We start from the raw sequence: 110451 nt of genomic DNA on the forward strand, positions 1-110451 counted from the left end.
TTTATTCTGCAGATATATTAAAGCTGCTCCTTCTGTTTCTTTTTAGCATTACCCTAAATAGCTATATCCCTCCTTGTTCCTAAAATCTACAGATAAAAGCTGTGCCTTCATCAAAAGTAAGCTGACTAGCTCCATTTCAATCACTGAGCAGTTCATTAAAAGTCCTCCTTCACGTAGATACACAGGGAATTCCTCTCCTCTGAGTTCTGTTGTGACCTAAATAGAAGACCACACCTACAAAAATGGAAACACGAGCTTTTCAGGGAGCATGTAGGAAAGAATATTCCTCAAAGTGAAACCATATGACTCAATCCCTCGCTAAGTTTTCAGTTGCAACATCCCCAGTCTGGGGGAAAAGGTGTCGGGGAACACAGAACTATTACTAGCCCGCAGTTGACTGCAAGTTTATTATGGTGTTCCCTTTAAGGCAAGCTGAACAGGGTCCTCGGCTTCATTGCCGTTATTAATGCAGTTTTCCCAGATCCCTGTGTGAGGAGAGATTGGATTTGAAATACATTATGCCCATTCACAGGCACAGGTCTCTGTGTTTACATAGTTTACATCGACGTTGAAAGATTCTGTCAAACGCTACAGAGGGGAAAATCTTCCATATAAGTTCAGTTATTGCATGACCAGGGCAAGTCTGCACTACACGGTGCTGTGAAAATAAAAATATATACCTGCCCATAGTCTGAAAGCATGTGAGTATCCCGTTGTTTGGGAAGGGGCAACGCTGGTAGTAGTGGGAAGTGAAACCATTGGGAAAAAGCTAGCCTGGCTTTGTTTACTTATAATGGAAAGTTGCGGTCATGTCCTGGACTTTTTCTTGGCTGAGCATAATAAGAATAGTGTATTTCATCAAATGTCACTCTGCCATACACCTGTAATATCTGCTTGTTAAGCTTCTAAGAGGCAATAGAAGCAAGTTGTGAACATATAATCAGCCAATTCTTAACTTTTTATGTGGCAAACACTTGTTTATTTCGGACTGTTACCTATAGAAACAATTATATATTAAGAGTTTTTGTTCACCTGCGACATAAAGGACAAAAAAAACCTTGAAGTGACTAAACTGCCTAACATTTCTTATGACACCTCTCGTTTGTCGCAATGAATTTGTCAATGCTTGCTAATAGTTTGCGCTGTTTCACCCTTGTTATTTAACCTCTCTGTTCAGGGAAGATTTCTGCCCTTTGCACTTTTTATAACACATGCTGCCCTTTCTTGGATAAAATTTTTGTAAGGCTGCAGCACCAAAAGACCCGCCCTCTCTTTTCCACATTGGTGCAAAGTAGAATACATTTTGCATTCAGTCTTTATGTTACATCCCTTCCCCATTATTGTGCTCATGCACCACTGCATTTGGGAACAATTGAGTCCGTAGTTTTTTTTGTGACAATCTTTCTTTCATAAGTCTCTCGCCATTACTCATCGGTGGCATTCAATTTGTCAGCGTAGTTCTTGTAGTCATCTATTAATGTCTGCCTGCAGATGCTGCACAGCCCCCCCCGAGCAGGGATTGCTTGTTTTCCCTGCTCAAAGCAGACATGGTCCCTTATCACAGCTCGCTGAGCTCACATCTATTAAGATACACCATCTGCAACATCTCTCTTATTTCAGATACGGTTTTATTACAGTCTCTCCCCTGGCTCTCTCTGAGGGAGGATCTGTGGCACGTGGAAGCAAAAACTTTGAAATGTCGATTGCCCGCCGTAAATGATTTTTTTTATTACTTATTATTATTTCCTCAACATGCAATGCTTAAATAACTCCACAAAGTGAATAAAAGAGTCTCATGAGTTTACTTCACTGTAAAAATTGTCTCTGTTTCTGTTAGTTTGAATTACTTTTTTCTTGCAAAAATTCTGTAGTGAAGTATTTTTTACATAATAATAACTCTAGTGCCAACTGTGATGCTATTTCCTGGCATAAGTGTGACTATACCATACCCAAGCAATTATTTTCTTTATTCACTCCAAACAAACCCTATTTCATCCAAATCAGCATATACACAAATGCTTTATCAGCTATGGGTAAAGGAAACACAAAAGAATCACAGTGTTGTATACATTTAAAAAAGACAATGCAGACATTTATAAATGACAAACGCAGCAAGTTCACACACCAAAGCCCACCATCACTGTCTGAGAGAGCAGCTGAGCTGTCAGAGGGAGGATGGATGGTCCCAGGGTCTCCACATGTCAGAAGCAGAAGTCACTGTAGCATGGAGAGGGAAAGCTTCAGCTGACCCACACACTCACCCCCATCCCAACACCACCATCATCACCACCACCACCACCACCAGCATCAGCTCTGGTCGAAGCCTCCAGACACAGGCTGAGGGTGTGGATTGTATGGACACAGCTGGTGGACAGGCACTGGGCTCTGACATAGACCAACATGAAACAAGTATCAGCCACTGTTTCCCTTCATCCAACTAAAAAAGAACATACAACCTATTTTTGTTATGTCTCTAATGTGGAAAAAAAGTGTTACTTGATTATTATGACATCGTGCTAATCGACGCATCTTAAGTCCTCCTATCTTCTTCAAAGAGCATGTCATTCATTCTACCTTCTTGCACTACTTGAAATGCTACTGACTGCTTGAGGGTTTTGACCATTTTGGGGTTATTTCAGCTGTGGTTTGTGCTCAGGAAAAAGGGTGTAAATCCTCAGAGCATGACCCTGACATAAATCTGTACAGACTGTCAGACCTTCTTATGTTTCCAATTTGGCTTTATGACATATTACTCTTGATTTGTGTTCTGTATTTCATTATGGGCAACCACAGATATCTTGGGAGGATTGGTGCAGCTGGGGGGGGGGGGGGGGGGGGAGTTATAGATAAGTTATATTGTAATAAAATGCGTTTCCACTGTGTTGGTGATTTGAGTGTTCATTTGGACCAAGTGTTTCATTCGCTTCACAATATGGTGGTGGTAGAGCTGTTTGCAGCCTTTAATTGATCAGTCTAGTCATGAGGAAGATTCAACAAATAACAATGACAATATTCACTTCATACACAATCACCTTGTTTCTCCTTTGTCTTTTGTTTTCGATCTCAGATTCACACACATGCACACGCACTCCTCTGCCCTCGGGTCAATAACAATGTTGCTGACATCACCTGTTTGGCCAAAGGAGCCAGTCAGATGGTAATAGCAAGGAAACAGTCTGAGAGTGAGTCATGTCTCCTAAACAATGCCACTCATGACACTGCTGCAGTCCACTCATCATAGCCTGTCTCACTCACAGTGACATCTGTCTGGCATTGTACTGCGGTATTACCATAATAACAGACTGGAACATTTTCTCATTTTCTTCTGGTGCTGTAGTGTAATGCCCGAAGGGTAGTCATAGAGATGTATATGTTAGCTCTAACTAAAGAATCAACTCTCTTGTAGCCTGCAGTTTAGCACGCGACTAAACTGCATCACTGTAAGGAGTTTGTGTCAGAAGAATCTGGGATTGTCAAAGTCTTGATAATTAGCCAAAATACTAGAGCAGTATGAATGTTTAGGTCTTTTGCGGTCTGCTTGGAGCCAGGATTACAAAATAAGCTAAGTTCATTCCAATTCATCGAACAATTGGAGCAAAATCAGGTTCATTTTGAGTACTCTTTTTGGTCACCTGACATTTTTAAGTCAAAGGTTTTTCTTTTTCTTTATACAGTTACAGCTAACAACCTCTCAGGAAAAAAAGTATATCTGTCTCTTTGGCTATTTTATGCCATCTTAGCTAGCCATTAACCTTGTTTTGTTTTATGCTGCAGGGCAGAACCCATTGACTGTTGTCTAACTTTGATATATGCCTCTGGGAGTGCCAGTCAACTTTCAGGGCTTCTGATGTAGCCAGAGGCAAGCAATAAAGGTCTTCCTGCCAAGACTTTCTTTTCCCTACATTGCCTTTGTTTACAGTTCAACAAGCAACTTAAATGGAGATGGTGTAAAGTACCAACAATGGGGTGTCAGCTACACTTGCAAACAGATATCTGTTTAAAGATAATCATCACAGTTAATGGGTTGTCAGACTGCTGTTGATGGGTTTTGGGATTGCATTACAGTGAATTGCAGTGAACTACTCGCCAAACCTTTTTTTTTTGCATGTAGCTTATAACGTCTGAAATGCTTGTGGATGATACTACTCGGACTACAAAAGCAAACCAGAACATGTCCAATTCCAAAGAGTTGTGTGTTTACAACCTCTGCAATAAAATACATAATCTGTAAATAGAGATTACTGTGCATGCAATGTCCCTAGTAGGCCTACAGCTTTTTGATTTAATACAGCTACCCGTTTGCATCAAGTAAAAAGTCAAATATGGGCAGTAAGAGTGAACCAAAAGAAAAGTTGTGGCCAATAAAATGCTCCATGAACCTAAACTGCCAGCTTGTGTAATACTTCTACAATCTTTCCATTTGGCAATATAAGTAAATAATGTCACATTACAAGCCATGATACCCATTTCTATTCTAACATGATTTATTAGTGCAGCTTTGAAGCTTTCGGCAACACAGAAAACAGTTTATACATTTTGCTTTGCTTCACTTCATAATCCTTCAAAAAGAGCTACATAACAACGTTGTGAAGGACTGAGTCTAAAAATAGGGCTACCTTCGACGCAAAACATAAAGTAGGTGATTATTTTTTGATGCATTTTTGAAGGCTGTTATTTTTTTGCAGCATGATCCTCTCTTGGCTTGCGCTCACTCTCTGGAATAAACCGTTGCCTAATATAACCCAGAACAATATGCTGGCCCTGACAATGAATTATGCTCCCAGTTTACCCTGTATTTATATCTTCATACTGGACTGATCAGCCCCATTGTCAACCTCAATTGCTGTTTCAGTGCTGGCAAAAAGAGGATAATTTGTCTTCATCAAAAAAGTGCCTGCAGAAAATGTGAACACTTAAACGAGGCCACTCCATCTGAGTTGTTGTTCACGCTTGCAGGAATAGTTTTAAATCCCATCCCATTATGATGGTGACAGAGTATATCCCCAGTGATGGACACAGCTCTGATACTCTAACCATCACCTCACTGACCTGAGGGTGTGTAGGTGTTGTTTTGTGTGTTGCTGTCATTTGTGTGTGTGCGCACGGAGTGTCCTAAATGCCAGTTGATCCCAACTCTGTGCTCGGATCACTCCACACCGAGTTGATTATGTAGGAGACAGTGAAGGAGGATTGGGTTAAAATGATGGATAAGCACTTGGACAAGAGAAAGAGAGCAGTTGACAGAAGGTGTATGCACAGATGTTATGCTACACAACCTGAGTGGCAACACCTTTTGTTCCTCTGACAGCTCCTCAGACTTTGCTACAACTGATCTCCAAGTGGCTGCTGCTTATTTTGTATAGGGAGCTTTAAAACACTCAAGTGCAGATATTTGTGTTGGTTTAATCTACAACACTGCAGTTTTGGAAAACAAATGTACATTACAGCTCATGTATGATTTGTGTTACCTGTTGGATAACACATTCTAAAAACACTTTTGCTGTAGTGTATAGGAGATGATAGTAACATTGTAGCCTTTTTTTAAAGGAATAAATATCGAAGACTAAATTTAGGGTGTTTTTCACATTCATAACAGCATTTTATGAAAACTACAGTAGGAATGACCTCTGTGTGCCATGCTATGCATATCAGGCCCAGTGTTGTGTAATCTGCATAAAATGAGTTTCTTAAACAGGCTGAAATATGCACACTTAATAAGCCAAAGTGCTGCTTTGTGCTGAGGATTTTGGAAAGCCTGTCCTACGTTCTTCTCTTCACTAGTGTCCATACGGTTAAAAAAAATCAACTAAGCACTATAGAAACTAATTCAAAGAATGCAATGAATACATTCAAAATCTGGTCTGATTTTTATCTCATATTAAGAAATATCTTAAGAAAACCAGTGAGATTTCATTCTGATTTGAGTATCTGTTTTAAATACGATTGAGACTCTTCTTCTGTGCATACTAAACGCTTTTCCATTTTTCTTGGCTCATTACATGAATCTTTTGGGGTCAGAATTAGGATGAGCATTTGTTAGAGAGGGTGAATCTGTTGTGCTGTTTTGCAAAACTTGGAGTGTTTTCTTCTTTTTGATATGAAGACCTTTTTGATTTTTATTGACATTAGGTTTGCAAATCTAATCTTATGGGGTTGCATGAAGAAATGAGCACACAAACAGCATCCCATTATGCTAATTTGTATATTGAATTGGCTACTGTCAATTTTTGATGAATACAAAAAAAAAGGCTGAAGAAATTAGTCATTATCAGTGTTAAAAAAACACACACAAAGTAGGTCTAATCAAAGGCAATCACAAACCATTTCTGAATTAAACTGGTTTAGAATGAAAGAATATGATTATGAATTTAATATTATTTAGGGAATCAGCACTCTAACCTTTAAGGCATAGTCTCCAATTTGTTAGAGGCTTCAGTTTATAAGTGAGATTTAGTGAGGAAATCCAAAACCAGCCTTTGAGTGATGCATTTCATCAGACACATACAATCCATCACTGTTTCCTCTGTCACAATCATCCATGAGTCGTTTCCCCTGAAAAACATTTATCTAATTTTTCCTCACATGGCAGCTTCCAAAAATGAGTCATGAATATTATAATAGTGTTTGTCTCTGAACGTCACAGAAGACTGGCTGTTAATGGGCCAGCATGACCCCTGACTCAGTGTGTGTGTGTGTGTGTGCTGCAAGTATGCTTTCTTGTTTGAAGGTGTAAATTGAAGGTCTTGTTTTGCGCACGCACACCACACACACACACACACACAGACACACACACGCACGCACGCACGCACGCACGCACGCACGCACGCACGCACGCACGCACGCACGCACACACACACACACACAGACAAACACACACAGATGTAGGATCAAAGGTAATGATTGTTTTCTTGGATATCAGATTAAACTAATCTCCTGCCTGGCACAGGTGTAGGATTGTTTCCCAAATTTTAAAAGGTCAAGTGTGTGTTTTTAGAAGTCAACCCCAGGGGAAAGTCCTCCTTTTGACTAATTAGACAGATCCGTCCCTCAAAGGCCCACGTTGGGCTTATTTCAGACTTAAGAAGGGAAATCTCTCCTGTGACACTTTTAATGAGCACCGTGTACAATAGAAATCACAGAGTGGAAATGGTAATGATGTGCTGTGACAATAGTAATGGCTAGATCATTAGGAGTAGCACAGAGGCCATGCACATGGTCCAGCTTTCTTTCATTGTCCACACTTCATTAAATTCAAAGTAAGAGAAGGATGCCGACCGCTCTGTGAAGCAACAACGCCCAAACAAAACCAGACCGACATTCACAGAGACGCTGTGTCTAATTAGGAAAGTGATGATTGACAGGCAAACTGTCTATCTGAGGAGATATGCAGGCAGTCAGGCAGTTGATGCCACCTTGAGTGTGAATGCATTAGAAGCAGAAAGAAGCTAAAGAGAGGCAGGAAGCTGATGCCACTGGATGTGTCACTCGCCTCTTTTCTGGGCAGCTGCCTTCAAATCACGCATCTGGTCGTCAGTTTTTTCGTTGGCAAAAGCTCCTAAAGGACACCATGTTCGCACCGTCAAATATGAGAAATGCACTGGAGCATTATGTAAAGCGCAGACGGATTAGAAGTAAATTTGTTTTTGTATTTTATGCTTCTGATATAAAATGAAGCAGAAGATACTGTTCTTAAAGCAAAAACCCCAATGTGTTTTGGTTCAAAATGCCTAAAAGGCCCAATGCTTTTTCCTGACTACGGATCTCTAGAAGTCAAGAAAAGAAATTAAATAAAATTAAACACCCACAGTAAGAATCACAAGGAATCATAGTCCAAAAATGTGATTATTGATGCCTTAAAAATGTAACTTTTGGGTGTGCTCACTTTTGGTTTCACCTACGAGTATGTACATTGTTAAAGCTTCTATTAAACCAATTTTTATACATCTATCTATCTATCTGAATAAACCTATTTGATGTTCAGTCTGAGCAGTTACTTTGGTAAGTACAGTGTAGTTGTAGGCTAAAACCCTCCTTTAAACCCTGTCCTTTAATTGGCTTATAAGGGTCTATTTGGTGTCATATTAGTTATTATTTCCCAGAGGGAAACCCATGTTAAAATGAGTAAAGGGATATAAACGGACATGATGGTGGAAACTGAAGGCAGTTGGCTTCACATATGGCGTGCTGTAGTTGCCAATGAAGAGGGCTGAGTTGGATTATCACGTTGTGTTCTCAACATCCTTTCCAACTTTAATAAGTCTGGATGCTTTGTGGTAAATGTAGTTAAGTTTAGTGGGCCTGTATAGAGACTCATCCAGCCTGTTTGTCCCCAGCCCCGGGGGAGGAAAGGTGACACCTCTTAGCTGCTGTTTTATATACTGCTCAACATACTTTCCATTCATCATCAGCACATAATCACACCATGAAGGACGAGCAGGCTGTTTGACATGTCTTAAATGTTGTCTATATTTAGCTGACTCTTCTTCTTTGTTTTCCATCTGTTACTCTTGCTCATTGGGAACATTATCTACCATCCTCTTGTCTCACTTTCTCAGTGTTTCGCTCCCTCCGCCTTTACGTGTCCAAGGGTTGTTTTGACATTTCCGCTGTTTATATCCTCCACAGGCACAACCATCTGTGGCCGACCCTGACCACACTGTGTTGTCCCCCAGGCACAGACCCATGTTATTACCATCCAGAGCAACATTCGTAGAGAGGAAAAGGATTGTCACAACCACAAATACACCAGTTTCACATTATGGGGACTGCGGCGCAACAGAGGGAAGCACACACAAATCCCTCATCCTGGCTCAGCGCTTGTTCGGTGAAATAAAACAAAAGGCAAACAGCGAGCCCAAGCAGGGATGGGGCTGCTGATAAAGATCTGTCAATAGTGCATTTCCACGGGACAGAGGGTTGCAAGGAGGGAGGGAGGGAGGGAGGGAGAAGTGAGTTTATGCTATTGTAGAAACGGCTGCAGAGCAGAGGCCCAAAGTTTTCCAGAGTTGCAGTAAATCTCTGGCTGGACAAACAAGCATCTGCGATTGACACATGTTTCTCTGAAGCAGGTTGCAAAGGAATTCAGGGAATGGGGCTGATTCCTCTGTGCGGCTGCTACCTACAAACTACCTTTCCAAGACCACCCCCCCACCCCCCTAGAAACATTCTTCCATCAGCCCGAGAGTCTTGAGGTGTAGACAGAATTGTATTGGTGAAGCCTCCTGTTGATGACCCTCTGGATACAGAAGTACACAAAAAAAGCCTTGCATTGAAAGACACCTTTCATCAGAGCAGATTCTGAAATCCCAGTGCCACAAGTTGAAGTTAAATGCAATGAACCTTTGCTTGCTAGTCCTGGTACTAGAACCAGGGCTGTAAATCTGGTTATCTGGCCTTTTTCAGCCCCTAAGAAGTCTGTAAAAAAGTAATGTGTTGTACCTAAAGTGTCGCTCAGAAGGGCGGCTGACCTCATTTCGTTAATGTATTTTTTTCTGGCGGAACAAAGCTGTTGATGGTATTTTACTGAAGCAATATGACCCGGCACTGAATTCCACAGGCACACATTAAATTACAGCCTAGTGCTGCTGAAAGCACACATGATTGCAGCTGAAGATGTACAGCCCCTGTTATGAGGGAAACAGATACTATCCATTGGGTCGGCCCTTTTGCAAATGGTTCCCATTGCCAAGTAAAGAGAGGATAATGCTGGAAAGGGATTACATACAGCAGGCTAAGAATTTGTACAAATAGCTTCCAGGCGACCGAAGCAATTCTCAAGCTTGTGTTGAGTGTTTAAAGGTGAGAATTTCTTCATCAGTCTCTGCCCTGGAGTTGCAATAGTGCAACTGTGACTATATTCATACATGAAACATTGCCTGGAGTATAAAGTGAGTTCCCAAGTGCTTTTAACAAGAGTATAACTGGTGAAGGAGTGATCCCTCAGGAGGTGTATATTGCAGTATGAGGTGCCAAAAAAGCTGAGTGTTAAAGAGCCACCAACTGTGATACAGAAACCAAACACCAGAGCCTGTGTGCTTGTTCTGATTGGACAAGGTCTGAAAACTCAGACATGGAGAGAGATGAACTAAAGCAGGGGTGTACGGACTACTTAGAGGAGACACAGGGGAAGAGGAAGGAAGAAGGACATTATAGAGAGAAAAAGGAGGCAGAGAGAAAGCAGAGATCCTCATATGTCCCTTATCTGGGTAACATAAGGAATCTTAATAGTAGCTCAGGTCGTGTGCTCTGCGCTATCTCACAGGCGGCAGAGGACCGGAATGCAGCATGCCTAATGGAGCTTCAGTCCAGCTCTGGGGAATTAACAGCAGAAGCACTGCAATGTCTTGGATGAGAATTAAGGCAGAGGGAGGATACAGCGATGGAAAAAAAAGAAGAGGAAACAAGCTAACATAATGGTCTTATCCTTTTGGCAATTCCTCTTTGAGTCGTAACTTTTCGAGGCGAGTGAAAAATTCAGCAGGGAAACTTTGTCTGCACGAACAAACATGCTGACTGACTATTGGAGCAGGGAAGATAAGGTGCTTGAATATGATGTGTTTGTTGGCACAGCTTGGTTGAAGCCTCTCAGTATTTGACTTACCCTAAGCTCACTGGTTGTCCTGCCAAGAGGCCTACAAACCTCCCTCAGTCCGTGCACCTGAGACTGGGAGAGCATTGTGTACATCAACTGGTGCAATCCCTCAGCCTTTCCAGCTACACATGCACATTCCTGGCTGAAATTACCCAACTTAAAGGTCCACAAATTGGCCAAAGATCAAAGTTATGTTATTCAGATGCAGATGTACCTCAACTGCCAAGTCTTTGACTGGAGTTTGGATGGGTAAATGAAAGGCAGAGGTACCCAGTTTTTTGTAACTAGTCCTATAGAACTCTTCCTTTGCTGCACTCAATTCATACTATTTCAACATTATTTGGTCATATCAAGTTATATTTTCATCTGAAAATATTGCTCCTCTGTAAGTATGCTACATGGTGAAAGATCATTGCAAATGTATGGAAACAGGGGAGTTGAATCTGTAGGCCTATTTGAATCTTTTTCATGGATAATGCTCTATCATAAATGACTGTTGGGAAGAAGCGTATAAGTATGATCGCAGATGGTAGATACAATAGCAGGAAAATACATTAATTTTGAATAACTGCTGAAGGGAGCCTCTCCAGTGTGAGCCAAAATGAGTTTATGTGTGGAGAGAATAACTGAAAGAAAAATTCCCTCAATTTGGGGTGATACACCTAATCATTTCATATTTCAAGAGATAGATGTGGGGATTTAATCCACTCCCAGGTCTGTAAGGTTAAAGTGAAGCTGGAGCCATGTGGTGGCTAGCTTAGCTTAGCATAAAGAGTGGAGGCAATTGGAAACAAACCTTTCCCAGTCATATAAAACTGGTGTGTAGAAATGGCCGTTTTCAGGTTTCTGGGGGATTTTGAGGCAAGCTTTTTCTTGGCAGGGCCTTAAAGGATTTCTACCCAAAGGGATTCAATTTCCATCCGAGGAGAGGGCAGAGAGAGCATGTTACCTTTCCACACAAATGTGCTGACGAAGAAAGCATCTACCAAATGGTTAAAGCATCCCCTTGATTTCCCTTCTGCTTTGTCTGTAGACCGTTGACTAATCAATTATAATACTATCAAACCCCAGTACAGGGATGGGACCAGAAGATGTCATGACACTATATTTTCTACTTCTGCCCTGTAACAATTCCATAATTAGCATGCTGTGAGCAAACAAGCCTTCTCTTGTTTCAGTGCCTGTTGTGTAGTTATTTTGGGAAAGCTTGAGCAAAAGGCTTACAAAGGCTTAAGTGTAGGATATCAAATATAATGGTCTGGTATTCAGAGAGTGCTTGATCACCAAGTCAAACAAAATGCCAGTATAGACTATTGTTACTGAAGCAGATCGTGGAGACCCTGGTGTCTGTGTCAGCTTTCTTTTGTTGCATTCTACTGACTTGCTGTATCTCCAGCTTCTGCATTAGCTTGTTTGTGTTAGTAATGAGAGCCCATTTGTCAATCTGTGGCAAGCTGTCCAACAACAAATCGAGTCAACAAACTGAGTAAAGTTGGTCCTTTTGGGGCTTGGGGCTGACCAGTGGTCCCTAATTGGTTGCCAATGTTTGAGTATGGCCAGCAGCCAGGTGACTGGTCAAGAGGTCCAGCTGCTCTGTTGACTGGTCCCGCCTTTGCCTTCAGCCGTCAGCCTCAGGCTCGATCACTTGTTTGTTTGTTTTCCTGCCTTTGTTTGGACTGGAGATTTCCTGTGTAAACTCAAAGAAACAAGATCCCTTTACAAAAATAATCCCCTCCCCCTTTGTTTCAATACACCTCAATGTGAGCCGATTTTCTCTTTTTGGGGGAGTAATGTACCGGCACAAGCAATTAGCACGTTTCTCAGGGACAATTGTATATGGGATATGTTCCTGGGGCAGACATCCTCTCCACTTGTATCTCTTTATCGCTCATATATTCCAAAATGCAAATACCCCAGTAGGTTAAAGGAAATCATAACTTCCACAGTAACAAATAAAATTAACCATCTCAGCAAAATTAGTGAACACACACACACTGCAGCTTAATTTCCCCCCCATGCTGGGCCAAAGTAACCAAGCAGTGCACATAAAAAGTAGAGCAAACATGAAAGACTGGGCTACCACTTGATTAAGACCACACTAGCAAATATCCTTACCCAACATTGCAACCCAGGATGAAACTAGATCACTGTTTTGAGGTTTGAAGCGATAAATACAGACTCGTATCTCTGAGACTAATTGCTGTAACTTTAAGCCAAACATCAAACACTCCTAGCAGTACCACTTTTGTTCCTGAATGTATGCCACTATTTACCACTCAACCGGATGCATTTGCACTTTTCTGAGCATAAAATATAGATGCAAATGGGATTCACTAAAGCTGAATGTAGAATTCCCACAAGCTTGTAAAACTGATTCTTCAAGTCAGTGGCCTGACTTTGAAAAATGCTCCATTTCTGTTTCTGCCAAGCTTCAAACACGTAGGTTCAGGAAAGGAAGTGTCTTTTAATAATTAATAGAAGGGAGCTTCAATTGAAGGTCAGATGCTCTGCAGACAGAGACTACTGATGGAGTGCAAAAAGAGTAAATTCAGTGTACCTTCACACAGTGCTACATAAAACACTGTAAGCCTTTTAAATAAGAAAATGTCATATGTGGTCATTTGAGCTGATTTCTTGTTATGCCTTGAAAACACATATGAAGTGTCACATGTCACATTGAAGAGAAGTGCTGGAAAACATGCAAAGCATCTTTATGGTCCAGAGTCATGTAAGAGATGCGGCTTGGAGTTTTTTCCGACAACACCATAAATCTCATTAGATAAGCTGGAGATAAGCTCTGAAAAAGACAAGATAAGTGATCGAGAGCGGTTTTAACATTCAGGTCTAGCCAGTCAAACATTTTTGGACCAAGGCAAAAGAGCTTCTCAGAATAATCTGTGTCTAAAATGCTATCTACCTGCTGGATTATTTGTTCTAGAGTCATATACTCAATTCATTTTGTTTTATCTGTCATCCTTTTAGATAGTAAATGTAACTTGTGCTTCCCATCTCCAAGGAGGGTTGCATTTTTGGCCTGTAGTATTGAAATATCAAGCAGGAAAACACAGTGCAGAATTCACAAGCAAAGACCATATAATTTGGTTAATCTAACTCATTTAACTTAGTCCTTTGTGACTGATTACCTGTCCGATATGAAGGTGAAATGATGACTTTGGCACTCATCTGACACCCCATTTAGTTTGGCTTGAATTCTGTGATATCTCTTCATATCTGCAGCTCGAATAGAGAAGATGCACAGCGAGTGGTTGCAGTAAAGTGTGATACCAAAACGAAGCTATTATCCATCTGGTCCACATAAGATCTGGCACTGCAATGTGTTCCATAGCTTCCTGCCAAATGTGTGCAGAGAATGATTGACAGGTTTGAGCTGACTAAATGTGTTCTTGCTTAAGATGAATTCACACAGTCGGCTCTATGTGACGGTCACCGGGTCGTAACCCAGGTCAGCAAAAGATGTAGCGTCTGCTCAAGGAAGAGAGAGCCATAAAGGTCAAAGTGCACGCAATCAAATGAACGCATTTGTCACATTTATGTTTCATGTGCCAGTTGTTGTGATTTGATGGCAGCAGAATTCCAGATCCCGACTTAGATTACGTCAAATGATCCTGATTTGGTTGAGTTGTTTAAGGACACGGTGTCACTCTTGATGCAATAGAAAGGCCTTAACTGGGTCACAGTAGGTCAGGGAGCTCTTTAAAGGTTCACCATTGAAAAATCTTATCTTAGTTGTATTTTGGCTGTCAGCACATGAGGCCATGTGTGTGACTGATGCAGGACCCACAGGCATTGTGTAAAGCATTTAGGACTACAATGATGCCATAAATTAACAGCGTGGGTTGATTCTGCAAGCAAAATGAAATCTACAGAAAACAAGCTGTGACATGTTTTGAACACAGCACGAACCTGAATCTTTACCATTGTATTATGCTCCTCTTGATTTATGGGTTGTGGCCACCTTTTAAAATCTTTGATGCTACTAGAACACACTGACTCAATAGACAGCTTGGCAATGGCCTCTTTCAGCCTCTGCATATAGACTTTCATGGCCACTGTAAATAGAGGTAATGTTACACAGTCTTTGTGGGAGAACATAAAACACATTGTGATATTTTTTAAAAGATTGTAAGAGGGACAAATAGGTTTGCAAAAAAGATCTTATTACCACATAAGTGACAAATTGCATGTGGAGATGGAGGGGGAAAGACACATATCTTTGCATGTCATCTCTTATTTAAAGAGGAACTTTTAATTTGTGGTGATTTTGACGACCCCAGAGGACAAAGTGTTACCTCTTATCTCTGTGCTGATTGTGTCCTGTATGTGTAATTCATGTTTTTGACAAAAAAAAAATCTCATCCTGGGTTGCTGTTTAAGTTCAGGCGCACTGTGAATGGAGGCTGCTCTCATCACGCTGGTCATAGGTTTAACTCAAGATCCTGTCCCTAGTGTCATCCCCCACTCTCTCTCTCTCTCTCTCCCCACACATCCTATCTATCTACATCTGTCCGTGTCCAAATAAAGGCAGAAGCCCAAAAAAAATGATCTATAAAAAAAACCCTCTCTTTTAACAGCCAAACATATCACTCACTGTGAATCTTTGCCAGGGAAAATGTAAATAAAGCCTGTTCAGGTTTTAACTTGCTTCTTCTGACAGCTACCATCCTGCCACCGTTTCAGGCATTAGAAATCATTATAAAGAAATAATCAATAATCAGTCAGTTGTGGTCTTGATCGTTTTTGATGGTCACATAGAGGCATCCATATAAATTTCAGTCTGTTTCATAACCATTTCAAACTCATCACAGGCGCTTTAATGGACGGACATGAGATATAGAATAATTAATATTTCATGTAGAAATGAAAAATTAAACTTATTGGTTCATGTGTAGCCCAGACAAAGGTAAAAGTTCATATAAAGGTAAGGGCAGCCTATAGGTAAAGCCAACAGATGGAGATTAGGTCACTTAGTAGTTTCCAAGCACTTAAACTACACAAACATTTCTTCTTAAAACTCCAGCTGCAGCACGAGTTAAACCCACAGGAGCATTTGTCCAACGTGCTCCACACTGCTCCGTCTCTCCAGGATAGGTGGGGGCTGCTTGTTTAAGCCAATAGGCAGGGAGCAGCGCTAATGTCATCTCACTGTGACCGCCGAGAGGGGCACCACAGCGCACCGTGCGCCGCCGCTGAGCTGAGATGTGGTGACAGTGTGTGAAGTCAGAGCAGTGCTCTTCTCCAATGCAGCAAAGGTCTGGAGTTTAAAGCTTATCGCTTTGCAGCAGCTCTGGGTTCAGCTTTGAGGCACAGTGTGGTTCTCTCTTTGGACTTTTTTCATCTTGTGCCAATGAGAAGCAGCGTGAATCGCTTCTCTCACTTCAGGAATATTGGATCTGGATATTCAGTTTACTGCGACTAAACGCTGTGTGGGTGAGTGGACGCATTATTTGTTCGTTAAACTTTAAAACATACTGTATATTTTTATGGCCACTTCTCCAGTCTTTTTGTCGACTTTTTTTTTTGTGGTGACTAATTGTGCAAGTTTTACGCAGCTTTACCCATAAGAATTCTAGAAAGGTTGCAGTGTTTATAAAAAAAAGCAAACACTTCTTCCTCACTGTTTGTGTTTTCATATGCGAAACAAACATCTAATCTCACTATACAACACAGCTTCAATTAGTTAAACCCTATTGAGGTCATTGGCTCCTTCTGTCAGATGAGAAAGTCATAAAACTAGCAATAATTCCTTCCTCCGGTCTTGCTGCTTTGCGCTTTTACGCAGCAACGTCTCCAAAGATTTCACTTTTCCCTGCGCGTGCAGCCACACTAACCTCGTTTCTCTCTGACGCTTGAAAAAACTTGGCTCGAGACGTGGGGTGGGTGGAGGTGTGGAGTCCCCGGGGCCTCCAGATGTATGAACTCAGCTGTCGCCTGTCACTTTGGTGACAACTGGTCTACTGCTCCATGGCCGCTGCCTGTCCGCTTCTGCAGGGCTCTATAGCTGTCAGGAGGGCTGTTGAGTGAGGCGGAAAGTGGTCACACACCCAGGCCACGTACATTATGAAAAGTCACACTCGCTTTCTGCAATTCTCTTCACGATGGATGAGGTGACTCAAGAAAATCTTACCAGCTGCAGGATATACGCTTTGAAGTGTTTTAATGTACACGACAGCCCTGAAATCTTTCCTTAAAGTTAATTAATGAATACATCTGGCAACATGTTTATATTAGAAATCAATGTGTTTTCAGAGGAGTTTTATTGTTATTTCATCTTCCAGATGGTGTGTTGCTCTATTCTGCCTTAAATGTAGTTTAAAATAATCTAAAACTAAAAGAAAAGTGATGTTTCCTCACATAGTGGATGGTTTTGATACTGAGAATGAGCTCCAAAGACTTCATAGGGTGGAGATTGTTGCAGCTTTTTAAACAAAAAGTACCCTGCAGGCTGCCTAACTGACCTCATCACTCCTTGTTAACAGAAATAAACATGCCATAAAGTGTTTTCTTTCTAGAACAATGACACACCCTCGACTTTTAAACATTTCCATCCTCGGCTGTGTTATAAACACTTCTAAACCTACAAAGCACAGCATAGCTGTAGTTGTTCAATCTCATCAAGGCTGTCTGAGATAATATTTTGTTCCTGTTGGAGCTCAGTAAGCATCCAAGTATGCCGGTAAGTCCCATGCATGCTCTCTTGTGGGGCTGACAGATTCACAGACCCTCTGAGCTCAGGCTGACTGACCTGAAATCTGTCATTCTGGACACAACTGACAAAGAGAGAGCTCTCTGCTGGTCCCAGGACAGTTCTGCTTAAAATCCTGACAGCTAGGTGAGAGGACAGACCACGGTGGTGGTGTGTACTTTATTGGAACAAATATCGTTAGAGTTATTTGTGGGATAGGAGAACAAAACAAGTCAAATGTATTTGAATGAATGGAGTTATTCTTGGAGCAGAACAAAGGAGGAGGACTAACTGCAGGTTCTGCAAAATGTCAGTGATGCCGCTTCAGAGTTTCCATCTTTGGCTCAAAATCAGAAAACCAGAAAGTATTTTTAAACACTTCCATGATACACTTTGAACAGCCAACATTTTTATTTCTCCTTGAGACACTTAAGGTCGAGTGCAGAAGTATAAGTACTTGAGTGTGAGCGTTGTGGGCAGAGATACAAGGACTAGCACAGAACAATGTGGGGGTGACACCTAGTGGCTGGAAATGAAGTTGATGTCTCCACTGTCCAGCAGTGCCACAGCAGTGTCAAAAAATCACTGAAGGCATTGTCGTCTGAAACCAATTCATTACTTTTTGTTTGTGTTTTTTTTTGCCAAAAACAGCTCCTTTAATATCGCCCTTTTATATCTGTCATTGTAGGTACTGACAATACAAAATTAGGTCATCAAAGACTCAGCATCTAATAAAAAACAACGTTCTGTGTTGGCTTCCGAGTTGTAATCAATCATATCAATGTGATCAAGTGTACATGTTATCCAAAGGGTCAATATATCTACTGGAATCTTTGTCTGATACCCGACAGCTGCAGTTATTTAATGTCTCGGTGATCTAGCAGGTAAGGCATGCATGAGTGGATGAGTGGCTCACTGATCTGCTGCAGGTGAGAGCTCTCTGTACATTTTAAGCTGTTTTTTTTTAGAGCTAAATGATTTACAAGTGGTGTTTGTGGAGCAGCTCCACGTGTCACATGGTGCTTGTTTCACGTCTCATTTCCAAAAACTTTCATTTGAATTCATTTAAAGTGAAGTTAATAGAATCAAATGGCTTCAAAAATGTTTGTTCTTAATTTGTGTTTGGAGGCATGCGAAGGACATAGAAAAAACAGCCTTATCGCACATTTTCTTGGACAAAGTAATGGAAAAAGTTGGGATCAGAGGGGCTTATCTGATGTTTACAAGTTCTTAATAAAAGTCAAATATGTTGGTGGTTTGATGAGGATTAGGGCTGGGCAACAAAAAGGCCTTTTTATGGTATGAGCCCATTATAATGCAGCTTGAACTAGAGAAGCTAGCTATCATTAGCACCCTTGTGTGCCATTGCATCAGTGCACAGCAGGAGTGCTGGAGGAGGTGGAGACAAATCGCAGACATGAAGCCAGTCTCAGACATAAACAGTTGGGTACATGTGTGTGTGTGTTTGTCAAAGAGAAGCGAGACAAAGTGGTCACCTTTGGGTGTGTGTGACTGTCTTTAGGTGTCAAGAAGTCTATGCATGCGTGGCAGACACCCAGCTGTGCGTCAGTGAGCAGAATGTAGGTCCCAGTGCCCATGTGTATACGTTCCCCTTTGTTGATTTAAAGGCCCGCTACCAGTGAAATGTACACAGAGGCCTGTTTGTGCAGAGCTTGAATGAATCACCCTCACGTCCGTGTAAATCGCCTGCAAGCCAAACACTCTGGCAGCCTTTTATCCCCAGACGTGGTCCGGCTCACCGCAGCACGGCTAAAAGCGGAGCAGGACAGGCCCCGTGTGTTGTGAGGAGCTGTCAGAGGAGGCCAGTCTTTGACGGGGAAGGGGGGGGGGGGGAGATGTGGCGTGGAGTTGGGTTGCCGTGGACAAACTGCAGAGAGCTGAGCACGGTGACTGTAAACTGTTTGTGGTGGGTTGGCAGGAGGCTGCATGAAGTATGACTTGTTTGAACGCCGGTGGTCCCTAAATCTGCGGTCACTAGGTTTTGACTGAATGGACGGTGGCCTGGATGGTCAAATTCAGGGCACTGTTACAGTGTGGCTGTGTAGATTAGTATAACCACTGTGGTTGATGCTGTCTGTGGGGAAGATTATTAACATTGTACTTGCCGTGCGATTCACATATATGAGAGTCTGGGGCATCCGCCTGCAGCAGTGGCACACATTGGATCCACGTGCTAAGCATTATTCTAAAGTGATTAAAGGTAGCTGGTGATTTAGCGCTTCCGGGCACAACTCTTGTTTATTAGGAGCTGGGGGATGATGTTAAGAGGGAAACGGGTTTGGCTCTCACACTGGAGTTTAATGCCCCTGCAGATCTCTGGTAACCACACGGCGTAATTGTGGGGGTAACCATCAGACCACCATGCTGATGAAAGTCGTTCTCAACACACATGTTTCATTATCACCACCATGTATAGGCACGATGCAAAATAACCACGCTGCAGCGCTACAAAAGTGGTAATTATCGACATGTCTGCCTTTGATAAAGGGGAATAACAGATGTGTAGGGATGCCAAATGTCAGAAATCCTGGTGATGAAGTTTTTGGAAAAGTTTATCTGACCCGAGCCTGACAAACACATGGCTGCCTGCAGGAGGGTCATGTTTTCTCCTCTGTCCTCCACGAATACAGGGACCCATCCAAGCCATCACAGGCATCAAGGGCCAGGAGCAAAAGAAAACATATTATCCTGAGATAGTCATTAAAAAGCCCAGCTCATTTCCCCGGCACACAACAGGGGATTCAGTTAAAGCTTTCCGGACCCATGGCTGGAAATAGGCAAAACACACACACACACACACACACACACACACACACACACACACACACACACACACACACACACACACACACACACACACACACACACACACACACACACACACACACACACACACACACACATCTCTCCCCTTCCTGGGGCTCGAGTCCCTCCTGCTCTGTTGGCATTGTCACAAGGGTGGAGTCAGCAAGCGTGGATGATATGGAAAAAGGTCAGCAGGGCTTAAAAATGGACTCTGCAGGGCAAAGGATTTTTGGACAAACAACAAAGGAATTTCCTGAAGTTTTTCTGAGAGGTTGCGGTTATAGACAGTGGGGACAGGTTCTGCTGCTCTCTGACTCACTGAAACTTTGATCTCCTCATATCTGACATTGATCAGTGTTAGAAAACAAATGTATGCATACATGTGTTTGGTCATATTCACAAATCATACAGATCTAAATAGATAGAAATAACTAATTTGAAATAACAATGAAAATATATATCGGTAAAAAAAAAAAATAAAGAAAATAACCTGGAACACAATGAAATACAATTCAGCACTTTATCCCCACTTTGCTCTCTTGAGAACAGATTTAAACTGCTGTTTCCTCTGGAGGAGATTTTCATGCGTCTTATATTGAAGGTAATTTCATGCAGGATCTTCCATCCAAGACTGGCAAATGAAAAGCACACCAACAGATATCTAATAAAGCACTTGACCCCCTTGCCAATTCATCTGAAGCAATGGAATAGTTTCACTTGAGAAGTGTTGAAGATTGACATTATAATCATGAGATCACTGTTGTTATAAACATGATACTCTCTAACATGGTTAGGCTTGGATATTAAGATTAGGTTCTGAAGCAAAGTCGTTTTGAAATGTATACCTAGGCAATCGCCTAAAGCTCTAATGTTAATCAATCTACATTTTGGATACTTGAATGCTCCTTCTCTAAGTTTTAATAGCTATTTAAAATTTTCTATAATCAATTCTCATTTCTAATCCTTTCCTATCAGGAATATGCTTGCAGCATTACTCATTTGTCCATAATAAGTATCAACCATTGCATTTATAATCTATTTGTATCTATTTGATGCTAAAATTCATATTGAAATCAAGAGACTGCAGTCTGTATTCTCCCATCTCCAATCTTGATCTACTCGTAAATACTGAAAGATTTGAAGGCTATTTTTGACATTGCTATCTCTGGAGTTCAGTTTAGAGGGAATGTTTTATCATCAGTTGGAAACAGATCACAGTAAAGGTTTATGTTGTAGGCTAACGTACAGGTGGGTCAATATTGACAAAGGCTAATTGAGGACATGTCTTGCAGAGCAGCAGTCTGAGGCCCGCTGAGCTGACACAGAAACAGTTCGTTTGGCCACAACAACCTGACGGCAGCTCCCGGTGAGAGGCCAGTTCAAAGAGCCCAGCTTTTGTTTGCTATGCTCGCACTGTCTTCCTGTTAGGGGCTGGGCTGCTAAAGAAAACAAGAGCAGTGGCTCACCAGATGTGTACATCTGCGTGTCCTGTCCGCAGGCAAACACACACATCATAACCAGTCAGGGAGAGTTTTATGATGTTGAAATGGAATAAAAGTTCACAAAAAGTCTTCTTGGATTTCTATGAGTAAGGTTTATTTCTCTGTCTTGTGTTCCTTTCCGCTGCTCCATGATTCTGACTTAAAATACTTGGGTGTCATTAGTCACCTCAGTATTAACAGCTCCAAAAAAGAACACACTGATGCTGACAGAAACAGACGTATTACACAGGCGGGAGGTTTCTAAGAATGAGCTCCCCTCCTGGAGGATTGATATCCTTCATTTAGGGGTGGGGGGGTGGGGGGTGATAAGGCAGCCAGTTGTGTCCTTTTTTCCATTGCACACGCATTCTCGCTCTCAAATCCCAGGCACAAATGACACAATGTCTGGCCTCTATATATCTGTTAAACTGAGTGAAGGCTGCAGATTGGATCGGACTAGTCCTCAACACATCTCGTTCAACATCCCATCACAGTTAAGGGGAAAAAAGAACAGTTGAAGGACCTCACATATTTATCTTCATGCTGTATTTGTTGAAAAGAAACAAAATGATCCGGTACATCTGGATCTTAATGTGACTGATTTGAATGAAACTTTATTATTTTTCATTAATATCATTTTACAATTCTCTGTTTTTGCCTGCAGTTACATTCATTCACTCGCAAAGGGCCATCAACTCAAGTTTTCTTTCTCAAGATCCAGAAAAAAAAAAGTCCAATAGGGGAATTTACAATACGGCTGTTGGCTGTTTACCATGAGTCGGGTTTTGCCTAAGATTTCTGCGCCTTAAAAGGACGATTTTTTGTGCCACTGTAACTTTGCTAAATGTTGCTAAGTGCTCATGATGGATTAACGTTGGGTCTTTGTAACATATAAATGAGTATGATCTTTTTACCTGCTCTATTGTAATATTAAATAACGAAGAGTAAGCTCTTTTATCTGCTTTTTGTAAAGTGTCCCGAGATAACCTTTGTTATGAATTTGGGCTATACAAATAAAGATTGATTGATTGATAGCGATGTCTAACTAGACATAGTTTTAAAAGATAACCTTAGAAAATTCAATAAATGCAAAAAGTCGACCAGAAAAGTGCTTCAATCATCAGACCAATATCAGTCTAACATCAATCTGAGCCAACAGGAAACCTTTACAGTGGAAGACCTCACATTGTATCAGGTATTACAATTCTGCCATACCACCTTATCACATGAAGATCATTTTTCTATAGAAAATTATATATTATCAGGCGACCAGATATAAGATATAAGACCCCGACATTATGATATCTCTGTCATCTTCAGTAATGTGAATACATTAGAAAAACAGATTGACAATTAGTAAATGTAAATTCTCAAAGATAAACAGGACGAAATCTACAGTGGGACATCTCATAATGAAGACAGATTATTTTTTCTGTACATTACAGTGTGAATCACATGAGGAGGTGAAAGGGTCAACGGCATTAGAGCTACAGGGAGCCTTATGTGGGAGATCATCGGGCCTCTCTGCTGCTCTTTCTGCTGTTTTTACTACCATCTTAATGACTTAAATTGTGTCCAATTAAGCAGAGCTGGAAAGATGCATCCCCACTCACAGTCATGGAGGTTCCCTCTGTGCTGTGGCACTGAAGCATGTGTTCAATTAAAACGCTTTAAAAAGACTGTAACAGCGTGTTTCTCCAGGAATGTTAATCATTAGTGGGATCCTGACTGAGCAGCTCTTAACTGTTTCAGAGTATTGTTGGATTCCATGGTTTGCCTTTTGAAGCTGTGCGGCTCAGGAAAAACGCTTCCACGTGTGGGAATTGCCAACTTTCTCTTTCCTTTTTTTCTTTCTTTAAATAAACGGCATCCTCTCTTTCTACAGCGACTTGCTCACAGGACTTGGTGGATTATTGCCTGTTTTGTTACGGCGGTCTTATTCATGTGTCCGTTTGAGCCCGGGGCTGGAAACACACAGGAAATCGTTTTCTCGCCATAAGAAGGATATACAGTTGAACTTTGTGGAAAGTTGAGAAGGAAAATCCAGATGTGTGAGGTGTGAGGTTTAAGTGGTGTGTGTGAGTAAGGCTTTCTGGAAGTGTGAGGTCATCAGCTAAAAATTTAATGAAGTCTTAAAGCTTCAAAGTGTCGAGCATGGACAATGACAGGGTAGTGTTTGAACAGGAGTGATCAAACTTTTTTACGCAACTTGAAAAGTCAGACAGTTTCAATTTTTTGAAAAAAATTGTGGAAGCTCTTTTGAAGAAATTAAAAATGGACGTGAAAACAGAGACCATTTGCTTTAACTCACCAGTTAAAGTGGCTGTTTTGTAATATTACGTCTGTATTGTCCACAGTTTGTCCACGGAGACCACACATGACAGGCTTTGCCCTTTGCTGATCCAGTGCTTTTGTCAATGGAAGTGAGGAGTGTAAGAGCAGCCCATTCATCCTCAGCCCGCTCTGTGTGCAGACAGCCACAGGCTTTTGTTGAGTTATAGTGTCCTCAAATAAAGGGGCTTCCTCCCTTTAACAGCCCCAGGAGCTCTGTCGCTCCACTTCCCATTGTTCCCCAATGAGGTCCGGCTTTTACAACTAGGTGAGAGGGTGTCAAATTGAGGGTGAAATATGAGCCGTCCCAATCGTACATCTCTGTGATGTTTGGCGGTTACACAGCGATGTACATTTGATAAGGTGAAGAAGCAACATGTGCGCTGACGCCAGGTTTTGTACAGCAGGGGGGTTTTGTGTTATGCATTACAGGTAACTCAATGGAAAACTGGATAATCAGGAATTACATCATAGGTGACCGAGCAGGGTTGCTACAAATTGAATAAAGCAGAAGTAAATGGGTTGAAAGGCAATAAGTTCATGGATTGTTTCCCATAAATCAAGGCTGTTCAAAGTGACATCATCCACTTAATAAGTTTATCATGTTGGTTTTATGCAATTGCATTACACACTCTAATCTAATAATTAAACACAGAGGATGATTATGGACTTGGATTTGAGAATTCTGACCTTTTTGTTGCTGTTTGGTAAGTCAGTAAATTAGATTTTTTTAGTCAGAGTTGGAAAGTTCAGAGGTAACCATATCTCATTATTAGTTTAGTCCAATACATCTTGAATCCCTTCCTTTTGTTCGTTGAGTTTTTTAATTTTCAGTGCTCTTGAGAAACCCATCATCTTTAGTGGGTTCAGGTGTCACGCGAGTAGATATTTCGCTTTAATTTCTAAAAAATGTCAGAAATTAAGCTCAGATCTAAGCCTTGCCCTCAGCTGCCTTCAATGTGTCAGAGTGAAACAGTAAAAAGGGGTTATGTGAGGGTTATAGGGCTAACAAGCCCAGAGTCTGACCTGAGTTTGTCAGCGCCAATCTAGCTAAGTCAATATCAATGTGCTGACTGCTCCACCAGTTGACCTTTTCCTCCCTCTTTTGAGGCGTAAAAAGGATTGTTATTACAGTAGAGTGATAGGCTTTTATTGGCCTTTATAACTGAGGCTTTTGTTGGGCCTGTGTCCTGCTAATACCCGTTGGCAAGTCATTTAAACCCTAAGATGGCCTACTCTTTATAAGGTAGCTCACACACTAGTGAGAGGTGCTCTAAACAATGGTCATCAATGACGGTAAGTTAGAGACTGACCTTCCCTCTGCCCCCTTTGGTGCCTTGTTTTATGGCACTTCTTGGGACTCAAATTTGTCCCTTTAAACCCGACATTTAAACTTTGGCTTTTTTTCAGATTGCGACTCCACAACAGTGCTTTAACAAAAAATCTGCTGTTATGACGTCTTTGAATTTCAACTTGGATTCAGCAAAGGCGTCATCTTGGTGTGCCAGTCTATGATTTCACATTGCCTCACAGCGTTACAGGAGTAGGACTTATCTGTAAAGTATCTGATGGCTCCCACACTCCCACACACTGCGCTGTTCTCCCACCACTGGCTCCGCTGTCTTATAGTGACCGTGTCCTGCCCCTTTAACACCTATGCACCTATGTGATTGCTGAACAGAGGTGGGACAATTAGGTCCTCACTTTAAGGCTCCTTGACTTTAATACTAAAAGCAAGACATCGCATGGGAGTAAACATTTCACCATATTCAGGCCATCTGAATAGGGCTTTTGATTTAGGCTGGGGTCCAGAGGTATTTAAGTTGGGATAACTGTAAGATGCAGTACTCAGCCCTTGCCTAGATTCTTTGTTTTATGGGTCCCCTTCTTTCAGAGCGTGTTTGGACCAGGGAAGAATGCAGCTTTATCGTGGGGCGTTGGTTTTGATGATGATCATCCCTATCCTGTTATTGTCAGGGCATGCTGGTCACAGACTGCCTCGCCGCTAGCATAGGGTGTGTTTTTTTTTTTTTACAGCGGCGAGAAGGTGCAGACCAGGTGTGAGGTGCTGTTCAGGTCGTTGTGGCTATGACAGGGGAACAGGCCATAAAGCCCTGGGGTCACAGATTTATGGGTCATCTGGTGCTCTTCAGGGTCAGAGGTCAGGGATGCATGACTTCAAATTAATATTATTCAACTATCGGGCGGGGGGGGGGGGGCCTTGAACTGTGCAGCAAGTTACTTCTAACTATAGATTTCAGAATGAGACTCGGGATGTTGTTGAAGACTCAAGATAATCAACCGGTGCCGTAAGTTCATTGTCAAAGCCCACTGATTCCCCTTTACAATTTTAGTGAAACATTTTGTGCAATTGAACTGCAAAGGTTTCTTCCAATCCTGCCTTGATTTTTATTTTTAACGTAACTCAACTTTAAAACAAGTATTTTGCAGATGATCAAATATATGTTGCATTGCAAAATACTTCTTAAACAAAGTGGCTTGCTTATGGCCGGAGATGTGTCAAAAAAACAACAACCTATAGTTTATCCCGACATTGGTTTTTAGGTCGTGTTTAGCTCAAATATGTGATAAAATCGTCCCGTCATGTGCAATGTATAGCCTAGCATTCCTGCCGGTACACAGACCAGTTTCTCAATAAAGGGGCTCTGCTGACCGGTATCCCCTGTGGCAAATATATTAACTAATTCAAGTACATCATTCAACCACACTTAAAAAAAACAACCATTCCTTTAAATGCAGTTGTTTCCCTTGGGATTCAAATATGGCAACAACAATCTCACACTGAGTTAGCATGCAAATCATTATCTACACTCTACAATTAGGTACAAATATGTGTCCTCCTCAAGCTAGACTTGCTGAAATTGGCTTTCTATCTTCTGTAAGGATTTGTTAACCATCTTAGCTTTACAACTCATGAATCCCCCACCCTACAAGGCAGGATGCTGAGTTGACCCTCCCCTCTAAGAATTGCTAATGGAGCAGGGTGCAGAGTCTTTTGGACAGGACAAAGGCTTGAGATTTGCAAATGGGTGTCTCTCCCGGGTGGACTTGGCTGCTACAATGGCTTTGTCCACAGACCAACACACATCCAGGTATATGCAACATGCAGGCGTCTGTAAGCGCCTGAATACCAATAATGTAGTTAGCTATATCATAAATACGTGTTTAAAGTACTTTCTTTTCCTACTTACAGGAAGATCGGGCAGTCTAAACTACATTATATTTATTCAAATGTCAGTAAAAAGACAGTCACCAATCAACCCCCACGCAGTGATATTTCAACACGTATTGGTGTGAATGTGAGGATGACAGAGTGACATCCAGTCTCAGACTGTCAATCATCATCTTTAAGGTTTTATACATGATGTTATGCAGAAGTTCAACATATATGAGCCAAACTAGCATTAAATATGCTGTGGCTTTGTGTGATGTCATTAAATAATTGGCAGAATTGTGCATGAATGTAAATCAGTAATGACCTTTGTGAACCCTGTTATATAAGCCCAAACTTTAAAAACCCTGCAGTGTTAAAGCTTCACACATGTGTTCTCATTTACAGAGTTATACCCTGATGTCATCTCCACAAAATTAAACAGCTGCTTAAACGTGAATGTTAATGAAGAAAGCAACTCTAGCTGTGTTAATAGATTCCTGGCCTTCTAGTAAAATGTAAAACTGCTTTGGTTACAGTTTTAAAAGTATGTTAACCCTCTACAGTCAAGCGATTGTGTTAAAATTATGACCTTTTCATCCCCTTAAACACAATTATGTCCACTATAAAACATGTCCTTTGGGGAGAAAGTAACACTTTGCAACCAAACAACAATAAAAGCATGCAAAAGGTGCAACTGTCCAGAGTTTGACCCGAACTGACTACTTTTGTTTTCTGAGGCAACAGGAAGAGAATCATGTTCTAACATTCCTGCAGAGGTGAAGGAGAGGCAGAGGTCAACTTCATCCTCCCCCTTTTTGCAGTAAATGTAGTTTCAGAAGGCTCAGTTTGGGACATGAAAATAAAATCTGTTCATTTAGGCAACACAAATATTGTTCCACAAAAGTTTCCAAAGCTCGGTGTATTTTAAGTGGGTCTGTTATTTGTAATGTACCATACTGTATGTAGCCATTCTGTTTGTGAGCTTAATGTGTAGACTGTCCTTAAAAAAAAACATGTTTTTTAAGGTCTTGTTTTAGGACTACGGATGAAATTTAGCTATTCGGCAAATCCAAGCTTAATTACATTGTTGCTGATATGTTGATTAATGGGCACTGTCCTAATTCAATACATTTAATAAATAAATAAAGAATATCTTAATTTGACTAAATGAAATAGCTTTTTCTATCTCTACAATCCAAACAGAAAGATACTCAAAGAGAAGCAGCAGCTCATCCAACTTTTGAAATTAAACCAGTCAAATATTGTTTTAAAATGACTTTTAGATTGTCCAAACAGTCAGCGGCTGTTCACTGTATAATTACTTATAGAATGCCAACACATAATCCCATAGCATAGTGACATTATGCATTAAGCATGACTTAACAAAGTTGAGCTCAACAGTGATGGACATTTTCAACCCACTCTCATGCTATGTTAAGCTGATAATAACAGCTTTGTGGTTTAAGTAGTTCTTTTCAAGAGGCTGCCTGTGATTCATATGTAATAGGACTTGCTGACATCATGTTCAGTCATAGAATAGGGTTATGTGAGGCTGAGATAGGATGGTGTCAATGGTGGGAAGTGTTTTTTTTTTCTAAGCAGATACATAGAGCATCTTTTGTTCTCTTTATCCAGCAATCAGTGTATAATCACAGAGCTGAATATAGTGAACAATGCTCTGTAACTGTGGCAATTTAGCATGCGGTAGAAAAGACTAAAACCATCAGATAGACAAAAGCCTGACTGTAACTGTTCATCACCTTCCCCACATCTTTGAGAAGGTGATAGTGTAGGAGGACGAAGAATGTCATGTGAAAGCTGTTGAGGAGAATGGGACGGCCAGTTTGGTAAAATGAGCTCTGCCATCACTGATGTGCTACTTTAAAGTGCAGTTCCTTTGAGCTGGAGCTTTACCGATAGTTATCATATGTTCAAAGTGACTAGGGGAGGGTCAGCAGAGGAGAGACGCCTGGTTCTCCCATACCCTGCTGTAACTGGCTGCTCTGAGGTTTGGGGGGGGGGCGGGCTGAGGTTGAGAGGGCTTGGTTGTAGGGAAGGAGCAGAAAGAGGAGGAGTGGTTTGGTGAGGGTGGGATGACCATCTGGTTGAGCTCTTCCATGTACACACACACGCACACACCCCTCTCAAACACTCTCTCCCACGCACTCAGACAGACATCTCCCGGTCTGTTTTACAGTCTTGGCTTTGATATGGGCTGTTACTGTGCTGACAGATCTGCTCGAGAAGGCTGACAGCTTCTGTGCTGGAATTAGAGCGCTGAGGGATCTTTGCGTAGATATGAAGGCCAGAGGCCGGAGAAGAATCTAGGACTGTTGGATATAGTTGTGTTAAGATCCTCTTTCTGCTCGCCTCAGGAGACTTGGCCTACGCTAAGGTAAGATTGGAACAGCATTCACTGAAGATGTAATCTGTTTTACTTTCCAAGGGAATTTGCCTTTTTTGCTGTGAGACTTAAAGAAAAAGTACAGATTTTGAACTATTGCTTTATTACTAAAAAACTACATGAAACAAGTCCCATAAACTCTGATTCAGATTTTTAAAGACATGTACATGAAATCTTGTGGATTATTTAGTTTAATGGGAAGATTACTGAACTTGCAATTACTGTTGTATGGCATACAAGACATACAACTCAACGTGCTCTGTGAAATACATATGTGATGCAAAATCTGCTTCCAGACGGAGCTTTTGAAACATACCAAATGTTACAAGGTGCCCTACATTTTGAACCAAAATTCCTTGGATATTTATGCGTTTGATGTTTTCTATGTGAGAGCAGCGCACGTGCTGAGTCATAGTTCAGTCTGGCCAACATACAGGAGGTCTCCAGAGCGTAGATCTTTGTGGGGATGAGTCTCCCATCCATTTGGTCTTGGAAAAACACTTCTCTGGAGGAGGCCTCAATGAGTTGACCAAACTCCAGCCATGTAACACCTCAACACTGCATAACCCGAGCTCCTCTCCGGGTTCTCTTGTCAGACACACTCAGACTTTTCCGCAGCATGCTTCTCAAGCCACTTCAAGGTGACACATTTCAAGCCTTCAAATGGACAGATTTGACATGTATTAATCCTAAGGGTAGTTTTTCAGTTATTTAAAAGATTATTAAATTACAAGTTTATTCATAGATGCTGTTTTACTAAGGCATACATGAGAAGCTTCTGGTTTAAAAGTCAACTGATGTGATCTGGCTTCCAGTTTGACACTTTTCTTTCAGTTTACTTTCAGTTTCTTGGACTTTTCCTTGTTTTACATTAAGTTTCCATAGTTGACAGGCTGTCATTTGCACACGTTTGTGTAAAGCAGGGAGGGGGGCAAAGCCGTATATTTTTCTTAAGACATACAGTATCTTGTCTGAAATAAAAACAGATTTGGCTCAGCATGAACTCAGAGGCACCATGAACAGAAAATCTTGTTTTTCTCTACAAGTAGAGCCTATCCTGCATTTCTGAGCTCTCGTGAGCCAAGTCAAACACGTTGGCCTGGTCCAAACTGACAGAGAGCACTGTGTTGAGTTGTTTGCATGTCCATCATCCACTTCCTAAAGGGAATAGTCAGTAATTCAGACCAGAAGCTTTATATTTTCCTCTGCACTCTCTTAAGAGTTTTTCATCCAATGCCCCAGTGTCTGGCTTTTGGGGACTCTTGCTTAAGTGTTGTTGGATAGTCGTTAAAAATGTCACTGGTGCCTTTATTTATTGGTCTCTTACAGTATGAGATCCTATGAGAGGTTATATTCCACAGAGAGATACATAACTTTACAAGCTAGTTAACACATGATGCAGAGTCTGGGCCAATGCAAACCTGCGTCTACTGTGCTCTTTGATGGATCAAGATTGCAACAACGTGTCCATTTTTGCTCCTGTTAGGAGTAAAGCCTTTCTGTAACCATACTTTAAGAGTCATTGTGCACTCCTTTCTTGAGCACAGTGCTCTTCTTTCATTCTAGCTAGCTTGTGGGATGTTTGTAAATCTTCAATCACTAAAAAACCATTCATAGCCGTCATGTGTTCCAGCTTCCCTCTTCCACCTACCTTGACTTGAATTTCCTCTCTTTTGTGGAATGAGGCACATTAACATTCTCTTACATGTCAGTCACCCCATTTTAGCCTCAGTTTGATAGCACCCCCAACACCCTCTGGCCCTCTGTGGGCAGATCAGTCAGATATGCAGGCCCGCAGCTCCCAAAGCCATGTTAACAAGCACCTTTACAAAAGAGTGCGGGGCTGTTAAACATTCGAGACCACAGGGGTCTGGCTAGTGTGGGAGGAGGGAAGGGCAGAGGGAGCGGAACAGTGAGAATGGGAGTTAAAACTAATCTCATAAACCATAGGCTCCTTGTTGGGTGAAAAACTTTTAAAGCCAGAACAAGTGATGAGTCAGTGACTTGGCAAGTCAGTAAAAGCATGAATGTGTAAGTTGGCTCAGTGCTTCTGTCATTCAAAATATTAAGGAAGTGTGGTCGGCAAAATCAAAGGAAATGAACTACAGCCCTTTTTAAAAAAAGAATTAGCATGCAAGCAGATGCAGCTCTGTGAGAAACAGTCTTTGCTAAGCAATGAGCATTATAAATCCTTTATTCCTCTTCCCCAGCTGGCTTAAGTTCAAGCCTGACATTCCTGTGAGTCAGGTTTTGCTTTGTGGTACATCATAACCAAGGCTTGGCCAACATGTGAAAGCAAACATCTTTCTAACAAATGTTATGCATGAGTGAGTGTTTCTGATAAAAAATGAAGCTGTGAAAGTCAGAGTCTCTGCACTCTTGACTCAACCTGTCTATAGTTAGCCATCTTCTCGAATGAAACCCAAGCTGCACTCAAACAAGGCCACATTTTTGTAGGTTATTTTAGTCTCATTTGCAAGTCAATAGATGTGAATAGAACAAGACAGTGTCTTATTTCTCACCACTCTTTTTTCTGAAGACAGGTTATCGGCGTTTGAGGGCTTGAACTGTCATGTATGAGGAGATAACGCACCACATCTTCAGGAGACAAAAAGACTAAAAGGGAGATATCTATTCTCTTGATGGAACAAGCCTTCAGTGGATTGCTTTACAAAGGCACCATTGTTCAGGATATCAGTGGCATTGTAATGGGATGTGTCAGAAAGCAAATCTGCCTGACTTGACACTTTGAAACCAATGATGCTACTATCCATCATGCTGAGCTGGGCAGGCTAGAAGTGGGTATGCCTTTTGGCATCGGCAAGGCAACAGGGACTGACATGTCCTTGAAGAAGATAAGTATTATGAATGGTCAGTAGCTGACAGGCCCGGTATGCTGTTCAAGCTACACTAAATCATCTGTAGAAGGGGTTTATTGTGCCACTTTTTAAGAAAGAGCTGACACATGAGCATATAGTTGAGTGACGGTTTAAGTTGTTGCGTGGACCAGCTTAGCCTTTAGAAGCATGTGTCAGTGTTGGCCGGACATAAATATATGCATTCCCTCCTCATGTATGCATTGGTGCTGCACACTCCCACCCAGCCAGGCATATGTATCATTCCAGGAGAGAGCTCAGATTTTAAGACGGCTCTACTGTCACGCCCGTGTTCAAAGGCTGCACTCGATTGTGTCTGGTTTTCTCAGCTGTCTCTCTGCTGCCCTTAGTGCCCTCTCTGGCCATAGGGGGTTGAGGTTTGGGGGAGGTGGTGTAAGGGCCAGGCTGCTGGACGCTTGCTGGGCTCCCATTTGATCTCAGCTAGAGCCCTTGGCCTGTGAGAAATGGCCACAACTGGACATACATTCATTATCTCTGTGTCTATTTGGTCCATTGAGAGCTTACAGCAGCTCAGGATATTAAAGCGGGTTCATAGAAGTGATTCAGAAGAACGAAAAAATATTTATTATTCGCCGAAAAAAGTACACTTTCATTGATTTTCTTTTCCAAGTAGAACGCTGACACTTCCTTTAAGAAGAAATCACTGACTCACTGGTTTGTCAAATTGTCAAATGTCACAAATTACCATCTACAGTGAGACTAAGCAATTGGTGAAAGGGCAAACTACTCTCAAAAATGGTGTCTCATTTATAATAACAGCATTCAACCTTGCTTGAGTAAATAAGATTTGTGGTTTTGCTGCTCAAGCATTACTTAGTGGGGCATGACTAGTAGAATTGTGGCGATTTTAGGAAAGAACCATACCACCATCACTCATTGTCTCCCAATGATGAATAATTTGTCTGACCTGTCAACTCAATGGTTCTTTTGCTTATATTGGGCTTCTTTTGAGAATTTACAAATTAAGGTTCACACTAAGTATGTGTTAATTTGTTTGATATCTATCTTTGTTAGGTAGAAACAAAACAATACGCATAACCATTATGTCTGCTAAAGTCTGTATGTGTAGGCCAGCACTGTGCTGGTCTTTTGTTTCTTTCTCTTTATTATTACATCGGTTCAATTGTCAGTATTCAACTGAGTATCAATTCAGTCCAACCCATCCATTCAAGCCCCCCCCCCCCTCTATCCATCTTACCCTGTCCAACAACTTCACCTGTCTTGTTGTTCTGTCCATCTCAAAGATGAAAGGATGATCAGACACTCATGTAGCAGGTTGGAAAACAAACGGTCCAAAGAAAAAAGGGAGATGAAGGGAAAGACCAGGCTTGTGGACATTCCCCAGATGGTGGCTGTGCCTTAAGGCCAGGTCTGTGTTTATACAGACCTCAGGCTCAACTGATCAAGCCAGCATTAGATCTCCTGAGGTGGCCCCTTTCTGGACATTGGATGACGTAGCACCTCCACCTCGGCATGCGAAATGATGACTCATGCAAACCTTAGCTCGAGAGTGGGTGTACATACAAGCGACTCTGAATTGGCTTTGCATTTAAGAATAGCTAAATGGTTGTTATTGCCATTTTGACCCCGCATCATGTCACAAAGCTTTGGGAATTTCCAAATGGTCTCCATATATCCGAAAGCCACATGAGGATGTCACATTTTACCACAACAGCAGTGAAAGGGTAAAGTTCTCTTTATGAGTGTCTTTATCACATGCTCTCATCACCAGAAGTGCACCAAGAACAGCTTATTCAGATACCATAATTGGCTTTTGAGGCGGCTATGGGTCTCATGAAAGAGTGATGATGTGATTCAGCTGGTGGTTACGCTCTGTAAAATTGCACTGACATGAGGGAACTAAATTAGACGGAGTGTGGATAGTATTATGTGGGGTTTTGCTGATGTAATGGCTTGTTAAGTAACTTTTTTATTTTCTCGTCTTCCTCCATCTTCCCTCATCTTCTAACTCCCCTCCCCCCTCCAAATCCATTCTACTTTTTATCTGTTTAGTAAAAAGAGAGTCTGATGAGCCTGGCTAGTGCAGCAGTGTCGGCGGCTGGCTTCCAGGGCGGGGCACGCCAACGGGACTTGATGATGGAGCAGAAAGTCAGTAAGCTGACCTCTGGCTTTCAACGCAGCTCCACCTCTGATGATGACTCAGGGTGTGCGCTGGAGGAGTACGCCTGGGTACCACCTGGCTTAAGGCCTGAACAGGTGAGCAAAATATCAAAACAAACTATTCTTTTGAAGGTTAAGGAAGGTGTTTTAAGCTGAGCTTTAATACGCCTGTGTGGGCGGATTCAGCTCTCATGTACTACAAAGAAACCTTGAAGCATGAATTGTGCTCTTTATTTGTGGGACCTATTTTATTGGTTCAGCAATCCTTGTTTCCCAAATTACCACAGTGAATAATATTGTATCCTCCTGACAAGGAATTAAAAACAGCTCTGACCTGATTTTATGTCCCTTGTAGCCCATATTCCTGGCCCAGATAAGTGCTATTCAGCACATTAGTGAATACAAAATACCAACTAAAGTCTCCTCATGATGGCTCTTAAGGGTCAACCTATTTCTTAAAACTTTTGCTTGTTTGCGTTGTTTAAGGCAGCCTTGTCAGGCTTTACCATGCAGCCACTTACAGGCAGAATGTGTTTACTTTTATTTAGAAACTGTGGTATGGCAAAGTCTGCTTGTCATCATCAGGGATCTGTTAAGAAGAGGACTTGGTGGGTTGAGCCCACTGCTGGTGGCAGAATCAGTAATCAAGCGGCCATCTTTTAACAAGCCTTCTCTCTCTCACAAACACAGGCAGGGCTGTTAGTTGTGTCCGCAGGGCAGCCAGTTTGATGTGGCACTTTTCCCAATTTGCTGTATTTTTTCTTCCCCTCATTTTTTTCTTCCTTTTCTTGCTGTGATTCTCTCTTCATCTCCATGTCTCTTCATCCTGCTCCCCTTGTTAAACTACACACATGGAAGCAATGAGGGGGAGATGGGTTCACAGCAACAGAGAACCTTAAATCCCAAACATGCAGGGCCTTTTGTTTTGGAAATGCATGGGTCAACTGTAATGTCTTTACTGCAGCCATTGCCTTGAATGAGCCAAGTATTATGGGTCATCATTACAGTGAGGACACACATAGGGCTTGGGTGATAGCCGACTGTTACCCAGCCCCTTGGGAGGTGGATTAGGGGTAATAGTAGCATCAAAATGTGCATAATTTACGGTGGGGGGCAAACGCTGGGTTTGATTGTCAGGTTAAATTGCTGTAACCCCCCCCCAGACGACTGAAGCTGCAGGAAGCCAATGGAACACACAAAAAGAGAACATCCCACCTTTTTATCTGGCTGGCTGTAATAGCCCCTCCCTCGTAAAGTTTAGTTTTCAGTGGTCAGCCCCAAGGGTCAAAGTGCCATGCAACAAGCTGCTTTGTCCTATCCCTATAGAGACAAGCATATGACTGGGAAAATACAACCTTTAAACTGATTTGACCTGTTGACCTGTTCTGACTTTTTAAGAGCTGATTTATGAAGACTATAACTCCCCCCGTGCCATCATCAAAACATTAATGCTATGTAATGTCATTTACAAAAAGCTGAATTGGGGGTTTAGGAAACACCTAAAAACTTACATAATAAAAAGTTGGTCTTCCATATAATTTACACAGAGCCGTCCCAGAATGTGTCATAAATCATAAATAAATGTGTTAGTCTTTGGTTCCTCGGAAAAATAAAATGTGTTTGTAAAAAATGGGCTGCTCATCCAAGACCATAACAATGATCTATGACAAAAAATGTGATGGATGAAAGTTTTTGTTTAAACAGCTCTACTTCTTGTAAAGCCAGTAACAGATATATGTACATAATTGATACACCACAATCATGGAAATGTATAACTTGGAATGGGTTTCAGTTGTATTTAATGGTTATTCATTGAACCTTTCAGTTCAGCCAACGACGTGTTTGAAGCCTACTAAGTTATATTCCTAGATTTTTTTTTTATCAGGGTCACAGAAACCTTGTACATATTATTAAGGCTTTTTAACCCGTCTTTACGCCGGACACGATGTTCCTATACTGAGACTTTTTTGATCTATGATTTCTCCAGGTACAGTTATATTTCTCCTGTTTGCCAGAGGATAAGATCCCCTATGTGAACAGTCCAGGAGAGAAGTTGAGAATCAAGCAGCTCCTCTACCAACTACCACCACATGATAATGAGGTGAGAATATTTTATATGTACTGTATGTTTACATGAAAGTATCATAAAACTCATCCCAGCAGGTCCTTTCATTTCCAGCCACTTCCAACTTTGTTTGAATAATGTGTCTGCTGTTGCCAGCTTAACCCACCGCATTAATAACTACAGCATCTCCATGCCACCTCACTTCTGGGAATCCTTGGCAGTCACGCTGACAGCACACTGGGGGATTTTTGTTCCACAATCGTGTCGACATGTAGAGTGGGCACAATGTGACTTTTGACTTGATGATTTTATGATGTTTGCAAGGAGCCCCCACCAGCAGGATTCTTTTCATAGCGGTGGTTTTTACGAGGACTGCTCAGCGGGAGAGAGGGACTCTGGTTGAAAGAGGCTTTATATGATGCCATCACCGCAGTGGCACCACAGTTCGACTTGGCTGTCTCTCTTCCTTTGTTGCCCGTCCTCTTGATTTCACTCTAAACACAGACCTTGTTTGTGTAAACGTCTGCTCTGCCTCTTGTTGGAGCTTAAGGAAACATCAAAAACGCCTGTTGTGAAAATTATGTTCTCAATCAGGGACTGTATGTGGAGTTATTCAGGGGGTGTAGGAAGGGGATGCTGGAGTCAAGACTTACCTTTGTTCAGCATGCTCTGGTATGCACTCTGTCCTCTATCATACCTACCTAAGTTTATAACCATTTGATAGCAAACTGTCTTGCAGCTGAAGAGGTATAAAATTAAAAGGTCCCTTTAACCGCTTCAACAAAATTATAATCCCAGCAGATTTTCTCAATTAGGCCTTTAAGAGAAGGAATCTCACTTCTTAATGTAGAAATGTGATTGTGAAGTTGTCCTTAACCATAAATTGTCGTTGTCCTAACTTGTCCTTAACCATATTTTTTTTTCCCAGGTGCGTTACTGCCAGTCCCTCAGTGAGGAGGAGAAGAAGGAACTACTTATGTTCAGTGTCCAGAGGAAGAAGGAAGCTCTAGGAAGGGGCACAGTAAAACTGCTGCCTCGCAATCTTCTGAACAGCATTTGTGAGCATGTACGTAACCTGTCTTGCATGTACCAGGGCATAATTTATTATTAATTATTTATGTAATCATATGGAGAGGAGAGGGGCTCTGAGTGAATTTGTTTTCAAGTGTAGGAACTGGACAATATTATTTTTAATCTGTCTTTTTCAACTACTGTGTTGAAAAGGGGTTGGCTGCCTGTCTTCTGTACATTTCCTCTATGGGTTCTTGGTTTATTTGGATCCAGTTTGAGCTAAAACACAGACAGAATGCAGTCATAAAGATCCTACAGTGTCTGCCATGCTACTTAACAGATCCTTAAACTCAAGCTGCATTTTTTCCTTGTTGAGTATTTTGGAGTGGTTCATTGCAGTGTTCTCCTGAGTATTTTCAATGATGAGTGTGCCAATACATACTATAAAATCATAGTTAATTATGTCCATTCCAAAGTATATATAGCTTATTAAAAAGGCATGTCCCCAAACAATGGACTGAAATATAGGTTTGGTTAAACATTAGTCATGCCCTATGGGACTACAGGTAAGACAACATGATTGGAAGGCACACAAAGATGAGCCACATCTTGACCCCCTAAACAAACAATAGAGCAATTGAACCAGTATTTATGTTAAATGAGGAGCAACTACAGCCGTGGCCTAAGCTGTCGATGCAGTTTTATAGGAGATGCAACAACCGCACAATTATAGCTAAAGGGCTTCTTAAGAGGCACAACAGGATGTTTTGATCATCATTTCAATCATGTCTGTTTATTGCAGTGTGGTGAAACCATCAACGGTGGAGAAATGGCCGTGTTTGCCTCGAGGGCAAACCCTGGGCTGTGCTGGCATCCAGCATGCTTTGCCTGCTCAATGTGCAGCGAACTGCTGGTGGATTTGATCTACTTCTACCATGATGGAAAGATCCACTGTGGAAGGCATCATGCTGAGCTACTTAAACCACGCTGCTCAGCCTGTGATGAGGTAAGACCACAAGACTAAAATACTGAAAGAAACAAAAGCAGCAGTGACGGAAAAAGTTTAACTTTGATGGCCTTTTAAAATTCCAAAAGGATACCAATAACATTTAATTTAGAGCCTCACTGTCACAAATTAATCCTACACAAACAAATAGAATTGCAGAACTGACAGGTTGTGTAATCTAGTAATCTGTTTCTCGACAGATTATCTTTGCTGATGAGTGCACAGAGGCAGAGGGGCGCCACTGGCACATGAAGCACTTCGCCTGCTTTGAATGCGAGACAATTCTTGGGGGCCAGCGCTATATCATGAAGGATGGCAGACCATATTGTTGTGGCTGCTTCGAGTCTCTCTATGCCGAGTACTGTGAGGCCTGTGGAGAACATATTGGTAAGATATGTATTTTCTGGAGATAAAATTAAAAAAAAAAACTATCATGATTGTTTAGCTTTAAGTGTGGTAGAGCTAACCATCAAGATATTTCCCTTTTCCCAGGAGTTGATCACGCTCAGATGACCTATGATGGGCTCCACTGGCACGCAACTGAGAGCTGCTTTAGTTGTGTCCAATGTAAGAGCTCCCTACTGGGCTGCCCCTTCCTGCCACACCAGGGCCGCATTTATTGCTCCAAGGCCTGCAGCATTGGGGAAGATGTGCATGCCTCAGACTCCTCCGACTCTGCCTTCCAGTCAGCACGATCCCGTGAATCTCGCCGCAGTGTACGCATGGGTAAAAGCAGCCGTTCAGCCGACCAATGCAGACAGTCACTCCTGTTCTCTCCTTCAGTCAATTACAAGTTCCCTGGCTTTAGTGGAAACGCTGACGATACCCTGACCAACAAGCTTGACCACTTGAACTTATCTGACGAACATCTCTGGAGGGGACGTACTGAAGAGAATGAGGCACCTGAGGATCAGGGGGAGGAGTGGGCTGAGCACGAAGACTACATGACTCAACTGCTTTTAAAATTTGGGGAACATGGGGTCTTCCAGCAAGGTAATGAATCCAGACCCACCGATTTCTGGATCGCTGAAAAGGATGCCAAGCTAAAGCAGGAGTCTTCAAAACCTGGTATTGGTGGTGGAGGAGGAGGACGGGGGAGCCTGGCAAGTAAGAAGTACCAGTCTGAGATGTACTGGGCCCAGTCACAGGATGGGCTTGGGGACTCAGCCTACGGTAGTCATCCAGGCCCAGCAAGCAGCAGAAAGATCCAGGAGTTGGAGCTGGATCATGGGGCTGGAGGAGGCTTTCAGGGAGAGGATCAACAATGGTATAATGACTCTTTGGAGTGTATCACAGATGAGTTCAAGAAAACAGAACAGAGTGTCAGAGACTCTATGGACTCACTGGCACTCTCAAATATTACTGGTGAGTTGACATGACATGATGCATCAGAATTTATATATTATTATATTTTATGGCAGTGGCTGCTCTTGAATCCATGTGAACAATGTATCTGATTTTTCTCTTTTCTCTCCAGGGGCTTCTGTAGATGGTGATAGTAAAGATAGACAATTGGTATTTTCCCTGCAAGGATTCCATGAACTGGAGACAGAAGACTGTGAGAAAACCAGCAATATGGGGACCCTCAACTCCTCGATGTTACACAGAAGTGCCAATTCCCTGAAGAGCCTTGTGTCGGAGCAAGAGGAAGAGTTTGAGGAAAATGTCCCGGAAGAAGAGGCAGCTCCTCTGCCAGTGGACAGACCCAAACCTCATGTACCTGCTATTAGGAGGACACGTTCACAATCTAGGCCCCAGCAGGTCAAATTCTCTGATGATGTGGTAGACAATGGGCATTATTGTGATCTCCCAGTGCGCCAGCCTCCTATGAGTGAAAGAACACGTCGACGCGTTTATCACTTTGAGGAACAGGGCCAGGAACTTCAGTCTGGTCGCCACCATCACCACCACAGGAGGCATCGCAGTCGCAAGTCTCGCTCTGACAATGCTCTTAACCTACTTCCCAAGGAGAGGGCGAAAATGAGCTACAAAGTTGACCATAGAGGGAACGCCCATGGGCCCAAGGGGCTCCAAGCAATTCATGGCCACCCAAATCCAGCTGCCATGTCAGACTACGGACTACAGGGCCCAGCCATGGGGAGGCTATTGGGGCTGTACGGGGAGGATGACGATTGGTGTTCTACCTGCTCTTCTTCCTCTTCTGATTCTGAGGAAGAAGGCTTTTTCCTGGGTCAGCCCATCCCTCAGCCAAGACCCCATAGACACTACTATGCGGATGATTTGCCCAGCCCGGTGGCAGGCATGTCCTCACCTCCCTATGGTCTACGGACTAAGACCAAAAAGAAAAAAGGACACAAGGGGAAAAACTGCATAATTTCATAAAGTTCCTCCCTTCTTTATCTCCAGTTTTGTATTGCTCTACTCCACTTTTGCTTCTCATGTCTGCTTTTAAAACACAGTAACAGTTTGCTTTCTATTGAATACTTCACAGCACTCAACTTACCAAATGTTCAATCTCTTTAGGTTTACTTCTAGCATTACTACTTGCCAGTAAGGTGACAATATATTTTAGAGTAACACATATTTAAAAACAGCTGTCTATACTGTGTTTATTTAACAGTGAATATATTAATGTATATATTGTAGAATTAAAAAAACTAAATGGTTATTTTTATACCCCTGAGTTCACGGTATGCTTTGTGCAACAATGGTATGAACATTTAACTTTTGGCAGTTGGTACAGAGCCATATTTCCAAGACAGTGTCAGAAATGAATTGACAGTCCAACCCTGGCCCAATTTTTTCAAATGTGTTGCCTTCCAGGCTTGTGCAGCATGAACATGAACATGAGAGAAACACTGTGTGTATTAAAATGCCTGGTTGAGTGGTGTATTTATGGGTCACTGTATTGTTAGCATCATTGTAATTTGTATAAATGTACAAACTGGAATATAAGGCTAAAACAGATGATAATTGTAATAAAAAAATCTATATATCATGCTTTTGTTGTTTATTGTGTTTAATGGATTTAAAAAAAAAGGAGAAACCACTTAACTTTGAAGGTTTGACATTTTATTTATAAAACTTTAATGAAAAATCTACAATATAGTCACACGCTGATTACAACTCAAAGGTAAGCAAAATAATGAGCAATAATATTTAATAAATGGTCAGAATTTTCTAAAAGCAATAGTACTTAATGGAAAATACCTTATAGACGTGGAGCCTTCGATACTGGTTTAAATACTTATGTCAGAGAAGGTGTTACTTCCACTTATAGCTGCAACAAATACATATTCTAAAAGTAAAAAAGACCACACAGCACTATCGACTTAGGGAAAGGGGATACGATAAAAGTGTATTTATTTTATTTGTAATATTTTGCTAGTGATCTTATCAGTAGGCCATACCATTAAGATAAAGTCTCTCAAGTAACTAATTTCAGTTAAAGAATCTCATAATAAGAATTGACAGTTTTCAACATGCTTCACGGTAAGAAACAAAATACCTAAATGTGCATATGTTCAGTTTTCAAAGAAACCTGTAATTGGCATTCCTCAATCACAACACTTTAAGTAGTTTACCATAACAATATCCATTCCATTCCTACTCCTGTACATGTTTGTGATGTATTATATATTATTAAAGCTCCTGATTCTTACCGTATATTGTAATACTCCTTGAGAAACTTAGCAAAGGAAAATGAAACCCAATGCTCTTTTCATATACATGCTTTAAATTCTTCATTGAAATCCAACTTATTGATAGCACTGACAGGCATGACAAGTCACAAAGATGAATTGGTGTTAACTTCAGGAACCTTCCTTACAGGTTAAAAGCATCTCATGTCTCAGCAAATGGCAAAGTGCCAACACTTGATTACCTGTTCTTCTTATTATCATTTAAACATATTACTGATACCATAATTTTATTAAACAATATAATTCACATGACAAACGTTTAAATGCCTCAACCCTTTAGAAGATAAAGATAAGGAACAAGAAAGATTTTAGGACTCCATATTGTTATTTCAGTGTTTTGTGACCTGTGGCTTCTGATGATGGTTGCTCTAATACCTCGTCAAGCTCCTTCACAAATTGTTTAAGGGAGTCCAGGCAGCGCTGTTTGATCTCCAACAGGTTCTTATCCAGTGGAGCCTGCAGCATATTATCCAAACTGGGCTCCTTGTCCACCAACATCTTCACCACTGTGCGGAATGTCTCACAGTCCTGCCTGTAATGCTGAACATAAAACAATCACATCAGGAATGTCAATATTCAGAATGGGACTGTGGAGTAAATATAAAGTAGAGATACAGAGCAGGACACTTTATATGGAGGCTCTTTCTTCTGATACATTCAACTGAATTTGTTGCAAACACTGGACATAACATTGTATTCTGAATAAACTGTTGATTTTTCTTTTAGATTAATATGCAAAATACTGACCTAACCTCAAAGATAAGTGAGCACCTTTTTCTGACAGTTCTGACACCCAACCGTGAACTTAACGGCCCAAGTTCTGCACGTGACCCTATTCAAGTGCATGTCTCCCTGTAACAAAGGGGACATGAGGTGTCAAGAGTATGTTACTTGTGCTATAGCATTCTTTCACACCCCTCTTGGATTTTTACTGCTGACCCAAAACGGCTGTTAAGTTCTTTATTATAGTCCCAGGTGCAAGCCCACAACATCTTCATCACCTGGGGGGGAGGGGGGGGGGGGGGGGGCTAAGAAGTGAGGCAGTGTAACAGCCTGTCGAGGAGAAGTCTGGGACATTAGAATCCGCCAAGGTTGAGTATAGAGCCCAGATCAAGACTACACCCTTATTAAAAGTCACTGGGGTGGACTAAATACTTTTCTATTAGTCCTTAATAACTATCAAATCTAGTACCGTGATAGGACTCTAGGATACCTCTCTCCTTACAAAAACATAACTTCAACACACAGTATATTTAAATAAATTGATTATTTCTGGATTTGAGGATAATATAACAAGAGTGAGGTCTTTTACCTGCTCTTTTGTAAAGTGTCTGGAGATAATATTTTGTTATTAGATTGATTGATATACTTCATCTTATTTTTTTTAAAAAAATCACTCTGCATACATTTTCCTCAAGTCTCAGGAGACATGGATGCTTCTTAGCTATGAGCTTTTTGATTGTTGGATAAAATTAATTGCAACTATCAGTCTGTAAAATGAAATACAACACAGACGGTCTGCTTTGGTGACTTTGAAGGAAAATACCGCCTGTCAACTTAGATCAGCGACCAGTCTTGAGGAGAATGTGAGGTTAACCGGTTAAACGGCTTTATTCCAGGCTTCTGTCAGTTAAGGGGATATTTAAAACCACAACTGCTGTGTCTTTGCCTAGATACATATTACATAATATGTATTTAGGCTAACTCATATTTGTGTATCCATCAATTTGAACAGTGATCACAAGAGTTTTTTTTGTAAAAAACCATTACATCCCTGTCACAAGACTGAATTGTACTTGATGAGAATTTTATAGTTTCCTGGAAGGGAAGTTTCTTCAACGTATGATTTACAGAAGTACATCACTGAGAGAATGGAAGGAAACCCGGTGTACCACTGGGATTCTACACTACATAAAAGCACAATTAAAAACTTTGCCACGGTCATTTTCAGGATGAACTTTTCTTTGAAATTCTGGGAGGAAGTTTGGCTGGGTGGTACTTTGAATACAGAAAAGGTCAAGAAATAAAAATACAACAACAAAACAGCATTGAACAATAATGATGGAAATGATTTGTCTCATGGGAAAAACTCACTAAAGGTCCAACGGACTGCTTTGGATATGCTCCTGACCTGGCTGTTCACATATGAACCTCGCAGCAGGAGACTATACCTGTCAGATGGGAGGGGGGGTGTATGGAGTCCCCTATACGACACCATAATGAGAATATTTGCCTTAATATCGATGCTACGTGTAGTTCAACAAAATCACATTATCAACAAGAGAGCAGAGAACAACACACTGACGAACAGAAAACGTGATGCAGCAGTTTAATTACGTGCACAGATATCGTACCGGGCGCGTGCATACCCTCTATGCACTGACTCCAGTCACTGGATATAAATGTAAACACCCTTTCCTATTGGCTCGAGGTGAATTCTCCGGAGAATATCCTGTGGCGTTCTCACATCAGCTCACTCGGACTTGCTGCAGAAAAAAATACTAGGGGGCAGGCAGGGGAAACTCCGGGTGAAGTCCAAGTGAAAAATGTGGCTGTTTGCATTCACACATTCAGCTCCTCCTGGAAATATCAGGAGTTTTTCAGGAGTTTTCTGCAAGTGTGAAAGCACTATAAGATAAGTAGAAGAAATTTCAGGTGCAGAATTGATTATATGAGTCAGACTTAGACCAAATAAGATTAAATGAGGTTATGTGAACTTAATACACTAAAGAGAAACTTTGTGAGGAAACATGAAAAAATGGAATACGTTAAGCTACTACATCACTTCAACTCTCCCTTTTTTTTTTTTTTTTTAACATTTAATTTAATTTCTCTCACTCTCTCCTTGGTGAAGATCTGTTCATTTTCTCCTTCCTAACCCACATTATGTGCAACAGCACATGAATTGGGAAAAATATACACTCTAGTTACAGAGAAGAATTATCAAATGATTCAGATTGGGCAGAATCCCTATTGAGAATCTTTTTTTTTTTTTTTAGTAATATTGTTGTTGTATCAAAACATTTATTTCTGCACACAAGAAAGTCAAGTCACGTCACTTACAACAGGAATATCCCAGACTGTGGGAGATGTTTGGACTCAGTTGATGATTTAATGTCTGCAGATCATGTCAAGCGAATTTGCGGCCCCACATAATGACAGCCTTCAGCCCTGACCACAAGGAAGTGAGAGACACACACACACACAACACACGTGTGGCCAGCAAAGCACAGGGCCGACTTCATTCAACACACAGGTTTGCGTCAGTCTGCATGCTTTGTGAGCTGTACATTCACAGGCAACTTTGAACCCTTTTAATATCATCATACTATACAACACGACCAAGATTTTCTGCGGACTTCCACCTGGCTATCTCTTATGTGCAGATTTCTTTCTTTGATAATGTTTTTTTTGGCGAGTGAGAATTATTCAAGAGAGGCAAAATTGCTTCCAGGTTTCAGATGTGAGAAGAAACACTGGCTAAATGAGAAACACACGCGTGTGGTGTATGTCCCACAAAGCATGTGCACCTCTAATCACTTAGGCTTGATTATGTTTGCCATCTTTTCAAACTTAACCGCCCAAAGCTGCTCCCAAGCTTCAGCCTATATTAACGGTGACTATATTTTCACTTAAGTATATTATACATAAACACTTAAAATCCTCAAAAAATGATCTTGTTATGAACTCAAATTAAAAGGTTTCCCTAAATTACACAGTGAGCAATCTGTTGGTAACATGCACATGACCACGCATACATTTGTGTGAGATGGAGAGCATCACTCCACGCTTATTACTCCACTTAATAATTGCAAAGCAAAATAAAAAAGCCTGCTACTTCTGTGAAAACTACTCCCATGTTACTCAAACAGGAAGTGTGCTTTTGACCTGAGCATGCGCTGAATGTTTTTCGAAAAGGTTACAGGGAGGTTTTTGCATTAGTTCCTGTTTTGGACTTGGCCATGAGCTGATCTTCTATTTTGATAGTAAGGGGCCACACAGGACGGGCTGGAGACCCAACAGAGACTGGGGGACAACACTCAACACTTAAAAAGGTGCGCTCCTGCCAAAATCTGATGTTTGTGGAGGTCCGTATTGTGAAGACACTGACAGGAGTGTTCACTGGGATACCAGGTGGGGGTTGGGAAAGTGTAGCATTGAGTGGGTTTATACATAAGGCACTCACATGGGCGTTTAGTGAGGCTCTGTTCAAATGAGCGCTGATGCAGGCAGGGGTCCTGCATAATAAAAGGGAAGTAGGGTAATGACTAGAGGGCTGGTACACATTAGGGGATATTAAAAGAGCCATTTTAATCACTCGAGCTGCAAAGCGGACCTCTCAATGGAGGGGCTAATGCATGAAATGGATATGTTTCATTTGTGCTGATTGAAATGATGTATGGACTTCTCTGAAAATCACTCCAAGGCACTTAGCTAAGTTTTCAATGGACATTTTCAGAGTTGTTTTTATTTCACATGCTCAGATTTGCTCTGTGATTGGCCCCAAGAATAATTAATAGCTCTATTGGTATGGTGTTAAGTATAGTGATGATAGTTTACAAAACAACTGCACGCTTGTTATCAGAGCCTTAAAATTAGATTTAACGTTGTGAAACATTGTTTGACACGCAGCGTGAAGGTTTTCAATTTCATGTTTTTACCTTGAAACACCCACAGAAAATATGCATAACAGCAAGATTTGAGTAAAAATACAGTGAGCTATGCTGGCATGACAAATCCATTTCTGACTGACCGCCCAGTCCAACACTGATATGGTTATAAAGATTTTTGCTGGGTAGAAAAATAGCCCAATTGGGAAAACCAATAAGGACGGATAGGTTTATTAGCGTGTATGCTACATGCTTGTTTTGCACTAACTGATATGGATTGGACCTGTTCCTCTACACAGGTTTATGGAGGTCTAAGATGAAGCTCTACCCATGAACTGTATCCCCAGGTTGGCAATCTACAGCAGCAATGGATTATTGTGTGTTTAACTGAGCCCGGGGCAGATGTTACAGTAAAGACAGAGATGAGGTTTCTGCCTCTCACCATGTCTGCAGGAGCAGTAGGAAACGGCAGGGTAAGCATGTGTGAGCGAATGCCAAGAGACGTACCACACTGTGGGTGGGCCGCCTGCATCCTGCAGGGCAATTCCTGCCCTGTTTTAACGGGAACAGATAAGTGGTACTGTAGTGCGGAGGGATGATGGGGAAGGAAGAAAGTGGAACTCCAAATAGCAGACCACAAGAGGCATCACAACCTCGGGTGTTAAGGACTTTTCTGCTGACTTATCCTCCTTCTCTTCATCAATAAAATGCTTCTTAAATATTAGGTGCAGCAAGCCGAGGCGCATTATACAACTTTTTACATCAACCCCTTGACTATCTGCCAAATCCTGGAGCTGGTGTAAAACCGTTGTCTTTAATGGCTGTCGCACTTTGAGATTAGGGTATACAGCCCACACATGTAATGTCAGGCTATAATACAACAAGATGAAACCATAAAGAACTGATCCCAGCTGCAGTTTACAAAACAAGATATTTATATATCTGTAAAAAGTCACATTAAAAGGACGGTTGTGGTGGGGCGCTGGTGGCGCAGTGGTTAGTGCGCGCGCCCCATGTATGGAGGCTGTCGTCTCAAGCGGGCGGCCCGGGTTCTTTCCCCACTCTCTCTCCCTGATTTCTGACTCTATCCACTGTCCTATCTATCCATTAAAGGCCCAAAAAGCCCAAAAATAAATCTTTTAAAAAAGATCCCCAGCTTCTGCAGCCACATGCCAGATGTGTCCTTGGGCAAGACACTTAAGACCAAGTTGCTCCCACTGCTTCGTCGGTGGAGTGTGAATGTGTATGAATGTGATGAATTACTTCTGATGGTCACTTTACATTGCAGCCTCTGACATCAGTGTGTGAATGGATATGAATGAGTAGGTGTGACCTGTGGTGTAAAAAGCGCTTCGAGTAGTCAGAAGGCTAGAAAAGTGATATACAAACGCTTGTCTTTTTACCATTTAAGAAAAATGAAGCCAAAAGCTTGACTAAATGTGTCTTTTGTAATACTTTAGGGCCTCTAAGACTCTTTTACATCTGTACCTACATATGTCCTGTGTAACCTTGACTTGAGATATTAAAGGTTATAAGGATCAAGTATAAGAATCAATCTTAACTCAACTTCAAGTAAGTTACAGAGACTTAACAATAACAATAAATAACAAAATAAAATAAAAACATCATTGAGGAGTTTTTTTGTCTCAGGTCTTTGGGTCTCAGGATTTTTCAAAATGTCATCAAAGTACATTACAGTACATTCAATCTAGATGGAATAAAGATGATTATGTCTATGCTGTGGATTAAATGTCTCTTTATGAAATCAACAAACAACAGGTTGTCTTGTTTTAAGTTGCAAAAGAAAATGTGTTAGAAAATTGAGATGACAGAAATCCGTTTACATGTTGCTGATTAGAAAAAAGCTTATTGCAGTATTTGGAGGAATACGAGGAATACGACCAAACGAGAAAGGTTCAGGTCTAACACAGAGAGTGAAGAAAAGTGCTTGTATAGCTTAAGCAACAAAGAGTCGAGAGCTTTCACAGAAGTAAGGTCATTCATGGAGCAAGTCTTACTACCTTCTCAATTTCCAGAGCCTTGGTCTTAATGGCCTGCATACGGCGAGCCTTGAAGTCCTCGTCTGGTGTCGGTTTTGGCTCCACGCTTGCAGCCACCACCTCCTCCTCCGTCTCCGCTGCAGATGCTGAAGGTTTTTCCTGGCAGGCCAAAGGTCAAGGGTTAGAGCTGAGGTCACCGAGTTAAGAAGCTGCTTCTGATTTCAAAGTGTTTCAAAAAAGTGAGACAACTACACTCTCTTACGGGTGTTGAGTTCTTGTTTTCGTACATGTGTCGTTGTGCATGCCGCATGTCAACAGTCAACAGGAATGTGCTGCCTAATACAGTACAGCACTCTGATTGAAGGATCCTTACAGCCAAAGTGAAGGCTTGAATCATACTTTTACACATGCAGTTAAAGCAAATGTTGACTCCTGTCTTTTCCTCATTAACTACAAATAATGTACTTTTTTTTAAATTTTTTAAAGTTGATTAGTTAGGTGCTCATAAAACAAAGTATGTGTTACTGGATTATAATCTATTTGTAGTTTTTCTCCTTGCCGTGTGTTCTCACATTGAAACTCACATTCAATTCTGCTTTCACTTTTGAAGACCCTGAGATTGGCAAAGTCTCCTCCTCAGAGCTCTTGGAAGTGCTTGTGCTGCTTGGAGCGTTTGTACTGCTTGTAGGGTGGCTGCTTGGAGGGTGGCTGCTTGGAGGGTGGCTGCTTGAAGGGTGACTGCTTGAAGGGTGACTGCTTGGAGGGTGGCTGCTTGGAGGGTGGCTGCTTGAAGGGTGACTGCTTGGAGGGTGACTGCTTGTCCCCGCACTGAGTTTGTCTATGGAGAAAGATTCATGACAGACAAATGGAAATGTTAAGAGCAGTGGACAGAAAAACACATTATCATCGTCATATGATGACTCTAAATAAAAAGTTCAGACTATGGGGAGTCAACTATAAAGAGCGCTTGATATAAAGAATAAAAAACGGGTGACGACAGCATTCTTTTATTGAATTTTGCTCTGTACTAAAAGAAACCCTGGGGGAGCACCCCAGTGGGTCAGTGGTCTGGGACGCGTGCCGAGTTCACTGCAGCATCCTTGATCGAATGTGGATAGAGATCTTTGTTGTTTTTTAGTTCCCTCTCTGTAGACATGAGCCTTGGCTCTGTCCACTGACTAATAACTGTCTTATATCTGCAAAATACCACAAATAATATATTTTTAAATACCCAGGGGAACAATAACTTTCTCCTCTTAGGGATGAAACACTCTCACTTAACATCATGTACAATTGCAAAACCTCGACATTCTGAAGCAGCAGAGAGAATAAATCAGTTTTATTTGATATTCCCTTGTTGCATCCTCCCACACAATGCTGGTGGAGAAGTTCAGCTGTGCCTTAATTGAAATATTGTTCTCGGCTGGCTCCAGTGTGTCTAGGAAAAAACAAATATGGCCAAGCTGTTTGTTTTTGCTGAAGAAGTCCTCCATAGTTATCAGAAGGAGCCAAGGTAAAGCCGCAATTTTAATCTGAGTCCCTCAGCAGGAGAATAGAGTCCCAAAGTGGACCCAAAGTGGGGTCTCCAGGACCCCACAAGGTCTGATTTAAGGTGAGGTACACAAGGAAACTCACCAAGCTGCAAGGGAGAGAGAGAAGGTCGCCTAATGTGATAAATCCATGTCTTAAAAAGAATTCCAATTGTAAGTAAGATTAAAAATGCTATCTGCATTTCTACCACAGTCTCCTTCTTAATCCTTGTAAGAAGCAATGTGGCAAACTAACATATTAAAATGTGATTTCTGTTTTTACCATTGAAATGCAACCTCCCCTCAAACAGGGACTTTTCAGCAGGTAAATAATGCCCCTATAATGTAATCTAGACCCTGTGCTGGTAACCTACTGAGGTCCTCAAAGGTTCCTCTAAAGGTTCCTGGGCAAAGTTCCAGCAGTGGAAATGTGGCAAAAAGAAAGAAAAGGTTCCAAAATGAGGCCGGGGATAGCTAAGACATCTTAAGTGTTTAGAAAAAGGTTGTCAAAATGTCCAATACATCCATACATTTAATTACAACGTGCTTTAAAACGACACAATCTCAGCTATTCTTTCAGTGTCTTCTCAACAGAATCGATAAGTACCAAAGTTTAGGAACAGAAATCACAAATAGAGTCACATTTTCAAACCAAAGCTGGATTTAGTGAAGGCTGAAGCCACACTTCATACCGATATTTCAGAGGGGATATTATAATTCTGTTCATTACTTTAATTTACCCTACTTGTAGTTCTTATCATTACTATAAACAGAATGTCAAATGTTGGAATGAGTCGATTTACATTTTTTGTACCAGCTTTGTTTGCAGGGCAGTAATAAAAATAGACAATTACTCTATTTCGGGTCACAGGAGGTCATGTTTTGTTGCTGTGGTATCAAAAGACATCTCTAGTTCAGCATGTCTAAAACATTACAGCAGAAAAGTTACCCGAGTAAAGGTGAACATGTTTTCTGATTATTCATGCTAAGTTTTCTCGAGCAGCCTGGTTACTTTAATATATTAAAGTTGTACTGTATATATATGTTATAAAGTCATATTTATATGTCAACACACTGTGTTTGCAACACCAGGAAAAGTGCCAGCTAAGAAACTTCCCATACCTTTAGTTCTAAGCCATACAGGTGGTGGGCCCAGTTGGAAGCTGCCCCCGTGCTACTCACTAATAAAAGTCATCATTGATCAAGATATGTGGAAGAGACATTGTACACAGCTTCTGTGAAAAAAAAAAAAAAAACCTCTTATACGTCCTCACTAAAACCCCTACATTCTTGTACTTAGCCTTGTTGACCTAATTAGTATACCAGATGGGTTTGGAGGTGTGCTGTACAACTGTTCTGAGATTTATTGCATCTTCAAAGGGTGGTGAAACATGGGGCTAAGCTTTTAACACATTCATTTGTTGACGCATCTTAGAAATCAAAGCACTGGAGAAAACACTGTCCTCCCTGCTTTACCTCAGACTCATAACAATGCTCATGACGGATAACTTCAAATAAAAAGTTAATTAATGCGTTTCATTGGCTCAGTTATTAAATCAGATATTAAAGCCCTAAAATGTAACAAAAGAAGGCGTGTAAAATAAAGGACCCAAAGCAAAGTGGTTTTGAAGACATCGTTAAGTGAGTGCACGACCCGCTAAAGGAAGGACTGGCTTTTGAATCCAAAGCCAAACCACCCCAATAAACCAAGGGTATCTTTTTCCCAGCCTCTAAAAGTGTGTATGATGTTAGGGTAATTAACATTTTAACGCGTTGCAGCACACCTTGACCCTTCACACTGCACACCAACTCTGAAAACAGATGCTTCACCTGGAATGGTATAAAGCCTTCAGACTTTACCATTATACATATAAAGAATCTCACTGATGTTGACCTCACACGCCCAGTTTAACAGCTAGAAGAACAAATACTGTATTAGATTGACATGGCTAACTCAGATTTTGCATTCTGACAGGAATCAAATATTCTAAGATGGTGTGTAGGTATTGAATGTCATATAGTTCACACAGGCAGCAGCACAGACTGCTAAGCCCAGAACTGATCGTTTTTCACAGCAGATTTTCAAAGTAAAAGTATACTGGATATGGGAAATAGAGACAGGTTTGACCCTTTGTCCTCCTCTTTCTTGATACAGTGTTATGAACGACGATTGATCTCCTGTTAGCTTGTTTGAAATTGAAAAAGTTAAACCATGATAGGATGGTAGAACTATCAGTGATATTTATGAGTTGTAAAAGTGTGATAACAAAAAGAGAACAAGAGGGAACAGACTCATATCTGCCATGTGACTTTTGGTGATGTTGCCTATACATGCACTGTCCACTAAATCAACTGGCACTGTTGCCTTGAAGATAGCACCAAGCAGTGTTGTTCTCCTATTAAACCACAGATTCATGACTGATATTAATGAACAGGTTTGGTTTGGGTACACATGTATCCCAGCAGCATGTTTTGTTTCTGCTTGTGTTGAATAACTAACACTAACCCTTTAATTTTTTCCCCCCGATCGTTGTGCAAGATTGTACCAGAGTCTTTTGTAAATCTGCAAACCTGATTTATTTGTGATCTATAGAGGACAAAACACATACGTCTGTGGGTGTAGCTTTTGTCTCTGTCTGGGGAGAAGCTCCTGCTGCGGCTGTTTGATCCAGAGCGGACTGGTGGCTGGGTGGCTTCCCTCCTTGAAGGAGACCGGTCCCGTTTCCCTCCTACAGGCGGAGAGTTCCTGTAGTCACCATGGTCTTCTCTATGGAAATAAATGACATGAGAAGTTTAAAAACTAAACTACAGTATATTGTAGAACTATAAAAATAACTTTAGACTCTGTGCAGCAAAATATTGTGTAGTATATTAGTGACAAAACACATAAAACCGATAAAAAAAATAATAATTATAAAAGGAGGCTGTTCTTGAAGCAAGGATTTGAAAAGTAGCCATGGGAATTTATACTTTTAAAGGAATGTCCGCTGAAATAAAGGATTAGCCTACATGAAAACTAAACTTTCCTAATGAGCAAAATGAAATCTTTAGAGTTCTGGGTAGCCTAACGGTTATGTCGCACACCTAATGTATCTATTTGCTAAAGTCCTCGTTGTTGCGGCGGTGGATTTGAATCCGACCTCAGCCCTTTGCTGCATGTCATCACCCACTCTCTCCTTCCAGCATGTCATGTCTCTCCTCAGCTGTCCTATCTAATAAAAAGGCAAAATGCCCAGAGAATAACTTAAATAAAAAACACAAGAAAATAAGACCTTTAGCTGTGTAACAAACACATAATGTCAAATATCTAATGGAGAACATGCACATTGGGCATATCTTTCTCTCAGAAATATTTAAGAGTGGAAGAAAAGTGTTGTTTAAAAAATGGTCTGAAGTTAGACCTGCAAAGAGAGATGGTGAGTGGTTAAAAGAATGCTGGTAAACCACGTGGATATACTGACCTGTGAGGAGGACCGGATCCTCGACCTTTCTTACCAAAGTAAGGTCGCGCTCTGCCATTGTTTCTGAAAAACATTTTTTTTTAAAGATACAAACTCAAAAATACAGAAAATGAATGACAAGAAACACTTTTTTTTTTCCAAACAAACGTCCTAGCAAAATGTGATCGACAAATCAAGAATATGCTATTCAAATGCGTAACTCTTGTCATCACTGCTTTGAGAAAAAAAAGTTGTGACTGAGTGACTCTTGATATATGAAGGAAGAGCATATATTGGAACTCAGAGGGACACTGTGGGACAGAAGCAATCTTTCACATTGGCACATTCAACATACTATGGCTGAAAGTTTGACAAGTGTGTGTGTGTGTGTGTGTTTGTGTAGATGGAAGACCCACGGTTAAACTTAACATGGAGCTGGAGTCACAGAGCACTGTCACTTAACCCTGTCACACTGCACTGTATTGCATGTAATGACCAATTTCCGACTTTTCATCTAACACGTGACAGGGCTGTTACAAGTACTGAAAGGTCTTTGTTTGCTGCACCTCATTTTCTAACAATTTTCCAGACCCCGAGCTTCCGTCCGAACAACAACCTTAAAGAGCCAGAGGTAAAAATTACCCAGAGGCACCTGGCTGTCACGACCTCTGGCTGAACTCAAGCCACATCTCAAACAAAGAGCAGGTCTAACAAGGCCTCAAACGTTTACGACTCATGGTCTGTTTGAAGTAGCCAAGACTCAGCCTGCCCTTAGCCAATCACTGAACGACATCCACAAAGTATAAAGATAACTTCAAAAAAGGTATGGATTAAAAAATTAAGATGCTCGCCTGAATAAGAACAAACTAAAGTTATAAATCAAGCATTTGTCAAATCGACAGTCAACCAGAAGAACACATTTGAAAGGCAACGCTTTATCACAGAGCCTGAAATAAACTGTGTGAAGCATTGTCTTGACTGACTTTCACTCTACTGAAAACAACACCAGGACACTGCCATCATTTGCTGAGTCATGTAGCCCAAAAATAGCCCAGAGTCTCAAGAGACAAAACAAACTAAGAATAACATCTATCTGTATATTTTGGACTCCATTGCTGAAAAAAAAAAAAAAAGGGCCTGGCTGACTTGTTTGTCACCCAAATCAACTTCAACTTTATTTGTCCCCGAAGGGCGATCCTTTTTGCGGCACGGCATAACAGGACAGAAAAAAGGCTAAATACATTTAAAAAGCTAACAGGGTAAAATGAAAGAGGTACTGAATGTAGCAGCCTTGGAGAAACAACAGTGATCTTTGACTGATGCTCTTTAGCAGCTTCTATTACACACAGAATATAGTGAATAAACCGACTGGCTGTGTTTTAACAGGCAGGTCATTGAAATAAGACAGAAAATAATGTAGTGTGGTAGCTGTTATCCTTTTATAGAGAGAGGCAATTAACGTGGAGCTGTACATCAGTCGGTGAGTACAGTTTATAATCCACAATCATTTTCACTTTACCTCCTTGTCAATGTGTCAATTAGAATATCTTGTTCAAGCTGAAGCTTTCCCTTATGCTGTATTTCATCTCTGGGCTGACATGAACACTTAAAATAATTGTGGGGTATTATTACGTGGATGCATTGGGAAATAATACAGCACATACGGCACATTGTGATGTACTGCAGGAAGGGCCAAAGGAGACACATCATGACATTTGTCGATCAGAATATTTGAGATGTGTGTGGGTGTTAAACTGAAGAGGGAGTGGCCCAGTAGTTTTTCCTCTCAGGTTGGGGTGCAGGGGGTGCAGGGGGGGGGGGGGGGGGGTTGGGTTGTTGGGCTGAGTGAGTAGACACTAGTGCCCTTTGTCCCCCCTCTCTACCCTGGTATGACTCCTGGTAAGGGGAGCCAGGGCCCTTAAACTGTTGGTATGTTTAAGTGGGCAGGGTGAGGAGAGCGTCTGTTCAATGGAGGATTTATAACTGCTGGATTTAGCAGCTCTAGATGAGGTTAACCACTCAAGATTAATTCAGAAGTATGTTTAATGTCAATGAAAAACTTTTCCTTGGCTTATTTTTCAAGGCTTCACTTTTTTTTTGCCATAGCAATTGAGAAAGCAAATATTTGTAATAGTAGACGTCACATTTTTACCTCTGGGAAGATTGAAGGACACATATTTTTTTTTTTTAAAGCAGTTGTTTTATAGCCGATGACCTTGAGCAACCCACACTTTCCTGAACATATAACATTTACAGAAAGCTACAACACAAAAATCATCAAATCTCTATCAAGCTCATGATGTTTAAAAATGTGAAACGCTGAACTCTGCCTCCACCTAGTGGCCATTCTTCTGCATTACACAAATAATTTGGCAAAGCAACTAACATCTTTTCCTAACTTGACGAGATTTATTTCATGAATTTAATAATAGAAGAATCATTATAAATTACCTTGAGGCTAACTGATGCCTCAGATCATCTCGGCCATAAGACTGTTGGGGGTATGGGCCTTCCTGAAATAAACAGAGACAGATACAAAAAGTGAATGGCAACTTTCCAGTAAGGAAAATGCAGTTGCCCAGTTGCCGACGTAATGTACAAATATTTGTGAACTTTAGACGGTGCTCTGTCTTTCACTGGCAGCGGCTTTTGAATAAAATATGATTGGACATCAGAAGTTTTTTTAAAGCTTCTGTACTGTTTGGTCATGCAAACAATGGATATTTTATTATTGTTTAAAAACACAAGGTATCAAAAAGTATTGAAGCATCAAAAAGTTTTAGAACATTAACAAGAATACAAACTGAACAGGTGATGCCAAGTTACGCTGCCATGCACCAGAAGAGTATAAAAGAATTCAGCTCTTTAACATCGACGTAAACAATGCAGGATGGAATAATTACTATTTAATAAATCAAATGAAAAGAGGATTCTTTTTGATCAGATAATAAGTTTTAGCATAAATAAAATAACAATACATTCTAAACTTGTCTTACATTTCGGGGTGGAGGAGACTTTCTGCGAAAATTGTCAAAGTTGCCGTCATCATCATAGTATCGACGATCGTTGGGTGGGTAACCACAATCACCCTGATATTCTCTGTCATCCTGGTAATTCCTACGACCACCATACCACTGGTCACCATCGTAGCCTCTCTCAAACTCGAACCCTGGCCGGGGCATTTGGCTCCTCTTGTCAACAATGTTGACAACTCTGTGGACTGTCACCTGAAATGAGAAGAACCCAACACTTAACCAAGTCTTCCTGCTCAAGGTTCAAGATGCTGAGTCAAACTAATGTATTATATGTCAAACATAATCCTCACTTACCTCTCTCGAATCCATTCCTGCAAATTGCTGTTCATAAGCCTCTCTAATTGAATGTCGACCATGTCTGTATGCCACTACAAAATAAACAAAGCAGTGTATTGGTTAAAGTATGAGCACACACGGCTTCTGGTTCTAAAGTCAGCAGCTGAATCAGAAAACGGAGAAGTCAAGTCAGTGTATCATTTAGAGGAAAAGTGCCTCAATTCAATTCTGTTGAATTGTGGCAAGTCACAGTTTGGAGCTCGATCGTTCAAAATGTAGATTCTAACAAGACACTGCCACACATTTTCAGGGTTCCCCTAAAATTCATACAACCATCTCAGGCCATGATGCTCTGTTGCCAGACTGGAGAGACATTCTGAAAGCACACTGATATGTGGATGAAGGGAGGTGTTATGCTGTGGTTGAGCATCTTTCTGACCACCTGTGATCTATGGTCGCATAGCCAACCCCCAAAATGAACATCAATCATGGCATTCTGAGAAAACTAAATAGATATATGCTTTAGAGTAGTGGTTCTCAACTGGTGGGTCGGGACCCAAAGGTGGGTCGCAGAGCCATTTTCAGTGGGCCGCGAAAGTGTGCCAGGAAATAAACTTGTTTAAAAAGAGCTTCACAGACTTCTTTACACCATGTTGGGTTTTTTTTTCCAGTTTCTTGCTTCTGTCACATGTTTTGTACCAACTGAGGTCCTAACTGCACAATTTGTCTGTAAATACATCTGATTGGTTGAAAAATATCATCAGGTCTCGTTTTTTCCACAGAGGAGTTGGCGGTGGGTCCTGAGGCTAGACGAGTTGACAACCACTGCTTTAGAGAACAATACGTAAACGTTGCAATGTATAACACACAGCGGCGTAAACCCACTATTCCAGCTATCAGGTAAAAGGAATCAAATACTGACAACACTGACCTCACAACATTCAGAAGTGTTCCCTTCACATTTTTTAAACAACAAAAACTGCAATAGTTCTAAAGGGTTGGGAAGTTTCTCTTTAACTTTACAATCCTTTATTTTATTTATTATTCATTCTGAGACAAATCAGGGTGCATGGCAAACAACTTATTTATATAGGGAATTATTTAAAATACATTTCGTATCTATAGTTCCTATTGATCATAGGCAGAGGTATCCTGAGATTTGGGCTAGATAGAATCTTTAATAATGAGGAAAAAGTATAACAAACGCAATATAATGGTCCACAGAGACTCAAATGGTCCACAATTGGCAATCTTAGTCACTACAATTGAGTAGGACAAAGCGCTGACTGTTTTGTGGGCTCTAAATCGTGTATTTCACTATCTGCAGTCAAAAATCTGACCGTATTGAAGGAAAGGAAACATGTAACATGATCAAGCTTTTAAAACGTGCATAAATGTTGTTGTTCCACTTACTGTTGGAAGAGTGTCTGTGGAGTACAGTGTGGTGTCCAAATGAATCCTCAGGAGAGAATAACAAACCTGTACAAGGGCAAAGATTAAAACCTTTGTAGTCCATATCAGTATTTATAAATCCCAAACCCAACACAAATATCAAAAGAAAGCCCTGTAACACACACATGAACATGTCTACTTCTTGCAAACCTACAAGTCTGCAATAACTTCATGATTTCTGACATGCCAAAATGTTGTATCAATTTCGTAATGCAAATACTAAGCTGTAAACAAATGGGAAGTTCAAATCAAGAGCAATACAGTGCGGAAGTCTGCATGAGAGAGAGCAATAAGACCTCACAGGATAATACCAAAGCAACAACTGACTGCGTTTTGCTCATGTCTCATGTTTAGATGACTGATTATCTTGTAATCTGGTCCTGGCAACGTTGTAAACAAACGTAGCGTAGCGTTTAAATTAGCATGCCAAATCAAAGTCGAAAGAAAAATCACTCACCAAATAATGACTTCAATACCTCTGGACGTTTTGCATACTTGCTTTACCGCTAAAAGGACATTTGTAGAAGCAAATGTTTAAAAAAAAAAAAAAAAAAAACCTCTAAACGTGTCACTCTCTTTACATGTGCTGGTAAAACCAAAACAATCCGCGCTAAGCTAATACACCATTTCCGTCTTCCTTTTTCTTCTTCTGCGTTGGGTTTTTAAAGGCGGTTGTTAAACGGTGTTAGGCGCATTATCGCCCCCTTGAGTTCAGATCGGAGCTGTTACTAATACTTCTGTCCAAACAATCTAGCATTGCATTTATGTATCACACATCCCCTGACCTCATCTGTTACATATCTCTCACGAGTGTTAAACATTATTGGTTGCACATTAAATCAGTTTCTCTGTTAATATTTAAAGTCTATGGTTCCTGTACAGTCCGATTACTGTCTCGTCTTCTTCGCGGTGCACAGAACTCCAGAAATATTCTACTCTTCCACCCTCTGGTGGTGCCTGATGGAAGTAAACAAAATGTTGATTTACATTTTCTTTAGTAATGGTGACAATAACTTCATGTGGAAAAACGTGAGTTAAATGTAATAAATGAGTGTGTTGAAGTATTTAAGGTAAAATAACTCAATATAAAAAGAATGGACTGTTTTATTAACTAACTTTGTTACTTTAAGGCTATTAGTTGGTCACATTAAGGCAACATTTTGTAGTGAAAACTTATTTTAACCAACCATTTAATATGCTGTTTCGATATTTAAACAATACTGTAACCTTGATTACGGCACAAAGTAGAGTTTTGGCTTATTTCTATTCCTTGAGTGAATTACCCTTATGAACTTATTTTATTAAGATGTATGTACACAATGTTGTATTTAACTTAGTTCAGCAGAAATTATTCCACTTAACTAGTTTATGTGTACAGAATTGAGTTTAGAATTAAATACGGCTATTATTTCATTTTCATTCACTGCTCTTTAAGTATTATTCATGTTTACATGTTTTGTAACATCTAATTTGCTATTTTATATCCCCTTGTTTTGTTGTGAACAATACCTAAAACCTGTAGTTCTTAATAGCTCTAACTTTTGTCGTAAAATAAAACAAGTAGAATCAAAAGTACAACATTAAACTCAGTGCAACTCTAAAAGAAACATTTGATTTCCCTATAGTAAAATTACACAAGGGGAAGCCCCAAGATTGGCAAACACGTTTTAATCATTCAAATGACAAAAGAGGACATACACACACACAAATACATTAACATGCTTGAAAGCTTCTGACACCGACATTGCTGTAAAATGCACAAATCGGCCTTCATCAGCGTTATGTCACATTTATAGCTCTGTGTTGTGATTACATTAAAGGTGATTGGGTGAGCGCGCGTCACGTGATCGTCCTTCGACAGGAGTTTCTACGACAGCTGAGTAGCCGCTAAATGCGTCTTTTCACCTGTAACACTGATCCTTCTCAACTCTTGTGAATCTAAGTTTCTTTAAATGGGAGACAAGAAGAGCCCCACAAGGTAAAACTGTCGCTAATATATCCGTAAAGAGACTTTTATTTGTGCGTTTTTGAAAACAGGATCCTCGGTCAATGGATTCAGCTGCTGAAGTGTTCATGGCGGCGGCTGGTTCAGTGTCTGTGTTAAAAAACTGGAAAACCGTTTCTCTTTAATGACTTGACTTCTGTGAGCCGTGAAGACCACAGTCCCTTGTTTTCTGTTCTGTTTATCATACATGTCACAGGGGTTCTTGTAATCGCGGCGCTGTTTGAAAGTGCTCCGCTATCACGGTGTTTTTGTTTTGTTTCCGTCTGAAGGCCGAAGCGGCAGATGAAGCCGACCTCCGACGACGGCTTCTGGGACTGTAGCGTGTGCACGTTCAGGAACAGCGCGGAGGCGTTCAAGTGCCTGATGTGTGATGTCAGAAAGGGGACGTCAACAAGGTAAGGCTTTATTGTTAAGGGTCAAAAGCACTGCATAACTACTAAAATATATAAAGTGTGTGATTTGTAAAAAAACAACAACAACAACACTATACGGTACATCACTCTATTACAACAGCACTGCAGTGTGTCATATCTTTTTCCGTTTTTTATTCAAGTCATGTTTATGGACAGTTTGGAGGCTTTTACTTTGTAAACGAGACAGCGCAGTAACTAGTCATTTAGTTGTCAACTATGATGATTCAATCTTGTGATAACTGCTGAGTCATTTATTTTTCTGGAGGGAATTTACTTTTGACTCCAGCTTCTCAGATGTGAACAACTTCTGGCTTATTCACCCCACTTATGACCATGAACTGAGAAACTTTTTATCATGGAAATAACAAGAAGTGTGATGACCTCATCTTGGGCTTCTCTGTGAAGGAATTTGTTTTCTCACCACTTTCCTTCACATTGTCTTTGTCTGTTCAAAGTTGAGTCATAGCAGAGACTTTGACTGGAACCATATTAGAGAACATCTCATCATACCACCGAAGGCATGAGAAACAACGGTCGCCATTGTAGTAAACTTATATAATTATATATATATATTATAAACTATTTCATAAAAATACCTAAAAAAAAAACCTAGGTATACCTAATAAACTCCAAACTAGGTTTTTTGTTTGGGTTTGTACATTTGCAGATCTAACTGAAAGTAACCCATTCTCTGTATTTACTGTTAGCAGATGGAAATGTGTTAGGTCTCTGGAGGCATGTTCTTGGAAGGATTCCCACACAAAAAAAGGAAAAAAATACATCTCCATGAGTATTGTAATGTCTTACACTAAAGACGTCTTAACAATTGTTTTATCCACCAGCACCAGCTTACAGTTCTGCAGCCCAACTATTCTGATACTACACCAGTTTGTACTGGGCCTTGACATGAACGTTTTTAAAGAAAACAAAATTCTGTTTACTTCATACATCTAAGATGTACTTATTTATTTCAATTTCTGGAAAAGCTTTAAATCCCCATTGTTGTCTAGTTCATGAAAAAAGAAGCAGATGGTGACAGTCTTACATGGAAAGATTACAAGTATAAGACCCTCCTTTTCAACCGCTCTAGAGCAAAATCAGCCAGACCTCATTGAGATTCACAGTTTTTCTGGCTTGTTAAAAAAAGAGTCAGACCAATCAGAATGTAGAAAAGTCCAAAACCTCAAGTTTCCTGTTTTTTTTTTTGTTTTTTGTTTTTTAAATGGAGAGCGGTTATAGCGCAGAAATGTTTCAAGACCGATTCAGAGCTTGCTAAACACTGGAGCTTCAGTGTCTGCAACATGGCGACCTGCGTGTGCATCATCTCTAGGGAAGAGGGGGCGGGGGGAGACAGCTCTCTCCAATGTTTTGAATTTTGACTGCAAATCCTGTTTTTTTTTAAAGGCTACGTGTATATTGCTCCTTTAAGTCTGACATAAAATAGCCTAATAGTGAGCTAACCATATGAAAATAGAAACAGGTTTACCTGCTCTAATCACACAATCTTGTTCTTAGTGGCCATTATGAGATCCCTTCCTTATGTGTCTCCTATTAGAACAGTGGGACAAAACCTAGTTCTGTCATATGATAAAGGAAGTAACCCATACTTCAAATATAATAGTGTCTCACCTCTTTTATTGTTTCTATCTCCTTGAGTTGCCAACGTCATCTTAAATCTTTAGTCCTCTTGGTCTCATCTCATGTTATTGGGTTCTTATGATGGTTGTGTTAAATATGTTTGTTGGTTATTTTGTTGAATGTGTTGTTTTTGCTGTTAGGTTGTTTTTTTGTTGTTCTGGTTATTTTACTGTTGTTTATGTTCTTTTGTGTTTGGGTTCTTTTCTTGCTTTTGCTGTATGTCAAAGCACTTTGTGTTTTTAAAGGTGCTATATAAATAAAGTTATTAATATTCTGATAATTATAGTTGAGCATTGTGCGAGCCACATGCTCACTTGAGTTATAGTTTCAGGGCTTTAAATGTGACCATGAGATGATTCTTTTTTTAAATTTGTCTTTTTCAGAAAACCACGTCCTGTTTCTCAGCTGGTGGCACAGCAAGTAAATCAACAGTTTGCACCTCCAACACATCCAAAAAAGGACAAGAAAGAAAAATCTGAGAAAGACAAGAGTGAAAAAGAGCCATCGCTGAAAAAGAAAAGCCATAAAAAGACGAGGTAATGACTTCATATTTTCAAAGGAACAGCTCATGATGTGCAGTGTTCTTTGATGTAGTTTCACAGCTTTCCAATTACTGAAAGATTTATTATCATGCGTGCTGTTTTCAAATGTTGTGTTTTTCTGTTTGTTTGTCTTCACCAGGCCCAGGTTAAAAAACATAGACCGGAGCAGCGCCCAGCACCTAGAGGTCACAGTTGGAGACTTGACTGTCATAATTACAGACTTTAAGGAGAAAGCCAAACCCATGCCCACTTCCGCAAGTGTTCCCTCAGCAGACCAACACAGTCAAAGTGGCTCAAGCTCTGATAACACTGAACGAGGGGTCTCCAGATGCTCTTCCCCCCACGGAGAAGGCTCATCGCCGATTAATGGAGAGACTCACTAACCTTGACACTTCCAGTCTGCACAGCCCATCATTCTTCTGCACTCTCATCCAGAGATTAAACTTCAACATGCACGTTTTTTTTTTCTTTTTTTAAATAATACTAAAAATGCCAATAAGGTAGCATTCATTTCCATTTGGGGTTGTATTTTTCAATGAAAGAATTCCAGAGTGAGGACATTAGCTGTACGCCCAGGTAAAAAAAAAAGTGTTGCAAAAAGATCTAACATGATGAAATGACAAGAGGAACTGTAGCATCAAGTCCCAGATGTCATTGAAAACTGCCTTGTGCTGTGGTGAAATGTGTTTGAACACCTCAGTGATACAGTAGCATCACACTCAGTTTAAGGTTGCTGCACAGACAAAATATGAAGGAGTCACCTCAGAATTTTAGTTTATCCTTGACTTATGTTATCATTATTTGCACTTAATGGCATCCTGTGTTCATGATAACATTCAGTGGCCTCAGACTGTTGGCAAATTGGCATTTTCCTGCTCTTATTGTATGCCATTGGGTGCCACTCGTTTTACTGTGTAACATATGAATAATTAAATGCTTCTCCTTCTCTCATTAGAGTTGAACATGGTATAATCTATAGAATGGTTTATATTGTCAAATAATGTTAAATAAAACAAGTTGTAGACACTTTGTAGATGTTTAAATTTTTGTTTATGAAAAGGAGCAGTTTGCAAGATGCATGCATGGAATTCTTACAGCTCATCTATTGGGACAAAAAAAAGTTTTCTTTGATTATTTGCTTCCTAATTTCCTTGGTTAATGATTATTTTGTTTTATGCTTGCAAATTGCAATCTTTTTTTAAACCATGACGGATATGTATCATGAAGGACAGACATAACAAATGTCACATACTTCTTTTCCTTATTAATGATTACTGCTTCTGAAATACAACTTTGGGGTAGCTCAGTAATGTTATTGATTAAACAATCCAACAGTAACATTGTAAAACTGCTTACAAATCCAGTAATAGTTTTTCTTTTCAAGCATATGTTGCTGATACTTCTTAAGTGTTCAAACACAAGAAGATGTTTGAGTGGAGGACATTTACTTTTTTTTTTTTTCAGGTCACATACTTTCACAGCTTGTTTTGTTTTTACTATAACATGAGTTGAATTTGACCCATCTCCGTTTAGTGCCAGTTTTTTTTTCCAGAATGTTTGACTGTGAAAGTCCCCTATTCTTTGTGATACATTGTTGTAGCATATCATGCTCAGAGCTGACAGTTTTTGCAAGCTATGATAGTCTGTAGGGTTAGTTTAAGACTCACAAAATGTGATTTACAGTAGCTGTCAACTACACACACAGTGTAGTGACAGATGCTTGACCATACAGAAATACACGTGCATCAGAAGAAGTGGGTGAGGCGGAAAATTGTAAACACCAACAGTGTCCTTGACTTTACCTCATGACTTCATTTAGGCTATATTTAGGCTTATTAATGATTACTGCTTCTGAAATACAACTTTGGGGTAGCTCAGTGATGTTATTAATTAAACAATCCAACAGTAACATTGTAGAACTGCTTACAAATCCAGTAATAGTTTATCTTTTGAAGCATATGTTGCTGATACTTCTTAAGTGTTCAACACAGGAAGATGTTTGAGTGGAGGTCACATACTTTCACAACTTGTTTTTTTTTTTTACTATAACATGAGTTGGATTTGGCCCATCTCCGTTTAGTGCCAGTTTTTTTTTCCCAGAATGTTTGACCCTAAGTCTGGACAGTGAAAGTCCCCTATTCTTAGTGATACATTGTTGCAGCATATCATGGTCAGATCTGACAGTTTTTGCAAGCTACAATAGTCTGTAGGGTTAGTTTAAGACTCACAAAATGTGATTTACAGTAGCTGTCAACTACACACACCGTGTAGTGACAGATGCTTGACCATACAGAAATACACGTGCATCAGAAGAAGTGGGTGGGGCGGAAAATTGTAAACACCAACAGTGTCCTTGACTTTACCTCATGACTTCATTTAGACTAAAAGATAGATAAGTGAACTGCCAGTGCGACGGGTGCTGGCAATAATAGACAAAAATGTTCAGCTAGCGCTTAAAACTTAAAACTTGAAACACAAAATGCGATGCTACCTTCAGGCATTTCTCCTGTGCCTGGTTTTCACCTTCTTTTCAATGCTGTATGTATTCAGCCAGCTAGCCGACACCTTGGAGGAGGACAGAGACAGTAGGCGCCTGAAAGAACAGGGGATACCCCAAAGGAGCGGTCATGACACCGGGCAGCTTCTCAGGAAAATGCCAGGACTGGAAGGCCTTCGCCACCGTGACGGAGAGGTCGACAGGTAGCTCAGCTTTAACTTCCTTTTCATATATGTTAGTAATTTACCTCGACTATGTAAGTTCTCGCTACATTTACAGTTTCCTTGAGCGCTTCTGTTATGATGGGCGATTTAAAATGTTTTATTTAAAACCTTAATTGCATATAGATAACCTGTGAAACCGAGCTAGCTCTTGGTAGCTAACGAGTCGAAATGTTACATGAGCCATATTTGTGGTTTCAGTTTTTGTGTTTTGCATTCATGTTTTTTTTTGTTTTTTTTGCTCAGCAGTTCTTGTCCCATCTTGTTTTAACCTGTCAGCTCACTAACCACCTGTTAGCTAATTAGACTTTACCATTAATGTTGATTCTGTTAACACTGACAGGTTCATGACAGATCACCTCCCTACAACATACAGTTCTGATATCCAAGAAATTGATTTTCAGATCCAAAAGATGATGTTTTTATTCTGTCAGGTGTATATCACAGTCAGTTTCTTACTGGAATCCATATTGGAGACTACCTGCTGATGTTTGTGGAGTGAACTGCTTTTTGGAATCACCTCTTAGGTATGAAGGATTTTGTGCATCTTCATTTAATCAATTGACTTAAACTTGAATAACTTTTCTTTCTAGCTCCAGTATTCAAAGTAAGAGCTTGGATTAATGCTGCTTCATAGGGTACCTTGTAACTTGAGCTTCACAAAAAAACAAGCAGGACTACGAGCATGCTGACAGCTCAGTTTGAATTATTATAAAAAAAAAAAAGAATTCAAAAATATTTGTATTGTACTTTGTACTTTTAAACACACATACAGACAATTCAAACAGAACAAACAACACACATTGGCCACAAATTAAATTTCTCATCTATATCTCAGACACATGGCACACCCCATACATTATAGACAAAATAGTTATGCCTGTAACCACAAAGTATGGCACGAAGAATGCATCCAAGCTTGTGCAGGAAACAGTGTATAATAACCACAGTTGACAGTGAGGCAGCACCTCTTTTTCTTTTACATTTGAAAATATGTCTTTTAAGCAAGATTAGAAAACAACGCATGAAATAAAGGGCGTCAAATAAAAAAATTAAAATACATTTTTAAAAATAAACAAATAAATAATGTTCTGCTCAGTTTGAATTTTAATCTAAAAGCTGTTTGATCCTGTGTACTTTGAGGCTTAGCTTCAATCTTAGATCTCTGTTTTACTTGTCATTGGAGTGACAATAACTTTTGCTTTATTAACATGCCTGTAATCTTAGCACAGATTTTTTTTAAATCATCTTTAATCCTTCACAGAGTGAGCAATAATGTCATGGGCAGGACAGTAGCCTACTCCTTGATACGAAGTCCAAGTATTGGCAGAAATAATTAATTTGTGCTCTTAAGGCTTTTTTTCTGTTTGTCTACTAAAGTGTTACCAATCGATCTTTATTTGAACAGCGCCAACTCATAACAAGTGTTATCTCCAGATACTTTACAAAAGAGCAGATAAAAAGACCGTACTCATTGTTATGTTGCAAAAAGCAGGTGAAAGACCACCTTACTCATTGTTATGTTATAAAAACCTAGTGTAGCAACATTTAGCAAACGTTATCTATCCTTGCATCATGGGATTCTTATTTGAGTTAAAACCTAAGGCCATAACTAAATTAATTACATTTGTTATGATAACATTACATAAAGAGTGCAATATTATGCCTTGGATACAGGAGCAAAGTGATCCTTGAAATGGGGGACCAATTACAATAAATATTTTCAAACTTTGCCAGGAGTGTGTCGAGGCATCACAACGCACAAGTTATTGACCTTGTAATGTACATCCTTTTGTTAAACCCATTGGTAGTTCCAGCCATACAGAGCTGAGGACCAGTCAACTAAGCCTGCAGATGTCTCCATTACTTTGCTCTGTTCTACACCTGGCAGTGTTTCGATGTTGTGAGTGTAAAAGCTGGTGTTGATGACTCATATTCATGTTACTTTGTCTTTGCTCTTAGGGGGAGGTCAGGCTCTGGGAGAAGTCACTTGGCTGTGGTGGCCTGTGGCCCCAGGCTCGAGGAGACTCTCACCATGTTGAAGTCCGCTGTTCTCCTCAGCAAAAAGCCTCTGCACTTTCACATCTTTGCTGAGGATGACCTGCATGATAGCTTTAGAAATGCTGTAAGTGTTTCCCCCAGCAACAGAAATCTAACATACTTGTAGTGGCCTTTTTTTTCAGTATATAATTACATCACAAAGTTATTATTTCAACCTTTGCAAAAGCAAGTTAAAGGCTCCTTTGATGAACGTTCTCCTTTGCTGCATAAATAGTTGAAGATAAAACCTTACTTTTATACCACTGTAATTACTTAAAATATTTCTAATGGTCACATTTTTTGTGTTTCTCTCTTTTCTTAAGTTGGACTCCTGGCCCACCATAGTTCAGACCAAGTTTGACTTCACAATCTACCCTATCACGTTTCCCAGTGAGAATGCAAAGGAGTGGAAGAAGCTCTTCAAACCTTGTGCCTCTCAGAGACTTTTCCTGCCAGTATGTTTCCAGTCGTACTTTGAATTTGGGGCTGGGGCTCAGTGTCATAGTCAGTCGTCGTTCAACCAGAGGGTTTTCTTTCTAGTTCCTGATGTCACATGCCAAAGTGTCTTTGGGATAAACATTGAACCCCAAATCGCTGGCACTGCTGCTGCTATGCCAGCGTGGTGTAAATTTGATGTGACTGGACTAGTACTTTTGGGCAGTTGGCAGATGTTACTATGAACAGTGCCCATCAGTATGTGAATGTGGTGTGAATGGGCGAAACTTACATGTAGTGTAAAGTGCTTTTGTCAGAAGACAAGAAAGCGCTGTGCAAGTCCAAGTCAATTTACCATTCATAACTATTATGTGTAATGATTACTTATTGATACAAAGTGTTCATTTGTTTGTTTTTCCCTTTTGCGTTCTAGCTGATCTTGACGGAGGTGGATTCTTTAATTTATGTGGACACAGATATCCTTTTCCTGCAGCCAGTAGAGGACATCTGGTCACTCCTTTCTAAGTTCAATTCGAGCCACTTAGCTGCCATGGCTCCAGAGCACGAGGAGCCTCGCATCGGCTGGTACAATCGTTTTGCCCGCCACCCTTACTATGGCAAGACAGGCATCAACTCAGGGGTCATGCTCATGAACATGACACGTCTCAGGGAGCATTTCTTTAAGGTAATGGCAGCTGAATTTGTTCTTGTATCATTATTTGCATTATTTAAGTACCTATCATTGGGGCTGCTTTGTGTAAAAAGAACATCTTGACCATTGAATAGAGTAGTGTATCATCATGAGCAAAAAGGCATTACATAATATGGATAAGACCTTGGATGAAAGTAGTACTACTCAAGCATTTGCAAAAAAAACTTGAATGTTATGAAAGTGGCTCAGTGTTGATGTTCCCATAACTACACGCCATTGGCTGTAGGCTCTGTCAGTAAAACAACTTTAGATAAGCTGTAAATAATAATCCTCATCCATGAAGTAAAATGTCATATAATCAAGTGATTTTGAGATTCCGTAATACACTGGTTAATGATTGTAACATCCAGTGGTGTTTGGAAGAAAGACGTTGGAAAAAAAAGACATACCGAGGGAAACCTCAGGAGTAGCTGTACCACCAGGGTCGACCAGCTGAGGTCACTGTTGTATTTCTTTCTAAACTGCCAAAATGAGCATATTCTTTCAAGATAGCTGTACAGTTTCATTGAGCTGATCCGAGTTAAGCAAGGATACATTTTCTTTTGGAATTGCAGGTTTTATTCATGCAAAGTGATAATGCCCTCTTTATTGCCACATTTTTCCATCTAGAATGACATGACAGCAGTTGCACTAAAGTGGGAAGAAATTCTGATGCCCCTTCTCCAGAAGTATAAACTGAATATCACCTGGGGGGACCAGGACCTGCTTAACATCATATTTAACCAAAACCCAGGTTTGTGTAACCCAATATGCAGCATTTTCTTTGGAAAAGAAAGTTATATTAGCCATAGCTAATGACGTCAACCAGCAATTGAACAATTAACATGGCTCTTTTGGCTTATCCTTATTAAACCAATCCTGTCTCTTGTGTGTTACAGAAAGCCTTTATGTGTTCCCATGCCAGTGGAACTACCGTCCAGACCACTGTATTTATGGTAGCAACTGTGAACAGGCTGAACAAGAAGGTGTCTTCATTCTCCATGGTAACAGGGGAGTTTACCATGATGATAAGCAGCCAGCTTTTCGAGCTGTCTACGAGGCCATCCATAAGGTAAAGTCAGCCTTTCCAACCAGAAGTCACAATTTCTCTGAGGCTGTATAGTTAAAAAAAAGAAAAAGAAAAAAAAAAAAAGAAGAAGCCTTTTCTCAAGGGGCCATACCTGTTACAAAGGCCCAAAGTTTCTTCATAGAGTTGAGGATATTTCTTCCAAAAGTTCCTGTTCAAGATTGTTCCAGAGACAGACTTTAGAAGTAATCTTTAATAGGCTTTGTTTTTTTTTTAGCGAGGAGCGATAACTTTTTATAGACTCTCACCACAAGCCTCTGTTTCTTTAAACACCAGTTGTGAAGGTAGACCCGAGTATTTGAAGAAACATTTGCTAGTCATTATATCATCAATAGGCACTCCAGGCCATTGCTTTTCTCTTATGGATGCTTCTATCCAGCAGAGTGTAATCAATAGCCTGTTAAACATTTCCGTCATCCTGTCTCAGCTCTCCCAAACCCGACCAGTCAGCTCCACCAGGCTTTGACCACTAAAACAACTGTTACAGATCTCGTCAGCTGGAACACTTAAATAACAAATCTGAATTCATTCTTACATTTGTGTCGTCACATTACTAACTGTGCGACACAAAACAGACCACGTCAAAAAGGTCTTGATGTCTCTGTCTCTATTGTTTGGCCAAATATTTTCAATGGATATGTGGACAAAAAAAAATTGAATCCTTCACTATCCTCCTCTTGGGTTTGTGTGTAGGTTTGATTTCACTTTGTTAGAACAGCTGGTGAGGTCTGGCTGTCGGTTTTTCTGCCTTCTGTAAAATCGAAACATTTTCAGAAAAGTGGCATTTTGATGTTTCCATGACTCCCTACAGAGCATTGACAGTGCATGCTGGCACTTCAAAATAAAAACAGAACTTGGAATAAAGCAAGTCTGACATCTGTGAATTTTACAATAGCTGCAGTTCAAGAGTTTAGAGCTCAAAAATCCCCGACACATCCAACATCAGTGAGTGAGCAAGTCAGCTGGAGAGCCCTCTCACTGCTGGATGGCTGCTCGCCTTCGATCTGCTCTTGTTGATTTCAGCACACCGGTCAACATGTAGGCAGCAATTGAGGGAGCAGGGGAAGCTTCATTAGCTCGTCTCCATCCATTACCGCCACAGGGCCCGGCCCGGCCACTATCAGTGCGGGCAATGTTCTCAGCCATTAGTTAAACGAGCAGGCTTCATTATGGGGCACTCGGCCCTCATGCCTCCATCAGTCTCTCGGACAGCAAAAATACACATGCTGCATCCAAGGCAGCACATACCAGACTGTGCTGTGGATGATCATAAGTAAGCTTGAAACGTGGTTTGTATTAAAAAGATAAATGTGAGATAAAAGTGTTTGTACTACAAATGGCTTTAAAAAAGAGCCTGGTCCAACTGAGGTGCTTTTCATCTTTTTTTTGTTGAATCTTTTATCTTTGCTTCTTGTTGCTCCAGATCCTCACGCCCCCTCCCACTTTGTTCCCACTCAGTCCTTCGAGAACAGCATCCTAAAGCCTGGAGCAGGCAATTGTGAAGGAAACTCTCATTTCCATCCCACCAAGAGCTCCTTAGTCAGCCCGGCTCCCAAGGCAGGCTCTCCCAGCCAACGGAGGAGCTTGCAATAAAGGGCACTACCATTACCCGGCCAAGCCCACAGAAGAGTTGTAAAAATTTTAGTGCTGATGTTAGTTTGAGACATCATGATGGCTGTGTGGACAACACACCAGCAGCATCCACATAAAAATCGATAGGAGGCTGTTAATGGTGCTTTATTGCCTGCTTCAGTATATGAAAGATAATAAAGAAAGTGGGCTTTGAGTAACCTCGTGCGTGGACAAACTAGAGTCAAATGAGATGCTGTGAAATAGTGATTTCTTCTTAATATGCAAGCAAATGAATGGTCCACCTCCATATAGAACAAGAGGCCTGCATCTTTATATAAATAAGCTGTGCTTTTAATGCAGGAGATTTCTCCAGTGACTAAGAACCTGTTGAGAAACTCAGTGTGTATCCACTGAAGGGGTCTAGGTTTCACTTGTCTTCCAGGGGCATCACTTTACAAAAACGTATTTCTCAAGGGGTAGTATTTTCCAAACAACACAGGAATGCTGGGGTTGGCTTCTAGAGCTTCACTTTTTAAGTAATTGCTCTGAATAATTTATTTGACCTTTTAACTAGTTTTTTTTCTTTTGTTCATTAGGGCTACGGGACATATTCAAAACATTAGTTTGTGTCATGTCTGTGTTTTTACCTTCTACCATTTGTATTTTGGTAGATAAATGGCACCAAATGTCTGCATTGTGGACGTTTTTGTAAACTCTATTTTAAACCTGTACTGTAGGTGACAACAACCTTGGCTGTGAATATTAACTGGCTGAAGTCTTCTTTGCTGTTCACTTTGCGACACAAAAAACATACCGCAATGAAGCATATCTGCTCTGCTGCAGCTGTAGCTTAAACCATTGCTGTCACGCCTCTCTGAGCCCATTCTTGTACAGTGGTGGTAATAGATATTCAGAACCCAAACACACTCTAAATTGACAGATACGAATCTAATTGTAGAATATTATTGCCTTGAACTGACAGTGACAAATGTGGCACTTCATTTGTGTGGTTTAAATGCAGCTCCTATAATCCATGAGGGCTGTCAGAGGAGGCAACAGGTGAAAAAAAAACACTCAAACTGAGATTACAGTGTGCGCAGTTGCTAGTGACTCATTACTGTGAATGTGCAAAGCTTTCTTATAACCTGATCTTTAGTCTGGAATACATTATCAGCATGTTCCTCTCTTCATCACAGTACCAGTTTGGTGAGAACATGGAGACCACCCTGCTGGAGCCACTAGAAGCATCACTGAAGAGCACAAGGAATACTTACTGTGGAAGAGCCAGTCACCTGTTTACCAAGAAGCTGAAACAGAGCATCATGTCTGTTCAGCAGGACGTCACCGAGAGATGATGATCAGGACTGCGCTCAGATAGTCCATCGCTAGTGTCTGTGGCTCTGGATGTGAAGGATTACACACATTCCTTTGGAGTTGTATGACAACCAGACTCAGATCAACACCCGACCATCTTCTGTTTACAAACTGCAAATCAAAACTGAGGAAATTGGGAGGGGGAAATATGTGGATAAAGTTATAGTTTTAATTTTTGATTGAAGCCGGTGTTGGTTAATATCTGTCCAATGAACACACACGGTCAGCTGACAAGAAGGACACCTAGGGCCTGATTCAGAAAAGGATCCTCTTGATTGGCTTTTGCACCTGCTAAATCGGTGCAAGATTCAGACCGTTTGTCTCTAGCCAGATGCAAAACAGGAACACACAACACAGAGAAGGACACCTTTATGGGTGTGTTTGTGCTTGGTTATCATCAGAGCCATGTGCTTTGTGAATTTGGTAAATAGCAGCGACATTTCATGGTGCTATCAGCTGTTGCTCCGTCCATTCTTTGTGAAACCACCCCCTTTTGTATCTTTGACAATCAAGCTTGTATGATCTTAAGAGAACCTGCAGTAACTTTGTACAATTATTTCATGTATTTGGGGAAAAGACTTATGGCAGGATACTTAAACCTGCTTTTCTTATTGATAGTATTTTATTAAGAGTTTTAATATAAGTTTACATACAGCATTTGAACTGCTGTTTTTCACTTCAGTCAGTGTATCATGTAATACAGATGTTGTTATTTTAAGGTACTTGTTAGTTAGGGATTGTCTTATGACCAGTATTTATTATTGTTGTTGGACAGGGAGCACTTTTTTGTCTACCTTAACAATGTAACATGAGGCGAAACATATTTCATATTCTCAGGTTTGGGAGTTTTCAAAGCACTGTGTACTGTACTTTGTATTACCATTTAGTCGTTACTGTAATGTAACAGATGTAACACCTTTTCTTATAACTGGAACAAGATGTAATAAGAGAGCAGTTAATTTCTAATCAAGCCAACAGATTCTGCTGAAATCTAGTTTCAGAAAGATAAATCACAAATTTGGCTCTGAAGATTGTAACAACACAAAATCATATCCATGGATAAACTGTTTCACTAAATGCCAGCATTGACTTTCAAATGTATAAAAAAATGAATGGGAAATATATATTTATTTTAAAGAATTTATAATGGGGCCTGTGATGCAGTATGTAGCTCATAATGCTTCCAAAAATGTATGACGTTGATATGGCTGAATTTAAATAATTATAGCAATTTAAATCCAACTTGGCTAGTGAGTGTTTGATTTGGAAAGTCTTGTTGCTTTTCAAGTAGATCTTCTTTGTGTTTGAGACCCGAAATATTCCACAAAAATGAAGAAAGGACTACAGAGTCTGTTTTAATGCCAAATGAATTCTAGAGTCAAAGATTATTGACTGAAGGTTTAATTTGGAATGCTTCCTTCTCAGCCTTATATCTCATTTTATATTCTCATTAAGTATTTGGCTCCAGCTATTATAACCACTTTGCATAACTGTAGTTGTTGCCCACTCACACTACACAAAGACCAAGCTCGAGCCACGTCCTAGAAGGCAGAAGCGAGCGAAGAAAGGAATATTAATGTGTGAGTGTGAAGACTTCACAGTGTGTTGTTAGATGCCCAAAAAGAAGCGGATGTGTCTGGGTCAGTTGCCTCTGGCTCTTCCTTTCACAGGCAGATTGACAGACATGTTTGGAAAAGGCAAGAGATCCACATGATGAATTTAAGATGGCCTCTTTTTTTCTAAGGAGTGGTTAATTTTCTTGCAGGAAAATACAATGTGTGGTTTGGGAGAGGGAGACATTTTCTGGGAAGGAATTAGCCCTTTTTCATGTTTTATAATGATGAGCCAGAAGATTCTAAAGGCTCTGCATGTGAGGCAATTACTGAGCTAATGCATTGAAAACCAATGAGCATTCTCAGAGTATAGGAATTTGTTGATTTCAAAAGTTAAGGTCAGATTACTCCTACTCAAACGAAGCTATAAGTTTGCTTTGGTTCATGTTTCAATAGAGACCTCTGTGATACAAAGCTTGAATTATTCCCTCACTCGTCTACAAAAAGTCTTTACGGGGTTAAGAGCGCATATTCCAGTTTGCTTCTCCTATGAAGTGATGAACATTTACAGAGAAGTGATCAGTGATTTTATTGATCACATTGAAGCATAACCCTTAGTAAGATAGTGTGCATAACTTCAATATGTAGAGCTTATTTGTTTTTTTTTAGAGAGAAAGTGGAATGATGCTGCTACTGCCTGGTTTACATCCCCCAGAGGATAATGGTGATTCAGGTCTCTTTCTGCTTCAGTCTAACAGGAACTGCCCATGGATTATTCATGTTATTGCTTGCACCACTTGGTCTCTCTTAAGCCAAAGCATAAATTAAACCAGTTGGAGGCAATTGGTCCAACAAAGAGTAAGATGGTCACAAAGTAAGGATTTTGCAAAACTAGAAAGTGCAAATTCATCAAATTCCTTGTTACTTGAGGTACAAAAAAAAATATGTGCTGAGGATCTGTTTTTTTAGAGTGCAAAGACCAAACTGTTTCCTACCCTCAAACAAAGATATAAGAAAAAGTCAACCGCGATAGTTTGTGCAGTCAATGTACATTCAGTTTACTTACGATAACTTACAATGTCTGTGCTTTTAAATTCTTTTGTTAATGTAGACAAGTACTTAAAGCTGAATCACATTTTTCTAGCCACTAGAGGGACAAAAAAGTATTGAATTGAGTTCTGGATGTTTCCAACATTGTAAACTCAACCAGCTCACAACAAGCAACACGTCTTGTTTGAAGACACTGTATTTGTGAATTTTACATCAATTTTTTAAAGCTTTTTTTTATCTACAACTCCTGATTGAGATGTCTGAATGTTACATCGCTAAAGACATAAAAGTATTTTTCTTCAAGTGTATCTGTTGGTGTTAGTTCAGCAGAGCCATATTATGCCCAAAAAATGTACAACAAGAGTTTAAATCAAAGTTAATTGATTCAAGAAATGGAAGGACCATTGTTTAGACCTGATGGAAATCTTTATCAGGAGTTAGAGAAAGACTGAGCTGATGAGTTGAGTCTTGTGAAGCATAGCGGTGCTAATTATGGTGTTTAGGAGGGTCTGGATTGTGCAAGAGTAGTTTTGAAAGACAGGATGGTAATTATATTTCAAGAATAACAATCAAGGAGTGATTGGCTCAAGCAAAGAAGCAAAATTTGTCAGATAAGTTGATGTCCGAGTTCTGAATAAAAGAAAGGATAGCAGTATGGGAAAGAGAGCAGTGTTTCCGCTACCATTATATTACATTTTCTTCTTTATTGTAGAGATAGGATAGTGGATAGAGTTGGAAATCAGGGAAAGAGAGTGGGGAATGGCGCGCAGGAAAGGAGCCACAGGTCAGATTCGAACCCAGGCCGCCCGCTTCGAGGACTACAGCCTCCATACATGAGGCGCACACACTAACCACTGCGCCCCGAGTTAATGTTATTCAATTTAATTTTCTATATAGTGACCCGGATCACAACTGAAGTCATTTAGGGATACCTTTCCGATAGAACAGGACAGCTGTCATTAAAAGTAACGCATGAACACCAAGATTCCTTCAAGTGTTTGTGTCGGTGTCCGTCTGCCCGCACCTCCCCATATCTGCAGGGATGTACACTCTGCCGTCAGATAGTTGCTTTTCTATTAGCCGTGTGATAGATCATGACACCTACTTGCTGGGCAGCAGTGAAATGAGTTTGCAACCGTCCAATAGCAACATAGCCAGCTCTACGTTGGGATTGCAGCCTACTGTTTTGCAAATGTCTCGCCAACGTGTTCAAGAAACCTACCTCAGTTAGCATAATAAATTACCTTCTTTAATGTAGCCATTTAGCAACAAACTATACATATCATGGAAACAGTTGAATACACATAATAGACATGCAAACAGTTTGTAAAAAACTGACTGAAGCAGTTGCAGTCATATTTGCGCAAAATCCGGAAGTAGCATTACTGTACCTGGTCAGTCTAAGTGTTTCTTTGGTTTCTGACAACATCTTTGCCAGCTTCTACACCCTCTATTTGTCAACAAATGCATGTTGTTTAAGAGGGGAAGGTGTAATAGTATTATGTCTTACGACAGTGTAGTTGCACTCAGAGACCTTCTGTGGGCAAATTCTTACATATTGTTGCTTTAAGGCTTGAGTAGATAAGCAATTTCTTGATACATGACGTGGAAACACAGAAGCTCGTTTTGTATGACAGCTCTTCTGAGTGAGGATGAGACTGACGTTAGTCTTGACATGAACCTGACAGTGAGCCGTTTAGCTTGTCAGTTTTATAACCAGAACAAAGTGACAATCCAGGGCAGGGATGAGAGGAAAGTGCAAGTTTATCACAGTTGAAAGGATCAGGTAGACAAATCTGTTTTCCCCTTGTGCTTCTGTGTCTCTGCTCGCTACCTTTCCTGCAGCAGAAGGATATCATTTAACAAGTGAACGTTTTGATCAATAACACGTTTGCCAGCACTGCTGAGACAGGTATAATTGTGCTGATATGTCAGGGTTTAAAACAATTAATGTAATTTACTGTTGAGCATTAGCTATGCATGGATCCCTCAGTATCACGCTGAGGATTGAATTTGCCACTCTAAGCAGAACAAGATGATTAATATGCACATGGAAATACAATGAAATCTCTAGTTCAGTGCCTGCAGTCAGAAAACATGGATAACATTTTCTCAATTTACAATAATTAGAATAAATATTCTTAATTCCTGCTAAGCTTTGTTGGAACAAGAATAAGAATGCAAACATCCTCTAATTAGCAATGAACTCAAATAAGCTCTCCGTTTTTGGTCATTAAGACAACCTTCAGAAACCTTTCATCTGATATTAATGCTCAGTGAAAAGTTAGGGACTCACCAAAGTTACATCTGTTCCTCCTGAAACGCATATTTATGCCTGTACTAAATTTCAGGGCAGTCAATCCAGTGAATGTTGAGCTATTTCAGTCAAGTACATATTGTACGCCAAATGACTGCCAGAGTGACACAGCAGACAGACTGCTAGCTCTCTATGAAAAAAAAAAAGTTATTCCAGGATCTACTTCTCTGTACCTGCAAATCAAATCCCCTTCTAACAAAATATTTGAATTTACTCCTCAAAGAACGAAAGGTGAGCTGGATTAATGATGCCTTCCCTTACAGCTACACTGTGTGGATCAATGATTCAACAGATAATCCATACGCCGTCTACCAGAGGGTGGCGGTTTCTCTCATCCTGCTCATCAGCTATAAACCACAGCTCAAAGAGCTTCCACATGACCCCAAGGGCTCTCATCTCTGCCGCCATCACATATACGATATAGCACGGCATGTTTTATAGATGCATAACATTCAAACACACCAAAATAAGGATGTTATTACTCACTTTCACTCTTGTATTGGCTTTTTATGACCCAGTTGGAGCAAATGTCATTGAGATTGAGCATTCAAAATGCACAAGTAATACCATCTGTATTACCACTCATAAAAGAGGGTATCAATCACTTCAACCGACCTTTTTCCCTTGAGTGGCTCATCAATGAGCTACATCCCGGAGCCTGAGGGGCTGAAGGACTATTGGTTGGAATCAATGCCATGCAAAGTATTGTTAGTGAACAATATGCCCTGTGATTCAATACGGCACACTTTCTTGATTGCGTTGTAGACATCAGTGACAAGCAGCATTAATGGACTGAGCATGTGATTCATGGTTACTGATTGACTGCACGCACTATTACGGGCATCCACTTTCATGCACCAGCATGACAGCCGCATCAGTGACCGTAAATTGTCTGTGGCTCGGCCTGATGCCAAGAATGTGTTTGTGTTGTATGCAAATGAATGTATGGTTATGATTGTGTACACGACTGTTGACTTATTGGGAGGCATGCCAAAGACCTTGTGCTAGCTTTATCTAACATTTTTGTTTTGTTTACTGAAGTTCTCATTGACCTTCTGCAGACTATTTGGCGTGATAACTTCAATTTTATTGTCTGTCGTTTCCAGTTTTGACAAAAGCTCGTTTAATTGCTTAATAATGGGAAAACTTTGTACTCTACTGTTGTTTTTCACATCAGTTGTCCTTTTCTTTCTCCTCTTTAGTCCCTTGAGTCCCAAACCTCATATACAGTAGGTCATTTAATTGTCTTCCACTCTCTTCCCTTCCTCACTGGCATTTCCTAATGAATCTATCGTCAGTAAGCCCACACACCAGCTGCTTCATTGACTATTGGGGCAGCTTGACCTGTGTGTGCAACCTTTAATTGTCTTTGCTAGAGTCTGACAGCCGACGACACATGATGGATTTGCCTCAACGTTTTATCTCTGACACGGAAAGAGGACGATCTCTGTGTGACCTGAAAAACATTCATGGTCAAATGAGAACTTCTGCGAGATGCTGCTAAGCCGGCGCTATCATTTTTTTTTCCCTCTGGGTGAATTTTCAAGCTTGGTTTCAGACCTGAAGAGAAGTGCCTCTCATTTGAATTTGGATATCTCCAGGGCTAAATGGGCTGTTCCCCGAACTCCACAATTTACCACAAATCTCTCTCCACCTCACAAACTGTTGCCTGTGATGGAAGTGTTAAATGAGCTGGGATTTCTGGAAAAATGTAGCTTGCCCTTCATGTGAAACCTATTATAAAAACCTAATCTCAAACTAATTTACCATTCTATTTCCTGCACTCTAAGGCATTTGCCAAACTGAAATAGATGAATCAGACAAAGTACAGCAACAATGCAATTTAAGGTTACCAAGCTGCATAATGAGCTCATGCTTTCAACTAAGGAATATAGCACAAATTGCTCCAAGAAGGCCATTTTTCAGACCTGCTGTAATTTTCAAGGGCACTTTGACCGCAAAAACATAGAGATGGTTCCTCCTCTAAGCTCCTAGAAGTCATTATCATTATTTATGCATGCTGGGAAAAATTAAGGGCCTAATATGACTGATTGTAGGGGAGTAGATTATATAAAGATATCATGGAATATTTCTAAAGACAGCCTCGTTTTCTCTGGAGCAGATGTCAATCTCTGAACTAACTGAATTGAAAGAGAATTTCTAATGTCTCCCAGTTTTTTATTTTTACAGCAGCTGCAGTTGTGTTCTGACTCCATATGGAAGTATAACATTCAAATATCTTTCCGCGATCCTGCAGAGCAGCATTCATTATGAATATTAAATCAGCCAGTGCCATGCCTCAGTGATGGAGGAAGTACTCAGAACGCTCAGCCTTGTAAATGTACCAGTAAAACATATTTAAAGTACTCCATTCCAAGTAAGTCTCAAAACAGAAAAAAGCTGCACCCTTAAGTACGGTATCTTCTGAAAAATATATTAATTTACTTGTATTTACTTGTGTAAATATTTAAATGTATAAAACTAGAATATGTTCTTACAAGTTCTATACTATCAATTAACCTGCATACATGGCATTTTACTGGTGTAGCTTGTCAAGGACGAGTTTAACTTCTTTTTATACTATTAGCTATAGCGGTAGTTTACAGCCAAAAGGCCAGGCCCCATTGAAAGAATCACAGAATAACAAACTATCAGTCTGCTGTTATTTTTCTCAGAATTTCTGAGCAGAGGTTTGGGTAACTATTTCCATTTTTTTAATGCCAAGAAGTACAGCGTTAAAGTAGTTTACTGTAGAATGAAAATACAAGAACATCAAACTTTTAAGAGTCTTTTCTACTGGAAAACAGATACAGTATGTTAGTCCTTAATCCTCTTCTAAGAAGGACATATTCTCCCGAGGCCTCTATGCACTTGCATTGTAGTGTTAAAACAGCTGAAGTTTAGGTACATTCAGTAAATTGCAATTTGTGAAATAAAACTCCCCTATGTCCATACAGAAAATCAAATAAACTGTAATATAAGGAGGAAAACATGAGAAAAAGAGCCATTACAGCACAGTCAGAGGACTTGGAGCAGACATTACTGTGTTAAGGGAATAAACAGCAAGAGCGGAGACACTACCTTTATTTAAAAACATGTCCATCACGACTAGAGAATACCAAGATTTCAATTAAAAGGGAAAATCTTTATTGTCTTGGGACCCAGAGGGAGCCACTTGTATGTGCTTTAAGGGTCTGGCTTCACTCTATTTCATTAAGTCCCTCCAGCATGCATGGATTTCCTTTTGCCTTTAGCCAGCTGCCGTTCAATTCTGTTCACTCAATACTCTACCTATAAAGGTGTTCAAGAGAAATCAATGAAAAGGCTCTGATGTGGAGTCAACTTTAAAATGTTATATTGAGCGAAGCATTTATTCGGGGTGATCTGACTTTATAAATATTGATTAATATACTGTACATTTAGAAACAAGTGTTAACTGCAATTTTCATATCAGGGAGGTGATTGTTTAACCTTAACCGAGGATATTGATGATTCATTCATTGACTCAACAATTCAGGATCAGTCATTTGTGTTTGACCACATAGAGCAGTATACAGTCAGAAACATGTTAGTTGAATGCAGGTAACATTTGACATTTCTAATTGAATTTATTTTTCAGAGGGTTTGCAACTTTATAAAACACGAGAGTGACTCCTAAATAAGGAGATTAAGTTCTAATCCTGTTTGTAGGGCACTGAGGTTTACAGTGTGACGCTGGAGGATAATCCAGCATGCTTCTCAAATGATTATCTTATCAACACACACATTTTGATATAATGATCCTTCGAACAATAATCGTGCTCAGAATATGTATTAAGATATTAAAATACCCTATTGTAAGAATGAATCATCCACAGGCTACGATTTGTTTGATTGGATGGAAAGTAGCCAGAGGACCTAAAAGCAACATTATTGACTGGGCTGGCTGTCTAAAATGTTCAAGGTTGAGAGTGTAATATGGTTATCCAACCAAGCTAGCATCCCCTTATCAAGCTCAGGTAGCAATTTAAAAAAAACCCAAAAAAAACAAAAAACAATTGTTGGGTTCATTTGAATTATTTACTCCCAATCATAAATAAAGGTTTGATCCCTTAACCGAGAGGACAGATGTTGGTTTGAACCTTCCTTTATACCAATGGTAAGGTGCTCTTGTAAACAGAGGGTGGCAAAGCTGTGGCTTTGTCTGTGGCTAAATGGCTACATTGGAAAGGGTCATTTATTATGCTAGTTGAAATAGGTTTCTGAGGTTCCAAAGTTATTAAGCTAACTCGAAGAACAAAAAGGAAAAATACACCTTTTTAATGCGAGTTGGATTTATTTATTTTTTTGTATGCAAGCCGGTATTTTGTCTTTTTATTGGAGGGATAGGACAGTGGATAGAGTCGGAAATCAGGGAGAAAGAGAGTAGGGAATGACATGCGGGAAAGGAGCCACAGGTTGGATTTGAACCTGGGCCGCCCGCTTGGAGGCCTACAGCTCTCCTGCTGTATTGTTTGAGCTGCTAAGAGACTAAACCTCTTGTATTGTTCAGCTCTTGGAAAAAAGTTTGAATATGTAGACCTCACCTCTGGAGAACCTGAGGGCATCAAATCAGAAAATCCAAACTTGCAAAACTGAAAAGCCAAAACTTTTCAGCAGTGGGTTTACAACTGTGTAGAGAATAGAAAACAATCTATTATAGATGGTTGTATCTTACTTTCTATCTTTTTTTTTTTTTTTTCACAAATCTAGCCCTGTTTTAGCAGTCTTTCCACAAAATGATTTGTACTAATGATATGCCAGCACTAACATGCCCACAAACTAGCCCCGCCCAGTTCACTCTTGTTTTGCATCTTAATATGAAGAAACCTGCTTGACAGTGCAGTTTGCATACATTCCAGACCTTTGTGCAAGCTCTGTGGATTATACGCTATCTTTTACACGGAAATGTAGCTACATGAGTGGCTGTTATTTGCATGGAGATGAAGAGTACACAGCTGATCTATCTGTCATGTCATTATTGTCTGAGAACCTGAGAAATATTTTTTTGAAGCTAAGTCAACATTCTCATTAAACAGCAGTGATGGATATCTTCATGTGTGCTGATTAAAAGTTGCTATCTTTCTGTATTTTTAATTAAAAGAGGAAACCTGCCTGAGCTTTTACAGATTAAATGCTAATTCATTGATATTTGGATTAAAGATGTAGTCACCTTCCAGGTTTCGTAAATGATTGCACTCACTCTGACTATGTACTATTATAACATACAGCAGGATTTCTGTGATGCTTCTTGCTGCTGTGCTCTCTAATGAAGAGCACGTTTGAGCTCCAGAGCAGAAAGTCATAAAAGCATCATTTGGCTTCATGGTAGCACTTCTCACAACCTTTCATGCCACTGCACTTTCCTTTAATATTATTTTTTTTGTGTAAATACAAGAAGATGGGAAATGAAGTGGTACAGCAGGACTATCTACCTAATATCTGCAGGCTTTTGATCAAATTCAAATCAGCATGTGCTCTCCTCAGACACAGATACAGATTTATAATATCACACATTTCCTCTGGGTTTGTCCATATACTCCTTATTCAATTAATATTTTTAGTAGATGCCTTTTCCTAATCAAAATGGTATGGTCTGGCAATTATATACCTTATCCCAGAAACGCAATATCTCATTTAATTTCCACTAATCTTTTTTTTTTCTTACATGTGGCTGCAATGTTACTCAACACAAGTTAAGAGCAATCATTCAGCTGATATAATCGAATTGTTCTTCCAATCAGCTCGATTAAAAGGTGTGAAATGCAGAGAACAGCTGACATGAAGCCGAGTTGGATGATAATCAACTGTGGAGGCTTTATTATTATTATGTTAAACCTGGTGTGACGTATATTTCTGTCTTTCGTTGCATTTTGATTTCTTTCTCTTGCATTATTCATGAAACCACCAGCTTGAGAACACAAGCTTTCGCAAAGAGAGAAGATATGATGATGAGCAAATTGATTTTGATATAGCTTTTCTGGTTATAATTACCTGAAAATGATTTCTTTTAGCGTAAAACAGCCCTCTCTAGACTATACACTTCCAGCTGTGCCCCTCTGTCCACTCATTCTGTGCAAATTTGTTGTGATGGAAGAGAGAATCCACAAATTGTAAAGCCTCTACTCTATCCGTGTTGCCTTCTGGGAATTCTCCAATCTTGCCAGAATGACTAAAAGCTCTAATCCCTTCTACTTAAAACACCATTGTGTTTTTTTTGTCTCTGTTGTGACAGGACTGGTTTACACAAACCACTCCTCTCAGCTCAATTCTCAGGCTGTGTCATTATTATTCAGGTGTGGGTGTCCCTGGAGAAACCCTCCCATCTGAGGCTGCATCTTCTGTTTTTGTCCCACAGTCTCCTCCATTACACAGTGAATACAGATAACAAACACAATCTCTCTCTCTCGCTTTTGTTTCTGGCCACTCGTACAGATTGTGTCAACAACATGCAAAGTTGATGAATAGATATTTTCCTCTGTTATTGCGGAATAACAGAGAATCTTTTCCAGCGCATCATTGTGGTCATTGTGCAAGAAGAAGTTACTGTAAGGGTAGGATATTTCCCAGCAGTGTGACCTCATTGGCCACATTAACACGCATGCATTTTCAAATATGAGATAATAAAGCACTTAAGGCGAGAGTACAGCAATGCCTCATTGAACAGTTCACTTTTACAGCAAACATTCAGTAGCTTTTTTTCTAACTTTTGTAAGTATGCAGGGAAAACTTTCATTGACTAACTAAATATAATGGACATGACGTAAACAATTAAGTGGAGATGTTACATATCATTATCATAAAAGACAAACCTGAACTAGCTCTCTCACTTTTTATATTGACCCAAAGTTTAAGGAGTCCGCTGGAAAGCACTTTGGACTTTCATTATATAACTAAACCAAAGTCTTATAACACACTTCCTGAAGGAAGGTTTTTTTTTTTCAGTATTCTAATCAGCACGAACAAACCAAAATCTTGAGTGAGCTATGTCCCAATACTGTCCAACTGCTCAAGTCTCTTTGTTTCCTTTGGCTCTCAGCGAGTGTTTTCCTACTGCAGACATGTTTCATTAAAACATACTTACAAAAGGCAAGAGACTTTCCTATAACAGCTGAACATATTTTTTTTTCAAACGCAAAAATTAAATAGTAGGTTTGTTTGAGGCTATTTTCATCCATTAATAAACATTGTGTGGTACCTTGGTGAGTTTTTAGAGTAGCAGGACTGTTGTTAGTATCAGAAATAGACAGAATTAAGTGCCTGTGTTTCTGGTAATGAGAAACCACAGCACCTGTTGTGCCTCACTGATGTGTTTTTTAATCGATTTTGGACAACAGAGGAGCTCTTTTGGCAGAAGGAATGAGCTGCGATGGATCAGGTATTGGTTACATGAACAATACTTGTTAAAATGATCAGTCTATATTAGTTTTGGAATTTTTATTTTATTTTAAGGCAAAAAATGTATGAATACAATATCATTAGACTTATAAGAAAGGGGCAGGTATTACATTAGAACATTTTTCATGTTGTGTATTGTGTTGGAATGAAACACTGAAATGAGAAAATAAATCAAAGAATCCCCAAATAGAGAACCTTCTTCATGTTTCTTTATCAGGGAATCTGTGAATCTGGTTTAAATGTGCTAAATCCCTCATTTCATTTACTTAACTCTACATGGCAGTACTCCCTCTACAGAACCGTCCAACTATAGAAGAATCTTTTCTCCTTTCCATACATTCAGCCCAGTTTTAATCAGCAATAATGCTGCATTGCAGCAGAAAGCAAATCCAACCATTAAACTTTTGACATTCTCTATAAAATGCCCTGTTTCTCAAGTATGCAGCAAACACGAAAATTCAAAGTAGAAATAAAAATGGTTTTCTGTACAAATGCCTCCAAGCCAGAGAACCTTTTGTACTTCAGCTGTACTCTGTGTTACTCTCTCTCAGTCATACTCCGATGGGGATAGAAGCGTGGTGAATGAATTTTAAAAAATCGCAACAGGAGACAAAACTGATATATTAAAGACTAAACCATTTGTGGAATATCTGGGGAGAATGTGCATAAAACAATGAAGCTGCGAGTAAATGGTTCTTCTGAAAAAATATATACTCCATGCAGGGTTTGAGTGAAGGTGGGACTTCTTCATGCTGCTGTCTTCTCTTTGACATTTAACTTAAAACTCTGACTTTAAAATACCCTTGGAAGTGTACTACAGCTAACTGAGCTACTGCAAGTCCTACAGAATTCATTCTAAACAGAGGACAAAGAAAACCCTGAATGAATGATGCTTTTATTGCCACTTTGTTCCAATTTAAAATTGACTTCTGAAATATTAATTTTGCCCCTCATGTGCTGGCTTAATGGTCACTCTGAACACTTACTATAGTAAAATATTTACCAGCGCATGTAAAATTTTATGAGCAAATGGCCAATTAAAAGGAAAGTATCTCATAAACTGGGTACATTTCAAAATAACATTGATTTCCCCAAGACCTCACAATAAAATAAAGGTCAGCCTCATATTGAGAATGCTCATGGTAACAACAATTTTAATTTTATAATAAATATTTTAATGATGGATGACAAATGAGTTTGAGGAAAAACATTTTACCGGGTTTTCTTGAGTACATGTGATATTTTTCAATAAGTTAGAAAAGCTTCAGAGAATGCTACATTTCCCAAAGATTTAAAAGGCTTTGTGATGCCATTTTATCTCCAGGATACACCTCCTCCCAGCTTAGTAAACATTGATAGCATTGTTGGAAAAGAAAATTGCAAGTCAATAAAACAGCACTGCTTTTAATTCTTTAAGAAGTTTGTTAATGATGCTGATTCGGAAAGGTCAGAAATTTGTAAATTCATCTTTATGTTTATTACTGAGGTCATAGTGGTGGTGTTGTATCTAAAATATTCTTATGAAAGGCATTTAAAAAAAGGTCTCTATGATTGTAGCCTACATTAAACCCCTATACTGCAATTCAGTACAAGCCCATCTTACTTACTAAGGTCTCTATGCAAAAATGTGTAATTGAAATTAAATTTCTATTAATACATGAAATTATTAAAATCAAAAGTTAAAATCACCACCAATATAAGATAAAACAGAGCATGTACATGTATCTATGTAGCCTATGTATATTGGTGGTGATTTTAAATTGTTGTATTTGCTTCTGTTTGATTCAATTTGGTCCTAAGCCAAATAACAAGCAATTATTTAACACAAACATACAGTATCTTCCCCATTTTTCATTGCGTTTCTTCCTATGTAGGTAACAGCGCCACTCTGGAAGGTAATGGGTTTTACTATATAACTATCCCGGTGGTCAAAAGCGGTACTGCACCCTAACCGAAGTCTGCAGAGTGGAATATGTAGCTGAAGTTGATATTTGATTTAAACAGCAGGAATAAAGTACATATGGTCGCTGTCATACTGAGAAGAAACTGTAAATGGGAAGTTTTCTAATAAAGAGACCTAAGAACATTTTAACTCTGGACTATCAAAAACAAAAGTAAGATAATATAATTGACAACAAACAAAAATAGAGTTAAACTGGCTGGTCTCTAAGCTGGCCTAGCAAGCAAAGACCGGTAGCCTACTAATGAAGAATTCACCGAAGAAAACAACTACAAATTCACCCAGGCAACAAGTGTAAATGGATTATCACTTACTTGGACATGGAGTTCATCGTCAACTTTTAATGAGCTTCTACATCGAATATGATGAGTCAAACATAGCCTACCACCTGTGTGTTTGTGTTTGTGTTTGTGTTTGTGTGTCTCTTAGCTTGGTCCTGTCTTGCCTGTCTTTACTAATAGTAAAAGTCTCTAGCAGTAGGCCTGTCTGTGCTGTCCTCCATGCTCCACTGTTGTTGAAGTTATTGACTTTAAGTTGCCCATTGTTACTGGTTTTCCTCTGATGTTGTCGTCGTCATGGTATATTGTCATTGCAGACACAGTTCTATGCTTACTGCATTACATAAAGTTTTAGATTTGTTACACTTTGTATTTATTGGTTGTTAATGACTGTGTGGTATTAGTTATTGAGCTTGTGAAGGCTGCTTTTGCTTGTAAGGTCTTCATTCTTGTTTTCTTTCAGTTGGCCTACTATATAGTGAGTTAAGAATAAGTGTGTAAGTCAGTATAAGTATGCACCTGTATCAGAGTGCTTTGTATTGAGCTTAAAAAATGTGAATTGCATTATAGGCCTATTTTTCTCAAAAGCCTACTGTGGACAGGTGTTGCGAACTCTGTGTGCTTAAAGGGATACTTCACCCTTTGAAACATGAATCTGTATTGACATTGGGTCATATATGTAGTATAAATGTGAAATACATTTTGAAGTTGGTGCCTTCTTGGCCGACAAAAGGCAGAAAGTGTCTTTTTAGCTAATGTGGATGAAACACCAAATCCCAGAATGCACAGCACCGCAGGTCACTCCCACTAAGGTCAGGTTTACAGACATATTTACTTTAACACATAAGGCCGTTTCCTCAACGGATTCCGAGATTTCTTCCAGAAGGAATTGGTATCTTGGAAATTCCTGGCAGAAAACAGACTCTATGTCTGTGTCCATAGACAAACAGTGAGAGCACCGACACTACCAGTCTGCCCCAGCTCGAGCCGGCCCCGGCTCCTCGTCCTCACCGCCGCTGACAGGCAGGCCTTATGCCGCGGCTGCTGAGCTGGCAGCGGCCAGCGAGGTCCAGCAATATAGCAATATAGCCGCGAGACGGTTGCTGCCGACATGCTGGTTTTGTTTCTTGGCTGCTGCGGCTAGCGGCGGTCTTGGCGTCCAGCGTCCAGCAGTGGCCCCTGCAGTCAGCAGCGGCCCCAGCGGCAAGCGCCAGCCAGCGGCCAAGACACAAGACAGGCCTGTCGGCAGCAGCCGTCTTGCCGCCATATTTATATTTTTTTTGCCATTATCAACTTTCTCCATAGAGCCTGTTAGCATAGCTTCCAAGCAATATGGCGGACGTTAAAGAGCCCATATTATGCCCTTTTTGGGGTTCGTATATTTAATCTATGTACCTACTTTTGTACGTTCACAATAGCTGAAGTTCGAAAAAAGTGTCTGTTTTCATGTACTGCTCCTCCTTGCTCCCTCTACGCTCTGAGTCCGTCAGCTACGCTCTGCTGAGCCCACACTGTTAGACCCCACGTGGGCCAAGTCTGCTCTGATTGGTCTGCCGATCCGCTCTGTCGTTATTGGTTAGTTGCTCAGCACGCTTCTCGGAAATTTCAACATGAGCTGCAGGGCTTGCCACAACGAGCCAATGGGCTTAGCTCAGTGATCTCACACTGACAATGACGCCGCACTGACAGATTTTTATCGAGGGGGGCTAGAACCGAGCATTATATGCAGCTAATGCTACAGCTAACAGGAGGACGTAGGAGAAGCCGGGTTTCCGCGGACTTTGAATTTTTGCAAATAGATGTGCCTAAACATGCACAGGACACTTGGAAAACAAACTAAAGGGCATATAAAACCAGAAAAAGCATAATATGGGACCTTTAAGTTTAGATTCTGGGAGTAAGTTCCCACCCATTGATCTGTGATAGGTCTGTAGCTTCAGTGGTCGAAAATATAAGGAGCGTTGTAGTTTCACCCCGCTAACCGCAACAGCTTCCAATGATGCAAAATTATGATTTTTGCTTCATCGGAAGCTCATTTTCATACTTAAAAATACAAAGATTTCACATCTAGGGGAAAATGAGGGCGGGATGCACGACCATTAAAAAATACTGCCAGGTTTCTAATGATACTAAGCTTAATGCAAATGGGTGAAGTATCCCTTTAATCACTTAAACAATGCATCTGGTTTCTCCAATGTAATTATGATGTCCATGTCAAATATGTTAACTACTCTACTTAAGAAACAAAGACAAACAAACAGGCACTCTGTGGCCAAGCTTTAAGATTTATTTGATTCATGAAAAAATCGGAAAGTCAATTTACCATTGACCCTTTAGTCCTAAAGATATATCTTTATATCTATAATATTGCTCATGTAAAGTTTATTAGATGCAATTATCTGTATGACATCAATGTGTGCAAGGATTTTTTTTTTTACACCAATCATTGCCTGCTTATTTTTTCACTGTTTGTGAATTCTTTGGTAACTTTCTTGCAATTTTTCCTCACAACATCTGTTGGATTTATCAGCCTGCAACATTTCTTTTTTTTAAAAACAAAAATATATTTCTTTCAATGAAAACTGAAAACCCAAATAACCAGTGTGTCAGATTAAGTGTCGTATAGCAGCGAGGCTGTAGGTTGACGCCAACTCATAAATTCTCCCAAACCCGAAGAAAGTATTACAGCAGCCGAAAGAAGAAAAGACCTGTGTTTTGTTTGTAGGTTCAGGCCCAGTGTATTCCACAAATGTGCAAAGTCATTTTAATCAGGATACTTCAAATATTTCTTATGATAACTTGACCTTGCCTCAATTGCATGACAATGCTAAAGTAGGCTAATGTATTTATGTATTATATTTTTCAGTTCCCCAAAAGGTGGTCAAAACCATTTTTTAAGAAAAAGGTTGGTATAGTTCTTCAGTAGTTTACGATATTATTAAACATTTTTTTTGCCTTTGTTAATTAGCTGAAACGTTTCAGCACTAGAGGAAATCAATTTTCTCCATTTTGAGAACAATAATCACACTCTTCCTCGGATACGTTTATATTCCCCAGAGTTGAACTTAAATTGAATCACGACAACATGGAGGTCACCAAAGGTTAAAGCCTCAGATTGATTGGAAAGGTAATTAACCTGAAAGAGCCATGCCAAGTACCTTAACCATCAAGTAGGCTACTCAGATGAGACAGGAAACTGGTTTTATAAAGCCATTTAACCAGAAAAGGAAAGGAAACTGGATAACAGATGGTCATACATTAATATCCAGAAACAAACAGCTTTTTGGCATTTCCCTCTGACAGTAAGTCCTTTGAAAAAAATGAGCATCTCAGGCTCAGAGTCCCACTCCAACCACTTCACATAGCATTTCATCTCAGCAGTAAGTCATCTGTTTCTTTTATCCAGGTGTAACGTTTATCCAATATTTTTTGTCTTCAGCAACTCCCCAAAGTTGCTTTTCAAGTCTCCTGAATGGGGACAAATTCAGACTACAGCACTTTTAGAAAGAGACCAGTCTTTCATCTCGCCAGACGGAACAATTAACTATATCAGCATGGCCAAATCCCCTCAGGACAAACGCTTTTTACTTCATTACATTTTCATTTCATCATCCACTCATCCATTTGTCCTCACAAAAAAGTGGTAGCTGATTTTGTTTATTTTCTTCTATTGTTTTTGCTATTAGATTTTTAGATTGTTAGAATTTGATGTTAGATTTCAGACAGCACAGTGTTTCCCCTACCATTATATTAGGGGGGCAGCCCGCCCCCCCCCAACGGACCCCCCGCCCCCCTTGAAGGTGAAGTTAATAAAAAAAAAAAAAAATGATGTAATTTTGGGCTTTTTGTGCCTTTATTGTACAGATGGGATAGTGGATAGAGTCGGAAATTAGGGAAAGAAGTCATTTAAGGATACCTTTCCGATAGAACAGGACAGCTGTCATTAAAAGTAACGCATGAACACCAAGATTCCTTCAAGTGTTTGTGTCGGCGTCCGTCTGCCCGCACCTCCCCACCCCCCCAAAGCTGTAAACCTAGGGGAAACACTGCAGTATCCATGAGGGCCTCAACTGACCAGTATTTGCACTAATGAATATTTCTAATCTCTGATTAGGTGTTTGGTTGTTGCCTAACCGGCCATTTCATGTCCTTAAAATGTATGTTTTTGTCTGTCATAGTCATAGAGGACCAGTCTAGACACCAAGTTATTTGTATTGCGAGAGTTTGTTTCCTGTTGAGGACACTTGTATTTCAGATATCCTAACAGAAATATGCAACATCTTCAAATATAACAATGTCCACTTAATGGCATTCTTTAACAAGGCCCTCCCTAGTGAATGCATGTCTGATGGTGAAAACAGTCTTAATACTTTCTGCCCCAAAAGAATGAAATAAAATCTAAAAGCATTTTGTCAAAACATGACACTGGCAACATGATGCAGGTATTCACATCTACCATTGGAGCCAGATGGAGAAACAACATGAGGACAAAATATTACACAAATAGTTTTTTTTTTTTTCCAGGCACTGAAATTGCACTTTGTTGCCATACTTCTCATTCACGAGTCTAACGAGTTGTTTAGCAGGCATGAATATCAGTATGTAAGCAGCTGTTTAAGTATGTTTATTGCTATTGTGGCTATTAATGTAAGTTAAAATGAGGCTTGTGCTCTGCATCCTGTTCCAACGAGAATGAGCTTTATGTAACTGAGCCATGTGTTTGTGTAGCTTTGCAAATTATAGGACCAAATATTTCTACCCGTTTTCTGTGTCTATTGACAGTAGGTGTTCTGTTAAACAGGCTAGAAAAAGAGTAGCGAGGAACATCCCTAGTGTGACCAGTTTTAGTTGCCATTAATGTATTTTAGTGCATCACACAACAGCTGTGCTTGCCTAGCATTTTTAGATCTCAGCTATGGTCAATGATATTACATTTCACTGGATTTGTGATGCCGTCCTCTGACTTGGCTGAATAATCAGAAGAACAGGTAGAACTTTAATTTCTCCTCTCTGCTATAAAACAACCTCTTACCTTTTTTAAGGACAGAGTTACAACCAAATCAGCTTTCAATTTGCATTTAGATTGTGCTTCCACCATACTAGTGTATGTGAATGAGCTTGCAGTGAAGGGAGATAATATAAGTCTCCCGCGTTTCAGCCTGACCAAGATCTCTTTGTAAGTCCATGCAAAAAGGCTTTTATGCTGGCAGACCAATCAATTGTGAACATTGAAACAAATGTACAGCCAGTCAAAGGCCTGAGTAAATTGATAGACAAAAATGTGGTATAATAGACACAAAGGTTCTATTAACCTAATGCAATGATAATTCTTAAGTTCTCCTACTGGATATAAATTAAAAAGCAATCAGAGTACTAAATGATTTGTTGTTGTCTTTTTATACTGCTGTTGAGAGATTCATTTTTGTAAGGCAGGAAACTTAAAGGTAAAAGTTTTTTCAAAGTTTATAACTCATAAGTCAATAATTCATATTGAGCTGCTGTGCTTCAGTCCTATATCATCATGCTTCACCGTATCTGAAAACAGAAGTAGACTAAAGTGCTGAAGATGAGCTAAAAACTCTTTCATTCTTTCTTTATTTCAGGCCCATTCTGTCCCACTCGAAGGTTGGACTCCTTTATTAGATGTATTGATGAAAGCAGCTCTGGCAATCAAGTCGCATGGACCTGGCCATTCATTTTCATTAACTGCTCGTTTTTCTTGAGGCTTCACGGGAATGGAGTGGAGGCTCACAGTGAAATCATCAGTGCTCCCTTTCTAAGGATTACCACTCAGTTTAAAGGCCAGCGCTCTGCTATGCTCATTTTATCTGAAGCATGGTGTCCCAATACGCACCGATATCAAAGCAGTGAAGGCTTTTGTTTTTCTACTTTCAGATTATCAAAGCCTTCTTATTAGCATATTTACTGAGACACACCTACCTGGATGTCAGATGTGACTTGGTTATTGTCTGAGCTTTATTGCACTGCCTATCTGTCCCATTACATACTGATATGGGAGTAATTTGACAGACAATACGTTCAGAAAAGATTTGCTTCTTCCAGACAATGGTACTCCTGCATATTCTACTTTACACACGTGTTCGCTGCTCTTTTTCGCCTCCTGGGTCTTCTGAATATGAAAAGACAGGTTGAATGAAATGATGATATCTGAGAAATGCGTCTGTGTCTAAGGACTGCAGCTGGCAACAAATGATAGTAGATCTTCCCCCGTCAAAAGACTTATTATTCCAGACAATTTCAGTTCATTCATTATTTGCAGTGTCTCTTCATTCCCCAGTTTATTCCTTTTGTAAAGGGTTTCTTTTGGCTGTCTCGATGTCAGTTAAAATAGTGGAAGACCTATTCATCAGGGCCTCTATATTTCTCTTTCATCAACTGTCAACAGACCCAGTTCAGAGTCTTGCTAATGAGATAATGGTGTTGTAATGGTATCATTCTCACAAGAGACACAATAAAAGATGACTATCAGACTGTTTGGGGGGCTTTCATGCCTTTTTTACAATGTCCTACAGTGGATACAGTAGGACATTTAAGAGAGAGTGGGGGACTCACCTAGAGGACTACAGCCTCCGTAAATGGAGAAGGATCATCTAGGTGCAGAAGGAAGAGCATGTAATGCCATGTATACTCATAATGGATTTTTTTTTCTCAAATATAGGAGAGTAATCAGTAATAGAGACGTAAATATAAGTTTGTCGAAACACACTTACCGGTATGTGATGCCTCCAACACAGATACTTGTGGCAATTGAGAGCATTACTGTGATGTTTATTTGTGGAAAGTTGTATTAAAACTGTTGGCATCACTTCCTGGTTTGTTAGAATACAGACTGAACTTGTAACATCTGTTTAAAGTGTATCGCATTTCTCAAGTCTGTATATCGAGAGCAGTGCTGATTATCCCGGACAACTGTTTTGTACCGACAGCAGCTCTTTACAACACAAACCTTGGCAGCTTATAATTACTTGATAACCATCCACCCTTAATTTTAATACCTGGAATAATGCTTCAATTATAAATAATCTCAACCACTTCTACCAATTATAAAGCCTGATTAAATTACATGTTTATTCACCCAACAGCAGGCTAATTATAAACAAAATGATTTTTTTTTTAATTTAATTTGTCTGCATGTGTAAATTATTTACTTCAGAAAATTAAATGTAATATACAAATTACCAGTTTTGGCTGATCCAAATTGAAACTCTGATCTGCATATTTGACTGATCCTACAATACTAACACGTGACTGTTATTTAGGAGCCCTCTTGTCAAAATTAAACCAGTCTCTCTGTATGAATGCTAATACAGTTTCATTTGCTGCATCTGGTTGAGTTCTCTGCACTGCTTCTTGTTCAATGATTCAGTGAAGACTGTTTTTGAATTCTGCAGAGATTTACTGAAGAGAAGCCGGCAGTCCGTCACACAACATTTATGATATGGAACATAAAGATGTTGGGATTAAATAGTTAATAAGACAGCAGAGCAGAGAAGACCAGGGTTTCTAAGAGAGAGAATTGAACACAGCTACAAACAGCTGTGGGGCTTGTGGTAAGAAGCATTAACAGTAACCCCAGGCTGTAGCTGTACAGACAGTAGTGACAGCAGTGTATACAATGACAATTTAATATACCCAATTAAATGCTGAGGCATCAAACATGATGATTGAACAGATCATTTGATGGTCATGTGATAAGCTGTGCTTGAACGATTTTTTTTTCATAACTGAAAGATACCAGCTTTATTTAACCTTGGTATGGTACATGAAACAGAGCTTTATTTCCAATGCAATTTTGTTAACATATAATTGTTTATTTCCATTTTTGGAAAACGTATATCTGTCATATCTGCTGCTTATATCAAAACGTTTCAGAGACACACAGCATGAGAAGAAAACGTATTTGGGCAGGAATAGTGTCATTCTTTGGACTGGGGGAGAAAAGACAGTCAGCAGTTTTTTGTTGAACATGTTTGGTACTGTAGACATAAGTAGAGTAATTTGTGCGAGATTATTTATTGTTATTGGCATACAGGGGAATAAGTATCCTCTGCACAGGTGCGAGTAAAAACAATGATCTCATGCCCACTGTGAAAACTTAATTTCCCAGCTCTAGGTGCCAATGCTGTGTGTGCAGATTGAATTTCCAAAAAAAGAGGTATTGATACACGCAGGCCACATATTCCAGCATACCCCATCTGTTGAGAGGTTGTTTGTTTAGCTGCTGAGGCTGCATGTATAATTCTGACAGGTGCCTTTTCCCATCCCACATGCAGCTGCCAATGAGCCTGACAGCAAACAAAAGAGGAGTTGGCATATAGGAAGTAACAGCTGGTGAGTGCTAATATACAGGCCCACTGAACTGCCAAGGCCTCTGTGGGACACATATGTACTCCCATAGACATGCTCAACCTCCAATTTCCACTCCTCTAGGACCTCCAGACAGCCTTACTGACTTAATCCTAAATCTGGGTTCATATCACCACCACCTGCGCTGCCATACTTTCATCCAAAGAGTGATTCAGGCGAAACATACAGCTACAGCTAACACTTAATTGAATGTTGATGGGCAGCATGAGGAAATAGTTTGTTCTGCTGCCAAATATTGACAAATGAGAAAACCAGGTGAGCATTGTAAATGAAAGCTAATGTTTCTCTTTGTTGACGGGAATTGAATAAGAATGAATCATTTTGTGTTTTGATGATGTGTGCACACACATCATCAAAACACCTGTACCTTAAACTGTTGGGAATTTGCATCTTTTGCCTTCATATGGCCTGTAGAAAAAAAAGTCAGACTTTCAATTATTATAAAGCTCTGGTCTGATTGCTGCCATCTCCTTGTTGCATATCTATCATGTGATAGCCTTTTATCACATGGAACAGCTGCTTTCCAGAGCTGTAAATAATGTTATTCAGAGTGTTGGCAGATCAAATCAGAAAAGTGTTTGGTTTTAAAAAAAAGAATGGATGACTGAAGAAGACTTAAGATGCTCAAATGCTTTGTGAGAAGCTAATTAAAAGCAGAGTCTGTAGATTTTTCGTTAAAAATCAAAGATAGTTAAATACAAAATAATTTCTGCTCAGTCATCACTTTTGGGCCTCCATACATGTGAGGTGGTGACTTTGTCTGCAGAGACCATGTCCTCTGTCTGTATTGTGTTGTTTCGGTTGACTTAGGAAGTGTCTGGGTGGAGAGCGGACGTATTTGCCCCAATGACAGTTGGCAGGTGAGTTTAGGAGTGAGTACAATTCAGCGATTGGACGTGATTCAAAAATGCAAATATGATAGACGCGGCCGTAGCAGCAAAGAAAGTATAATCATAGTGAGGGGATAATGCTCGTTCCAAAATGAGGGCGAACCTTTGGTTGTCTTTCAACTGCAGACTTAGACTTAGACTTTCTTTATTGTCATTCAAACTTGTACTTTACAGTGCAGATAAGAACGAAATTTCGTTGCATTTGGCCCGTTGTAGTGCAGGATAAAACAGCAGCATGTATTTACATATAAAAAATAAAAATAAGGTGCAGATATAAATAGATATAAAAAGAAAAACTGAGTAAAAATACTACAGATAAATATATTGCACGTTATATTGTGTTTTACAGTCCAGTGAGGTAGTCCTGTGTGGGGGTTTGAGGGGGAATGGAGGGATTATTTTTTCCTGTTCAAAAGTCTTAACTTTGCCTGCATTCTCTATTCTTTCACATTACACGTAGTAATTTGAGTCATTGTTAATATTGATAAGAGCAGCTTTAAATATGAGTGTAGTTTGACGTGAATGACACTTGAGACATTAAAGTGTTAAATACAAAATAGAATATTATAATATAATTTTTAATGGAGGCTAAGCCTCAGCTATAACCTTACTCTCAGCCATGCACAGTATTATTCCTTGTTGAGCCTTACAACTCCATCTGTATGCTTCAGATTTTCTCAGCTTCAAGCCACAGTTCCCGGAAAAATCCCACAGAACCACAGACAGCCAAGCCTCATACTGTATGTATTCACTCCAACTCAGGGGTCCCGGCCGGGTACACTACCTGTCAAACTGCAGGTGATGTCACATTAAAGCTGCTGGAGTGTGGGGGATTTGGAACCGACAGTGGGGAGGTGGAAAGTAGGACATACAACAAGAGGGTAAAACTCAGCTTAGAAAATTTCCTCAAGGGGTTCTGAAGGTATCTTCCCACAAACTATTGTCACACACAAGACCCCCCCCCCCCCCCCCTCCGCCCCACCCACACACACACCCACACACACACACACACACACACACACACACACAGATGAAAGATTCAATGGCTGTTGTGAGCCATTTGGGTAATGATAAGAGGGGCATGTGGTAGGGAGAAGACTATGGATCTCAATGCAGTTTCTGCGTCTCCTGACAGAATGAAAAGACTTTTCTTAAGAAGAAAGCATGCTGCTGTGGCAGAAACAGGCGGCTTCACTGGGGCGAAAGAGGAAAGCTGGTAAACAAGAATTAAATGATGCCGAGTGTGCGCCAAGGCTGGCGGCATGACATTTGTGCTCTGTGAGATTAATAATGAAGGAGATTACAGGCACCTCAATGGGGACACACAAATGAGACAAAACCCAGGAAGATTATTAGAAGGCTGACAGCCTACGTCAAATAACAGAGAGCTCCAGACAGTTGTTGTGAAATTAATATGTTATGGCCTTCCATCAAAGTCTGCAAGGAGCGATCCCGCTTCTCACACGTGCTTGACTTGATATCGACAAGACTGGGGACTGTGCCGGATGTCACTCTCACTATATAATGAGGGATGTTGTGTCTGTACCATGATGGGATAGAGTAGGAAATAATTCAGGTAGGCAACAAAGAGTTATAGGTTTTCTGTAAACCTTGCTTCCAAAAGGATTGTGCTCTAAATCAGATGTGACACCAGGGTTGCCAACATCGAAGGAGCCTCCATGAAAGACATGGATGAGGGCAACTGGAGGTCAGGAATCACTTTTTTTTTTGCCTATAAAGACATTTTACTTATTTAATAATAAACTCAGCTTCAATTCAGAAAATTGTTTTGAGGAAGTTGCATCCTTTCAATAAAGGACAATACATCTTTGCCATTTGCTGCCAGCCAAAGGCAGACTTGCATACCTGAACAATCTTTCATGCCTGTTTAACAGTCTTCCGATAATGTTGTGGAAAGGATCCTTGATGTAGACTGACAGGAAGACAGGATGAAACAGATGTGGATTGACAGGTGAATTTAATTTGCAAGTTTTCCCCCCTCATTAGGCTCAGAGTGTTGATTTTGATTTCTGACGGACACATCACCAAACTCCAGTACAAAGTTCACCCCCCCCCCCCCAAAAAAAAAAAAAAAGAAGGTGGCTAAGTAACTGCTCAAAGGTGTCAAAACGAGCAGGGTTAGTTTTGTTACCCTGTGTTTGACATATTGTATCCACATAACCAGCTAAGTGGGCTCACCACAGAAATATAATGGCCTCTTTTGCAGATGTGGCAATTCCCTATGACAGGGCCTGGTGAAATGTAAGCCATTATTGTTCATATAGCATCCCTGGCATTTGAGCATGAGGCAAAATGTAAATAGCAAGTGACGGGTGGTGATGCACGGTTATGTCAGGCTCTGTGAAAGTGTAGCCGAAGGTCATTCAGCTTTGCAAGAATTGTTCATCACCCGCCACATTGGCATTGTTGTAATGGGAAATAGAATTCATTGCTTTTTATTTGCTGGATGCATTTCATTTCCCACATGCTACTAACCCAGTAATGCATGTACACACAACAATGTGGGGCATGTGATATGAGTTTGAAGTATTACCCCACCGTTCAAGAAGCACCAGGGATTAACGAACAGGCTATTGTTTGACTGCTTTTCTCTGGTACATCTAAATCAAAAGAATCTCTCTGCATATGTTTATGACATGGAAAATGGAATTTGCATCAGAAGAACATCCCCAATTTGACCTTTAGTTGTGTATTCTAGTTCTGGGCCTGTAGGAGATTAATAGCCAGCATTAGAATGAAAGGAGCATAAGATGTAACAACACCCATCATTCTCTTCAAAGACACAGCAGGACAACATAATGCTTGCTAATGTAAGTCATTTTAGGCAGTGGGAGCCGATTAATGGCCAGCAACATATGCTTCAAAGGACTTATCACACCTGTTTGTCATCATATTGCTTTGATTATATCCACTCCTCCCTTGGATGGGTTCATCTCCATATTTTAAATATAAAAAAAAGAAAAAAGAAGTTCTCTTTAACTCTAAATTATTTAATTTGCTTGTGATCTAAGCACAGAAATAAAGTTGTAATTTTCACCAAACTATCAAGCTATTTTTTTTTTACGTTTATAATGGAACAAAAATATGTGCTCCCTTTTCTGACCATTATGAGCCAGCATACTGTGATTAATGAATGAAACCTTTGTTGCCCTTAGGGGAATTTGTTTTGCACGGAGAATTAAAAACTGCAATACAAACAAACATATACAGGACAGCACATAAAAACACATTAAAGCATCACATGATTAAATAAGGGATTTTGGTAGCATAATATTTGGATTAATATTTTTAAAAGTTTTTTTTTAATTTGTTCTTGATATATTCAAGTTGTCAGTGAAACATTGAAACATTGAAACATTTTGTTTATATTTAAAATTATTATTTAAATTACCAGTGGCACCAATACGTTTATCTGGCTGAATAATTCACGCTTACCTTTTTATCCCATAGTTCTTTGTGTGGTGCTTCCTTACTCTCATGAAAAACCACCAAAGAAAGGAAATTAAAAGGGATCTTCATATTTGAAGTAAATATTGAACCCTGTGGACCAGTGGTTGAGTTAATGGAATGCATTATTTCAACAATATGACCACACATGAATGGCTATCAGGTCCCTCTGTGTTTGTCATCATCAAAAGAAATGTTGGCTGAGCTATTCAGCTTCCAAAGTTGAATGGAATCTAATTTACAATATGCCTACAAGACCTTTTTATAGTAATATGAGGTGAGCTTGTGCATGTGAGAGGTGGAGGCAGATGACGATACAATAGAATAATGGAGAATATTGGAGAGGACTACCATTCACATGCACACGACAGTCCTGTGTGCTTTTTATTGTATAATAAAAGGACGTGGAACAGAGAACAAAGCCAATTTGTGCCATAAAGACTGTGAAGGTATACCCACTTGTCGTTTGTCTCAGAAGCAGTTTGTTATGCCAGTGTTGAATGGTGTCTGGTAAAAGAAATAAAACAACAGCATGATTGTATTTTGCTTAAAACAACAAAACACTCAGATCTAGTACAGTAGACTCTTGAGAGTGTGATTCATCCTTTAGAAAAAAGGCTCAAAACAAAATACATCAAAGGTCCCATATTATGCTTTTTCTGGTTTTATATGCTCTTTAGTGTGTTTTCCAAGTGTCCTGTGCATGTTTAGGCACATCTATGTGCAAAAATTCAAAGTCCGCGGCAATGAGGCTTCTCCTACCTCCTCCTGTTAGCTGTAGCATTAGCCGCATGTAACGCTCGGTTCTAGCCCCCCTCGATAAAAATGTGTCAGTCCGACGTCATTGTCAGTGTGAGATCACTGATCTAAGCCCATTGGCTCGTTGTGGCAAGCCCTGCAGCTCATGTTGAAATTTCCGAGACGGGTGCTGAGCATCTGACCAATAACGACAGAGCGGATCGGCAGACCAATCAGAGCAGACTTGGCCCACGTGGGGTCTAACAGTGTGGGCTCAACAGAGTGCAGCTGACGGACTCGAGCGTAGAGGAAGCAAGGAGGAGCAGTACATGAAAACAGACACTTTTTTCGGACTTTATCTATTGTGAACGTACAAAAGTAGTATAAATTATGTGCGGGTAAACAACCTAATTTCATTTACCGAGTGTTGCTAACGCTAACAGTGGTAGCACTGCCAGCCATCAGTGCTCCCTGAAGGTTTAAATCAAGATGCCTGTTCTAAATGGGGTTACGAATTGCTTCGGATGATGTGCCAATTTAACCTGACAAAGCCTGCATACTCTTTAGCTCAAATTTTTAAGATCAAAATACTGCGAAACCTTGTCAAAGGAGAGAGAAGAGCCAAGACCAAGGGAGGTTTGTTGAAGGAAACCTTGATGTTTCTGTCATCCTGAGACTAAAGGACCTTAAGGAGACCTTCTAAAATAGTTATACCATAATGCTGCCTGGTTCCTGATTCGATACATTTTTTCTGGCCCCATGAAAGTTCATAGTCCACTATATGTTTCAAGATGGTGTTTTCAAACAGTGGCAAGATGGGGTTAAATGGATAAGCAGCCGAGTATGATATTTCCAATGTTTTCAATAAAGATGTTCATTTAAAAAAAAAAAAAAAAAAAAAACTCTTGCAGTCGAGTGAAACAAACACTAACCTATAGAATGCATCTAACAGTTAAATGAATACAATCAAATAAGTCCTTATTCTCTTTTGACTGGAGTTTTTTTTAAATAATACATTTCAGCACGCAGTATTGGAAGACTGCCACAAACTGTACCAGTTTGTCTTTTCTTATCTCTTATTTAACTAGCAAACTGTCACAGCAATAAGAGTTACTCATCTAAATATTGTCAAATGCTAACTGTATACTAGCTTTTACAGTATCAGTGTTGACAAGAAAATGTAATTGACATTGTGAGGTCTAAATTAAATCTTTCTTGTAGATAGCGTCTAATGTCATGCAATGAGCGATTATTTTGCAGGGCTGTTCGTAAATTTGCTTCCTAATTTCGGGTGTGTATACAATAATATAAGGAAAACAAACCATTATCTGAGGCTGCATTCTTATTTGGCTGGTAAGTTGGTCTCTAACTGTGACTAATAGTCTAATTTCCTCACCAAAGATGCCTGAGCACAGCCTGATTTATCTTTTCAGATGCTCGTATGGGCAGATTTGCCCACAATATATGTTTGCTTAAAATGCTGGCGTAAACAAAATCACATGCACTTAAGATAATGAAAATGCCTACTCTGTAATAGTTGTGTACACCAATCTTCCTGAAACATGACTAATACCGGCCACCAGAAGCAATTTTAATTGATTGCACTGCTGCATACCATGATGCTCGTGAGTTTACATACTTTATGAGATGTCTTTGTTCTCTCTGTGCTCATATCCCCAGGTGCCTAAAGAGCAGAGGGCACACCTGAGGAGTCTGGAGCTCTAGAGGAGTCAGAGATATTTATTATCTAAGCAAAAGCAGAACTGCTACAGCTGCATGAACAGCCAAGATGAAAATATGTACATATTAAACAGAAAAAAAGTATTTTTTATGAAAACTTAGCACCTATGTTGAATTTTTCTCTTCAACCTTTTATCCGGAGATAATGCAAATGTATGACTTGTATCTCCTTAACCTAGTTTAACAGATAACAAGAATTATCGGCAAAGTGACATCATGCTGACCTAGCTATTGTAATTCTTGTATACTGCAGCTACCCTGTGACACTAAATCTATTCACTTGGGTAAGATTCTTTACAAACTGGGTGCCATGCAGATGGGATATTCAAAAAAAGGACGATCAGGCTGACAGTGATGAATTGCCCATTTGCCACTGGGAGCATCGGTACATTTTGTGGTGTGTATTAGTCCCAAGGAATTTATGCTGCTCCACTTTTTGAATGTCCACTATTAGTGAGACTGCAAAGGTTGATATTAGAATTAATGGCATCCTCTCAGTGATGTATAGGTAGCTCCACATTCCCTCAAATCTGACCTTCTTTTAATAGCACCCTGAATAGAAGCAATTTTTGATTTTTTTCAAATTGTTCGAAAAAAGAAGAGAAAGCTCCCAGAGAGGACAAGAATAAAGTTAATGCATGGCGTGATATTGGATTCTGACCAGTTCTGTCACTGTGTGTGTCTGTGCAGGAGTAAGCCTGTGGTTCTCATCCAACAAGCCTTAGTCACATGTAACTTTACTTTTAGCCACCAAAGGCAATTTGAAACAAAAGCACATATCTTCATTGCAAACTGCCCGTCCTCCGTCGTAGTCTTTTTTCATTATGAAACTCAGCACTGTCAAATGGTCTGCAAAAACTCTATGAAATCAGTAGCCATGAATCATTAACCCTGCACAGACTTCTTGTAGTCTACTGTAATAAAGTATAATGGTGCACTCCAGCTTCAAGGTCAGTCACTGTGAGAAAGACTGTGTTGTGCGATCAACTGCATCAGCCTCCCTCTTGCATTCACTTTACCTCTCTGTTGTTCTCCTGCCTCACCTTGCAGCTGCTCACCTTGTTAAGTTTAACTCAAAGGCAGTGCACATCATCATTTACATCAGCTGACACCAGCTCTCCTGTAAAATGATCAAAGATGCTTCAAAGGATTCCAAATCATTTTTAAAAAAGTGAATAGGGCAGAAAGGGGACTATGTTCTTGACTTATAAAGGATCTTTTAAGTTTTCCTAATTTCCCTCTGGGATTAATAAGTATTTCTGAAGTTGCATTTATAATTTACTTGTTGATTGAGAAGCATCTTTAAACTTCAACATGTGCCAGTTTGCTTATCAATCTACGAAGCATCTGATGAGGCAGGGCATCCACAATGTTTGTCAAGCATCAGGTAATGTTGGATAATATTGCTGAAGACAAAATGTATTCCCAATCTCAAAAACATTCAAATTCAAGTTACACAGGTTCGGATTTCTACACTGTGACTATGGGTCTATCACACCTGTATGCACTTTTTCATGCTTAGCTGTTTTCATCAAGACTGGGGACTAATTATTTCAGCACTTCCTAGTCTTTCAACTCACCGAGCACACCTTTGATCATCATGAATGTCATGAATTTGGCATTTTTATTACTAAATATTTCCTGCAGAATAAAAGGCCCGGCTTCCCCTTTGTGATGACAGCTCACTGTTAATATTCTGACAGATTCTGTCAAACCCTCAGTGAGGCTTGATTATGACTCATCAGCTAAGCAACAGCCCTGACAACAAGACGTTGAGGAGTGACACATTCTGACAGTGCAGAATTTAGACCTGTGTTGCATTACTTATGTTGTATATTGGGTTAGTTAAAGTTCCTGTGAGGAGTTTTTAACTGGTTATGAAACTGAATTTAATACTGATGTCTCTTCATGACCTACAAAAGCAAACAAGATCAACACTGACAATGTACTGTACATTATTTTTATATTACTTTTGATGTATGGAAAAACTGCGGCAGGGTAGGTATCAGACGGGTTGATAAACTGCACAAAAAGCCTTTTTTATTTTCCTTTGAAAAGACTCAGAATGAGTGATAAACATTACTGTTACAAACCATTGGGATGAGATCTTTTTTTAAAACACCACTTTTACATGTACAGGACTAAATAAACCAAACGTTAAGTGATACGGCAGTGTCTGCGGGGGGCACCAAAATCGACACAAACCGAAAGTTCCTCACAGGAGCTTTAAAAGACTCAAAATAGTCCTGGACAATTCGAGACGTCCGGTCTGTGTACATCAATCAAAGTATGGCTGAAGTAAAGAAGACTATAGCACTCCTTGTAAAACCAAACGATGGCATTAATCTTGTACTTGAGAGAACATGTACACAGCAGTTGGATAAGTATCAACAAGTGTTTTACAATAAAAGTTTTGTTTTTTCCACGTTAAATGATATGTGAAAATCTTTAAATCTTGCAAAATGATTCTGCTGTAAATGTATCTGTAAAAGTTATTCAATTCAGCTTTAAGTTAACTTGTTTGCAATATGTTCTATTCCGAAAGAAGCTCTGTCTACATTATAGTGAGGTCACTGCTCACTGGTTTCTCACTGCTGTTGCACCGTGGATCATTCCCACCTTGACTCGCCTGTGGCAAAGCCTGAAAAATGCTGAGCTCTGACTAGCGAGGCCTCCTGGCAAGATTCTCATTAACTCAGAGTGCAGGTGTCTTGCTACACGGGATGCAAGTGAACAAGCGAAATCTCATGCTGCTGGACGCAGCACTGTATCAAACCTTTATGTTGGCCTGGCAGATATGAGTTCACTTCAAACTCTGCAAGCTATGATTTAATTTAGAAGCACACTATGAGCCAATTAAATCAATGTGAACTGGTCCAGTTATGAAATTCTGTCATGACAGGAGTACATAGTGTAAAACAATAGAATATGAAACAGTAACTGATGAGCTCACCATGACTAACGAGTCAGATTCTCAGCAACTCTGCCGACACTAAAATAACACATGAAAGGGGTGGGGTGGGGGACATCTATGTTTACGTTGTGTAATAAAAATGAAACTGGCTCTGCGCTCTTGACTACCGGACATAGCTTATTAATTCAGAAGCTGAGTGAGGCAATCACAGACTCAGAATCATATTAGTCATTTCTATTGGATATGGACTCTGACCTGCAGCTCATGAATAAGAGTTACCGAAACTTAACAAGAATGTTAATGAGATTCATAGAAATGGCAAATGTACAAAGGGGCAAGCGTTACATTTGTATACAACATAGAGTTTGCATGGTTGGCCACACATGTCAATCATTTCCACCCTGGAGGCAAGTGAAAACGTCAGGCTGAGACACTTTCAGTTTACTATGTCAGGCTGAGGAAGGAGTCATTTGTGCAGGATTTTTGGATCAAATAGTATCCAAGAACTGTGATGGGTATTTTGTATGAAGGCCTGAGTGGGAAGGGAGAGTCAAAATTAGAATTTTGTGAAGACCTGAGGACTTTCACTGATCTGTGGTTAAAAGTGTTTGAAGCATTTCAACATGTTTTTAATACGCGTGAAACTAGCGTGAGCTAAAGATTGCAGAGAGATGACATTTCCACCCGCAGGTATTACTGGGCTCATAAAATCTGAATAATAGAGAAAGCGTATCTCTATTTCAACCAATAGCATTACAATATATGTTTCAGTGAGTATCATACGTTCCAATTGCAGTCCAAATAGTGCAATGGATGAGACCTTTGCAATATGTATGGCAGTTTGCTTCACCCTTTTTATGAATAATGAATTGTAATCAGATCTCTAATTATTCTCTGAAAAACACACAAGTTCTTGCTTAATAGGTCCCATAATGCAGCCGGTTGGGGTGAAAATGAACCAACAAATGAAAGATAAAACAAGGGATGTGAAAAGAAAAGGTCCAAATGGTTCACAGAAGCAATAAAGGATGTCTGCCAATAACGACACACAAACATATCAGGCTGAGAGTTGGATTGCTCCGAGCTGTTCTGAAGCTAATAGTGCCACAACAGAAGATAGGGCTTTTCAACTAGCTGTTAAAACTATCAACGTGTGTTACTTTCATTTTTTTATTCACAGTTGGCAATGAACCAGGTTTCTGCATGGCATGCTGTGACGCTGTAACTGAAGAGTGAACTGTCTGTGAAACAATCTTGTTCATTCAATCACATCCAAAAGTTTAATTTTTTTTCACTCAGGCTCACAAAGTGTTGCATATGTATTTCTATATGTTCTCAAGAATTTTATATTAAGCAATCTACCGAAAGGGATTTCCAAATCTGCAGTCGAGATTCACTTTTCAAATGTATGTAAATAGCATATGGGAAGAAAGAGTGCCTGAACAAAAATATCATCATATTGACCCTTTAACCTAGAGGTGTTCAGGTTCAGGTCTACAGGTTACTGTAGAAATAAATAAATAATAATAATTAAGAAATACACATAGCAAAACACTATTTGAGGATATGTTGCTAGCTTTCAGTAACATTACACTCTCTGCTAGCACTACACTGTTGTTTGTTATTGGCTCACAACAAATGAACTAAAACAAGTACTTTTTTGAAGGCGGATTGTTTACTGTATCGGGTCGGTACATTGACCGGCATACTCAGAAAATACCAGATAACGCATCGTTTGACCTAAAGAACTACAAGCTGCAGACGGTAATTTGTTCTTTCTAAATGCACAGGCTGTTAGCGTCGGTGTTTGGGACTTTGATGCTTTTTCAATCAGGCCTATTTGTATATAGAGGGGGTAATTTTCACCAAATAACTGCATATTGGTTCAGCTCAGTTCGCAGCGGTTGTGTGAAAGTTCCGCCCGCTGAACCTATGCCAATGAGTCAAAAAGACACCGTTAGAGTCCCAAAACACACACAAGGTTTGAATGCAACCCTTACTGTGCTACAACGCTAACAGAATCTGTGAGCTGGCACAATTCTTTTGTGAATCTGGCCCACAGCTTTTAAAAAGCATCACACTGTTTGGCTGCAGCAGAGCCTACAGACACTCTGTTCAAACATATGCACAGCACATGCATCTATAACTGACAAATAACTAGAACATTTAAACCCTAATGTCTCAGCGAATGTTTATACTGAAAAATGAGACACATTTTTCCTTTTTTGAACATGTGAATGTGCTATTGTTGGCTTTGAGCTTTATGCATAATTGTAGTTGTTTCACCTGGTTATGGTTTGGGAAAAATAATTTGTAAATCTACTTTTGTGCACTTTTTATTTAAAATACCATTCCTCATTATCAAGAAGTACAGAGATGGTGTTAAGTGATACATGCACGATAACCATGTGCCATTGAACTCAGGCTTCTGCTTTGTCAAATCATATAAATTCCGAGCAGCTGGTTCAGCTTTGGGCTGCCATTTCGTCCATAACACCCACACAAATGCTGCTACATCTGGCATGTGAGAGCCACTTACACCAACACAGCAGGTATGATATCAAAGATCAAAATTGCCATCAATTTCTAAATTGTAAAAAAAAAAGAAGTTTTTAACAAGCCTCTGACATTAGGAACAAGAAGAGACACTGTGAAGCAGATTGCACCATCACATGTCAAGTGGATCAGTATGTCAATAAATACAGGCCTACCTTGATGAATTATGTTAGAGAATTTGTAGTTTTTGCTTCTAAGAGAATCCTAAAGGTTATCAAGAAACATTCATAACAGAGGCAGCAGCTGAAAGTGTGTTTGAATGGAGCACCGAAGAGGAGATGAGCCACCGCTATCTGTTTGACATTTCTGTCAGAACTGGTATTTGAACTGCTGGGTAGCTCTGACAAATGCCATGGCTGTCACAGACCGGATTTTAATTACACCTGACTGAGTCTTTCAGGGGCTCAGGGATGAACTTAATTAGCTAGCGAGCTTTGGGCTAGCCTTGGTGTGGGATGGTACAACTCTCACGGCTTCTTGTTCTGTGGATTTTCATTGGCATTTTAATGGTCCTCGTCTATAAAGACTGGAAGCATTAACAAATGAGGGGAGAACAAATGGGCTCAGGGGATGACAGGAGTCTACTTTCAATACCAAACTGGATGTTAACATTTTGGTCCCTGTGTAAACGGAGATGCTTTTAAGTGCATCAGGCTATAATGAGAATGGAGGGTGTTGACCATGGAGTACAACCTCAAAATTGCTTTAAATGTGATACGTTGGCATTTCAAGGCAGACTTTCTTGAATATTAAGTATTTTGTCAGTCCAAAATCCTATTTTAGTGATTGACAGCATGAGCTGTGAGCTTTTGTCTTGCAAGAAGAGCCTAACCAATTGATCAATCTGCCAATACTATCTGGTTGGACTACACAGATCTGTTGTTGTGTGTAAGTTTTACCAATATGCCCTGATATGAAAACTTCTTAACATGATGTGTTATGGAAGAAACAAAGTAAGGATCATTTACCATCATATAGAGCATGTTCTGGCTCTTCTGTTTACAATGCTCATTGCACAATCTGCAGAAAATGTTGCAGAGCATTACTATGTAGGAGGCAGAAGTCCATGCTAGACTTAGCCGCCCACTAGTGCGTTCACACTTACATGCAGGTGAAGTCAGTGTGAGCTAATGTGAGAATACAGCAGGGGCGGATGACGTTTATATCCTTCTACCAGCGTTCGACTAACCTGTGATCGATGTGATCTCCATGTATGTACATTGTAGAAGTGCTTTGACATTTTCCGTTTGCCAGCATGCTCTACTCTGCTCTTTTGATGATTCTGTGAAAATGTCAAACAACAAGGTGTCATTGGTACAAACTAACCATACTGTCGGACTTGTGTCGTGTGCCATTTACGTGTTGTTCTTTGAACATCATGTCCTGCCTCCTGAGACCCCGCCACCCCTTTGGTCCATCACAATAGTCTCCTGCTGGGAGGTGCATGTGTGAAAAACCAACTCAGGAAGATTTCAGGTGCAGCTGACCTGATATTTTCTAGACATTTTCAGGAGTGCATATGTGAAAACAGATTAGGTTGAATGTAACAAATCCTATAAACTAACTGTTATCTAAAAGCTGCCTTCAGGGTACCTGTGCCAAGTCATCTCTGTGCAGAATTCTTGCACAATCCCAATAATACACAACTATATTCATTACAGAAGATAAAATGAACTTCTTTGACCATTCAGTTCATGTTTAATGAAAGGTTATTATGAACAGCTCAAACTGGGATTGAATTAATCTTATAAATCCCACATCAGTCAAGCTACTCGTTGAAAGGGATGGAGTTCTTTAGAGGCCAGATTGCACACATTTAAAATTCTTGTATTTCCCCAAACACTGAAAATAAAAGACAAGAAAACATACCTGTGGGTTACAAAGAACAACTTCCATTCAGAAAAAAAGTGTGTCTAATAATAGGAAGACTTTGTTCCTTTTTATATTTAACCAGTTTCTTTAAATGGAACAAGTTTTCCGTTAAAAGGAAACACAGAAATACTGAGAAGTCTTGAGGCAGTAGTGTATCTGTGACATTCCAATTTCAGCTTTA

General features: G+C 40.0%; 4 protein-coding genes across 6 annotated transcripts; 3 read left to right on the forward strand and 1 right to left on the reverse strand.

Annotated features, from left to right (window-relative positions):
* The first annotated feature begins 15753 nt into the window (after nucleotides 1–15753).
* Nucleotides 15754–41570, forward strand: prickle1a (prickle homolog 1a). 2 transcript variants are annotated; one of them, XM_020658315.3, is made up of 8 exons: nucleotides 15754–16039; nucleotides 34422–34625; nucleotides 36517–36630; nucleotides 37523–37660; nucleotides 38408–38611; nucleotides 38812–38998; nucleotides 39104–39976; nucleotides 40089–41570. In XM_020658315.3, the coding sequence occupies exons 2-8, from the start codon at nucleotides 34437–34439 to the stop codon at nucleotides 40952–40954; spliced, it is 2571 nt and encodes an 856-aa protein (XP_020513971.1). In that variant the 5' UTR covers nucleotides 15754–16039; nucleotides 34422–34436; the 3' UTR covers nucleotides 40955–41570. The 2 variants fall into 2 exon arrangements, with proteins under 2 accessions (XP_020513971.1, XP_020513977.1); XM_020658321.3 differs by lacking the exon at nucleotides 15754–16039 and adding an exon at nucleotides 29246–29502.
* A 52-nt stretch (nucleotides 41571–41622) lies between these two features.
* LOC110004204 (periphilin-1) lies at nucleotides 41623–59270 on the reverse strand. Its single transcript, XM_020659756.3, has 10 exons — nucleotides 59073–59270; nucleotides 58577–58642; nucleotides 57182–57255; nucleotides 56849–57079; nucleotides 56304–56365; nucleotides 53874–53936; nucleotides 53022–53179; nucleotides 49468–49721; nucleotides 48905–49042; nucleotides 41623–42813 (listed from the first exon to the last, which is right to left on the reverse strand). Coding segments are annotated over exons 2-10 (1197 nt in total). The 5' UTR covers nucleotides 58578–58642; nucleotides 59073–59270; the 3' UTR covers nucleotides 41623–42597.
* A 1163-nt stretch (nucleotides 59271–60433) lies between these two features.
* On the forward strand, nucleotides 60434–64242 carry LOC110002730 (YY1-associated factor 2). The gene is made up of 4 exons (XM_020658394.3): nucleotides 60434–60593; nucleotides 60890–61015; nucleotides 63055–63207; nucleotides 63353–64242. Exons 1-4 carry the CDS (start codon nucleotides 60568–60570, stop codon nucleotides 63594–63596), a joined length of 549 nt encoding a protein of 182 aa, XP_020514050.1. The 5' UTR covers nucleotides 60434–60567; the 3' UTR covers nucleotides 63597–64242.
* Nucleotides 64243–65515: 1273 nt separating this feature from the next.
* On the forward strand, nucleotides 65516–74372 carry LOC110004572 (glucoside xylosyltransferase 1-like). Of its 2 annotated transcripts, XM_020660098.3 has the most exons (8): nucleotides 65516–65913; nucleotides 66366–66458; nucleotides 67894–68056; nucleotides 68295–68426; nucleotides 68840–69091; nucleotides 69728–69851; nucleotides 69997–70169; nucleotides 72953–74372. In XM_020660098.3, exons 1-8 carry the CDS (start codon nucleotides 65693–65695, stop codon nucleotides 73109–73111), a joined length of 1317 nt encoding a protein of 438 aa, XP_020515754.2. In that variant the 5' UTR covers nucleotides 65516–65692; the 3' UTR covers nucleotides 73112–74372. The 2 variants fall into 2 exon arrangements, with proteins under 2 accessions (XP_020515754.2, XP_065813101.1); XM_065957029.1 differs by lacking the exon at nucleotides 66366–66458 and having other exon boundaries at nucleotides 65522–65913.
* Nucleotides 74373–110451: the final 36079 nt, after the last annotated feature.

Source organism: Labrus bergylta, chromosome 7 (assembly GCF_963930695.1).
Source record: "Labrus bergylta chromosome 7, fLabBer1.1, whole genome shotgun sequence".
NCBI lineage: Eukaryota > Metazoa > Chordata > Actinopteri > Labriformes > Labridae > Labrus > Labrus bergylta.

Bases quoted from the DNA above. Each gene is read 5' to 3' on its own strand.
- LOC110004204 (XM_020659756.3), bottom strand. The intron at 53,937-56,303 runs GTAATTTATAAT...AATGTTTTTCAG, and splicing joins AGGCATCAGTTAGCCTCAAG to AAACAATGGCAGAGCGCGAC. The intron at 53,180-53,873 runs GTCAGTATATCC...TTATTTCCATAG, and splicing joins GGATCCGGTCCTCCTCACAG to AGAAGACCATGGTGACTACA.
- LOC110004572 (XM_020660098.3), top strand. From the start codon at position 65,693: ATGCGATGCTACCTTCAGGCATTTCTCCTGTGCCTGGTTTTCACCTTC. The intron at 65,914-66,365 runs GTAGCTCAGCTT...TTATTCTGTCAG, and splicing joins CGTGACGGAGAGGTCGACAG to GTGTATATCACAGTCAGTTT. The intron at 69,852-69,996 runs GTTTGTGTAACC...TGTGTGTTACAG, and splicing joins CATATTTAACCAAAACCCAG to AAAGCCTTTATGTGTTCCCA.
- prickle1a (XM_020658315.3), top strand. From the start codon at position 34,437: ATGAGCCTGGCTAGTGCAGCAGTGTCGGCGGCTGGCTTCCAGGGCGGG. The intron at 36,631-37,522 runs GTGAGAATATTT...TTTTTTTCCCAG, and splicing joins TACCACCACATGATAATGAG to GTGCGTTACTGCCAGTCCCT. The intron at 37,661-38,407 runs GTACGTAACCTG...TGTTTATTGCAG, and splicing joins TGAACAGCATTTGTGAGCAT to TGTGGTGAAACCATCAACGG.
- LOC110002730 (XM_020658394.3), top strand. From the start codon at position 60,568: ATGGGAGACAAGAAGAGCCCCACAAG. The intron at 60,594-60,889 runs GTAAAACTGTCG...TTCCGTCTGAAG, and splicing joins GACAAGAAGAGCCCCACAAG to GCCGAAGCGGCAGATGAAGC. The intron at 61,016-63,054 runs GTAAGGCTTTAT...TGTCTTTTTCAG, and splicing joins AGAAAGGGGACGTCAACAAG to AAAACCACGTCCTGTTTCTC.